The sequence below is a fragment of the Barbus barbus genome (genome assembly GCF_936440315.1).
Source record: "Barbus barbus genome assembly, chromosome: 19".
NCBI lineage: Eukaryota > Metazoa > Chordata > Actinopteri > Cypriniformes > Cyprinidae > Barbus > Barbus barbus.
The window spans coordinates 19,651,043-19,779,459 of NC_136747.1; the positions used below are offsets into that span (position 1 = coordinate 19,651,043).

A 128,417-nucleotide genomic window follows, 5' to 3' on the forward strand; every position below is an offset into this window, starting at 1 on the left:
AGGTGTGAAATTAAAGACCAATGCATTACTATTGTATAGAATTATTTTATTTATTTTTTTTACAAAAGGACTTGGTTTATATAGAGTCACAAAACCAGTAGTAGCCTTTCTGTGGTAATAATGATCATTTTAGTGTATTAGGCAAAAAGTTAACCGTTTTTGCATTCCCAGGCAGTGGGACTAATAAACCTCACACTTATAAATCCAAGCTGGCAGGCTAGCAAAAGGTGCAGTGAAATAATCAATAATACAGTTGCTTATGTGGCCCTTCTCAGTCAAGCATTCCGCGTCTTTCTCCGCTCAGGTGAACAGCAGCATGTTTGTTTCCCCGGACCCTCCTCCTCCTCCTGCTCCTCCGTCATGCTGCTTTGCCCCCCATCCCCCTCCCATTGGCTGGCAGCCGTCTAAACAGCTCCAGCTGCAATCACCGCCGCCGCTGCTGCAACGAGCTGCCGGCTATTTGATCACCCCCCATCCCGCACAGCCTCTGCCTTCGCCGGTCTGCAAGCTCACGGACCTCTGCCAACACATCCATTATGACGGGCGTCGCGGCTGCCTCCTTCTTCTCCAACGTTTGCCGGTTTGGCGGTTGCGGGCTGCATTTCGAGTCCCTGGGCGAGCTCATCGTTCACATCGAAGATAACCACATCGGTGAGTGGCGCTCCGGTTTCGGCCTGCTGTCCCGCTAAGCAGCTGCTCTGAAGCGGCGAGAAGGCGCGTCTCTGCGCCGTGCATTTGGCTGGGTTCGATGCAGTGACGCGCTAATTCACATGTACGAACTCGCTGCAAATTTAACAGCATTTAGCATTGACTCGGTTTAATTAAGAGGCGATAGATACTCATAAGAAGGTTTAAGTGACGGGTGCGTGCACGGTTACCAGACTCTGCTCTGTTTAGATCTAGGCCTGTATGTAGGTACTTGTGGCAAGCTGTTTTAACTTGTATTGTTTGAAGAAATTAATACCTAATTTTGTTGTTAGTAGTGTTAGTACTTTTAGGTTAATGAATAAAAGTCCAATAGTGACTAATATGAATAATCATAATAATGTTTTTTTTTTTCAGTTTCTCTATATTACAATATATTTTCTAGTTCACGACATTACAATGTAATGCACTACTAGTGCTTATTCCAATAGAGAATGTTTAATCATTACATCATAGCACATAGGCTAGCTACTAATAGCCTATCTGTTTCAGTGTTCTAGTACTGAATAGACCCTATCACATATTTTGTTAAACACTGTATTCCTGTAGAATAGTTGCTAGTATTAGTGGAATACATATGAATATTGAATATTTGAATAAATGGAATATGAATATTTAACCACAGATTCTTATTGAATTTAATAAAAAATGTTTTGGCATTTGTTACCAGTAACAGTCACCATATGGATTATTAGAAACAAGAAGTCATTATTGGAATAATAAAACTGTGTAAATATCTATCATTTTAAAAAATAAAGAAATACTAGTAACAATCAAGGCTGCCAACTCTCACGCATTCAGCGTGAGACTCACGCAATTGACCCAATTCTCACGCTCTCACGCCACACCCCCCTTTTCTCACGCAGACTCGTGCAGCAGTGAGAAGAAAAAAAAAAATCGCGCCGCATGATCTCGCAAAGCAACGCGCAGAGAGACCAGACAGACAGTGTAGTGAGTTTTTTGATGTCAAGCTTGGCCACTGCCCGAGTCACCACCTCTAGTAACTCCTCATATTGGGGCGAGAGAGGCGGCGAAACCTCGTCAACGCTCGTCACGTCAACCTCCTCGGAGGAAGAGAGACGAAGCGCTGAGTCCTCATCTCGGGGGGAAGGAACCGCTTCCCCGAGAGATGGGACACCAGATCTGGTGGATACGGGAGGAGATAGGGACATGCCCGTCTCACTCTCGCCAGCCAGATCAGCCTGTAAGCCCCACGAGTGCAGCCGCCGCTCTGCCTCGGCAGCAGCAGGACCAGCACTGCGTGGGACGCTCACGAAGGCTCCCTCCTCAAAGAGAGCCCTCCGGGTGCGGAGTGTGCGCAGCGAGAGCCGCTCACAGTGCGGCAATCGGCTCCCTCGAGAGCCGATGCCGCATGCTCCGCACCCAGGCAGACCACGCACAGGTTGTGTGTGTCCCCACTCGTGATGTAGCGAGAGCAGGGACTAACACACAACCTGAAACGTGATCTGGGATCGCCCACTGTCTTGGCCTTTGCTTTAGGCATCTTTTTAGGACAGACAACACTAAATAAGACTCACAAGACAAAGGGGGGGGGGGTTAATTGGGCTTAAGCCCCGAATGTTTTGTCAAAAGCCCCGAATCATTTAGGTTTTTTAAAATAACTTCAACTTTGTTTCATTTCCTCTCAGTCTTTCTGACAGGAGCGGCAAAAAATGAAACAAAAGCTCTATTACCGTGCGTGGTGTCGGACGGTACTCGACGCGTCCGCACGAGCGCGAAGGTGAGCGTGGCAAAAATGACGTCATCGCTCAGCTTGTATGAATTTGAATTTATATTGAATTTTTTTTTTTTTTTTTACTGAGTAACTATCATCATTTTCCCAGATAGTGTATAGATTTTTAGGCATTCTATTATCTCAAACAGCCTGAAAAATAGTGCATTTAGCTGACGTAATTGGGAAAAAATCTCCCCGGGGGAGAATGCCCCCGGACCCCCCTAGGTTTGGGCTAAGCCCCGAATGTTTACATCGTCTGGCTCCGCCCCTGGTCAGCCGTTCTCCCTCCCATCTGCGCCGTGTGAATTGTGAACACAGGCAGGTCAGTGAGTTACAGGGCGCCCCGTGTCTCCGTCCAGTTTAGGCTAGTATACTAATATGCTGTTATAGTTTATATAGAATTAAGTTAGCATTAGCAGAGTTGTTTGTTTTGCAGCACTGAGCAGTTATTTTACATAACTTTATCATAAAAAAACATGACAAATATCTGGATATGCCTAGTCTTACAATAGAGCACATGTTAATCTGTGAACATGTTAATCACATGTTAATCCTATTTCTGTAAAATGTTTGTGAAAATTAAATGTAATGTAAATCTCCCAAGAAATTCTGTACAGATACCAAATACTTTGACAATCAATATATACCTAATACACTTCTGCTACTGCAATGATTTTGTGTTTGTATTTTTTCCACACCAAGCCACGCCCCTCCATAAGCCCCTCCCCCAAAATCTCACTCTAAGATGAACTCAAAAGTTGGCAGCCCTGGTAACAATACTGCATTCTAAGGGCTTTAATCATATTAAATTTAATGAAAATGAGAGGGATAAACTTAGTGTTTACAATGGGACGCACTGTATAAAGGTTTATATCATGTAATTGTCACAAGTCACAGCTTGTTTTATATAAAACTGCTTTATAGAGGTTTTGTAGTTTTTTTTTTTGTTTGTTTTTTGTCAGCTGAACAATTTGTATACAGTTCAATCCATTTAACGGGTTGTACTTCTGTCCCTCACAGCCTCGTTTTCATTCATGTCAAAAATGAAATAAGGCGCTACCCTGACTAAGGTTAAATGTAAAAATGGCTTGCCATGTCTACTGTAATTAGCGCTCGCTGTGGAGAGCCATTGTTTACGCTAGTGTTGTGTATTCAAGCTGTCTGTCAAGTCCACAGGAATGAATCCCTGTTTAGGTGTTTAACAGTTACTTTAAGATTAGCATACAAACTTATCTTTTCAAATGAATCCCATATTAGAGAATCACTAACTATATGAAGCCACATTAACATTATTTAGAGAGATCTGTTGTTGTTTTTTGCAATAATTTATTAAATGGTGCATTTTGGTTTAAGAGGTGTGCACTGTAAAACTTTGTACACTGTAAAAATGTAAGCCCACTAAAATGGAAAACTTTAATTAAAGTGATGCACAGCTTTTCTAAAGTGGTACAGCACTTTTTCTACCACCTTGAATTTAATTACTGCTAAAGAAAAAATGAAGCTAATATTGAATTTAATTACTGATGAAGAAATCAACTGAAAACTCAAGAAATATAGATAGAAAATTATGGTGAAAACATTATTACAGCGTATAGTATTGTCTTGTACAGTATTGACCTTACTCTGACTGTTTAGAATATATGCACTGCTGATCTGTAATGGAAATGAATGAATGTTTATAACTGATAGTGCTTTGCTGTGCTGCTCATATCTATTCTGATGGCAGTGCTTCACTCAGATTCTCTAAATAGTGACTGCAGCTGTCACAATGGAAGGCATGAAACACACCTGCACCCCAGTGTGTCTGTCACTGTAGCCTCATAAAAGATCAGCTAGCCTGATTTCCCTCAGGAGTCACAGATCTGACTATTGGGGTTAGGGATTTGACCTCAGAGCTCTTGTTTTAATGAGCACAACAATGAAAGTCCCCCTAATGCAGATCGTTGATACTACTAATCAATAATAATCCTATTGAGTGTAGACCCCATGCAGTAGCTTGGTCTGGCAGTTTGCCAGCCATTAAGATGATTGTTAAAATTCATAGTTCAAATAGAAGATGCTTGAGTTAAAACTATTTTTTCTGCACTATTAGTGTTTTCAATGGGTGATTAATGTTAAAACCTGACAGGGACAACCTATATTTTAGACAACTGGCATATAGAGCAGGATACAGACTCTGTCTACATCTCCTGAATTACATCCCATGATTGTCTGCAACTCTTCCTCTCTTTCATCGCTTTAGGAAATCATACACATGTAACAAATTAAGTATTGGCAATGGCAGGTCATTGTTTAGGCAATAGTTGAATGTTTTACTGACATAAAGTGATAAAAATGGGTCAAATGCTTACAAACAAATTTAAAACAAGCTTCTTTGAAAATAGCTGCACAATTTATGGCCTTGAATGTATTTTAAACTTAAGTCTAATCTCAGAAGCCCTGATGCTGTATTTAGTGCAGTTTTAGCAGTAAAAGCTATTTAGACCCATTTAGCATAATATATCAGAACTATATCAGTGTTAGCCATTCATTTTCAGTGTGTTTTATTTGTAGTTTTAGATGAAACATTATTATTGTGCATTCATCAGTTATTAATCATTTTGTTTATACCTTTCACTAATATGCTTTAGGTAAGCTGTTTGAGTGTTAGATGAGTGAACACTTTTGTCCTCAAGGTCATTTACTTAATTACTTCCAGAATATAGTGTGTTACACTGTAACAATGTAATTTCAGATGTTAAGACGTAATGTTGGTGTTTGGTCAGTCGGTTTCTTTGTCACACCATGTGTTTTCTTGAAACTTGATTTTGCAATGTTGTCACTTGCTCGTCTTATTTGATTTCTATATGATGTTGTTTGTGTATTGCATGCTGATTCTTAAATTTCATGTTTTTTTATAATCAAAACTATTTCATCTGAATACAAATGGCGTATATGCATTTTAATTTCTTCAGTTATTCAATATACTTAGAAAATAATAACTTAGTAAAATAATTAGATAAACTGCCTCATCCTGCTTGTCTTAATTGTTTTGTTGTTGTTGGTTAGATTAATCAGGTTATATCTTTGGGCTACAGTTTGCATGCAGTCAGTTCTGACTCTCAAGTAAATATAAAGTTTCATGAACTTATGTAACATTGCCTCCTTGTGGTAAAATTGTGGTGTTTTTACCACTTTGCATGCTGGACAGAGGTTTGCAGACTGTCATAAGATCTGTCCACATTTACATTATGTAATCAAATAGTACCAAGAAAGAGCTGTCATGTTGCCCTGTATAGAAGACTAGATTATATATTTTGACATAGCTGAATAAAGTAAGATATTCTTTTGACAGAAAGGTAAGTTATCGCAGTTATTAGTCAAAACACAGCTGTGCATCATATTCGTCAGGATGAGTGTGAGAAAGAGATATAAACGAACACTAAAAGGAAAGTTCATTGGATATATCTGTTTATAGTTGCCTAGGCCGAAAGGAATTTTGCATGAAGTCATACCCTCCCGGGATAGTAAGTCCTCCGGGTATCGGACCTGTATTTAGGTAAGTTGTTGTTTAGTGTTGTGGCAGTGGACATTTGTTCAGACATGCCCGTTTCATTTCCTATCTATTGTATTTGCATGTCGTAGGTAACAAATGACATATTTTTAAACAACTGAAATCCGAGTTAACTCTTTACGGCCTGGGTTTGTTATAGTCTCTTATCGTCTGCGAAATTGCAACACTGTAAATAAAACTACATTAAACTTTGGTGAAATATCTAAAAAGATTTTAATAAAACACTGAAAGGGGTAAGTAACTTGACCTTAAATACAGTGGTGGAAAGAGTACTGAAAATTAGTAAATGGCGGTGGTGATGGCGCAGTGGATAAGACACATGCCTTTGGTGTGAGAGACCCGGGTTCGAATCCACTGTGAGACACCAATGTGTCCCTGAGCAAGACTCTTAACCCCTAGTTGCTCCAGAGGCGTGCGACCTCTGACATATATAGCAATTGTAAGTCGCTTTGGATAAAAGCGTCAGCTAAATGAATAAATGTAAATTAGTAGGCCTGCTTAAGTACAAGTACTGTTACGTTGCTGAAATAATACTCAATTACTAGTACTGGCGTCAAAACGGTACTTAAGTAAAAGTACAAATTACTCATCTCAAAAACTACTCAGATTACTAGTTACTTTTTAGCGGCAATATTTAACGAATTACCAAAAAATATTAATTCATATCTTCGCTTCTAATGCTCTGCCAGATGCCCCAAGAAAACAACAAACTGTGCTAATATACACCCATGATGTCATGTAATAGTGAAAAATTATAACCCTAACCTTTATCTCCATACTGAAAACCCAGATGGCCAGACAGTGATTCAGATCAAATATTAGTGTCTGAGAGACTGTGAGTACAGACTGTAGTGTGCACAGCAAATTTTTAAATGCTTAGCTTAAATATGTAATATTAATTAAATCGTGCTCATAAATGGCTGTTGATAGTATTCTCAAATGAAATGAGTAGAGACATGGACAAGCAAATTTTCAGTTTTTGATTAAATATTACGATGGCAGACTATTTTTTTCCCCAGTGTATTGACTTGCACGGTTTAATTATTCACCACAAGACTAGTCATGTGCACTAAAAAAGTAAGTAGGGTCATTTTTGATTTCATGACGACTTCATGAATTCAGTCATTTTCCAATGGGGTTAATACCATTGGCAAAACTACCACATACTGTATACTGCCATATAGATATTTTAATATTTCAAATTGTTTTGTTCATCCATTTTTTGCAAGGCAAACATTATTTCAAGCTTTGAGTGGTTTAATCCAAGTCTTCTAAAAAAGACACGTTCACTTTATATGATGAACAGATTTTAATATAGGCTTTTAATTACATAGCCTACATATAAACATTGATCAGTTACCATTACAAAAATCTCAATCTTAAACATTTGCTCATTCTGTGTATCCGGGTCTTTAAAATAGGGTAACTTTGTTGCAAAAGCTTACCAAGAGGCTTGATTTCAAATCTGATTTCAAACTGAACTGAATTTACAAAAAAAGACAGGTATACAGTCAGTAATAAAATTCTAAAACAAATTAGCTCAATTCAGTTGAGGTATTCGAAATATAACAACACTAAATTTTTATAAGCAGTGATTTAAGAGCCATATGTTATTTATTTAGATAAATGTAACAGATGGCTTGGACCTGTAATGTCTGTACAATGTAGTGATATTTACAAATCAAACAAATATCCCATTCTGAAATATTTTTAGCATAAACTTACATTGTAAAGAAATTAAAGTTCACTCAAAAAAATGAACAAGGAAGGTTGTGCACTTTACATGATATATTTATATTCAGTTTACTTATAATACTTGTCTTTGTTGACTTGAAATGTTTTTTTCTATTAAGGTCCACTTAATTATGTCTCAACTTAACTGTACAAAATCCTAACGCGTTGTCTAAACACAAACCATTTATGATAAGGAAAAAATTTGTACATACAGAGGGTGACAGTATAGTGCGACGCCAAGTGCCATCAAACCCCAAAGAAGAAGACGAGCAAGACGCGTCAGACTACACAGGCGCAAAGATATTTGAATCTGCACACCTGCGTGACCCTCTGCAAAGTTTTTCTTGATAGAGGGACGTCTTACCTTTTCAACGGCTGGTAAAGGTAGGAGGATATTTGTTTTTCCACCAGTATCGATTTTTTAAAATTTTAATAAGAGATATGCTCTTTATTTTTGACCTGCTCTAGTTTTAAAGAATTCTAGCATCTTGACATGCTGAAGTTAGCATGCTAGTTTAGCCACGTGGCGCAGGTTGGTCCGCTGCATATTTCCATTATTTGGGCGAAAAGAAAAGTAATAAAATTCATGGATTAAAGTTCTCAGTCGCTACGATGGATTTCCGTTAACTGGAGCGAGTCTACGACTGATTTATTACGGCAATTGCAGGGTTCCTGTCTGTCCTTAAAGGAACACAACACTTTTTTTTTTGGAAATCGGCTCATTTTACAACTCCCCAAGAGTTAAACAGTTGAGTTTTACCGTTTTTGAATCCATTCAGCCGATCTCCGGGTCTGGCGGTAACTTAGCACTTTTAGCTTAGCTTTGCATAGATCATTGAATCAGATTAGACCATTAGCATCTCGCTCAAAAATGACTAAAGAGTTTCGATAATTTTCCTATTTAAAGCTGGAGTCTTCTGTAATTACATCGTGCACTAAGACCGACGGAAAATGAAAAGTTGCGATTTTCTAGGCTGATATGGCTAGGAACTACACTCTCTTCCGGTGTAATAAGTGGGATGTGATGAAAGCCTGGAGTGGATTGAAAGCACTTTCTTCTCTCTTAAGTTAAGGGTAATCACTCCGCTCGTTGTCCACTCCGGGTTTTCCATTTTAAAAGTTATACTAGTATGTTTATTTTTTATATCTTGAACGCAACATTTATAATGCTACATGTAATGTTGTGGAAATTATTCTGCACGTTTAATAAATAGAAATACACAATGTCCAAATGTATACCTGAAGTGTGTAACTTCCCTTTCATTTTTCTGACTGTAACGTTTGTTGTAAATTTTTTACTCCACTAAAGCATATAAATACTAAATGTTTGCAGATATATTTAAGAAATGTACCAAGTTAACACACTTGCTACAGTTAAAACAATGCTACAGTCATTCTCCGTTGAAACAGCAATACTAAATTCAACCACTAGGTGTCCTTAAACTAAAATCTGCTGTCAAAATGAACAGTGGTTAATACTTGGTTTAAAACTTTTTTTTTTTTTTTCAATTTGTTGTGATGCTTTAAATAAAAATTACAAAGTGTGAACTGAAAAGCTACAAACCAATAAAATAATCAGATTAATTCAGTTTCACAAAATCTTTATCAAATGTTTTGTTTTTATCCTTTGCAATTTTTCAGGTCCTTAATCAAAGGTGTGTTTTGTGTTCCTGCCAAGGTGTTTTACTCACAATAGGTAAGATCTGCAACATCTGCTAATGTAAATACCGTTTCATGCGTGACCATTTCATTTGTTAGTTCTGAGTAGCTTGTTTCTATTTGTATCCTGTTTACTTTTAATTATCAGTAGCAATTGATCACTTCAGTTTTTTTAAGAGATTATATAAATGTTTTATTATTTAAAATTATTTTAAGTCATGTGTGTTATTTGTAAAACTTCTAAAATTTTATTTAAAGGTGGAAGCAGAATTTCTGAGGATTACCACTGTTCCCCTCGTCACAGCGTTTTTTTGCACAACTTGACCACCACGCTGATCAGCTCATCAGAGTGCTGAAGACAGGTGGATCTAAAGGAAAGAAAATGAACCTCACCTTTGCCCCGACTGCACAGGTATAGTTTACTACTTTGTAGAACACATTTAGGAATAAGTACATTTTGTCTAGTGTTACCATTTGTCAGAAACCAATAAAATCTGCAAATGCACCCCATATGAATATAAAATTTCTTTGATTTGTATTTCACAAAGCTTCTGAGATTAAAAGCAATTTTTTTCCCTTTAAACAAATTGCTATTTCATATTTACACTACACACTATGGATAAATAACCAGAATTTTGAGGACACTGATGGACATAATGTAAAGGACCAATCAAAGTTACAAGCAACAGGACGTTTCCCAAAAAGCTTCCCTCCCTTTTCACTCCTTTTCTCTACTTGAGAGTAGGCCTATCGCGATGGTCAATATATCGAATTATCGCACAATATATGTAAATGAGCACGATTACTTTTGGTGCTGCAATATTGCCACTGATAATTTTCTATAATCATAAATATATTATTCTAATTTTTACATAATGAATGCCATTGTGCTACCTCTGTCATCTCCTCTGCTCTCTGTGGCGGAGGAGGGGACAGGGCTCAGGCACGGCTCCACACACTCACACACACACAGAGCGGAAAGTGTCAGGTAATGCAAGCCGCAAGCTTTAGCTCCAATGTGGGAACATTTTGAATCGCGAACTTTGATCTCATGTGTGATCCTGCATTATTTCCTTATCACTTCTCACGTGTGTTTGGTTATGAAACATAGTTTGCGGACCAGACAGAGTTGTCTGCAATACGTTCTACTGTGAAGTCATGCAGTGTCTGAGCTCCTGTCACCAATCATTGTGCAGTATGAACACAGCAGACATACAAAATGTAAAATGTTCTTTGAAAGAGTGTACTTGCATTATGCTATTTTATCATTATACTGTCATTATAAAATCAGTGGCTTAAAATGGCAATAATTTAATTTATCGCAAGTAATTTTGGTGCAATATATCACACAACAAAAAGTAGTTATCGTGACAGCCCTACTTGAGTGTACTCTGTTATTGACTAATTGCATAATCATTGATAATGTTTGTATAAGTAAATGGTCATTGTACATGTGCCTACTTTTATAGTTAAAGTTTCACCCATTTCACATGAATATAGAAGTGTAATAGGTTTGAAGTATGTATGTTGATGTTTTTTCTATTTAGAATGAAACTGTTGAAAAGAAGAGGGAGTGCCTCTCAGGGCACTTTGTATCTATCTAAATGAAGATCTGAGCAGTCTCTTCAGAGAGTATCTGGTAAGTAATACTAACAATTACTGCAGCAGTAACTATCCTAGTGCTTTCAAGAATATCACAATATCAATTTAACATTGTGGGATATGGCTTGTAGGAATGGAAATTTTGGTCTAGACCAAAATCACGTTTCTGATAATTTAATCTTAAAAATTGATAAATTATAATCTTATAAAAGTAGAATTTATGGCAGAGCTGCTATATTAGATTACATCAGATCATGCAGGTGTACTTAATAAAGTGGCCAGTGAGTGTACAAGTTGTGAGGAATCGGTTTGGACCAAAAGTTAGTAATCAAGCACCATTTTAAAACCTTTACGGAGAAAACTGCAATGCAAATGAGCTCTTTGGAATTGTAATTGGCTGGTGATTTCATTGTTGTCCTTTTTTGTGTGTGGAAATGATTCAGATGGCTATGCTGCCCAGAGGGACCTTGAACAAGTTGTCTTTGGCATCTACAGCATTAATGTTGAGGGAGGTGATGCCACCACCACTCCAGTTGATGTTGTAATAGTGACTGAAGTGCTTCACGACTTGGGAGACATCGCTTCTGCATGTGCACTCTTAATGGGTGTCATGTATGCAATGAACCTCATTTATCCTCAGGAACTGAAAACGTTCTGAGGTGCTTCAGAAAATCTTCCTCCAACTGGATGCTACCAGACTCTCAACCAAGGTACGGATGCTTAAAAACAAACTGTATGAGTGAACCAACATTGAGCGTGTGGCGTTTAACATAAAGGCCTGCTTTGTACTTGAAACCATATAATAGAAAAACACTTGAAAGATTATATACCTTTTTTTTTTTTTTTTTTTTTGTGAGACACACACCACTGTTCTGGGCGACATGCATGTAAAGCGTTTTTTAAAGGTAAAGATAACCAACATTAAATGCTGCCACTTATGGGTATGTTTAACTGTTTTTTTTCTCTTTTGTAAAAGAGAATTTGATAAACAGTTGTGTTATGTTGTTGATAAACTCTTGTGTTGGTGAATAAAGGAACTAACAAATGTTGAGTTGAGTTTACTGAAGTAATTTGTGTGGAACCAGTTGACAAACTAGAGTTTATTCAACCTAACTAGTAAAAATTAAAGTTAGTGAAAGCATTTTATTTTGATTAAGCTTGAATTGAATGTTTTGTTGCAAAATCATTAGTTTACTTTGAATAGACAAATATGTAATATGCAACTTCTAAACAAATTTTGTTAGTCCATATAACATAACTGACTTTAGTTAGTTACTCAAACGTCTCTTGTTGAGCAGAAATTTGTGATAATAGTTGGCTTGAGTCAAAAATATTATTTCTCCCTAAAACAACCCCATTAAGTTAGATAACCTTGAAATATTTGTTTTCAACTTTCATAATTAAATTTTGTGGAACCTGTTGACAAGAGAAAATTAAAGTCAAGGTTTAATTTTTTTGAGTGTTCCATCTTTCATATTGAAAGACAAAAAGGTGCATTTCACTTTATTAGTCAATAAAATTTCCAGTAGCATTTTCATCGGTCAGGCGTGGTTCTATTCTGAATGATCACTTTTGACAAACTTTAATCTAGGAGCAAAGAGAAATAATTTCTACTATAAAAGCACGAACAGATCACGATTGCACACTGAGTGCACACAAGCAATATCGGAGTGAGAGGACAGGCAGTTCATTTGTATAAGTTAGGCCTATTTGAGATCTCGCATCCAGTTTTCTGATATTACATGACTCTGTTCTCATGTTACAATAAAGCGCTTGCCACATTTGCGCGGGAATGATCAAAATTATGCGGAATACCTGCAATTCTGTGCAGACATTCAGACTGTAATTGACAGGAGGCGGATGTCAAACTCCCTGTCGGAGAGGAGAGAGCGAGATGCAGTTTGTATTGGTGTAGGGCAGGCTATATACGGTAGATACTGTGGAAAATAAGTAATGAAACCATGCCAGATATTTCAGTATCTGTATCAAAATATAGATACTTATGATAACACTACCATGTAGTTTGTTTCTCCAAAATTTGACTCCAGTTACGCTGAGCTCCCTCACTGTCCGATCAGCTCTTCAACCCTGCTGCTGCAGCGGCGGCTTTGCCCCGGTTCAGATATCGGGGCTTTTATCGGTCCGTTTACGATCGGATATCTTTATTGGCTAATGAAATGCCGTCAAACTTTGAATATCAATTCAAATTGGGCGTACTCAGTAACTATGATTTAAAAGTAATGAAGTAGATTATTTTGCTTCATTTACACTTAAGTAAAAGTACAGCTTTAAAAATATACTCAAAGTACAAGTACCCGAATAAATTACTTAATTACAGTAACGTGAGTAGATGTAATTCGTTACCGCCATCACTGCTTAAATATAAAACTATCATTCGGAGTACTAGATAGGCTACTTAAACGAGTTTCTTTCAGTGACCAGAAGATGTCAGGCTTGTTGCACAATATCCGTTTGCTCTAGTACACTGTGAGGGAAGTGCTAGATGATTTTAGATGTAAACCAAAAAGTATTGAAAGGCTTTGTAAATGCTCAAGTTTTATTCTTTTGAGGCCAAAATTGTCTAGTATAGCTAATGACACAGTTCTCAATTATAGCTTTGAGGTTTTGTTGATATTGTTAATGAATAATCATGGCATATTCATGATTAAGGAAGTGTTGCATTTTATATTCCTCAGTATTGAGTTATATTATGTTGAACATTGAAACCATATGTAGGCTAGTTCTTCATAATTTTCTGAACTTATACAATTATTATTATTTTTGGACATCTAACTGAAATAAGTTGCAATAATAGTTGACAAACTAATTTCAAGAAATAATTATAATTATAGAAGTTAACTCTGTTTAGCTCTGTTGAGATCATTATGATTTAATTGTGTGTGTGTTTATAAGAGAGAGTTGCATTAAATGACTCGTCAGGCCTTTTTATGAGGCAATTAGTGAGATCCAGTGGAAAATCCATTATACCAGCTTTCCTAGTCCCACCCAAAACCCAGTGTGTGTTTGTCTGTGTGTGCTGTTGTGCATAATTTGTGCATTTGTGTGTGTGAATGTTTCCCTTTTCATGTGTGTGCTCGTCCTTGAGCTTGTGTGTCTTTGTGTGTACATACGGAAGTGTTTGGAGTGTTGTATCCTGCTGAGCTCTGAGAAGTGTAATTACAGCCTCGTTTAGAGTTCTTCCCCTCCCCCCTTTCCCTCCATCCGGAGACCTGCTGCTCTCCAGCACATTAAAACACTCCCCTGCTTTTTAATTAGCCGTCTGGAAAACAAACCCGGCATTCCTGCATTGCTGCTCCATGCCAGGCTCTGACTTGTGCACAGACTCACACTAACAGGGACACACACATATTGCTTTCTGATGGTTTTTGTGCTGAATTCCACCACAGGGTGGCACATTTGCTCTTCTGGTGGTTTCAGAGCCCTTTAAAAAGTTTCCAACTATTTCAAAATTGTCTTACAGGGATGCATTTCTGTCTGATTTAGATCCACCTGATCCCAAATCAGTGTGTAGATCAGCATTAAATAGCCCAGTGAGGATTGATAGGCAAAGGATTTAATGATATGGCTGTGAATAAAAGGCATGTTTATGGGAGAAAGTTCTTTAATGTCCTCACAGAGGGCCCAGTATTATTAGCCCTACATAAAGATTTCATAGGGATTTAATACTGGTCGTGGCCCATTAAAATGCAATATTACTGCTACTGCTTGGGACAAGTGGTGCTTTCAACTCTACTTCCTGCTGCTATAAGGATGGCTGTTGTTTGTACTGAATTATGACGGCTGTTATTGGAAGTTTATGATTTTGCTAAATGTGAAAATTAACTCTGGGGCGTTCAGTTTAAGAGGTACTGAATGTTAAGTGTTCGTGTGTGTGTGTTTGTGTTTCTTTCTGCTTGTGTATTTCCTTGCAACTTTTCCTGTGGAAAGACCTTGTGGTCCTCCATTTTCTAGGTGAAGGGAAATCATAAAATTGGAAAACATTAACTCTGCCCTCCCTTCACTGTTCTGCACCTGGCACACATAATTATATTTCACCCCTACACACATAATACTAGAGTTAAATTGCTGAGATTTACAGGAATGATTCACTCTACAGAAATGAAAATTCTGTCAGCATTTTCTCACCCTCATGTTCTTCAAGACCTGCATGACTTGCTTTCTTTGGTGGAACACAAAAGAAGATATTAACAGTAAAGAATAGTTTTTTTCATATAATGCATTGAAAGTGAACTAAGGCTGCAAGTAAGATTTTAAAGTATGTTTCCTAAACAAATCTGTCACATGAGTTTATAAAGGCTTGATATATTGTGCAAGTCATACGGACCACGTTTTTTGCTTTATATTATTCAGATTTTGATAATCCAGGGATCATCATCCTCTTTTGTTGTGATGAACAGAGTAGTATAAACATTCTTCAGAATGTCTTTTTTTAATGTTGCATGAAAGAAAGTCATAGTTAGAAACTATATGAGGGTGAGTAAATTATGACAACTATTTAATGTCTCTATTGTTTCCACCACAGAATAAAAAATAAAAAGGTAATTGTGACTTTTTATCAGACAATTTGGAAAGTCAGAATTATATATAAAGAGATGTAATCTCAAAATTGAGATTTGTTTTCTCGCATTTCAGTTTATCTCTTGCAATTTGCAGTTTTAAGAAGTCATGAAGTCAGAATTGTGAGATTAGAAGTCACAATTACTTTATTTTTTTATTCTGTGTCAGAAACAGGTATCCATACTAAAGTCTTAATTTTCAACAAACTGAATATAAAATTGTGATGTTTTGCAAGGATCGCATTGATTGTAGATAACTCCAGAAAGGTTAATTTGTGACTCTAATTTGTGTAAACCTATGGCAAAAATAAGTAAATGCATAAATGTGCAGGTACAATCCAAAAACTCAATCTTGAAATGATGTCAAATCTAAGCTTAAATCTTTGTATAGGCTACAGATAAGTATTTCCTGTGTTTTGTATTTTTTTTAAACCATTTAGTTAAATTAATTTTCATTTGTTTTTAATTTCGCAGTTGCTTTAAAACAAAGTATTTTTAAGCTTGAAAGTGCACACCTGCAGGTAAAATGATTTGGAAACACTAATAAACCACTGAAGACCACCTCAGTGGACCACCTGAGATACACAAATGTGTGTGTGTGTGTGTGAGGATGTGTGTCCTCTTTATGAGGTGAGGAAGGCCTAATCCATGCAGTGCAGTCACCAGAAAGCACTCTGAGATTAAGGCAGAAGCAGACACAGGTAGCACTCTAGACTGGTTTCCTTAAAAGTCGTCAAGGACACGTAGCTACTCTGTGCTGTTTTTACAATTCATTTGTGTTTGGGGATTCAAGTCATGCTATTACAGATTGTGTGAAATGTGACAGAGTGCCAAAGATTTGCATTCGCATGTGAGATCTGGAAAGTTCTACAAAGCAATAAGTGAGCATGTAAACATTTCTCCATGTTCAAGGAGAATAATGGTTAAGCGAACATGGTGGAATGCTCTTAATGGCTTGGAGTAATACCTCATTTAGACATATGGGACCTATTACATACACTGCCTGTTATACACAAATATAACTGCACACACGCATGCAATGCGACCCATTTGAATGCAAAAAAATTGCTTTTCTTTTTCTACTTTCTCCACATGGTCATTGAAAATAATCGTGCAGAACACACACAGCAGTTTCTTTTTTTCTCTTTGTGAGGTCTTCTGTGCACCATTTATGTTTTAATGAGCTCTAAGCAGCAATTAACATCCTGCAATTCTCACACACTCTCTCAAACACACAGTGTGGTGAACAATGTCTTCCTTAACTAACATTTTGAATGTATACAAATAAGATGAATCCTGATCAGTGTCATCAGATGGAACTCTTTGCCACATGAGGGCAGTCTCAGGCCATGATTTAGACTATAACCAGAAACACACACACACACACACACACAGACAGTTGGCAGAGGAACCTTTGAAGCATTGCTTGGTGGCCTCAGGCAATGGAAGCTGCTTGCTGTCACAAGTAGAATGGAAAAAGTGTGGTGGTGGTGTGGTTGGATTGGGCCTGCAGGGCATTAGGGGTGCTTGTTTGATGAACGTACAGTAAGCACAACATTCTGTTTCAAGCTGTTGCTTTGTCTGTGAGCATCTATGCAATATAGCATACACGGCCTTTGCCTTGACCTATATGTGCCCATCTTTATCTTCAGCTTTATCCTGTGTTTTGCAGTCTAATGTGATTGTGTTTTCTCTATTCCTCTCTCAGACACAGATCCCAGAGTTCTGGAGAGGCAGGAGCTTCAGCAGCCCACATATGTTGCTCTGAGCTACATTAATAGGTATGTTGAAATATGTATATACTTGTGTAGTATAATTTGTGTAGTAAAAATATGAATAAATGCACTACCATTCAAAGTTTGGGGTCAGTACGATTTTGTTTTAAATGAGTTAATTTAATTTAGCAAAGATGCATAAAGATGTGACTGAAGATGTTTTTAATGTTAAAAAATATTCAAATAAACGCTTTTCTTTTGTACCTTCTATTTATCAAGTAATCCTGAAAAAAATCATAGTTTCCAGAAGGTTTTGCAGCATAACTGTTTTAACACTGATAATATTAAGAAATGTTTCTTGAGAATCATTCAGGATCATGTGACACAAAAGGGGGGGTATAGAAATTAATACTTTTTAAGCAAGGATGCTTTAAATTGATCAAAAGTGATGATAGATTTATTTTAGATAAATTTAGATTTATTTTAACCTTTATATTAATCAAAGAAACCTAAAAAAAATCACTCAGAAAATCAGAAGATTAGAATGATTTCTGAAGGATGTGACTGGAGTAATGATGCTAAAAATTCAGCTTTGAAATCACTGGAATAAATGAAATGTTAAAATATATTCAAATAGAAAACTGTAATTTTAAATATAAAAATATTTCAAAGTATGACTGTTTTTGCTGTACTTTGGATCAAATAAATGCAGGCTTGGTGAGCAGAAAAGACTTCTTTTATAACCATTAAAAACTTTACTGTTCAAAAACTTTTGACTGGTCGTGTATATGCAAGACATTTTAAACTAAAGTGCAATGGGAAATTTCTGTAACAATGGTATACACTTGGGAGGTCAGTACAGAAGGTTGACAATTGTATTTGACACATATTTCAGTTATCCATTTCCAATTGTAGTTTTTTCCGTTTTGTATAACCACTGTCATTCCAAGAACAATAGTCCTCAGGTGCATCATTACCTGCACATCAATCTATTAACATGGCCTTCTGTTTGTTTTTTCTTCAGGTTCATGACTGAAGCTGCACGCAGAGAGCAAGAAACTCAGAAGAAGAAGGTCCAGCCCAAAATTGCTATATCAGTCACCGGAGGTGTATCGCGTAACAGTACGGCCACGCCTCCTCGGCATAGCAACGGCAGCCTAACTCCACCCGTCACCCCTCCCATCACGCCCTCATCCTCCTTCCGCAGCAGCACACCCACAGGTGAATGGAGCTTGTGTACACGATAATGACACACTTTAGATTTACATATATAAAAACAATTATTTGAAATATTTCTAACTCATTAGGAGTGTTTGTAATACTCGTGGAGAATTGACCGGCTGCTGAATTCTCATGTCTTTTAATTTGTTATAATTAAGTCTGAAATTTTCTGATTCATTAACCTCTAAATTGTGGCTTGTTGCATTTGCTGTCAAGAGAGATAGTTCCCACTAAACCTAAAGCCACAATAATTGTATGTCTGTGTTGAAAAGTTTCCATGGGTTTAAATCCAAGCTTGGGTGATGTCCATTTCCTGTTTGTTTCATACTGTGCTTGTCTTTTAATGAACATTAAAATAAGCCTGTCATTATGTCAGTGTATGTTCTGTGTTAAGAAATATGCTAAGAGTCAGAAACATAATTAACTGACTGCCGGTTAGTTACAGTTGAATTAAACTGAATCTGTGCTGCATAAACAGCAGTTGTTTCAGAAATATTAAATCTAACCTGAACTGTGTTAAGACACATTATGCTCCTAATGAAGAAACGCTGGATAATTGGAGTAAAGGGCACAATTGCTTTCTCAGTTCTCATTCGTTCTCTCATCAGCTAATATATGAAGCAAATAAATGACTAATTAAAGAGTTTAACTTTATTGGTGTGCCTCAGGCAGCGAGTGTGATGAGGAGGAAGTGGAGTATGAAGACTCTGACAGCGACGAGTCCTGGACTACAGAAAGTGCCATCAGCTCAGAGTCCATCCTCAGTTCCATGTGCATGAATGGGGGTGATGAGAAACCCTTCGCATGCCCTGTTCCAGGATGCAAGAAAAGATACAAGGTACTGCACTCACAACTCAAAATATTTTTTTAGATATGAAATATTAAGTATTATTGTGGTATAAGATATTTAATGTTTTTATATTTTGTTTTTTTAAGATAAAATTTAATAATAGCATATAACTGCAGTATCATCTGCAAATAAAATGCAGAAAAACAAAAGCTGTGGTTGGTCACATTATTAGTAATATAGATGATTTCTTCCTGTCAAAGTGGGGAAGACCTGCAGAAATGTTTTTTCTTTCTGGAAGTGCTTTTGACTTTCCCTCATTCCCGCTTTTACTTCTATCTTCTCTTTCAGAATGTGAATGGTATTAAGTACCATGCTAAAAACGGGCACAGGACGCAGATCCGTGTGAGAAAGCCCTTCAAGTGTCGCTGTGGGAAAAGCTATAAAACCTCTCAAGGCCTTAGACATCACACCATCAACTTCCACCCACCTCTGTGATACACACCATCATTTTCAAGTTTATCTAGTCATCCTTTCATTTACATTTCTGGATCATATGTAAACTGGGATCAAATGCTAATTTCATTATTACTTTTTTCTCTTTATGTATGTGATTTTATATATACATGTAGATATACTTGTACATTTGCACATTCCACGTATATCATTTCTTTACTGCTTTTCAAGATATTCTTTATTTTTCTTTTCTTTTTTTGTATTTCGGTGACACAGTCACTGATAACTGAAAATTACTGTGCTGAAGATTAGGACACGACATAAACATTTGTTTCTGATTTTAAAGACTATTCAGAGAAAATGGTTTAAAATCAGAAGAGTTAAGAAATTCTAGATAATTTCTTTTTGTTCATCAAACCTACTAAGTGAAAACTACAGTAAGTATGTTGAAACATGTATATATGAAATTATATAAAGACATTTATATATATATTAGTAGCCAAGTTGTATTATCCAAACATTTTATTTTCCATTATATATTTTGCATAACATTTATATTATGTTTTATACAAGAACTTTATCTCTTCTTTTTGGACTTTTTTGAATTACATTTCATATTTTTATTTGCTTTGTAGAGAAGCGGTCTTTTATTGTCTGAATTGGAAGGACATTGATCTCAGGTCACAATACAGCTGCCAACTTTCAGACAAACAAACCAGGAAACAGGAAAAACTCACTTCCACTCACGTTGTTCCAGAACATTCCACAGAATATCAAAACGGCTGACATTACGCAGTGTAAAGTTACCTTTCCAGATTTTTTTTGCATGCGGCTGGCATGCAGGCAGCACCTTCGGTGTGAAATTGAATGCTCTGCATGTGGCCTTCTCCACATGTCTGCAAGCGGTTACATGGTTTCTGTCTAGTTGCATTTGAGTTCTGAGCAATATTTGATATAATGATCCCTGAATGAAAACACACAATTGTTGAAGCCAACAATAATCACATTTAAAATGTGCAACGCAACAGCAGCTTAAAGAAAGACAAAGAAGGGCAGATTTATTCAGCCCCGTACCCCTGCTGTTATACCAGCAGTGCAGAAGTGCCAAGTTATTCTTCCCTGACGGAAAAAGAAACATGGATGATCTGCCAAACACACAACGGGTCACATCTGGCTATCCGTTTGGTGCCTGTTAGCGGAGGAGCCTTAAAGAGGACCTAAACTTCTCTGTGTACTCAGCCTTGCAGTATTTTGTCAGTTTTAGCTCGTACGATCTTGATTTCGGTCGTTGCTGTTGTTTATTTTTGACACATTTGGGACTGTCCTCGTGGTTGTGTTTGTGTAAACGTATTTGTTAGCCCTCTGCTTGCCTTGTATTGTAGGCTACGGCTTGCTAGCATGACACGACCGCTTAGCTGCTCTGCTGTCTCTTGGATTGTAGTCTTACTGTTACAATCTTTGTTGTCAAAAGTATTATATCATTACTTTATATTGTTACTGCTAGTATTACAGTTTGATAGTGCCAGATGCATAGCTACGCCTGAATATATTTTCTCAACTTTAATTCTTGAACGATTTTTGCATTGGTCCTGTTGTCGGCCAAATAAAGCATACTATGGTTTACAAAAGTAAAAATGTCTTAAGCAACTGCTAAGATCTTAAACCTTTGGTGCAAAGAAGGACCAAGTAAGCTTTCCTATCCACTAGTCTGTTTTTCTTGGTTATGGTCGGTCAAATGAAACAACGTGGACCAAAAATGGCACTGCCAAATCTCCAGATACAAAGCTTGGAAAAATAAGGTGCTGTTTATGGTACAATGATGGTATCAGATTGTGTTTCCATGGTTCTTTGAAATGTACACCATGGTATGTATATGGCATTTTATGGTACATGTCCAAAAACATGGTAACATACACTAAGTTGTGCCAAGATGGGACACAGAAATTCAATATGGACAAATGTTCCATATTTTCCATATATTTGGACCAACTTCTGTATTTAAACACTAATATCTTGGACTGTCGCCATGATTTCTTGGAAAAAAGAAGCTTGAGGTTGAATGAATGGGTAGTTACTATAATTTCGATGCCAAAAACTGGAGCTAGGGAATGAAGGAAATATTGGATGCCTATTTGTGAGTGACTCATTGTAGATGACTCAGTGTCCTGTTATTTTCCAGTTCATCCGGTGTCATGTTTGTTTGTTTGTATGTGTGTATTTCTGGACTGTGTACCAGTAACCACATTTGTACCTCTCTTTGGCTACGGAGTCATTTGGTCTCAGCTTTGACATCCAAACTAGAACCTGTTTAACATGATTTTACTGGATGGGATCCGTGTGATTCGTCACACCTACAATGTAGTAATGTGACTGAGATGCATTTATTTTGGAGGGAGTTTGATATACTATATAGTGAATGTATCGTATTGCAAGTCTTTTGTAAAGTGCTTTTGAAATTATATTTTCGTACTGTATGTTTTTGTGGAACCAAGGCAATTTGTATGTGAGACGACGTATCATGTGTGCGTGTTTGTGTGAGTGAATGAGAGACTCTTTAGAGACGTCTTTATCCTCAAGCTGCAATGTAAACTTTAGGACAATGGTACAAAAATAAAGAAAAGCAAACAAGTGTGTTTCTGTTTTATTGTCTATAGAGCGTTGATGTAATGACTTGCTGATACAAGGACAAATGTTCAGTTGAATGAACTTGAGCTGTAGCATTCTTTATTAATAAACATACACTTGATACACAAACACAGAGCAACCCTAAGTTAAACTTCCTGGCACACTTATAGTGTGAAGCATCGGCTTTGTTGGGTAAATGGATTTCAAGCAGGAATGTGTGATGGATATAATGCTGAAACTGAATGTATTAAGTTATGTTTGAACCAATGATGCACTGAAAAGTCGCTGCCGAATCCACAGCCATAGTTTTAGCACACTGGCTCTCTGGATTAAGTCCCTGGGTTATTTTAGCTGAGCTTCAAGAAATAGTTCACTTAAGCAAATGTTTTGTCATCATTACTATCACACAGAATAAGAAATTTAAATGGTAATTGGATTATTGAAAAGAGCTACTAGTAGAATAAATGGAGACTGGGGTTTTCAAGCTTCATAAATTAATCGGTTGAGCCACTAAACAGTTCATTCACAAATTGGACTGATTCAGTATGGAAGCTTGTTTCCGCCATGGGATTAAAAAAAAACTTATTTTCTCACAAATATTTTTCTTCTCAGAATTGAGGGTTCAAAACTGGCAGAATCAGGCTTCCATAATTTAGTTCATTGGCTCAACTTTAACAGATTTAAACCACTTTTATGATATTTTTTATAGTGCTTTTATAGTACTTTTCTGAAGCTTAAAAGCTTCAGTCCATATTTATTGTAATAAGATTTAAAGCACAACCAGCATTTAGTTTCACAGAAGAATGTTTTATGGTTTTAGAACAAAATGAGGGTGATTAAATGATGACAGAATATCTCATTTTAGATTAACTATCCCTTTAAATTAGTGTTTTAGTGACTGTTTCACACAGAAAGCATTCAATGTCTCTGAGGTAACAATTTAATAGTAATTTTAGTGATTTGGGTTAATTATGGTCATTTCCTTTTGGCAAAATAAACATATACATCATTGCATCATTGGTCCTTTAAAATGAATCTACATTTTCATAAACAACAACCTAAAGCTCTCATTTTAAAGAGTAATCAGTAGAACACAAAATTTTAAACTAAAAAAAGTGCTTTTCATTTGTTTTTACATATCTATTACACCTGAAGACCATTATTACAGTATTCTCTCCCTTAGAAGTTTAAATATCTGAATTAATGTTTGTCTATGTGCAAATCAAATATAGTCCTCCTGGCATGAGTGCAGCGGTTACGACAAAGTGACAACATCAGCGTGTTTTGAACAAAACACTGAAGCCCCTGAATCTCCTGAGGCGTTTTATATTGAACTAAAAGCAAATAAATATTTTTTCTTCTCTAATCAAAGTTGTCAAAGTTCAGAACATTGTCATCAAAGTGTGTGTGCACATGCTTTTCATAGAGATGCTGCTGGCAGTCCAGAGGAAACTGCTCGCTGCAGACGGGACATACCCTCCAGTGAGACTCCACATGCCGTTCGAAACTGCTTTGCTCAAAGTGTGGAGGGAAGATCACCTCACACAGGGGACACCGCTTATGAACATCAGGTCTGCGTGGGGAAGAAAGAGAGAGAGGGTTTTGATCTACAACTATGGTGGTAAGTGGGATGTGTTTGAAAGAAAGATTGCTTTTTACTTACTGCGTAATACATAATATGCAAAACTGTTTACTATACTACTAGTTTACAATGGAAACTGACAAAGTAAACATTTTAAACAGCAGTATGCTGTTGTCACTCTCACTACTGTTTAGTCAGAAAGCAGTGTTGGGGAAAGTTACTTTTAAAAGTAATGCATTACAATATTGCGTTACTCCCTAAAAAAGTAACTAATTGCGTTACTTAGCTACTTTTTATGGAAAGTAATGCGTTACGTTACTTTTGCGTTACTTTTGCGTTACTTTTTAAATATGAGCAGGGCTTGATTGTTTTTAATACAAGAAATTAGGTTAATACAAACGTAAAAGCCCTGTATCTTGTGAAGGAAAAGTAAATTCACGTCTGTAAAGTAAAACTCAGGATAAAAAGGTTTAACACTCTTCGGCAATAAAAAAACAATGAAGTACAATTGTTAGTTTATCTAAAGTCATTTTTGCTTATTAGTATGGTTGAACTGGATCATCAAAGGTCAGCAGAAAAGACATTGGTTAATAAAATGGGATTAGATACATTTGTGTTGTTTAACATTTAATTATTGCAGTTTGCGTCATATTCTGAGTTTGCATTTCACTGTTTTAATTCATTTTGATGAATACTAAATCTGTTTTTTGCGAGTGGGATGAATTCATGCACATTCACATTTAGATCTATAGTAACAGCATGCTCACAGCGCACTGTCAGTCAATAAATGGGGAAAAAGTAACGGAGTGTCTATTTACACTAAGTGCAAATAGCCCATCTTGTTGGCAAAGGCTATTTACACTAACTCCGCCCACTAATGTGTGATTGGGTTAGTCAACAATAAAAAAAGAAGTTAGCTCAACATTAGTTTCAGTGGCGTAGATTGTAAGGCGTATGCTTTTTGACGCGATCGACCCGAGTTCGAGCCCACCTTTTGCCAAACATTTTTTTCTCCCTTTTCAAATCTCATATCGCATCAGAAAGGCATTTATTTTCAATAAAAATGAAGGAAATAATCAAAAAGTTGAAAATAAAGTATCGGGTAGGGTTAGGGTAGGTATAGGGAGGGCTTTATTGTCCCAATAAGGTGGCATCCATTTAATAAATTTGAATTAAAATTATAATTTACACTCAGTACGTTATTATTGCATACTGTTTTATAATGTACTACAATACTGAGGTGCAGATAATTGCCACTATTTGCAATAAGTAGTATAAATAGCAGAAAATCTTGCTATTTTAACATAGTGTAAATAGAATCTATAGCTATTTGCACTTAGTGTAAATAGCATATCGTTAAAAAATATTGCTATTTTCACTTGGTGTAAATAGAATCCATCACTATTTGCATTTAGTGTAAATAGCATCTGTCACTAAAAAAATATGCTATTTGCACTTGGTGTAAATAGCATCTAATTGCTATTTACACTGAGTGTAAATAGCATCTATTGCTATTTGCACTTAGTGTAAATAGCGTCTATCACTATTTACACTTAGTGCAAATAGCCGCTGCCAAAAAGTAACTGGCGTTACTTTTTTGAAAAAGTAACTCAGATATTTTCTTGTAAATTAAAAAGTAATGCGTTACTTTACTAGTTACTTGAAAAAAGTAATATTATTACGTAACTCGCGTTACTTGTAATGCGTTACCCCCAACACTGTCAGAAAGTGACTCTTAAGTCGTCTCCGCGAACAAAAATTCTAACTTTTGGCAGTCAGATACAACACGTCAGTAAAATAAAACAAAATAAAATCTTCCTGTCAGTTGTCACTTTGGAAATGGAAAATCAATTCCATTGCTATGTTTCAAATGAAAAACTAACTTAATGGTTATCAGGGTTATTATTAGTAGCTAAAACTAAAACCATCATAAAAGCATTTCCAATACTTGAAATAAAATAAACAATAAAATACAAACAAAACAAATCCAGCTAGATTCCAAGGCAACATATTCATTTGGTTTAATTTCAAGTACTAAAATAACAAAAACTAAATTAAACAACAAAGCAAAACTACTAAAAACTGTAAAGACATATTTAAATAATAATAATAATAATGATCAAAAAAGAAACACTGAACTTAAATTACTAAAACTTTAGCTAACGTTAAAATAAAAACAGAAAATGTAAAAAAATATATTTCAAAATATTAACAAAAACTGAACATAGTAAATAGATTATACTAAAACAACACTGCTGCACACTATGCAGTCTTTATGGTCTAATATTTAGAATAGTTTATGGCACACACTTTGCAACCATATATCAAATGTAAACCTTTATATGTAGTATGCTTCATTGTCACATGTCCTCACCAAACAACAAATGACATCCAGTATTTATGATAATATTTTATTTAAAAAATATATATTTTTGGTACGTCTTCCTAAACTTTTGGCATTCAGATCCAATAATGAGTCAAAAACCCTAGAAAGATGTATGAAATAAAATGTACACAGACATTTACATTATTGGTCTTCATTTTCATAAACTTTTTTTTAATAAACAAAAATAAAATTTGATGTCACTTTGGAAATTGAAAGACAGGTCTAGAGCATTGCATTGTGGGATACAGTGGTTCACACGGTATGCTTTGTTGTATACCACCAATTTTTGCAAACATACTATTTCTAGGCATTCGATGCAAACGGTGTACAGTGTACATACTGCAAACATAGTACAAATAGTACAGTAGCATGCATTTCTGAACATTTACCTGGTATCAAAGCAGAAGCTGGTGTGGCTCTCGTTAGATTCCAGGCTCTGATGATCGCAGACTGCAGGGGCCTCACCATCACCTCCCTAAGAAAGACATAAAAACCAAATTGAGACGCAAACATCATTTCTTCTTGACTGAGACATAACAATACAATGTTCTTCAGAGGACACATTTAGCTGTCACCTCTCTATTGAGACATAACAGCTAAGATCTCACACAGACACACACACCCACACTTCCAACGAAAAGTCACGCCTGTCTGCACACAGCCGGCTTCCTGCAAAGGTTAATGGGCTTTTAACGCAGCAAACGAGAAAGGAGGAGAAAGGGGTCAGCGCCGATCTGCACCCTCAAATATCACAGGCCGGCACCCCCAGCCAATTAGCATAGCCCTCGTCAACATCTCTCTCTAACGAGCCTCTAGCCTCGTCACTCTAATCCGCTAACAAGCTCAAAAGAGAAAAGCCTTAATTGCCGTTTCATGCAAATTAACCACCTCTGTATTCACCTATGAACTGAGGTCTGAGGGTGCGGGGAATGCAGAGGGCAGTGAGGAAGAGAAGATGAAAAAAGAGTGAATCAAAGAGCTGCATTCAAAGGGCAACAAGGTGGAAGTCAAGAGAAAAGGCTGAAAACGGAAAGAAGGAAAAAGTGAAGGCTGCTAAAGAGTGACAAAAATACATGGTAATGCCACATATCAGTTTAAAGACTGGCACAATAACACCCAGTTATTAGCTCTGAAACATACAAAAATAAAGCTGACGAGTCATATAAACTAGTTTTATGGGTACTTTATATTAGGTGTCTTTAACTATAATGTACTTACATCAAAAATAATGAATTGTTTGGTACAATGCACTTATTGTGTTTATGCTGTATTGCAAATCACGTTAGCACTTTATTTTACAGTCCTGCTCCGCATATACATACTGTATGTACTTATTATAGTAATCACAAAACTGGGTAATAACTAGGTACTAACCCTGAACCTACCCCTAAACATAACATGGTAACACTTTATTTTAAGGTGTCTTTGTTACATACATGTACTTACCAGTATAACAATTAATTATGCATAATTACATGCAAGTAACCCTAAGCAAAAACCTAACCATATAGTAAGTACATGTAGTTAATTAATATTACTCCGTACTTAAATGTATAACTACACTGTAACAAGGACACCTTAAAATAAACTGTAACCCATAGTTACCTTCCTTACATTACCCAGTACTGTCAAGTTATAAAATAAAGCCCAACCCAAATCACTTTTGCTGCTGTTGAGGTGGGATTTGGTTAAATTTAGGGAAAGGTTTGGTGGTCTGGATAGGTTTAAGGTAGGTGTAGTGTTGTCAGTGTAATTATAGATGTAACTATAGATATTCAGTACAAATGTAATTACAGGAAGGTATTTTTAACAGTAAGTACAATGTAAAAACATGATCTACAAAATAAGCATCTGCCTTTTTTTTTATAATAATTTGTTACCCTCATGTCTAACCTGTATTACTTTCTTTCCTCTAAGAAACAAAAAAGAAGATATTTTGAATAATGTGCCACTTGCTCTTTTCTATGCATTTCAAGCTTCAAAAAAGATGCAAATGCCCCATAAATGTATCACAAAATATGTCTGAAGCCATTGTACTGTATTTTTTAATGCTTATATCACCCTCATTTCACAAATGACACAAAGCTAGATACAACTGTCAAATCTTGCAAAACAAAAAAAGTAGTCATCTCTTTAAAGAGAAAGTTTGATTTTCTTCACTATAAATCATTTTTGGAATCATTGTAATAATAGCTATTTTAATCATTTTTAAGATAATGCTAAATGATACCTTTACAAATTATTAAAACAAAATTCCAATAAAGAGATTCAATATTTTGTTTGCCTAAATGTTATGTGACCATTAACCAACATCAGAGAACCCTAAACATGCAGATGCGTTAAGTTATTGAAATGCAGTATAATATGATTTAAAACATATTTCTGCTTTGGGGTTGATGAAGAGGAACTTATCAGTTTTATCAATGGTGCTGTGACCAAAATGGTTGGAAATCAGTTTTAAAGCTTTAACGTCAGAAAAAAAAAACACCTGCTAAATCTCACTGTAGCATCAGACAGGATGTGTTTTAACAATGTACTACAGATAAGCAACAGCTTTAAAAATGATACTGTCCAGATTAAAACACACTCTTCTAATACGATCCATCAAGCACTACTTATAGCAGTGTGAAGTTACATTAAAACAGACCATGTCTCTTATACATCTATGTAGCTGCCAAAGAAATATACACAGTAGAAGTTGTTGTGGTGTTTTCAATATATTTCCACTGCTCTGTCTATGTGTACAGCATATTTCCTTACGTTAGGCCGCTCTTCTGTGGGATTCTCCAGGCCATCAGGGGGGCTGAGACTGCGTGATGGCTGACTGCAGACCACAGGACCACCCCACGGCGGTGGAGCCAAAGGAGGGGGCCGGCAGGTTTGTTCTGGGGATAATGCCCCATCTGCTCCATCTAAGCAACAACAATTCAGGAAGCTCTAAATAGGGCTGTCATATCACAAAAACTTTTAGTAAAAGTTAAATAAAAGTAGACAGAAGCGGGCACCCACCCCGGGTCTCTTGCTCTGAATAGGGGTTTCCGTACTGCAGTTCAGCTGGTTGTTGGGGCACCAGTGGAGGTGGAGGCTGGTCTTGTGTATACGGCAGTGGGTATCGCAGAACCATTGGCTCTCTGACGTCTGACCTCCGACTCCCTGCTGCCTCCACTCTGTTCATACACACCTGCAATGCCTGCAAGAAAAACAAAATATATGATCACAAAGTGAGTTCTCAACATACCTGACAGGAAACACTTATGTATTGCTTACATGAGTAAAAGTAGCTAATACAAATATTGTCACTTAAATTGCAAATGATAAAGGACAAACCTGGCTTGATGCTTAAATTACAGCACTGCAATACTCTCATAATGATACACTATTTATCTATTTAGACACTACAAGAACCTGAATTAAACTTCTTAGGCCAACAACCAAAGAAACTGAAATCTTGAGTTCTATTTTGCAATACAGATTAAATATTACCAGTCTTTAAATAGCACTGACACAGTGTATAACTCTCCTGGCTTTTTTTACTCTTTTTCTTGTTCTTTCTTTCATTATCCTTTGACCTCATATCCGTGAGCCATGATTAGAGGAATTATTCGCACATTTAACATTTAACACAAGTGCTGATGGGTAATCAGGGAGCCGAATGTGGCATTTAGCCGTGACTCTTGGGGCTCAAACATTCACACTCTGCCTGATTTCAGCGACTTACCTGCTAAGAATCAAATTAAGGTATTTAATATTTAAGATTCTCGTTAACATTTAGAAGATCAAGCTAATAATACCAGCTTTAGAAGATATTGCAGCTTTTTGGATAGCAAACACAGAACACAATACTTGAGTATATTACAACAAACTGTTTATAGGAACAAAAATGATAAGAACAGGTTTATACAATAAATGCTCTTACCTTTTCCAGTCTCTCTTTCTCCCTGGTCACCACCACAAGACTCTCCCTCAGAGCAGACACCTCTCTGTCCTTCACTGCCACTTGAGTCTATCAAGGAATTCATACAATTTATTTTGAGTGGCATCTGGACATATGTTTTGTAACTGCTCTAAAAACACCACTTGAAAGTGAAGTGTGTGATTCTAAACCACTAAAGGCACAAAACAGAGTTTTGAGTTGCAAGTCCTATAATATTTAAAAATGATGAGGAGTGGCTATAGATTATTAAGCAAGCATATATAGGTTATCAAGCTATTTTAATTCTGGACTTGAAAATTTGGAGTGTTTCTCAGGATGTGACATTTTCTGACCAAAAAATGTGAATAAATTTTCCATTACTTTTGAAAAGACTGCTTCAAGCTAGAAACACTAAAAAGTTAATGGTTCAAAAGTTCAATTTCAAGTTTTGAAAGAAGTCTTGTATGGTAATAAAGGCAAGATGTATTTGATTTAAAAAAAATACAGTAAAAACAGACATCTTGACAATCATTATTACATTATTTAAATAATAATTTAACATAATATTTAAATTTTTCCGCATCATTACTCCAGTTTTCAGTGTCACATGATCCCCCAGAAATCATTCCAATATGCTGATTTGCTGCTCAAGAAAGGCTGCTTAATATTTTTGTGGCCTGCTGATCTCCTTCTCTTTCTCTCTTTCTGAGTTATCATTGTGTAAATGCTTGTTTGGGTTTGAAGTTCAGTTGTAATGGTTTTACTAAAATCTTACTCTGCTCTCCAGCAAACAGTCATAAAGCATTTGGTGAGAGTATGTGCATGCGTTTAAACACGCTATAAATAAAAGGCTTTCCTTTTGATGGTGTCTCCAGCTTTGTCTAAATATTCAGACAAGAGTACTTTACGACCTCCTTTCCACTTGGCCAGCTCTGTCCTTAATGACTGCTGTGTTCACACACACTCACAAGACTGACGGAAATGTGATACCTCAGTGAACCGGACCTAAAAATCAACCCGTGGAAGTTCAACTGTGTTTGCACGCTTGTGTGCACTGACATCTTATGCAAATGAATGTGTGAGTATCCGTGACTGGCTCTTCCCTGTGAGGTTGAAGGAATCTTGTGTGTGTGTGTGTGTTTACGTACTTTAAACCGCTGCTCCTCACTGGCTAGCAGGAGCTTCAGGTTTTCATTTATGGTGCACTGCTCTCTCCATTTCTCCTCCATGCAGGCAAGCTCAGCTTCGACTGACACACTGCACTCCTCTTCCTCCTCGTCCTCCTCCTCTTCATCTTCGTCGTCTTCCTCCTCTCCCTCTTTTTTCTCTTCTTTCCCCTCCTGTCCAGGTCTGCCTTCAACTTCCAGTCTCTCTGCATCTCTTTGTGTCACACGTTTGATCTCAGCAGGATATTGGTCTTTCAAATGTGAGAAATTAACACATAAGGATTTGGTTACAATTTTGCGACGTGACACAATAACCGACAATAATAATAATAATCATATTCAAGATTTTTTTTATTTGTCACATACACAATTATACAGAGTATAACCAGCAGTAAAATGTAGGTCAGGTTCGCTCCAAGGACAGTGCAATTATAAAGTATACAAATATTAAGAAAAAGAAAAGTAGAAAAAAAAATAAAATAAAATAAAGATAAAAAAATATAAATATAAATATAAATGTGCAGGTCAGTATGTTGTTGACTTAGATAATAATAAGAGGAATGTGCAAAAAGTTGTACAGGGTATGTAAATAGCAGCAGTATGAGGTAGAAAAAATTCTGAAGCTTATTGAATACAAGCTTCACTGGCCACTTTATTAGGTACACCGGTTCAATTGCTTGGTGTAACAAATTGCTAATCAGCCAATCACATGGCAGCAACTCAATGCATTTAGGCATCTAGATGTGGTGAAGACGACTTGCTGAAGTTCAAACCGAACATCAGAAAGGGGATTTTATACGGAGATACTGCAGATACTGAGCAAAGGGTCTGAATACTTAGGACCATGTGATATTTCAGTTTTTCTTTTTTAATAAATCTGCTAAAATGTCAACAATTCTGTGTTTTTCTGTCAATATGGGGTGCTGTGTGTACATTAATGAGGAAAAAAATGAACTTAAATGATTTTAGCAAATGGCTGCAATATAACAGATTGAAAAATTTAAGGGGGTCTGAATACTTTCCGTACCCACTGTAAGTGACTTTGAACATTGAATGGTTGTTGCTGCCAGACGGGCTGGTCTGAGTATTTCAAAAACTGCTGATCTACTGTGATTTTCACGCACAACCATGTCTAGGGTTTACAGAGAATGGTCCGAATAAAAAGAAAATATCCAGTGAGCGGCAGTTGTGTGGACAAAAATGCCTTGTTGATGTCAGAGGTCAGAAGAAAATGGGCAGACTGGTTAGAGATGATCGAAAGGCAACAGTAACTCAAATAACCACTCGTTACAACCAAGGTATGCAGAATACCATCTCTGAACGCACTCACCAAAATTGGACAATAGAAGATTGGAAAAACGTTGCCTGGTCTGATGAGTCTTGATATCTGCTGTGACATTCAAATGGTAGGGTCAGAATTTGGCCTAAAGAACATGAAAGCATGGATTCATCCTGCCTTGTCTCAACGGTTCAGGCTGGTGGTGGTGGTGTAATGGTGTGGGGGATATTTTCTTGGCACACTTTGGGCCCCTTAGTACCAATTGAGCATCATTATAAACGCCTCAGCCTACTTGAGTATTGTTGCTGACCATTGTCCATCCCTTTATGACTACAATGTACCCATCTTCTGATGGCTACTTCCAGAAGGATAATGCACCATGTCACAAAGCTCAAACATCTCAGACTGGTTTCTTGAACATGACAATGAGTTGACTTTACTCAAATGACCTCCACAGTCACCAGATCTCAATCCAATAGAGCACCTTTGGGATGTGGTGGAATGGGAGATTCGCATCATGGATGTGCAGCCGACAAATCTGCAGCAACTGCGTGATGCTATCATGTCAATATGGACCAAAATCTCTGAGGAATGTTTCCAACACCTTGTTGAATCTATGCCACGAAGAATTAAGGCAGTTCTGAAGGCAAAAGGGGGTCCAACCCGGTACTAGCAAGGTGTACCTAATAAAGTGGGCGGTGAGTGTATATATGCATATGCATATAGATATATGCATATATATATATATATAAATAAATGCACCAATGCTGCATTTATTTGATCAAATATACAGTAAAAAGTGTAATATTGTGAAATACTATTCGAATTTAAATGAACTGTTTAGTATTTAATGTATTTAGTTATGTTTAATATATTATTCCATTAGTACAGTCTTTAGTGTCACATGATCATTCAGAATTTATAACAATATGCTGATTTGATGCTCAAGAAATGTCTTATTATTACCACTGAAAAAGGTTGTGCTGCATAATAGTTTTGAGTAAATTGATAATTTATTTTAATTTTTTTTTACTTTTTTGATATATGGCATTTATTTGAAGCATTAATTTCCTTCAAAAAAAGCTTTTATTACTCATTTTTATTTATTTATTTAATTATTTTTAATTCATTTTAATTAATTTTTACTTTTTGTAATAATTTTAAAAGGAACTAGTTTTAGGACGTGTGTTGGAGTTTAAATGTGTTTTGATTCATTTGTTTCCTTCCCAATACCTGTGGGGGGTGTTTCTGCATCTGGTGTGTGTAACTCCTGTGTGGTCTCTGTAGAGGCATCATTCCTGTTACAGTCCTAAAACATATGTAATATTTTAAGATTTCACACAAAAATATAGGAGGATGTTTTCACAACAGACTTCACTTATAAACCTCAACTAACATACATAAAAACAAAACGTAAGATTGCTTAACATCTTATGTGCATAATTAAGTATATCACTGTAAGAGTTGCATCTTTCTGTAAAATTTACAACTGTGTAAAGCCATAATTTCAGTTACTCACCCCCTGCTGCGTCTCCTGTTGCTGGGTCAGTTTGGTGACTTGTCTTCGCAAACGTTGGCACTCTCTGTATTTCTCTTTATAGTGCTCTGCAGCCATATTTAGACGCAGCTTTAGTTCCTCAACATCCTTTTGTAGCTCCGCCTCCAGCTCTGAAACCACACCCACTCCAGCCCTGCCCTGAATTTTATTTTATTTTTTAAATAAAATAACGCAAGAGAGAGAGAGTTATCACACAGTTCACACTGTCTCGAAACATTGCATCTAAACCATGTGTTCTTCATATTGTTATTTACTTTATCTTCACAATCAAATAAATATAAGAAACAGTTAGTTGTGGTTACCACTTCCTGTGATGCCTGGCTTCTCATCCGGTCAAGCTGATTCTGAGCATGTCTGCATTCTTCCTGGGCTTCAGCTAAACGGGCTCGTAGGTCTTCTGTCTCCTGATGGGCACGGTACAGCTCAGCCATGGTGCGATCTCGCCCGCCGGAGGCATCACGTAACTCAGAACCCAACATGGCGGCCTGCTGCCGCGTGGCCTGGAGCTGCTCCTCAGCTTGACGCAACTGCTCTTTCAGACCCTGGAGATGCACACAATGCATTAGGAAGACGAAGTATGATTTATGTGAACAAGCACTATATCGTATATATACCCACCAAGGCTGAATTTATTGTATCAAAAATACTGTAATTTTAAGTGCTCAATTTTTTAATAATGGTTCATATTATTATCAATGTTGAAAACAGTTTTGCTGCTTAATTATTTTTTGGAAATCTGATTCTTTGATGAATAGAAAGAACAACATATATTTGAAATATTATATATTCAAAAGAACAAGATATATTTGAAATATAAAACCTTTGTAAAACAAATGTTGTCACTTTTGATCAATTGAGACAAAATCTTTGAGCATCCATGCAGCATAGAAGTTCATTTTTTTTATATATCTTTCTTATCCCAAACATTTAAATAGTAATTTTTTGTGGTTTTCACAAAAATATTAAGCAGCAAAAACTGCTTTCAACATTATAATAATAAGACATATTTCTATATTAGAATCATTTCTGAAAGATCGTGACACTGAAGACTTGAGTAATGGCTGCTGAAAATTCAGCTGTGCTATCACAGAAATAAATTACATTTTAAAATATATTAAAATAGGTATTTTAAACTGCAATAATATTCCTCAATATGGCTGTAATAAATAAATGCAGCCTTTAGTGAGCATAAAAACCTTTTTAAAGGTTATAATATAAACCTTTTATGATTTAAAAAAAAATCATACTTATTCCAGAATTTTGCCCAGTAGTAAATATATTTAATGTATTTGTATTTATTTTTTAAATAAACATCTATTACGGCATTAGCGGGGTGTGTGTCTTTCTCTGTGCGTAGCCTGTGTAGTTCCTCCTGGTACTGTGCGATGGTGACCTCTCTGTTTAGCTCCACTGCCTTCAGCATCTGCAGCTCTGCACTGAGTTTAGTGTTTTCCAGCTCGGCACTGCGCACATGAGACTGTAAGCGTAAACACACAAGGATCATTGCACGTCACACGACTGATCGATGCACATGATTACAGTTTATAACCTGCAGATACTACACACTCTTACTTTGTAAAGCTCCCTGTCGTCTCTCTCATTCTTCAGTTGAGTTTGTAAACTGTCCCTCTCGGAAGTCACCTTCTGCAGCCTGTCTCTTAACCTGGACGACACAAAAAAACAAAGTACACCATATAAATCCTCAACTATAAATCTGCATTCTTATCCTGAGAGTCCAAGTCAAAATCTAATTCAGACTTGAAAATAAAAATGGAAAATGCAAACATTATGGAATAAACTATATATATTTTTTTAAATTCTTTGTAGGTTACTAATCATATAATCACATTTGATTAGATGTGTTTGCCTCCATTGAAACACAAGATGGTCAATGGATTCTCAAAAATATGATCATCAGGTTTTACACAAACCTGCAGAGTTTGAGTGCTGCATTCATCAAAGCAAAAATAAAATGCTAATTGAAAAAAAAATAAAAAAATTATTACCTCAAATTGCTATGCTGATAAAACAATTAAAAGTAAATCTAATTAAAATAAAAAAAAATATTAAATTAAACTAAATACACAATAAAGGCATTTAAAACTAGTTGTCTCAAACTTTTGGACCCTAATTTAAATATGTAAATAATATAATTATATTCATGTCAGGTAATGTATGCTCGGGCCTTACCAGTCCAGTTCAGTCTCTTTAAGAACAGCTTTTTGTGTGATTTCTAGCAGGTCCTGTTCAAGTTGTCTGACTCTGGTTTGAGCCTCCTCCTTCTCCTCACGCAAGCCTTTCTGCAGCTCCTGCAATTGGACAGCAAATGCTATCAATCACACCTTCCAGCCAATCAAAACACTCCAAGCATTTTATCCAATAGCAAAAAAATCTATCAAAAGTGTTTAACCAATTATTAAAAAAATAACTATAATTTAAATAGTTAGATCTTCAAACAAACAGCATATAGATTAAATGAAAAAAAATGTGGATTGTTGCTAGACACAGTGAAGCAACAGAGTAATCCATTGGGAATAATAGAGACTTCACAGACTCTTTTGATAATGAGGAAGTTTACAGGAGACTTAACTGAAAGAGAAAACATTTATCAGAAATGCAGATATTATTCTGATCCAGTCTTTCCCTCTCTCAAAAAAAAAAAAAAGTCCATGGCTGAAGGTAATTTCCCAATAGTATGATGTCAGCAGGAAAAGAGGGGGCTTCGATTTCACTTTTGTTGCGGCGGCTCATATTTAACAGTCGTCATCAGTAAATCACAGTAACATCTGGTTCTGAAAACATGCATACACGCCTTGTCCTCCAGCTAATCTGGTGACTCGTGGTGTTTTACGGCCGATGATGTTTCGGAATTGCAGCACAGCCAAATAAAATGTGAGGTCGTAAAATTAGCAGCCACAAAATATATACTTATGTTCTCACGATAAAGAGGAAGTCTATTTTCATATGCAAGTTCTGACAGTTTAACAGACACACGCACACTTATGGCATATGAAAGGGTTTGTGTGACTGGGGTGTGAGAGAGAATTATAAAAGTGTTAATGTTTTATTTGTGGTGTTCTTTGTCCTTTGTGACACTCATAATTCACACTTACACACACTTCAATAGGGTTTCCAGAAGAAACACCAGGGGGCGCTGAAAGACCAGCAAACCAACTGAATCGCATCCTGCTGTTTTCTGGGCCCTTTAAGAGTTTAATGTGCTTGTTGTGCAGTCAAACATCAACACCACATCAGAGCCAAACGAATCTGCAAAGATTTTCTTTTTTTTATGCTGAGGGGAAAATCACATTTTGCGAAATGGATTTTAGATGGGAAAATGTGGTATATGGATGAAATTAGCTGGCCATATTAAATAAACAATGCAAGGGGTAGGAATCACCACAATATTCTTTGGTATTGATGGTGTTTACATTGTTTTGTTTATTTACTTATTTTTATGCCATCTAGCATTTTTAAAAGTCAGTTATAGGTGATAATTAGATAAATACATTTAAAATAATATCTAAAAAGGGATACAAGATATAGGCCAACTAAATAAACTGCCTTTACACTGGTACACTACTGTTCAAATGTTTGGGGTAAGATTTTTTAAAGAAATTAACCATTTGGATGCTTTAAATTCTTAAAAATAAATAAATAATTTCGATAATAATTGCTTTTGATAATATATTTGATAAGAAACATTTTCAAGCAGCAAATCAGCATATTAGAATGATTTCTGAGGGATCATGTGACACTAAGGACGGAAGTAATGGCTGATGAAAATTCAGCTTTGCCATCACAGGAAAGTTACATTTTAAAATATATTAAAATACAAAATTGGGTAACACTTTATTTTAAGGTGTCATTGTTACATATGTTACATACTTACTATTGTAACAATAACAATAAAATTATGCACAATTACATGCAAGTAACCCTAAGCCAAAACGTAATCATAACCCTAACCATATAGTAAGTACATGTACTTAATTAATATTACTCAGTACTTAAATGTATAATTACACTGTAACAAGGACACCTTAAAATAAAGTGTAACCGAAAATTATAATAATATTTCACAATATTGTATAGTGTATATAGCCTTCATCAGAGTACGATGGTATTACCATCTGATACCTGAATAATGATAAGGTCACATTACTATATTTTGTAAAGTCAAATTAATAGGAATGACAAAAGGTTCAGAAAATACAGATGAAAAATTTTAAATAAAGGAGTTATTAATATGAATTAATAAAAAATGAGGGATATCAACACTAACCAACAAAAATGAAAAATATCAATGCATTTATTTAACTTGACATTATAACGATCCAACACCCCTCTTTCAACCCCATCCTCTAATGAGACATCAGCCAATCAAATGTTTGCAAACTGCTTAGATATGAAATGATTGACAAGACTGTTTCTGATAAACAATAACAAAAAAAGCTGCCCGTTTCAGACAATTCAGAACATGAGGCTGTTACAAAGACAGACAGGACACATTTCAGTTATATATATCAAGTAGTAGTGACGTATTATGTGTGGTATTTCAAAAAAGAATTCACATACAGCACCTTTTAATATCATCAAAGCAAGCAGACGAGAAAGAGAGAGAAAGAGATCGGGAGAGAGAAAATCGCGTGACTGGCTGCTGTTGTCTCAGTGACTCAGGTCTCCTCCTTTCTGTTGAGTGGTTTTGGTGGACATTAACTCCTGGCTGCCGGCACAAGTTTGACGTCACGTCTACCCTCTGTGGTCAACATGGCACTGCCTTGATAACAGATGCCCAAGTAAACTTTTCTATGTCTCGCTCTCTTTCTTTCTCTGTTTCTCAAACTCCCAATTCTTTCCCTCCAAGTAAATCATCCTCAGCACAGTCAGAATTAAGCATGGATAAATCACATGACTTTATGGGGAAGGTCAGTAATGCACACAGAGACACACACATGGCCATTATCTGATAAGATAAAGTGCTTTGTGGGAGTAAGTTCACCGTCAGTCAAACAGAAAAGCGTTTTACACTTGGAGACAGAAAGTCTTAAAGCACCAATGTGCACATGCACACACAGGAGAGCGCTTTGATGTGCAGATAACTTGAACTTGTGATCTCTGGTGTGTGTTACATGCTGTTTAAACACTGTGTGTGTAAGACATCTTTGCTGCTTCGTTGGTTGGTTGCTTTTATGTGCGAGTGTGTATTTAGTACCTGGTTCTGTTGTCTCTGTCTCTCCTGTAGCTGATCTCTCTCCTGTGTGAGGAGGCGTAGTGCTTTCTGCAGTTCTTTGCACTCCTGTTGAACTTCCTCTACACGCTGCTGCTCATACACACATATACAGATAATAAGCCAAAAAAAATAAGACACAAGCTTTGTTCCAAAACCTAGTGAGATTCCTTGCTTCCTACATAGACAGCTGCCATCTAAGACAGCACCTTCCCATAAAAGCGCTTTGGGTGTACAGCAATACACAATAAAGCGCTATATAAATGCATCATTCATTCATCATTCATTCATAATGGAAGCTCATAAGTGACTGATTTGGAATGCTATCTCTCTATCTCAATAAGCATATTAAAACACAGCACACAAACATATTGGGGAAAATAATGCATTTTAATTACACTGCACTATAATGAATGTTTTTCAGTGCTGAACTAAACAGATGTTTATATATTTTTTAATGTATTCATTTTTATTTACAATTTGCATTCAGATTGTAAATGGTGCGTTCATAATTGACAATTTTCTTTTTCTTTATTTTTCCCCCTGGGAATGTCACAATGCATCATTGCAAACAATACATGCAATTTTGCTTTATAATTTGGATAAAACAAGTTAGCTCAGAGACAGCATGATTAGGTTTCCTAAGGTTTGCATCAAGAATGCACCTGTGATGCCCTAGGTTTTGGAACAAAGCAGGGGTTTGTATTCTTGTTTGTGTGATTTGCATACCTCAAGTAGTTCAGTCTTTGTGGTCACAACCAGTATGTCTGAGTTCCCATCATCTTCTACTGTCAGTAGCTCCTCCCCTGTGGGTGTGGCCGGGCGGAATTGGAATGGAGTGCTCGCACCTCTGATTTCACCCGTGTGTGTGACATAGCAGAACTGATAAAACTCACCATCACTACGGGGAACATAATATCCTAGGAAACAGCATGTAGAATATTTGATTACAGGTTTAATCTTTATCAGATGCAGCATCTTATACTATAACTTACAATAGAAAGGTCATCTGCAAACAAAGTAAACCAAAAACAAAATGTCCTACAAAACAAAACATCAAAGATTTAGCCCGCATGAACTTTCAAAAGTTGCTGAAAATCAAAAATGAAAGAAGCTGAAATCAAAAATGATGACTTTATTTTCTACTTAACAACAATAAAAAAATACCCATTTTTAATAATCCAATCAAACAAAACAAAACAAAAAAGGATGACATTAAATAAAAAATTATTTGGTCTTACTGCGCAAAAAGCTAAAAACAATTAACAACATAACATTAAGAACACCCAATTCACAGTCCAATTAAATTATGATGGATAAAAGCAAGTTTAACCATCCTATCAATTCCTGAAAAATAAAATAATGTCCCACCCTTCACTTTTCTCCTTTTCCACTACATCAAATTACAGAAGTAAAATAGGGTTGCATAGAGCAATACATGTTGACTTTGTGTGTGTGTGTGTGTGTGTGTGTGTGTGTGTGTGTACCCTGAAAGATGATAGTTCGGTGAACTGTGGATCCCTCAGTGTAGTTTTCAGGCATGGGAGACCAGAGAAACGTGTAGTAGTCTCTTGCACTGCTCCAGCCCACCTAACACACACACACACACACACACACATAAAAACAGCAAACAAGAACTGAGTCAGAACTAAAACTTTGTGACCAGACCAATGAAAGACTTTGAAAACTGTTACAAGTAAAACGTATAAAACACAGACTAGTTCATTTTGACCAAAACGATACAAGCAAAACTATATAAACACAAAGACTATATAAAATGTTTAAGGATCACCCAGTCAAAACAGATGGAAAGAAAGTGAGAAAAAAGAAACATTACTTACTAATAATACATTAAACCTGTGGGAGATCTAAAGTCTTATTACTTTGTCTCATATCGATTTCACAGGTTATAAATATCACAATAAGCTCAAGGAGGAATGGAAACACTTAGCCTCCTTTCTGAATTTCTTAGCCAGCTGAGAAAAGGGGGCACAGTGTGTGTGTGTGTGTGTGTGTGTTTGCGTGTAGGGTTGGAAAAGGAGGCATAATGGAAAAAAAAGGACCCGGAAAAAGGTGAAAATTTTACACATGCTTCAAAGGCGGCTAAAAATGATGTGGTTACTCTGAAAAGTGTGAGTGTGCATGTGAATTTAATCATTTCTGCCTTTGAAGCACGTGTAAAATTTTCACCTCCATAACCACCCATATTTGTGTGTGTGCAAATGAGTGATTGCATGGTTTTATGCAGTTTTAAATGAAATATGATGGAAATGAAGAAAAGAATGTAGTCCACCATCATAAACATGTCACATACGGTAACTTCTTACAATTACAAACAAGACACACACACACAATCAGCAATTTGTCATCGTGATTTTTCACGGCACTACCTGACATTTACTTTGATTACAATATATCACATCTGCAATCCCTTTTTTTTTACGGAAAGTATTCTGCTTTCATCTGGAACGCAGTCATCTGTGAAGAAATCACCTATTAATTACAGAGAAGAGAAGTAAAGAGGAGAGCAAGAGGATAAAAAGAGAGAAGGCATCCGAGTGTGTTTCAAACAAGCCATGCTTGTACACGCATGACCGATAAACGATAAATTAAATAATAAGAGGGCTGACGTAACTATAAATCAGGGGCATAAGAACATGTTCGACATGTGCGCGACAACTTAATTATATAGTACTTGAGTACACCGAGTGTGTGTGTGTGTCTGTGCACAAACCTACTGTATGTGTATATGCATGATTACACAGCATTTTTGTATTGCTTAAAGGTAGCCTATTTTCAACATGCCTCAACATGCTCCTTCATAAAGAGTACTATGTTCGTTCACCCTGCAAATTTGAAAAAAAAAAAAAAAAAGTTTTTTTTTTCCCTTTTCTTTACACACAGGGATACTGCATGCATATACAAATAAAAAATTTAGAACTTTACACATAAAGAGATAAAATACTGTACAAGAATTGATATATAATTCATGTCATTTAATATGAAAATATCAATTTAATTTAAAACTGAAATTTTGCGTATTAAATAAAAAAGGACATTGCAAGTACAAATTAAAAAGCTGCAACTAATTATTTGTAGAACTTTACAAATAAAAAGATAAAATACAGTTATTTATATATAATTAATAACATTTCATTGAAATATTAAAATAATAATTTAAAACAGAAATTTGGCATTTTAAGTAAAAATAAAAAACAATAAGGTGCAATTATTGAAATATAATTAACATTTAAAATTTGAAATTAAGTTTAGCATGTAATGTAATTCTATTTTAGCTGAGTAAAAATAGAAATAACAATAATCTCTGCACACAGAAAATTTAAGTCATTGTTAAACTATTATGCAACTTGCTGCTTTCTAGAGGGAGCAGTGCTTTCTCAAAACCACCAGAGGGAGCCTGTGGTTCTCCAAGTAATATAAAGCACAAGTTAAAGGTGTGTACTGAGTGTGTGTGAATGTGGAGGAATAATTCCCACATTACCTCATTAATAAATTGAATACGAGTCCATAGATATTGTCAGAATTCATCCAACTATAATGCTCTACCATACAAGTCTGACTACTTTTATCCAGTTATGCATTACACATAGCAGCTAATATCTGTTATTACACTACATATTATTGCAGATAAAAGGATGAACGGAGAAAATACCAAAGCAAAAGCATAAGGAAGGATTAATTTGTTGTGGGAAACGCCCACAGCATCCAGCACAACAGCCCATGTGATCAAACACACACACACACACACACACACACACACACACACACTTCAACTCTATTCCCCCGTAAACTAACCATCAAAACAACAGCGAAATTGAGCGGATTAACCATCTTTTTTCCAATCCACATTTTCCCCTGCAACCCACCACTCTAAATGTTGTCTGGAAAGATCTGGTTGATTTGAAGTGCCTTTTAAACCAGTCATAAACTGTCACTGTATCTGAACAAGATGTAAAGTTTCCGTGTGCTCATTTCTTCTTGATTAAATACAAGATTAAATTTCGAGATGAAAGAAGAGTGAGAGAAAAAAAGGGAGATTAAATCAGGTGGACAGAATTTTCTTGCAAAAAACATTTCTGAAAACCTAAATATTGACCAGATCTATGTGTGAAAATATGTAAAGTGTACCAACCTTAAAGATGCCAACCCAGTCTTTGGGATGTGGGGTGATGAAGGGGGTGAGTGTGTAATGACATTCAAGCGCTGCCTGCGGGAGGAAGCTTTTCCCAACATTCTGGAAGATGACATGGGCGAAGTTGGACGTCTCCATGACAACACTTCCTCCTTCACCAGCAGATGCTCCCATATCACAGGCTGACAACATCATAAGTGCTCAAGGAAAGCCTGTGAGTGGTCTACCTGAAACAAGAAGGAATTAAATTTACAAAGAAATAATCAGGTTTAACTGACACAGTTTCTCTTTCATAATATAGGGATATTGTTCAGTCAGAGAGTCAAAAATTGCTAAATAAACCCCAAAATGGACTTGTAAACTCACCCTGAATGAGTTTTACATTACCCTGCATTATTACTTAGCTACTTACCAAATAAATAATAGGAACATTTGAAATGTTTTTATCTTACTTTTAGAGACCTCAGAGAGACACAACCATAGCTATGCAGAAAACATTGGTTTTACAGTATGAAAGGTCAATTTTATAATATGGCCCAGGAATTATTATTGAAGTACGCTTACATAACATATTACTTTATAATTTTCTACTGATTTATTTTAATTCCAGAGATGTTCACCAAAGTTTATATTCTTTATATTTATTTAATGATGTTAAAATAAGAGTCCACATTGAAAATTGCATGATGGCGTGTTTAAGCAACACATAATTTGCAATAAACTAGAGGTCAATCTACTGCATTAAAATGTTATTTAGATGCTTAAATATTTCTGAGCTGACATACATTTGGTTTAAGGCCATGTGCAGCCGCATGAAGAAGACCTGCCCAGTTCCAGGCCGGTGTAGTGCCGAATTCTGACCCCCGCCAGATTATTACCCCCCTAGTATTGTTAGGTTTAGGGTTAGGTGTGGGGGAGGGGTTAGGATTAGGATTAAGCAATCAGGTAGCGATTTCAACGTGGGGGGTAATAATTTGGCAGGGAGTCGAAAATAGGCACAACACCGGATGGGGCGATGCCGAGCAGGCCTGTGTGCATGGCACTGCTGATGCTGCTGTCATCCCTGTTCAGGCCTTTACTGTCAATGACAGCTCGATTCAATACAGCATATAACATATTCGCACGGAAATCATTATATGGTGGTTTAAAACATAACATTCCTTCTTAATTATACCAAAACATGTTTGCTTAAACCGAAAGCGACTTTCTAGAGATATTTCACTTGCATCATGTCGCTAAGTAACAAGTCATTGCGGATTTTAATGGTAGTTACAAGTACACTAGATGATGTAGCATTTTTCTGTAGATGTATTTATTATACGACGGAAATTACTGGCGGTGGCCTTAGAGGATGAGCTGATGAGTTTTATTAATCCTACTGCAATCCCACCCCTAAATACATCGAGATGGACCGCATGCAATTCCAACATATATTTCCAAGATTATCACTATATATCTTATAGTCGTCACCCAATAAATCCGTTATACCTGTAATCCATGTAACTCTTGTTGTATAGATTGCTTGATAACGCAGGTGGAGAGTGCCTCTGTCATGTAGCTGAACCGGGTGTCAACATGTTTTGAGAATCTAGAAACGTCATCCTACTTCCGGTCGGTTGCGCACTGTGATTGGTTTATTTTCTCTCGTCACTGAGATCCGTGTTTTATCATTGGTTAGTGAAATAACCCCAACAAAACAGAGATGGGAGGAATGATTCTTTTCAGAGAATCGGTTCTCTCGAACAGAACAACTCAACTCTTATGACTATCAACTTCGAATCAAAACGAATCATTTCAGTCCGACATACGTGGAAATTATGCAAAAATGCCAAGCGTTACTTAAAAGAATATAATATGGTTATTGTATGCAGATATTATAGTTTTAGGAAACGTGTGATCATTTAATATGTTAAGAGATAGCTAAAACTTCCTAGACACTGTATTGTATTAAAAAGTAGTTATAGATATAAAGTATATCTGAATATGTCTATGAAAGATGCTTATAAAGCGAAGAAGTACGCTACATTTTAAAGGAAACGCTTAATCGTCCTATTTGTGAAATTATTACTAAAATAAGAATTGTATTTTTTTTTTCAGCGTTTGTAATTGAAAATAAATATTCATGTAACGTTAACTTATGTGTAATATTATGTAGAACAACGAAGAGATTTTAGCACAAACTGCCATTCTTTGATTTGGACAACACGGTCATAAGTTCACGTAGAAGCCTAAAGCGTCTAGCCATTCTTAGGGTGCTTCTCAATTCTTATTTGTGCATCCTCGTTTCCTTTCCTCGCATCTTAGCTCCACCCCTTCAGGATACGAGGGAAGGATGCACATAAAAGACGCGAGGATGGAGGAATTGAATGAAGTGAAATGATATATCCTCACTCCCTTTAGCATCACTTTAGAGCGTCATCAGCTGCGCAAAATGGATCTGCCCTTATGTTGTTAAAGTTTGTTTTTTAAGACTTTCAAAATAAACATTAATAAAGCAAGATGCCCTGTTGAAATATATGACATGTATGGTTTATTTAAATTGCAAAGGTAAAATATAAATTAAAAATTATTACAACAGATGAGAAGGGGGAGGAGAATTTACACGTGCGTCAGGTTTTTCGATGAAAAAGACTTCCGCATAGGATACACCTGTGTATCCTCGCTCATATCTCCTTTGGAAGGCTCCTCACTCCTCGTTCCTCGCCTCCTCACGGTGCAATTAGAGAATTGAGATGTCCTTCAAGATGGCTAAGCTTGATCGGTTTCCGGGTCATAGGATGGAGGACGGAGGAGCGAGGAAGCGAGGAGGGATATTGAGAAGCACCCTTAATCTTTTAAGAAGTATCATCGAAATCACAGCTGCAACTCTGGGAGAAACTGCATGATATCTCAATGACGATCTCGATCTAATTGGTTGGGACGCAAATCCTTATCAGTGATTGGAGGAATGTTGCTGTCAATCATAGGACCCGCCCCCTGAGTTTCCTGACTCGTGCTGTTAATGAGGAGCTCAAGAGAAATAAGCATGGACGCTTTGTTTAGAGGGTATCGGAATTTTTATAAAAGAAGCAATAAACATGTGGAGCTCACTTTGGGTATGTTGTTTCCTCGTTAATTATCCATTGACAGACCAAGGTTGTTAAAGCGCCGCTAATGTTATTGCAAAGAGCAGTATGGAAATGTCTGTTTTGTTTTGTTGTATTTTTGCAAAATATGTCAACATGTATGAAATATGCTTTGACTTGGATGTCAAAGCATATGAACAAACATTGTGCACAATAAGCAAGTCACTGTTTACTTTTTGAGGTTCAGAAATGTGCAATGCATCTGGTGTTTAGGAGCTCATGGGTTACAGTTATTTTTTTTCAGCTGCAAACTATAAGCTAAATAATCAAATAAACGGTGTAATCAAAATAAATACGCGTCTCAGCCTTTTCACCAAGTTCAGCTTTTGTCACCTCATTTAGTAATTTTATACAAAATAAATGTTTGTATTGTCTATATCAGAGTTTTCCTCTACACATCTAGATCTGTAAGGATATGAAGGTCTTTATGAGCAATTGATATTGAGGGTTAAGAAATCTTGCATAGACTTCTCAGTAGTGCTCAATGTGTTGTTCCATGGATTTTATGATATACTGACATTGATTTTTACAAAATTGCTCCAGTAAGTCTCTGTTTTATAGACACGATAGGCTAAAAAATGTTCTATTGCCAGTTTCGGTGCACTATTTGACTCTCATAGCGTTCTGTGTCTATAGGGAGGATTTTATTTTACTGTAATTGATGATTTCTCTCTGTGTGTGGTTTTTCAGTATCCTGTCGATCAATGGCTTCCCAGTGGGGTTTATTGGACTGGGTAACATGGGTACACCTATGGCTAGAAACTTACTGAAGCATGGATATCCTGTCATTGCTACTGATGTCTTCCCATTGTCTTTCAAGGAGCTTCAGGACTCAGGAGCGCAGGTCTAAGTATCTGTTTCTCAAACAATGCACAAAATCTATCACGTCTTTCCAACATCTAGACTGTACAGTTCTGTGAATGAGGCTGTGCAAATAATTGCCCTTGCTTGTCCTCCCAGACCCTGGATTGCCCTGCTGAAGTGGCCACCGTCCAGCCCCAAAGTCATTGAGGTTTACACAGGACCCAATGGCATACTGAAGTAAATCCTTTCACATTAAACTCTCAACAGTGTTAAATTCGCTACTGACTGAATTTTAATATATTGGAGAAACTGTTGTCCTACATTACCAAACTTAGTCTAAATTGGGTATAAATCTGCACAGCACATGTCTATTATTTATAATGATTAAGAATAGTTCAAGATTAAGGAGTTTCCACTGACTGTATGATTACAAGTCTAGGCTTAATATAGTAATTCTTTTAAATCTACCTTAATTCCAAGAATATCTGCATGTAAAATGCAGTACTAACGTAACATTATATAGAATATTATTTACAGCAGTTCAGGCTAGTAGTTGACCAATATTGGCTTTTTAATCACTGACGCTGATTGACTGGTGCCTTATATGTAAAGTTTGGGGTCAGAAAAGTTTTTACTTTTGAATGATTGTGTTCTTTTAGTCAGCAATGACACACAAAATTGATCATTATTCATCAAATACTCCTAATAATGTATGTTATTTATGTATGACTCTATAAAATTGTTTAGCAGCACGACTTTTCAATAGTGATAATAAGAAGTAATCTTTATTCAGCACCAAATAAGCATATTCAAATGTTTTCTGAAGGATCATGTGACACTGAAGACTGGAGTAATGATGCTGAAAATTCAGCTTTGCCAGCACATGAATGAATTACATTTTAAGATATATTAAAATGGAAAACAGTTTATTAAATTATAACAATAGTTCACATTATTACTGTTTCTACTGTATTTTTGATCAAATAAATGCAAACCTGATCATAAGTGGCTTCTTTCAAAAATGTAATTAAATAACATTTACGGACCTCAAACTTTTGATTGGTAGTATATAGTGCATTCATAATTTTTTCCATATGATATTAAATGAACTAATTTTGCATAATATTTATTCAGTATACAGTATATTATACAGCTATTTTAAACATTTTATTGTTTACCTGCATGGCTTGTTACCATTAACAAACATCAAAGAAGCATGAGCATGCAAATGTGTATAAAACATAGGCCATAGTAACATGTCTAATTTGGATATCGCAACAGGTTAGGCTCATTTAAATAGTCCTGGGCTTCTTGTTATGATGATATTTAACATTGTTCTGTTTTATTGTGCACTCTTCTTTAAGGAAGGTAAAAAAAAGTCACTGTTCTGATTGACTCCAGCACCATCGACCCTGCAGTGTCCAAAGAGATGGCTGTTGCTGCTGAGAAGATGGGAGCAGTGTTCATGGATGCTCCGGTGTCAGGAGGTATGACCGACCTGAAAACAACCTCTTATTACCATCTATGTAATAGTCGCTCAGTTTGATTGACACAATCTCATTGTTTAAATTTCTTGGACGTGCTCACTGTGGAGAAGCAATTACTGTGTTATGTGTTGTTTAATAATTGAACTGTGTTCTCACTAAGGCTTTTATTGTGGTCAGTAGGTTCACAGATGTGCTGAACATGTGTCAGATTGTCAGTTTTTATTTTGTACTCCTTTTAATTTCCTGTACCTATAGAAGCTTGTTCATATGGCTAATGCTCTACTCACAGATAAGTTAGATATAGCAATACAAACTCAAGAAGTTTAATTTTTTTAAAATTTATTTAAATTGATACGGTAATTTTAGTTCCTTCTTAATGCACATTAATAATTGAATGTAGGTTTGTATTCGTTTACCTTAGTGTCAGAATAGCAGAATCATTTCCTGTACAAATAATTGAGACAAAGAAACCTACAATTTTCCAGAAACACAAACACACTTCCATTATATTATGCAGATTCTCTGGGAAGGCTCTGTGACAGGGCCTTTAATGGCCTGAGCCGTTATGGAGGGCAGCGCTGTCAGTAGCTTTCACTTTGATGGAGCCATAATGTTGGCTCTCCCAGTCCAGGGCCTTTCATGTAGATAAAAGGCCATAAAGAGCTGAGAAACTGCCCTGGACAAGCACAAGTTTAAGATGCACAACTTGTGTGTGTGTGAGTGGGGAAACTCCTCAGGCATTAAAGGTTTGCTGGATGTATGTTTACTGATTGGCGTCTGTAGTGCAGACAAGATTTTAAAGAGCCTGTGTGTGGACTAGGCTATAAAAAAGTGAATGGGTGTATGCTCTCAGGCCCTTGGACTAGACTGTGATCTAATCCTTCCTTAACATTTTAGCAGTGAGGATTTACCATTTTCCTCAGATTATATACTTTCCTTTTGGAGTCAGAGACTTGTAACAACTTAAAAAAAAATCATGCAAGATTTAAAGAAATACTTCACCCAAAAAGAAAAATGTTATTATTCTCTCATAGCCTTTGCCATTCCAAACCCTTATGATTTTTTCCCCTGTGGATTATTTATTAATAAATTTATTTTTTTAAGACTAATCTGGTCACTCTTTTCAGTATAATGAGCGTGAATGAGGACTAAAAAGCACAAAGGTGATTAAAAATAGGTATAAAACTTGGGCACTTTATTTCAAGTCCTTGGAAACCATAAAATAGCATGTTGTGGAGAAATGGCCAAAATGTATGTCGTTATTAATTTATTTATTCAGTATTTCTTCTTTTTTTTCCCAGTGCCTGTTTATCGCAATTGTACAGACAAGAGTAAATTCCATTTTAGAATGAACTATCCCTTTTAAAATGTTTTGGGAGGGCAAATTTGGGGATTATTTTATTTTATTTTTGCAAAAAGTTATTGTTACAAGTCCAAGAGCAATTCATTTGGCAAAAAAGCCAAAGTCAGGTCAGATGTATTTTATAGACTCCATTAAAAGTAAAAAATGACACACTAAAACTAGGATGAAGCGTTACATTCAGTAAATTCAAACACGGCATGAAAACTCTGCATTAAGAGAGGGTTTATATTTATCAGTATTGCGGGGAAACAGATTCGTAGCCGATCAGCCTCCACGTTTTTATCAGGTCTATGGGGAGCATTTATCAGACCACATTACAAAACACAGCAGCACTAGTACTTAAATAAACAGTGTGTCCAGAAGGTGGCACTCCAGCCATCATGACGCCATTGTGTCTGTTCCCAGCGATCTCCCATCTCCTGCCCTCTCACATAAGGTCTCTGTTGTGGAAAGGAGAATTTGCATGTGTGTGTGAGATCATGTTGTATTTTTTTACACTGATTTTCTTTTGATATTATTTTATGCTCTGGGTTTTGTGTTTGTCTCTCTGTGCGTCACTAAGGTTTGGCACATCAGCCTGTGTTTCTCAAATAATACACTCATAAAATGACGAACAAACTCGGTCTCACTCTCTTTTTCGCTCTCTTTGTCTTTTTTTTCGCAGATTTGTAATAAACTCAAAGGCACAAACCTCACTGTCTGCTGTTGCAGAATTGGACCCACAACAAACCCCTGGCTAACGTCACACGCTCTGAAACGTGGGGTGTGTGGCCATTGCTGCGTCTAACAAGTGCTTGGCTAGTTAACAGTAATTACCCACATTCCTCGGTTTTTGCTGAGATTGCGGCCACACTGTCGCTCACTCTCACTATGCAGCTCACGGTGGGAAAACTTCGACTTTCTGTGCGAGAGAGCGTTTGTGTCACAGTTTTGTGTGTGGTGGGACTGGGATAGATCTGGTTTTGCTGGGCTGTGTTGGTGCATTGCTCTCACGGTGTCTTAACCTCAAGTCAGTGCAGTATTTACTAACGTACGTAACTCATAATGTATATTTTTCTAGCGTGGTCACTTGCTATATTTGCGTTCAACAGTTAAACTCCCCTATGTTTTCCTTGACTTAATTTTAGGCCCTTTCTGAATGTGCGAAATGATCTTCTTTTCTTCTCTCCTCTCATTTATTATCACTGATCTAACAGCCTGCATGCATGAGCCGTCTCGATGGAACAGCCTTCACCCTGCCTTCACCCATCAGGCCCATATGTAGATCAGCGCTAATAAAGAAGAAAGTGACAATCTCTGGCTTTCAGATGGTCCTTTCAAAATGCATTAGAAGTTTATAGTGAAATATTTCTGTGTCACGTCCCTCACGTGACCAAACAGGCTTAAAAAGATATTTAGATTTTATTATTGAATGATTGCTTTCGTCAGATCAGTTTTGACTATTAAATATGATTGGGTTTATCACATCCATTTTCTTACATTTTCATACTTAGCAATGATGTCTCATGCCTAAAAGTTTATTGTAGGTGCATGTTTGTCAGTTTTATTAATATACTAAAAATTTACGTACATTATTATGTTACATAATAATTACATAATTTCAGAAATTAGTTGCCTATACATTATCATTATTATGGGGGCTCCCAAAATGTATTTGTTTTTAATATATTGCTTAATAATGAATTAGTAAAACATTTTTAAAACTAATAATAATTTTCTGTGCTTTTTTTGGAAGTGTGTGTGTTTGTATGTGTGTATATATATATGTATATATGTGTGTGTGTGTATTATATGCATATAATGTGTTTATAATTGAATGATCTTTTGAACAATTTTTTTAGGTGTTTTATCTGTTTCAGCATAAATAGCACACCATGTCCCCCCTTTTCTTTTTAAATATGTGTGAATCTGATAATAGTTTTCATGTTTCATAGCTACAGTGTTAATGAAGTCAGTTACATTGTTAGCTGATAGCATTGACATTTCTCACTCATAACTGTAGCTTGGCTATCCTGATGGGACAGCAGATGCCCTTCACAATAGAAAATCTGGGTTTTAGATTGACCAGAAACAAGATCACTCATGGAGAGGTGGGACCCCAGATATGTCCTAATGTAGATCAGCTTTCCCTGTGCTGTTTTTGGACGCTGTGAGCGTGCTCATTAATATCTCTGCCCTCTGTTGGCCGGAGCAGGAGGGGGAGGAAGAGACTGCCTGATAGATAGGTGAGTGACAGAGGAATTAGCATAACAAGCTCCTCGCTGGGAAGGCCAGGGACTGGGAGACTGGGTGTGTGAAGGGGGTGGACGGTGTCTGTCCTGAGCTCCAGATGGAAACAGACTCATAGCAGCTGTCTAGCCCTGGACTTTTATAGCACTGTGTGCATGCGTGCGTGTGTTTGTGTGTTTATGATGTTGAGTCTGACCAGGAAAGAATTATCAGATATAAAATGATTTAAAGACTTCAGATTAAGATTTTAAAGCCTGCATTTTAATGTCTATATAGTCTGAAGTGTATATGATTGCTGCACTAAGAAGTGAATGAAAAGCTGTCCATCATTTTCCGGTGTCATCTGGTATGCACTTATGCCCCCTGTCGAGGAACTGTCATTCAAAACCCCCCTCTCCCACTTTAAACAGTCACTGTGGCTCCCAAAAGTGTGTGTTTGTGTGTAAATGTGTGTACCCGTCATCCACAAGATGAGTGTTGTTAAGCAGCTATTAAGTCCTCAATTATGGATAATTTTAAAATGCTGATGATGGTGCTATTCAAGGAACATGTGTGCATGTGTGAAGAGCCGCTAATCAGCATCTTTAGGAGCCGATATACTGATGGCTCCTGGCCTGGGGATCATTGATTCCAGATCATTCTTCACTTGTTGTCCGCACTCAAAGGGACCATGCGGTAGCGTGGCAAGGATGGGGGTGACGATGGTGGTGATTAAAGTCCTACTTATCTGAATGATGAAGATAATATGTGCAAGACTCTCTTGTGACCGTGTGAAAGTTTGCGTTTGTTTGTGTGTGGTGGCACACTCTTTTGCCCCTGTGAACCTGTCAGTACACCACATTAGGGCTGCTGGCGTAGAAACTATTTATCTTTGTCTAGTTCTCATGTGTGTGTGTTTTTATAAATGCAGAAAGGAGTGTATTAAGTTTGCTTGGTGTTTTAATTTGTCTGAGAAAATATCTCCTTTTGGTCGTAATTATAGGTTTAGCCACATGAAGCTAGTAAATATGTTTGTTCCTGTTACACTAGTAAGAACGTTCCCACTGCATCAAAAGCCAAAAAAAGTTTCATAAAGGCACAGTTCACCCAAAAATGAAACCTCTGCCGTCATTTACTCACTCATAGCGTGTGTGGCTTATTTTTCTTCTGGGAAACACAAAAGAAGATCATTTTGAAAAATGTATAAGTAGGGCAGTATGAATTAACTGAATTAAAATCGAAATTGTGATTTATGGCTTAGTGCGATTACCTAATTGCAAAGGTTGTGATTTAATTAAATATAATATGAAACGTGGCACTTTGTTCATTTACACGCAAGCAGCTCATGATGCAGTAAATGCTGCTCCATGCAATGTTCATCTCTTCTCTGAGTTTAGTTTAGGTCGCTTATGATGTGCATTTAGAACACAATTGCACCAAATATCTTCTCAAACTTGTAATCAGAATCACTTATAAACCGACTGTTGCCAACAAAACAGAAGCTTTATGGCCTCTCTGCGGTTTAAATACAATACTGATATTTAAAGCCATAATTATTCATATTATTATTGTAATTTTACAATTGTACTGTCAAATAAATTATTATTAACATTATTACAATGACTATTACAATAGTAATTTATCTTATTTTGTAGTAGTAATAAAAAATAAATATTTTTGTATTTACCTTGAGGGTTTTTTATATCTAATTTGAAATCGCAATCTTAAAATCACAATTAATGGTAGAATATTTTTTATCAAAATTATGACAGATTTCCCCCTAGATTGTGAAGCTTTGTGTCTGTCTTTTTTTTTTTTTGTCTGTTCAGTGTTGTTTTGGACCCCATTGACTTTGGACCTCATTGGACAAACAGATCTTTAAAATATCTTCCTTTGTGTTTCACAGAAGAAAGAAAGTCAAACAGTTTTGGAACAACACGAGGGCAATTATGAATTATGAAAGAATGTTCATTTTTAGGTGAATTCTGTAAATTTTCTGTGTAGCATGAGAAAAACTAAATTGGCTCATCAAAACTTTTAGGTGGAATGAAGACTGTATGTCCAATATGGACAAATATAGCTTTGATCGTAAACCAAATGAATCATTGACATCCTCTGATATAGTGTCTATTTTATCGAGGTTTATCTAATGTTTTTACAGCAGTGTTTCTGGTATTGGAAACACAATAAGAACGGTTCCTAGAATGTTCTCTTGAGATCTCTTTAATGCCCTGCCAGCACAGTCGTTTAGAGAGACAATCGCTTTCAAATCCCTATTGTCTGTTTGCGATCAATGTTGGTCTTTTTACAGTCAAAAAGAAAGTTATTGATCAGCTCAGGAGGATAGCTGATAGATCGCAAAAAAGGACAAGTGAATTTGTGTATGCGTCTGGTGGGGAGGGCTGAAAAAGAACTGATTTCGTCATTTAGAGTCTTTATTACTGTCAGCAGTTCTAGAGGCTTGTAGAAAGACGACAAGAGGTTTGCATGGGGTTTTTATTTACACACAATAAAGGCTCTGAGATCTACACCCTCGATGAGGTGGTTTAAACTCTACCGTATCACTTTGCCTGGGAAAAGAGGCTCATATCCACAAATGTAGTATAATGTAACTTTGCCACTAATGAAACGTTTCGGTGTTTTAAAAAGCGCTTCCAGACTTAAGTGGCTTTTTGTGTGTGTTTAAGATGCTGGAAAGAGAGTTTGTTGTACCTGACACCACAAACAACTGCGTACGTCTCCGTCAGAGTTCACGTCCATGTGGGTTTCTTCATTATATATTTGCTGTTATAGATTTAGTCTTTTAATCTAATGTAGATTTGATTATGTGCAAAAATTGTGGAAATGGAGTGGATCTAGATTAGATTAGATAAGATTAGGCCTAATGTTAGGTGTGGGATCATCAGATTTTTTTGCAATGATAACCAACTTTTATATCTCTTATTAAATGATTGAATAAATACACAAATACATTAAAATGTAACCAAAATATAGATTTCAGTTGACTTTATTTTTTTTATCAATATGAAAACTAACATTGCCTGAGACAAATACATAGTTTCAATTACATTTTTCAGAGGACACAAAAAAGTTGTTGCAGAATGCTGCAGTTGAACAATTAGAATCATCTTTTGATTTTTGTATGGTTTTTATGCTTTGATCTGTCTTCATTTTCATATTGCTCTTGCATTAACTTTCCATGCATTATTATTAGCATTGTAAATGTGTTAAAGGGTTACTCCACCCCAAAATGAAAATTTTGTCATTAATCACTTACCCCCATGTTGTTCCAAACCTGTAAAAGCTTTGTTCGTCTTCAAAACACAATGTCCCATGAACTGCCAAGTAAATAACACAGTCAAGGCCCAGAAAAGTATGAAAGACATCGTCAGGATAGTCCATCTGCCATCAGTGTTTCAATCTTAATTTTATGAAGTGACGAGAATACTTTTTGTATGCAAAGCAAACAAAAATAATGACTTTATTCTACAATTCGTCTCCTCTGCGTCACCATAGCGACATTTTGGAGAGTATCCGCTGGACGCAAACTGCGTACGCTGTTCTGTGTCAGCCGCACCACACCAGAACGTTATTTTTGTTTTCTTTGCTTTAAAAAATTTTTTCTCGTCGCTTCATAAAATTCAGATTGAACCACTGATGGCAGATGGACTATTCTGACGATGTCTTTCATACTTTTCTGGGCCTTGACGGTGTTAATTGTTTGGCAGCCAATAAGACAGTCACAAGCCTCCCAAAATATCTTAAATTGTGTTCTGAAGATGAACAAAGCTTTTACAGGTTTGGAACGACATGGGGGTAAGTGATCAATGACAAAATTTTCATTTTGGGGTGGAATAACCCTTTAATGTGATGTCTTCATTAAATGTGATAAACCAGTTTAATTGAAAAAGTGTGCCTTTTTAAGTAAAACTGCATATTAATGCTTGTTTATAGATAAACAAAACACAAGCACACACGTTTATTCTTTGAGAAGCTATGTAGCATAAGGGAAATGACAGACGCGCTTAGCTAATGAGAGAATTATTGATGACGGATAAGTACAGCTAAAATCAATACAGGGGAAGTCATAAAGTCTCTCTTTTCCTTTCCTTTCTCTCTCTCTCTCTCTCTCTCTCTCTCACTCTCTTTCTTTATCTCCATTTCACTCGATCTATCGTGCATCAGCTCTTTTCTCTTGGTCTTTAATAATTAACTTCAACATTATTAGCTTCTCAGTATTAACAGCCTATTCATTAGTGTTGACACACACAAACAGACCACTCACCTCAAAGCACATGCCTTTTTTCGAGCTTATATTGTATCCAGCGTGTAATATAAATTTGGATAAATTGGATCGTGTTTGTGTGTTTATTTATGTGGATATTAGGGATTTCAGTGCAGCAGATGAGGCTTTAGTCTTTTTTAAAAAATCTGGCCAATTTTATTGCTTTAATTGCATTCTAATCTGGCAAATCCCTGGACACACATATCTATGTCAGCAGCATTAAAAGCACCCCTCCCATGTAGAACATGGCACGCTTTAACGTGATTGGCCACGCTTGGTCCTCTTAAGGCGTGGCGCTTAATTGAACATGATAAAGTGTAAAGTTAATTACCCCTTAGAGCTGTCACTCATACCCCAGGGGGTGTGTTCACTTAGGGGGAGGAGTGTCGCTTTAGGCACAGCTGTCGTACGCAAGTCTATGTGTTTGTGGGGAGGAGGACAATAGGTTCTTGTCCTCAGAGAGTTGTGAAGGATGATTTGGACAATCGGCTTTTAAAGGCAAACACTCAAATGATGTCCCGCTGGTGCCAGACAGCATATTAACACCCTCCTCTGCCCCAAAACACACACACACACAATGTTGACTAAATCCTGACCTGCTTAAGTTAAATTAGAAGGTTACATTTGATTTTCTATAATCATCCTCAGCTGTATAGTAATTGTAGAGAGGAAATAACATCATAAAAACTTTGCATCTTTGAACATGTAATATGCTCGTAATATTGTTTTGTTTTTGTTGTGCCATGTTGACATTTCCCATTATATACTTTCAACTACTTTGAGTAAGATGTAAATACCATAAATTAATATGGTTATAGATGTTATTTAATTTTTTAGTACTTTGACATAATCTTGATGCCATCATTATAATGGTACCACCACAGCACTTACAAATATACACACTGAAAACTGACATTTAGTGATTTTGAGCACATTTGCAATGATTTTTAGTCATGATCGTGTTCTGTTCAGGTGTTGGTGCAGCCAGTCTGGCTAAACTCACCTTCATGATGGGTGGAGTCGAGGAGGAATTTAATGCTGCCCAGGAGCTGCTCACCTGTATGGGAGCAAATGTAGTGTACTGTGGCCAAGTGAGAAGTGGACGGGTAAGTACAATCAAACATGAATGTCCTTTAGCCTGTAATGGGACCTCAAAAATCCCCTTTCACACAGAGATTCTAGAAAAAAAAAATTATAATTTGTCCCAGGATTGTCTGAGTATGGTTCATTCACACTGCCAGTAATTTTCCTGAATCTGTGCATGCATACACACACATCAAGTGAATACATCCTCTAAAGATCAGTTAGGGCTAGAAGGGATACAGCTTTGGGCATGCACACATCAATATTGTGTCATTTTTGACACTCTGAACAACAATAATTACTGTATTTGCATTATTGTAAGGCAGGGGTCACCAAACTTGATCCTGGAGGGAAGATGTCCTGCAAAGTTTAGCTCCAACTTGCCTCAACACACCTGCCTGCAAGTGTCAAGTATACCTAGTAAGACCTTAATTAGCTGGTTCAAGTGCGTTTAATTAGGGTTGGAGCAGGGTCCAACTCAGCGGGACACCAGCCCTCCAGGACCGAGTCTGGTGACCCCTGTTGTAAGGGATAGGTTTAGGGCTGGGGTAGGTGTAGACATTAATATAACAGAATGTGATAGGTAGCAAAGTTACTTAATACATTTATTTTCTGGCCATAGCTGTATCCCTTCGAGCCACAACCATAAAGATCGCATAAACACACATTAGTCAGTCAAGTCAAGTCACCGTTATTTTTTTACAATGCAGATTGTGTCAAAGCAGCTTTACAGTATTAAAAAAGGGAAATAGTGTGTTGAAAGAGTGTGCCGTTCTCCTCTGGCCAGACGAGACCAGCAGTTTAATTCTAGGTTGCAACAAAGTCAGATTGTGCAGAGGACATCACATCCTATTACATCGGGATGTGACGTGTAATGTGACTTGTACCATTCCACTAAGCTGGAGAACTATCTCAGTTTCAGCGCAGATAGTAAGGAGCTCTCTTGTCTCTGCTTCTTTACAGTTTGCAGAGGTGTTTTTTGTCGTGAATGTTGAACCCGGTCAAAGAATCGTACATCATTGTGATGCACACAGGGCTCAATCCAGGACTGATCCCAGCAATGTTACTAGGTGCGCATCCCGGGTCGTGTTTGCGTTCACACAGAAGGCACATTTTTCTGGGATCACCACTGTGTGAAAGGGGTTAAAGACTTTTTTTGCAATCATACCATATTCTAAAATGCCCAAGATGATGTTTTTTTTCAGTATGTTCTGTTATAACACATTAATAGATATTGTTGTCTGTTAATGGGCTCATATTTTTACCCTATGATTTTCTCATTTTCAGGTCATATTTCCATTATCAGGTCAATTTTATCACCCTTTGACCCTTTGAAAAAATCCATGCTGAAATGGGCCACACAATCTGTTAAGATCTGTCTAAAATGATCAGAGAGCTCTTTAAAAAGTTAACTTTTACAGTGCATTTTAAACTATTTTCAAACTTTTCCTCATTTTGCTTTTATATTATTAGTTTTAATACCTTTTCAAAATAAAAGCATCTGTCCTGTGTCAAGTGTCTGAAGTGCCTTTGACACTAGTAGGTGACAGCAAGTGTTTTTGACATGTAAATGGAATGTGTAGAAGTGCTCATCTGTTATGTCCAAGTTGCTGTAGCTTTATTACCATAAATGCTCATTTACAGTATGTATTTATAGTATCCTAAAAAGATTTGGTTATTCATCATATGACCTATTTAAGGAACACACTAAGCACTATGTGGTGCATAACAAATTCCTTATGTACTATCGATAAAAGGTTACTAAATTAAATTATTCTGTGGCTGAACTGATGTTTTGCAATTTTCTCTTTCAGGCAGCGAAAATCTGCAACAACATGCTGTTAGCAATTGGCATGATTGGTACAGCGGAGACCATGAACCTTGGAATTAGGTGAAGATGTGTGTATGTGTGTGAATGAGGCTGCTCTCTAGCTCAAAAAATGAGAAAAAAGCATTAAAAAGTCGTTCATATGTAGCCTGCTCTAGTTTCAAACTGCCACACAATTGCTTTGTATAAGAAACAGACTGAAAAGTAAAGGGGTCATGCCATTACTTGTTTATTATTTAAATAAGAAAAAAATAATTAAAATAAGGTTCACTCCTCTTATTGCACAAAAATACATATATTCGCAAAAATTACTTTCTTTTTATTTTGACCTTCGGTCTGAAATGTCTGTCTTTGTTTTATTCTTGCAAATACAGTTTAATAGGTTGGATTAAACGGATCAAAATATTCTTCATACATATGAGATATGCATTCATATTCGCTTGAATGCACTCTCAGAATCTAGTATGCATGAAGCGATGTCATCCCTCTTCTCTGGGTTAGGAGCTTGTAGGCATCTGCACACTCATATGCACTTGTACAGACTCATTTAGATGCCTTGGGTTCCTGGCTGTCATAAATCTCCCATGCTGCACTGCAGCCTGTCCTCATGCAGCAAACTGCACATAGAAAATTTGTTTGACTTATTTGAAGATATTATGATTTTCTCTTTCAAGTGGAAAGCAAATAGGTGCTTAAGACAAAAAAATAATCTTTCACTATGGAGAATTATCAGTTGGTTTTCCACCTTTCCTGTAGTATCTTTTGTTCAATAGGTTTTTACTTTAATTTTTACAACTTTCATTGTATTTGGTACAAAATTGGGCCTAAAACTTAAAGGGGAAAAAAAGTATATATGACATGTATTTATAAGGATATACATAGATGTGTGTAAAATTTTATTCTTCATTAATTAAGCTCCTATTAATTGGAGCTTACAAGTTTTCCTGGCCTGTTGCCAAAATTGAAAACATCTACATTTTAAACCTATTCAATTGAATTCAATTTCACAAATATTAAAAAGAAAATATATTAGTTTGACAATTTATTTCGATTTGCCATTAACACTACAAATCGTGTGTGCATATCATATATAAAAATGATTTTTTTTGGTAAAGTAAATACTACATAAAAACAAATGTAATTTCTACATTAATTTAGTTCAGGAAACAATTAAAATATTAAAGTAAATTCTATATTAGTACTCAATTTAAGCTTGTAGAAATCAAAGTTTGAACTTATAAGTATATTTTACTTGGAATTGTTTATGTTTACAAGGATAATTTAAGTAAATATCAAAGTCATGATCCCATTGTTCCCATCATGCACTTGGGCATGAATAATTAATAAGGATAAGTTTTTTGCTGTTTTTGAGATGTATTTACACTGTTTTATGATTGCTTTTGTTGTTAGGTTTAGTAACTTACTATTTTGTGACATCTGGAGTTGATTTTCTTCTCAAAATGACCCATTCATAGTCAAACACTATCCACTGATTGTCACCGTCATTGTGTATGGTGTACCAAGTATTGAGGTCTCTGCGTTCATATGGGTAATAATTCTATTGATTGGACATATTATCTTAAAAGGATAACAAGCTGTGTGCTTGTTTACTTACATGTTTGTAAGTGAATCAAATGCTTTAATAGCATGGTTGTTTCTCAGTACTACATTGAATGAGTACATTTTAGAAGCCATGACTGAGTGAAATGTACCTAAGTATTGCAGATTTAACTTAAAATAATTAAGTAAAAATTACTCATCAATCTCTAACTGGCCATGTTAAATTTACTTATTTCCTTTGCTAATTTTACCTAACTTAGTTAAGTAGATTTTACTTAATTCAATACTTACATTTTACTTCATTTTTATTTTGCAAGTTTTTGCACACGCAAATTTTAAGTAAATCTTACTTATTGTTTTTTTCAGTGTGTGTGTATATATATATATATATATATATATATATATATATATATATATATATATATATATATATATATATATATATATATATATATATATATATATAGGTCCTTTTCAAAAAATTAGCATATTGTGATAAAGTTCATTATTTTCTGTAATGTACTGATAAACATTAGACTTTCATATATTTTAGATTCATTACAACACAACTGAAGTAGTTCAAGCCTTTTATTGTTTTAATATTGATGATTTTGGCATACAGCTCATGAAAACCCAAAATTCCTATCTCAAAAAATTAGCATATCATGAAAAGGTTCTCTAAACGAGCTATTAACCTAATCATCTGAATCAACTAATTAACTCTAAACACCTGCAAAAGATTCCTGAGGCTTTTAAAAACTCCCAGCCTGGTTCATTACTCAAAACCGCAATCATGGGTAAGACTGCCGACCTGACTGCTGTCCAGAAGGCCATCATTGACACCCTCAAGCAAGAGGGTAAGACACAGAAAGAAATTTCTGAACGAATAGGCTGTTCCCAGAGTGCTGTATCAAGGCACCTCAGTGGGAAGTCTGTGGGAAGGAAAAAGTGTGGCAGAAAACACAGCACAACGAGAAGAGGTGACCGGACCCTGAGGAAGATTGTGGAGAAGGACCGATTCCAGACCTTGGGGGACCTGCGGAAGCAGTGGACTGAGTCTGGAGTAGAAACATCTAGAGCCACCGTGTACAGGCGTGTGCAGGAAATGGGCTACAGGTGCCGCATTCCCCAGGTCAAGCCACTTTTGAACAGAGAAGCAGCACTGGACTGTTGCTCAGTGGTCCAAAGTACTTTTTTCGGATGAAAGCAAATTTTGCATGTCATTCGGAAATCAAGGTGCCAGAGTCTGGAGGAAGACTGGGGAGAGGGAAATGCCAAAATGCCTGAAGTCCAGTATCAAGTACCCACAGTCAGTGATGGTCTGGGGTGCCATGTCAGCTGCTGGTGTTGGTCCACTGTGTTTTATCAAGGGCAGGGTCAATGCAGCTAGCTATCAGGAGATTTTGGAGCACTTCATGCTTCCATCTGCTGAAAAGCTTTATGGAGATGAAGATTTCATTTTTCAGCACGACCTGGCACCTGCTCACAGTGCCAAAACCACTGGTAAATGGTTTACTGACCATGGTATTACTGTGCTCAATTGGCCTGCCAACTCTCCTGACCTGAACCCCATAGAGAATCTGTGGGATATTGTGAAGAGAAAGTTGAGAGACGCAAGACCCAACACTCTGGATGAGCTTAAGGCCGCTATCGAAGCATCCTGGGCCTCCATAACACCTCAGCAGTGCCACAGGCTGATTGCCTCCATGCCACGCCGCATTGAAGCAGTCATTTCTGCAAAAGGATTCCCGACCAAGTATTGAGTGCATAACTGAACATAATTATTTGAAGGTTGACTTTTTTTGTATTAAAAACACTTTTCTTTTATTGGTCGGATGAAATATGCTAATTTTTTGAGATAGGAATTTTGGGTTTTCATGAGCTGTATGCCAAAATCATCAATATTAAAACAATAAAAGGCTTGAACTACTTCAGTTGTGTTGTAATGAATCTAAAATATATGAAAGTCTAATGTTTATCAGTACATTACAGAAAATAATGAACTTTATCACAATATGCTAATTTTTTGAAAAGGACCTGTACATATATAAATTAAATGAGATTATTTACTTTTCTTCCCTAGTAAAATTAGTTAACTGAATAATATTTACGGCAATAAATTCAATATTGAGTTGCGATTATGTGGAGAAATTCTTGAGAAATCTGTTTTAAAAGAGTAATGGGACACCAAATTGTACCCTCTTTGTAGAAAAAGGCCCTTTTCTTAACTTTCTTCCCAACGAGTGCTGGATATCTCTGGTCATGCATGATGTTTTGCTTGGAGAAAAAGTGTCTCTCTCTCTCTCTCTCTCTCTCTCTCTCTCTCTCCATCTATCTTCACTTATGCATGCATATGCTGCTGTTGCCTTTAAGACCAGCAGCTACAACCGAGAATGAGCCCGTCTTTTTATTTTTTATTTTAATGATGCAACATACACACAATTGAGAGGCTTTGAAAGTTCATCCACCACACAAGCACCCTCACACACACAGCCTGTGTACAGATGTTTAAAAAGATAATTGACATTTGGTAATAAACTCGTTTGTTGCCTCTTAAAGACATTAATAAAATTGTGGCTCGTGTGTGTTTGCTTATAAGACTATGTGTTTATAATCTTGTGAGGACCAGGGTTTGATGAAGATGAAATGAGAACAAGAAGCATAGTGTATAAACATAAGTCTTTACAGGCGTTTGATGTTTGATCATTTTGGTAGTTTATTTCCTCCTTTCCTTTTTCTTTAACTGTAATTCACTCAACCTGTTTAACTAGACGCTCACATCTGTTTTCCTTTCCCTTGCTGCTGTGGTATTAACCTGCACACACTTCACACTCGATTTCATCAGCTACATTTTCACAAGTATCCTTTGAAAGTCTCTTTCATGTAAATTCGATGTGTAAATGGTTTAGATAATATCCATAGGAGCAGAATGAGCGCTATACAAAATTACGTTTACCATTTTAACAGTGAAGGCGCCTCCCCTTCACACACAGACACTCGTTTCTTGTGCCGAGAGAGTGATTTGTGGTGTAGCAGAGAAGCCAGGTTGCAGTTGAGGCAGTAACCTTTTCAGTCACTGACCCAGAACGTGTGTGTGTGTGTGTGTGTGTGTGTGTATGAGTGTGAGCTGGGGGGAAGGAGGGGACGATGTTGAACATATGTCACCGGTTGTCCCCAAGAGACACAGACATAAAGGGGGAAAGTGAGAGAGCGAGAGGGAACGGGAGATTGATACAGGGTCAGTCAGTGGGCTGTTTACAGACGTTAAACCCCCCAAAAAATAACTGTCAAATGACAGCACCGCTCACAAACACACACACATTGAGATTTAATTTTCCAAAACAGTCTGTAAAAACAGACAGTGTGGGACGGATGGATGGAATAATAGAAAGGGGAAAGAAATCTGTGTCCTTGTCTCTTAATTATTGCATAGACTTATAAAAGTCTTGGTGTGTGTGAGTGTGTATATGAAGGCGCAGCCCCCTGAATGAGAGACAGGTGGAGTTACTGTATAACTGCCCTTAAACACTCATCATAGTGTAGTAGACATAAGAAAGCTAAAAGGCGAACTTTACTGTCTCACCACCGCTGCCGCTCTGGCGTGAGTGTGCGCGCACACGCGTGTGTCGAGGCGCTCTTCATGTGGGCATATTTATGTTCTTGTTAAAGCAAGAGACGGCAGCTCTTTGCCCAGTTACACATCATCCTCAGATTTCCCACTTTTTTTTCTCCTCAACTGCCACCTAATTTTTTATTTATTTATTTATTTTATCTCCGCAAATAGAGCCGGTTGACAGTTTTTAATTTTCTTTATTAGTGGTGTTTGTGTCAGTAATGTGACTCTATTTTGTTCTAGCTATTCATTTATTGTAATATACAAGAAAAATACAATTCATAAATAACAATGCCATTTAAATGTTTTTTCTACTTTAAGCATAGTTTAATTTCGTAGTAAATTTAACATAGTTTGATAAGTTTTAGGGGGCATGAAATCAGAAATGTCAGGGTGAGACAACTGTCCTGAAATCATGATGAAAAAAGAAAGTAATTCTTGACTAATCTCCTGATAAAACAGTTTGACACAATTTCTGATTATTTAGTAGAAAAAATAAATAAAAACTATTATTATTTGTAAAGTTCTTGTGTTTTCAGATATTTTGACCTTTTTGTCAAAAGCCAAGTCTAGCTCAGATTTAAAAACGTCATGTAGTGACTGCCCAAAAACATATGCAATATAATTATATAATAAAATAAATATTACCAATTAAGTAAAATGAATATAATTCTGTCCCACTTTAGTTGGCCTTAACTAGTACTTACATTTAAATTAATCATTTGATACAATGCACTTATTGTGTACATATGTTTTTACATTATACTTGTATTTAAAAAAAATACCTGCATCTAATTATATCTGTAATTAATTTCTGTAATTACATTTATAATTACACTGTCCCATCCCTTACACCTTAACCCACCCTTAAACCTACCCATACCACCAAACCCGTCCCTAACCTTACCCGTATCCCACCTCAATAGCAGCAAAAGTGTTTTGGAATCTAATATGAACACAATAAGTAGATTGTTTGTATTTTTTGAAGTACATAGTAGCCGCTTAATATAAAGTGGGACTCGAAAGTGTTTTATAATGTATTCAAATTGTATCCTTTATATGTAATATATTGAAATATTCATTATTTTCAAAGTGTAATTTTTTACTTCATGGCCTTAATACATTACATTTGTAGTTGTAGTGATTACAATGAGTGATTAGATCAGACCTTTTCCAAAAACTTATATTAAAGTTTTTAAAAAAACATATGAAAATTAAATGAATAGGGTTTTTTCTACAATACAAAATGAATACTATTTTTTCACAATTTTATTAATGTCTTTACGAGGCAAAAAATATCATAGTTTATTACTACATTTGAAGGTGAGCTCTTTTGACTAAAGTACTAAACAAGTACCTTAACTAGGCCCTAGAAACCATGCACTTATCATCACGGCAGCAGCTTTCTTCAAACAATGTCACAATCTTATGTTGTGTTTGCTGTCTTGTCAGTTTTGTTATTATACTGTCTTATTTGGGTGCACAATGGTTTGTAAAGCAGCAAGGCCCATTTCACTCAGATCTACTTTAAATGCAGGACTGAAATCACCCTGGTTTCTTTTAGAGGGGGACAGATTGGTGGGGGCGAGTTAATAAGACAGCTGCTTGTGTCAGAGTTTTATTACCCTGCATTTGTGTGGGGGGACAACAAGCGGGAGAGTGGAAAATGATGAACTGCAGCTCCTGTTAAATATCAATACTGTATTATCCAGGCCTGCTTTCCACTTAGGGATGATCTGGTCCTGAGCCTAAAGGTCAGTGCTCTTTTTGACCTCTGTCCTTTGACCTGTCTGTCTCTTTTGATCAGACTGGGTTTGGATCCAAAGCTGCTGGCGACGATTCTGAACATGAGTTCAGGGCGATGTTGGTCTAGTGACAAGTATAACCCCGTCCCAGGTGTCATGGAAGGAGTGCCCTCAGCAAATAACTATCAGGGAGGCTTTGGCACAAAACTAATGGCTAAAGTAATTGGAAGCATTTTTCTTTTGATCATATTTATTTATTTATTGACACCAAGTCTAAATGATTTTAAGGCGAAACTGTAAAAAAACAAAAAAATTGTGTTCTCAGGATCTTGGTTTTGCTCAGGATACGGCGACCAGTACCCGGACCCCAATTCCTCTTGGTTCTTTGGCACACCAGATCTACTCATGGCTACTCTAACAAAGACTTTTCCTCTGTCTTCCAGTTTTTACGAGACGAGGGGGTGTAGTAGGTCCATTGGACGTGACCCAGACTCTGTGTGAGAAACGGACATTATGACTGGCTGGTTTAGTATTGATATGCATGTGTGTATATTTCCAAAGGGATGTTACAGGCATGTTGAAGCTAATGAGTGTAGCATCGAGAGTCCGATGCCCCTCTCAGGTTGTTGCCAGATTTTGATATTTAAAACTTTGCAGAGTCGTTTTTAACTATGACCGGTTCAAACTGTTACTCAAGTTTGCTTCCTTCACACATTTACCTGCAAATGTTTACAGTCATTCTTTTCCACTCTGAGCCAGTAATTTAATCCAGTTCTGAGCCAATATTGATTTTAGGACCTGATCAGACGCTGCTAGAAATGTTTATGGATCCATATGTCATACCTCATCTTTTTCAGTTGTGCTTCAACTGAATCGAAACTGTGAAAAATTTTACAAAGAAGTAGTAGGTCCTTTTGTTTTTCTGGAATAGTTACATTAAAAGAATAGTTCTCCTAGAAATAAAAAAATGATGAAAATGTACTATTCCTCAGGCCATCCAAGATGCAGATGAGTTTTTCATGAGAATAGATTTAAAGAAATTTAACTTTACATCACTTGCTCACCAGTGGATCCTCTGCAGTGAATGGGTGCCGTCAGAATGAGAGTTCTGATAACAGCTGATGAAAGCATCACTGTAATCCACAAGTAATTCACACAACTTCCGTCCATCAATTAATATCTTGTGAAGTAAAAAGCTGTGTGTTTCAAACAAATCCATCCAGTTTGAAACAAACAAATCCATCAATCCATTAGGAGCTTTTAACTTCAAAACGCTGCTCCCAGCTAAAAATAGAGTCCTCTGTCCATAATTTTGCTTTCTCCATTGAAAAGGTCATTTTATCTGAATCAAGAGAGAAATATGCACAGATCAAGGACTTTTTCCACTGGAGGAAGCATTGTTGTGGATTATGGCCAGAAGCATCCACTGAAAGTTAAAACTCCTTAATGATGGATTTGTTTATTTAAACAATGTACAGCTTGTCAATAACTGATCGACTGGAGTCGTGTGGATTATTTGTGGATTATTAGCTGTTTGGACTAACGACACCCGTTCACTGCAGTAGATCCATTGGTGAGCAAGTGATGTAATGCTACATTTTTCCAGATCTGTTCCAATATAAAAAAAAACTAATCTCCATCTTGGATAGCCTGAGTGTAAATTTCCAGCAAATTTTATTTTTGGGTGAACTATTCCATTAAAACTGACCTCTGTGTTACACTAAATAGTTTATACACTGATGTCTCTGTCTTTTTTGTTTTTTTTTTAAATTATGACCACAATTTCTCTCATTCTGTTTTTTTTTTCCTCTAAACAAAAGGCTTTAAGTCATGTTGGTGTGTATTTACATATGTATATTTGTAATGGTGCTGTATTGATAATGAGCAGTGTTAATTGTCTCTACTTTATAGAGGTCCTGTTGAGACTCACACTAAGAAGAGACCGACTCCATCTGTGTGCTAGACACATACACTCACCCATGGCTCAAGAATCATGGTGTGTCTTCTATACAAAAATTTTCTTGTTCGTATTATGTCCTCAATAAAGAAGTTAAATGTGTTATTAACTGTCATCTCTTTAAGGCAAAGTGTATAATATCTGTATCCCCAATCAAATTTTAAACATCTGCTTTTGGTCTGAAAAAGATAGTCCCGTCCATTTGTAGGGTTGGTCGGGATGCTCAAACAAAAAGATCAAAGTTTTGATAGCTGCAGTATTTATAGGCTGTTTTTCAGGGAAATCAGCCTACAAATGGCTTATGTTTGTCTGTCAATTAATCTGTTACTATTTTAGCATTCAAACATTACCTTTCTGATGTAATGCTATATATAACTTTCTCCAACGTTCATATGAAAGTTTAATAAGGCTGCGTTTGCGTTTGATGTCGGTTTAACTGAAGGGCTGGTGTGTTTGAGCTGGGTTAGATATGGACAAGGGACTTGATATCACCTTCAGGTTAACATACATTAGCTATAACAAGAAAATCAAAGATTTACAGGCATACATGTAAGAAATACAACAACTCATAGCATATGAGTTTTAATGCTGAAACAAATTAGTCCCTTCACTGCCCTCTCACTTCCTGTCCTGATGTTGGTCCTCCGGTGTCTGCGGTCTGGCTGATTTTTTTTTACCATTGTTCTGTCCACATGCTCACACACAGTCATGCTCTACAAATGATGCCCTTATTTCCATCATCACAATCAAAAAGCCAACAAAACAAGGCATCATCCGTGGGTTCTTTTCTTTAATGGTGTTTTTGGTCTTTCGTTCGTGTGTTTTTAATATTCCGGCTGTTTGTGTCTGTAGACAGCCTCAGACAGGCCAACCCAGTCTGAACTAGCGCAGAGGTCATTAAAACCGCTCTTATCCCCAACATTTAATTGTAGGACTTAATTTTATGACCAATGCTCGTGATGTGCAGTTATGTGGCTGTAGCCTCAGACAGTCCTACACACTAGAAGTGCACTAATTGTTTAACTGAGACTGTCGGTTGTTAAGAGCTTAAAGACTGTAGCTGGGTAAGCGCGTTTTAAACTGAAAATGCAGGCATTATAGCTGTTCTAGATGGTGAGTTTTAGTGAATAATAATGCTCTACTATATGTTTTTAAAAAATAATGTATTGATTTAGTTTACATAGTTATAAGAGCAATAGATGTCTGGTTTGCATGATCTAATTATAGAGCACAGAGTTCATAGTCCACACCGTAATTCTTTGAACTTATCAGTAATGTGCAAACATCTAGTCCATGCTGTTGGGACCTTCTGTACAAATTAAAATGTAATTAAACTACCAATTAAAAGTTTGGGGTTGGTAAGTCTCACCCACCTAAAATACAATAAAAACTGTAATATTGTGAAATATTATTCCAATTTAAAATAACTTGTGTGTGTGTGTGTGTGTGTATTTAAATAGAATTTATTCCTGTGATGGCCAAGCTGAATTCTCAGCAATTTTTATTCCAGTCTGCAGTGTCACATGATCCTTCAGAAATCATGTTAATATGCTGATTTGCTGCACAAGAAACATTTCTTATTATTATCAATGTTGAAAACTGTTGTGCTGCTTAATATTTTCATGAAAACTGATACATTTTTCTTCAGGATTCTTTAATAAGTAGTAAGCTCTTTCAAATTGAAAGAATTCAGAAATACTTTCAGACAAAAATTGTTGACCCCAAACTTTCGAAAGGTAGTGGGTCATCTACTTTAAAAACCTTTACTACACTCATCAGAAATCCTCTGATAGTTTCAAACAGAGCCATCTAGGTTTTATAGGTTTTACTTATATAAACCAAACTGGGAATGAGGCCTTTGGGAAGTAGCAGCAGTCATAGGGACATGCCATGAATGGATGTAATTAGCCGCCCAGACGATGTGCTGTCCAGTCTGACCTCGGTGAAAATCTACAACTTTTGAGCATCAGCCATGCTGAGTGTGATTCATATTTGGGTTTTAATTTGTCCTCTTTTACAAGGGGAATGCTGGGTGCTGCGGTTTTCTTATTAACAGGACATGAAAGGAGCTGTAAAGAGAGCAGCGGTGAAACCGGCCCACACTGACGTCTGTGCGTTCACACACATGGACAAGCAGACTCTTTAGACGGGCCTGGTCTCACATGTACTGCAGAGGTCATAACTATCTTAAGCATCTCAACCCACCCAGCCAATCAAGATGTCATCCAGTCATTTTAGACATGCAAACATAAAAGATCTGTTGATGTCAACTACTGTTTGGCGTCAGTAAGATTTATTTTTATTTTACTTAAGTCCTTTTTTTCTCAGCAAGAATGCATTAAAAATGACAGTAAAGTATGTGTAATACTACAAAAGATTTTTATTTCGAATAAATACAGTTTTTGAATGTTCTATTCAGCTAAGAACCCTGAAAAGAAATCACAGGATGACAGTGACAACAAAAAAAACAGATAATAAAAGAATAAAAATAGAACAAGTAAATAGGGAATAACAATATACAAATTGACAATTGTATGTACAAGTGTTCATGAGATGGATTGCCTGAGGGAAGAAACTGTTCCTGTGCCAGGCCATTCTGGTGCTCAGAGCTCTGTAGCGTCAACCAGACGGCGACAGTTCAAAGAGGGAGTGTGCTGGATGTGAGGGGTCCAGAGTGATTTTGCTAGCCCTTTTGCTCACTCTGGATAAGTACAGTTCTTGGAGAGTGGGGAGGAGTGTGACAATGATTCGCTCAGCAGTCTGGACTACCCTCTGTAGTTTTCTGAGGTCAGATTTGGTAGCTGAGCTGAACCAGACAGTTACTGAAGTGCAGAGGACGGATTCAATGATGGCAGAGTAGAACTGTTTCAGCAGCTCCTATGGCAGGTTGAACTTCCTCAGCTGGCAAAGGAAGTACAACCTCTGCTGGGCCTTTTTCACTATGGAGTCTATGTGAATGTCCCACTTCAGGTCCTGGGAGATGGTGGTGCCCAGGAGTCTGAATGACTCCACTGTCGTTACAGTGCTGTCATGATGGTGAGTGGGGGGAGTGCAGGGGGGTTTCTCCTGAAGTCCATGATCATCTCCACTGTTTTGAGCGTGTTCAGCTCCAGGTTGTTGAGACTGCACCACACAGCCAGCTCCTTAACCTCCTGTCTGTAAGCAGACTCGTCACCGTCCTGAATGAGGCCGATGACTGTGGTGTCATCTGCAAACTTTGGGAGCTTGACAGAGGGGTCTTTAGATGTGCAGTCGTTGGTGTAGAGGGAGAAGAGCAGTGGGGAGAGAACGCAGCCCTGAGGAGCTCCAGTGCTGATGGTGCAGGTGCTGGATGAGAATTTTCCCAGCTTCACTAGCTGCTGCCTGTCTGTCAGGAAGCTGTCAGACAGGCAGCAGCTAGTGAGGCTGGGAAAAGGCTGTTTTTCTAGTGAGGCTGTTTTACTGCACTGTTTTAAATTACTGTTTTACTGTAGTTTTCATAAAATAAATATAGCTTTGGTGAGCATGAGACTTTTTTTTCAAAAACATAAAAAAAACTTACCAACCCAAACTTCTGAACTGTTCATACATGTATTTTACAGTTGCAAGTATTATGAAAGTGAATTTCATGCCAGATGAGAGAAACTGTCACTTGTGCTTTTGTGTTATTATGGCAATCGTCACTAAATGTTACTTCTTTTTCATCTTGCACACGTTGTAGTGTAGTTTTCTGTGATGTATTTATCATTGAACGTTGTTGTTGCAAATTAGGCTAAATGTGTCACAATTAACATTATCTAGCTGGCCAACATAAATTGCAGGAATGTATTAGTCTTTGATGCATCATTGCTTTAAAATGATAAATGGGGGCAGTCGTGGCCTAATGGTTAGAGAGTCGGTCTTATAACCCGAAGGTTGCGGTTTCGAGTCTCATGTCCGGCAGGGATTGTAGGTGGGGGGAGTGAATGCCCAGCGCTCTCTCCACCCTCAATACAATGACTGAGGTGAGACCCTTGAGCAAGGCACCGAACACCCAGGGCACTACAGCATTGGCTGCCCACTGCTCCGGGTATGTGTTTGTGTATCCACAATGCATCCTTTCCTTTCTAAACAATCAGTAATATTCTGATGTAATGTTTTGCTCAGTGTGTACATCGTGGACAAAATACTTAATATATAGTTTTTAATTTATTTATAACTTACATTTATTTGTGACTTACATAAAACAATTACTAGGTTTTTTATATAATTTAAAAAAATACAAAGTGGTGCCAGATGAAAGTTTTGTGTTCTGTGTTTTGATTGTGGAAAGTGTATTCCTGTATCTCACCTGCTCAGTCAAGATAAAAACGACAACAGAGCTTGGATAGCCTTGAAAGAATGTACAAGGAGAGTACTTAAACAGTATTCCACAGCAAGTCTGTCAGTAATGTATAGATGGGTAACAATTGCAGATTAACCGATGCATTTAGGAATCGCTGATTAATGGTTAAAAAAAAAAAAAAACAGATGAAAAATAGAGAGAGAGCAGAACGAAAGAGGATGAGACATTGTGCACCACTGGGAGTCTGCGGTTTTCTCTCATTACGTTCCTGTTGCTCAGCCCTTTAAAAGTGCTTAAGATGATTAAGTGTGTGAGAGGCACTAGATTAGCCAATTAGTCACATCCCACGACATATCTGCATATGTACTCATGTTGTGCAGTGGGAGGTCCCTCTCTGTCTTCTTGTGTATGTGTGTGCGTTATGGGGGTCAGGTAGAAAGGCCTACACTAATTGCCCTTTCCCCAGTGAGTGTATATGTATGTAGACTCATTTAGATTCCTCTGTGGTGAGCCCTCAGTTCATTCCACTGTGTTCATTATCATACTCTAATAACTAGAACTGCGCCTTTTACAGAGAGAGAGATGCATGCCTAAGTGCCCTAGGGGTAGGAGGTGGGGAGGGGTGTTCAGGCTAGTGAATCAAGGGCCCTTGATTCATTTCCAGTGTCTTGAAAGGGCAATCTGTAAATTCAGACACTGCATCACTTGGTGCTACCCGGTGTGTCTTGTGTTTGGAAACACAGTGGTGGTAATTCTAAAGAAGTGTACGTGCAGTATAATATAATATAATATAATATAATAAAAATAAATTAAATAATACAATATAGTATATTTTTAAGCTAATGCTGCAAGCTAAAGGCTACAGCAATTTACAAATTGCCAAAATGGATCTTCAACAGTTCAAAATCGCTAATTGTTTCATGCCCTTCCATACACTGCTGCTCAAATCTACAGAAAGATGCTTTTTTTTTTTTTTATTTGCTGTATTATAAATGTGTTTTGCCTTTCCTGAGCATTTTTTGTTCTTTGCCTGTGCTTGTTTGGTGCATTATGTTTAATGTTTTCCCCTCTCTCTGTCTTGCTTTCTCTCTGTATGATGTCATATGTGAGTAACGAGCGACGGGCACTGATATTCATCACCCACTCCTGCACTTGCTCGGTGGGTCTTCATTATATTAATTACTCTTATTGGAAGAGTGATCATCGACCCAATCAGAATCCATCATATGCTGGTTCCCGGGGTGATCAGAATCCATCGCCAGCCGGATCCCAAGACGATTGGCCTGGTAAATGATGACAGTAGTGTACGGTCTGATGGCACACTGTACCCCACGGGGCGTTTCTTGTACATTTATTTATGTTAGCACAGGCTAGGCTAACAGTAGTGTGCTGCTCGCCTGTAGTCCTCTGCCAAATTCAAGTGCAACTCATCTTAGCACAGGTTTATTCAAATTTCCCAGTGCTTTTGTGTGGAAGTATCCAATTTTTTGAGTTTTGTGCAGCTGCATGTGGTAGGCTACTTGGATCTTCAGAGGCAAAAATATCTGATACTAAAATGCTCTCAGCTGATGATGTTGCATTTTTCAGATCATATTTGAAATTGTTGTGTCAGTTGTACTACCCTAGTGGCCTCAATTTTTCTTCCTGACAACATTTACTTCCTTTTTTCCTCTTTATGTTTGAAAATTTTATTTGACAGCCTCTAAACACTGCTTCAAGGCTTGTTTGGCAACCCTAATTGGGTTGGATGAACCAGGGCAATCAAGTTGTATAAATTAGGCAATATAACAATTTAATCTATACACCTAAGCATGTCACTTTAACAGCGGAATTCACATTATGGAGATAAAGCTCTTAAAGCCATTATATCATAATGAAAGAACAACTGTTTCCAATACCTCTGCTGCTGCACTTGATGTTTGCTTCATGGTCAATTGACTTGGCAGTTCATCCATGCCTCTGTTAATTGAACGAGGTAAGAAGGCAAGAGTTAGAGAGACTGAGAAAGGGAGTTGGTGTAGAAAAATGTGTGAAAGAGAGAGAATGAGATTTAGCACTAAAGCACCATTGATTAGCTGTTCAGCTTTGCAGTGGTTCTCGGCCAACTCAGCCTCATCACAGCAACACAAACACATAAACACCCATAATTGGCTCATTTCGAGATGGGAGGAGCCTGTGGATAATGGACCTGGGGATTAGCCACTGTTCTTTAGCATAGATAACCAATGAAAAGCTGGTAACTCTGTATGCATGTGCCTGTTTGCATCTGTACAAACGCAGTAGCAAGTGTGCGTGTTTCGAATAACAGCGAGAAAAGATATGGAGGACAAAGGTGGCCACAGTGTATTATTTCCCTCGTTTTCTCTCCCTTCTCCCACAGCTCCAATCATTCATCACCCAATCATCCCCTCTCGATGGGGTGGAACTGGCCGGGGGCTTCTGGGATGTGGTGCTGGACAGGGAATGATGGGATAGTGTAGTCGCGATGTCATCCCTAATTCGGCGCTCTCATCCACTGAGCTAAATCTTCATCTATCAGCGAGACCCTGTGCCATTAAAGCTGCTGCTTACACACACACACATACAGCTCAGTGGAGCATTGGGCTGGGCAGATGGAGTAAATATAGATAGAATTGGTTTGATTGGAATAGAAAAGGCCAGTGAGTTCCTGTGTGGCTGTCAGAGGGTAAAGAGAATAGATGGACATGGGGGTGCCCTCTCAGGGGGTGCCTTTTCTAAACACACACACGCGCACACACACATACACACACAGCATACACAAATGCCCCCCCAAAAATTCCTTGCACATAAACATTTTAACCCAAAAATCATAACTCTTGTTATTATTAGCTCATTATCATTCTGAACAAACTGTTCACATTAACACACAATAGATATTCTTGTGCATCTACTTATTTTGTAACCTGGTGCAAAAGTTCTATATCTGCAAATTATGACACATGAAGTGTAGATACAATATCAGTTAAACACTTGGACACACCTGACTGAAAGTATTTTTCTCATGGTCTTAAAACCCTTATCATCTCAAGCCTTTTTTTTTTTTTTTTGGTCGAGATGGACCAGATGGTGAAAGAAAATTAGTCATCAATTGTCTAGGAACTGAACACACAACATGCCCAAATAGCCAAGAAATTTGTTGCAATAAAATCATAAAAGTTTTCTTCATAAAATATATTTTCTTCTGTATTGTGGCATACATCTGAGGGAAAGAAATTATTGAAACTGGATGAAGGCATATCGCCATATGAGCTTGCAGTCATAAGAAGCGGGGGTTAAGGCAAGGCATGGCAAGGCAAGTTTATTTATATAGTACATTTCATACACAGTGGTAATTCAAAGTACTTTACACGAAAGGAAGTGAAATAGTCATCAAAAATAATAATCACGGCAATAAAAACAAGGAATTTAAAACAAGGAATTAAAATAAACAAAAACAAAAAACAAGGAATTTAAAACTTAAAAACAAATATTCTCAAGCTTTGTTCAAACTCTTCCGCACTAAGTGAGCGGGGGAAAAAGACCTTCCAAAACACCTAACTATTCCACTACTTCACCCCCTACTTACTTTGACCATCATATCTGACCTATTCGCTAAAACTCGGGGCATGCCCCTGTCTGTAATGATAGGAATGTAGAGTTGGTAGAGCGATTCACGACTAGAACCTCCGTTGTAGCGTCTCACATTTTCTCTGTATTTATACCTTCAAATGCACTAATTGCCTCTAGGGCTCTTAGTGCCTTTAGAGAATGCATTTTGTCCCTCCCGGACTGTGCATATCTCTCAATCTATACACTGTAAAAAATGATCGTGATTTAACGGTAAAAAACTGTGAAAATGCTACGGTAAAAACCTGTTACATGGTTAACGGAAACTTCCTGTAAAATTTACAGGGAAAAACCGTAAACTGATGTTCCCAGAATTCCCTGCGTTCCATTTCACATTCTGTTTGAATTTGACGTTTTTTCTTTGAAATAACTATGTTGCTTCTTAGTTTTTTCTTATCAGTTATGTTTATTAGGGTTGTATGTTACATCTAATGTTGTTAAATTAATGTTTATAGCATATTTCGTTTTAAGGAGTCTCACCATGATGGTGTTTAGTGCTTGTATGAATGACACTGCATCTGCACCTTCTGTAAATGCTATTGTTTAAAAGTTGCTTGTGATGGGATTTGGCTCATCATGTGACTTTCTCATCATCACCTGCATTTGGTGGTTATCATTGTATTTCAAAAGAACAAAACAGATTTCAGTACTTTAATAGGTTGATATATTAAGATTATATCAGTTAAAGAAATTACGGTATTTAATTGTAAATTTAAGTTAAAACCGTAAAACCTAAAACGTTGCTACTGTATTTTATACGGTAGAATTCTGGCAACCACAGCTGCCAGTATTTTACCGTGAATTTGACAGATTTTTTTTTTACAGTGTAGATGTGCACTCGTACACCTTTACACTTACAGGTGTACCTAAATTATGACACCAGTTTTCTTCTGCTGGTGTCCCTCAGTCATATCTGAGTGAGTCCATCACTCTCCCCCTCCCGCACTCCCTCCGCTTACAGACAGTCCCTAACCAGAAACCAAACAAATAGAACTCAGAGGTCCTACTTTAAACTGATTAACCCATACACTTGTCTTTCTTTGCCCACATTCTCTTTACCATCACAGCACTTACTTTACCCTTCAGTTTAAACTTAAAATTATATAAAATTGATTTAAAATTAATTTAAAACAGTTAAGAATAGAAAATGATTATCACAGAAATAAAAACAAAGAATAATAATCACAACAATAAAAACAAGGAAAATTACAGTCAGGTCCATAAATATTGGGACATCGACACAATTCTAACATTTGGCTCTATACACCACCACAATGGATTTCAAATGAAACGAACAAGATGTGCTTTAACTGCAGACTGTCAGCTTTAATTTGAGGGTATTTACATCCAAATCAGGTGAACGGTGTAGGAATTACAACAGTTTTCTGACACTGCCATGACACTACCACCACCATGCTTCACTGATGATTTGGTATGCTTAGGATCATGAGCAGTTCCTTTCCTTCTCCATACTCTTCTCTTCTTCTCTTCCCATCACTCTGGTTCAAGTTGATCTTGGTCACATCTGTCCATAGGATGTTGTTCCAGAACTGTGAAGGCTTTTTTAGATGTCGTTTGGCAAACTCTAATCTGGCCTTCCTGTTTTTGAGGCTCACCAATGGTTTACATCTTGTGGTGAACCCTCTGTATTCACTCTGGTGAAGTCTTCTCTTGATTGTTGACTTTGACACACATACACCTACCTCCTGGAGAGTGTTCTTGATCTGGCCAACTGTTGTGAAGGGTGTTTTCTTCACCAGGGAAAGAATTCTTCGGTCATCCACCACAGTTGTTTTCCGTGGTCTTCCGGGTCTTTTGGTGTTGCTGAGCTCACCGGTGCGTTCCTTCTTTTTAAGAATGTTCCAAACAGTTGTTTTGACCACGCCTAATGTTTTTGCTATCTCTCTGATGGGTTTGTTTTGTTTTTTCACCCTAATGATGGCTTGCTTCACTGATAGTGACAGCTCTTTGGATCTCATCTTGACAGTTGACAGCAACAGATTCCAAATGCAAATAGCACACTTGAAATGAACTCTGGACCTTTTATCTGCTCATTGTAATTGGGATAATGAGGGAATAACACACACCTGGCCATGGAACAGCTGAGAAGCCAATTGTCCCATTACTTTTGGTCCCTTAACAAGTGGGAGGCACATATGCAAACTGTTGTAATTCCTACACTGTTCACCTGATTTGGATGTAAATACCCTCAAATTAAAGCTGACAGTCTGCAGTTAAAGCACATCTTGTTCGTTTCATTTGAAATCCATTGTGGTGGTGTATAGAGCCAAAAATGTTAGAATTGTGTCGATGTCCCAATATTTATGGACCTGACTGTATATAAAATGAAAGTACAGTGCAATCAGTTCGGACGTAGCACAGTGCTCATTCAACAAATGCACGGCTAAACAGATGAGTTTTGAGTCTGGATTTAAATATGGCTAATGTTTTAGCACATCTGATCTCTTCTGGAAGCTGGTTCCAACCACGGGCGGCATAATAGCTAAAAGCAGACTCCCCTTGTTTTGTGTGAACCCTTGGTGTTTCTAACTGACTCAATCCTAATGATCTGATTGGTCTGTTAGGTTTATATTCAGTGAGCATATCTGCAATGTATTTTGGGCCTAGGCCATTTAGTGATTTATAAACGAGTAAAAGAACTTTAAAATCAATCCTTAATGTAACTGGAAGCCAGTGTAAGGACCTGAGGACTTTCTGGTTCTAGTCAGAATCCTGGCAGCAGCGTTCTGGATGAGCTGCAGCTGTCTAATGGTCTTCTTTGGAAGGCCTGTGAGGAGACCATTATAATAATCCACCCTGCTGGTGATAAAGGCATGAACAAATTTCACCAAATCTTGACTGGAAACAAAACATCTGATTCTTGCCATGTTTTTGAGATGATAGTATGCTGATTTAGTTACTGCTTTGACATGACTACTAAAACTAAGGTCTGTCTCCAAAATCAGCCCAAGATTTTTGACTTGATAGAGTCAAGGTATTCATTCACCTTGAGAACTTCATCTTTGTTTCCAAATGCAATGACTTCAGTTCTCTCCTTGTTTAACTGAAGAAAGTTTTGGCACATCCAACTGTTAATTTCATCAATGCATTTGCAGAGGGAGTCAATGGGGCTTTAGTCATTTGGAGATAAGGCTAGGTAAATCTGGGTATCATCAGCATAGCTGTGATAGGCAATTTAGTTCTTCCTCATTATCTGACTTAGTGGGAGCATATACAAGCTAAACAAGAGCGGTGCAAGAATTAAGCCTTGTGGGTCTCTGCAAGTCATGGACGTCCACTTAGACTTATGCTCTCCTATACTCACATAATAACCTCTCCCTTCTAAGTATGACCTGAACCATTTGAGTACCATCCCAGAAAGCCCGACCGAGTTTTCCAGTCTTTCTAGAAGTATGTTATGATCGACAGTGTCAAATGCAGCACTAAGATCTAGTAGTACCAGCACTGATATCTTGCCAGAATCAGAATGAAGGCGTATATCATTTCTTGTCTTAATTAAGTGGACTAAATGACGAAGTAGGCCTATGTCTTTTCACCAGAAGATCGAGTTTCGAGAACAAAAATTACAAGGTCTATATAAATAAATAAGCATGGATGAATCGGTAACATGTATTTAAAAGAGATTTCCATTTTATGCAGACTTTAAACAGTATTTTTAGATCAATTTAAATAATTAAACAATTATGACAAAACTTCATAAAACAGCAAAATAAGTTATAAGTAACATACAAAAACATAAATATTTAATTAATCATGTAAATTAAGATTTTAAACGTGTTACAACTTGACATTTTCTGATTGCTGGTGTCATATCATGTCATATCTGTTTTTAATATAATTATTTTAAATAAAAAGTTTGTTACATAAACAGTATGTTTCAGAAGTGAAAACGTCCTCTCCTTTCCAAAAGTTATTCATTGAAAATAAACGCTCCTTCCGAAATCGATTGTGATTGTAGTCTATTTTCTATCGTCAGAGCATAAGAAAAAAAAAATGGCTGCCCAAATTTACCTCAAGGATGCTTGTTCGGTGTTCACAAACTTTTCCCGCTCAGTCGCGCCAAGAGAGCTGATTGATTCTCTTTACCACGCAAGTAAGTAACATAATATCGTCCAGTTGAAGTTTAAGTAGCCTCGTGTAGCCAGACCTTCAGACTGACAGTTGAAAGTCTGGAATCCATGGCAGCTTTCATTGGCCAAGGCCTGCCCATGAGGCCGTTTGACCAACATGTCACAACAATCACAGTTCGTTTCGTTCAGCATCACGTTTCGGGGCATGGAAATGTCGCCACAATAACAGTGGTAACACAATAACACAATAACAATTACTTACTTGCGTGTGTAAAACTCTCGGACATATTGTAAAGATTCTATGTTGCAAATGTTAAATATTTTACATTCTTTAGAAAATCCAGCGTTTAGTTGATCCCGATAAGCGCTCGTCGTCACATTTGTAAACAGGACTGCTTTCTTCTTTCATGAGGAGGTTTGGCGCCACACAGCATATTTGTTTCCAGGAGGAACATTAAAGAACACACGTCTCCCGGAAATCTAACCAATCCAATGACTATTTCAAAAAACATATACAAGAGTAAAGGAAAAATGTAATGAGATTCAACTGATTTGGACCCCAGCTCATGTAGGCATTTTGAGCAATGAGAGAGTGGATAAATTAGCTAAACAAACAATTAAAAACGAGAATATTGAAGTAAATATAAAAATGTCAAAATCTGAAGGGAAGAATATTGTTTGGAAAAAAGCAGTTAGAGAATGGCAACGCAAGTGGGACAGGGAAGCTAAACATTCAAAATAAAGTTGGTACATTGAGGAACTGGGGAGGGACTAGGAGAGAAGAAATAGTGATGACAAGATTAAGAATAGGACACAGTAATTTAAATAGTACATACACATTATAGGGAAGCATCCTACTGGTTTATGTACCATAGAACATGTACCTTTAAGTTGCAGAAGGTATGAAGAGCAGAGGAGAATTATGATGGAAGAATTAAGAGATGGGTTGGCAGGGGCAGATATAAAATATATACTGCAAAATGGTGTAATTAGGCAAGGCAGGAAAAATATTTGTAATTTTTTAACTAGAACAGGTTTGATGAAGAGAATATGATCACGTAAAACAAGATGGAGGAAATAAACTGAGTAACATCGCAGAAGAATAATCCAGAAGATGGCGGTAATGCAATGCTCTTGGATTCAAGCAGCCGTTAAACCTCAATGAAGAAGAAGAAGAAGACTATTTATAAACTCCTGAAGCATTTCCACTTTTGTGTGCCATATGCTGACGTTTAGCCAGCGGTCCGTGGGCGTGACATCTGAGGCTAAGACTAGAGTTTAAGGCTACATTCACACTGTCAGTTTTTGGGATTGACAACCACATTTACTTACAGGTGTGAGTCTTGAAATGTTCCGTTCACACAGCAACTTGCAGTAGCGTCTTTAATACTGACAGTATGAACGTGTAACAGGAGTCAAGCCCAGATTCCTACCAGTAACCATAGCACGGATATGCTATTTTCGTTCAAATCGATGCGTAAACAAACGTATCCATAGAAGACTTATCCGTGTGGTGCAGCTGACACAGAACAGCATACACATACAAAAAGATGTTTTTTTTTTCCCTTTGCGTACAAAAAGTATTCTCGTAGCTTCATAACATTATGGCTGAACCACTGATGGCAGATGGACTATTCTGATGATGTTTATACTTTTCTTGGTCTTGACAGTGTTCATTGTTTGGCAGTCAATGGGACAGTCACAAGCCTCCCAGTTTTCATCCAAAATATCTTAAATTGTGTTCTGAAGACGAACAAAGCTTTTACGGGTTTGGAACGACATGGGGGTAAGTAATTAATAACAACATTTTCAGTTTGGGGTGGAGTAACACTTTAAATGTCATTTTAAGTATATTTCTGATAAGCACATAAAGCACATTTCTGAGAAGTACATACAATGTAGACTGAAAGTATACTTTCCTATTTTTAGTTTAAAAGAAGTATTGTGTTACTGCTCATTTATATAAAGTACAAAAATCTTATCTGTGATCACTGACATAGTTGGAAATATCTGTTAGTGTAAAAGCCTTGTAGCATATTATACTCCAATGTTGCCAGGCCTTGCATAATAAAACAAATTGCAAAAGAAAAAGAAAGCAGTTTTTTGTTGGTGAAAATAAGCTTTTTTAAATTGAATTTCATGATTTCACACACACACACACACACACACGCGTTTACTTGGCTATCTAAATGGGGACATTTCATAGGCGTAATGGTTTTTCCACTGTACAAACCATATTTATTTTCTATCGCCCTACACCTAAACCTACCCCTTACAGGAAACTTTCTGCATTTTTACTATTTAAAAAAAACTTTGTTTAGTTGATTTTTAAACCCATTTTACAAAGGAGGACGTCCCCAGAGGGAGTTTTTTTCTGCTTTGATCCTACAGCATAGGTTTCATATGCTATAGTATTTATGATTATAAGCCCAATGTTGCATATTCTAAGCAGACATGGCAACACTGATACACACACACAGTTTCCAGTTTAGTGGAGCACCTTGAGGCTCTATCCTCTAAAGCTCATTGATTCTGTCAAGCTTCAGATGGAGAGGAGTCCATTCACCCATCTCTCTCTTTTTCTTCCCCCTCCTGCTTTTACCACCCCAACATGCACTTTTCCCCTCTACATCCCCATGCATCTATTCCTTCTCCGTCTCTCTCCTCTATTAATCCCCTTTTCACTCCCTCTCACTCACTTAAAATCAATATTGATTATTATCTTTTAAGAGTCATGTCTAGTCTGCAGCATAGACTAGAGAGAAGGGAGGCAGCATAGCTGTATTTTATTTCACATCATCATCATCATCATTTCTACTGGGCAGGGGTTACTATCAGTGAGCATAAATTGTAAGAGGAGAGGAGAAAAGAAGGATGCGAGGGAAATGAGGAGGAGGAGGAGAGGAAGACACACAACCTATAGGACAGCCCATATTGATTGCTTTTATGAAGTGAGAAGAGGAAAGGTGTGTATGTGTTCAAATTATGTTTTCATTTTAGGCTTATTGAGTTCAAATCTCATTTTCAAATGCTTGACCAGCATTTTAATGCATGTTATTCTTTGATTGTGGTTTAACTTGTGTGTGTGTGTGTGTGTCCTTTCATGGTTGGTGCTCCATCACACTGTTTCTGATTGGTCCATGATTACTATTGACACTCTGATGATGGACATGAATAAAAGTGACTGTGATGAGATAAGAGTTGTACAGGGCTATCTCTCACCCACCTTTGTCACCCAGACTGTGTGTGTGTGTGTGTGTGTGTCTCAGCTGTCACTGATAAATCTGATGCAGTTGACACTTTCAAAATCTGCAAAATCCATCAAAGTAGAAGTCAGCCATTAATACCCAAATACCTTATTGTTCAAAGTGTTTGTTGCTGCCATTTCTGAATTTTGTGCATGTAAGGGAACTGTAAATCTGCATGTGCTATGTATTTTGGTGTACTTGTCTGTAAAGCTGACCCTGGATGTATTATTTGAAAAGGGGTCTTGCAGTTCGTGAAACAACATTTCCAGTAGGCAAAAGAGAGACAGAATAGAGTGAGAGAGTAAAATAGACAGAGAGAAACTCAAGAGGTCAACTGATTGTAAGAGAAACCCATAAAAGTTCCATTAACCTGTTTAGAGTTAAGAGCTTGTTCAGCTTAGCTACAGACAACTAGCACAAACAGAACATCACCATAAAAACCCAACACACATACAGGTTATACTCAGAGCCCTTCTATCCTTAACATACTTTATCTGGTCGAGCCGTGCATTTCCTCTGAATGAGTCACAACACAGAGACGCCAGTGCGTGCGTGTGTGTGTGTGTGTGTGTGTGTGTGTGCATGATTTAATGTGCTTGACTCCCACACTCAAAGTGAGTGGCTCAAACACAAACAGTGAGTTATCTTTAAAGTTCTCCATTAAAGATGGAAATATCAGATCCACCCTCCACTTCCATCCCTTCATTCCTATTCTTCCCCTTTTCAAAAATCTATTCTTATTCCATTGGAGCCAAAGTTGCGTAACATGTACTTGAGTCAGAGGCCTTTTTTGTGTTTTTATAAGAGTCATTTTCTGTGTTTAACTCTTTCAGTCAGTGATGGAAGATCATTTAGAATTAATATTCTTCCAAAGTGTCACTGAAATAACATGTGTGTAACATAAATATGACATGTAAGTCTTGTTATTGCCATAACTAAAATAGCAAGTATTTATATGTCACAGAAATAATGCTGCTAAATTCCTGAATTTCTTGGATTTTGCAAACAGTATTCCAATTTAATATATAGAATTTAAATAAATTAAATGTGAATAAAATTATTGTAATTTTTAAACAGAAAAAGCAAAGATTGTCAAGATAGCCTTGAAGTTTGAAGATATCTGTCTAGATAAATAGAAATTTGTATATTGTATAAAAGCTCAATGTGGGTGCTCCACCACACAAGAATTTCAGACTTCATCTTCTGATGAAGAGCATCTAAGCTCGAAATGTCACCTGTGATGAGAACATAAATATTTTTCTGTTTCTGGAGCTATGGTGTGCCCGCTTTGATTTTCTGGTTCATATATTGTAGTTTATATAATTAATTTTTTGGGCCAGGGTGCACTACAATGCATTACCTGTGTTGAATTTTGTTGAATAACAATTCAGTCAAATTCCTTTTCCTGTCATTTCAATTGAATTTTGAATTCAAACTTCAGTATTTCAGTTCTGAATTTTTCATAACCCTGGAATTGTTACAGTAACACTTCATTTCTCTTAGGTTTTCTATGTGACTTAATGCTGTCCATGTGAAAATGTCATGACACTCACAGATTTCAGTCCCATCTGAACAGAAAAGAAGATAATTTGAAGAATCAAACTGTTGTTGATCCCCATTGACTTCCATCATAGGGAAAGACAAGAAATACTATGAAAGGCAGTGGAGACCATCAACTGTTTGATTACCGGTATTCTTCAACATAATGTTCAACAACTAAAGGAGAAAAGACTCCAGATACAAAAGAATATCTTCTTTTATGTTCAACATAAGAAAGAAACTCATACAGGTTTGGAATTACATGAGGGTGAGTAAATGATGACAAAATTTTCATTTTGGGGTGAATTATTCCTTTAATACTGTCTAATGAAAGCTTGAGCACGCAGCCTAGCCACTGCACATAGCTCATGTCTTGAATCTTTAACAGCAGCTAGCGTGTAGAGGGGGAAAACCAGGACACCCCTGTCATGCGCCAATGATTCTCCTGTCAGTGTGCGCCTTGTCCTGTTGCCTTCTGGGGGTTGGGGGTTGGAGCATATCGGACACAAGTAAAAGGGCCAGAGAGCTGTAATGAAAACACATCACTTGTTCCCAGGGCTACACCATCACACGCATACAGTTCTTGCGTTCACACTTCTCTACATAACATTCTCTTGTATAACATTCACCAGCAACATTCACCTCTCTGTTCTAAAGGTTTAGGTGGAATATTTCTCTTCATTAGCAATTGCCAATTGAGTATAAATGCTGTCAGTACTTGTGTTTGAGAACATTTCTTGAACTGTACATTTTTGTAACATATATGTTGATATGCTTAAGTTGTTTTGATATTTCACAATGTTATAGATTTCTTCTCTGATAAAAGACTGAGAAAAGATGGGAAAACTCAGGATTTGGCGTGGTTACCGTGCAGCTCGACGGCCTGGTTGCCGAGTAATAAAGCATAGTGCTGTAAAATAAAACGAGGTGTGGAGAGAGCTGGAGAGCATTGCAAAGCCATTGGCTCCCCGAGTCATCATAAAACGATAACTCATTCCCATAAAACAAAGTGCTTATTAAATTATTTTAAACAATATCGCATGATTTGGACACACTGAGCTGAGCTTCACTCTTACAGCTGCATGAGAAAATAGAAAATAAATGTATTTATTGTCTCTTACCATTGTACATTATGTAAATGCAGTAAATTAAGATGCATATTTTGTGATTACAATACAATTGTTGTTGGTATAATCTTTCCAAAGTCGTAATGGAGAATTTAGCAGACGAAGTCATTTTATGAAAAAATTTAATAATATAGTAAACTGAATTGTCAAGTTTGCAATATAAAAATTGCTAGATTAGAAACAATACCTAATAAATCTGATTATAATTTATACATTTGGTAAATTACATATTGAAGAGAACACAAGATCGGTTTGTCTCAAGTCAGATGGATATTGGAACTGTACTATTGTTGCAATAGACATTCGGGGTCACACATTTTAATTTATTTGCATTAGCAGACTAGTGCAGAGAAATAATAAAGGGGTGGAGTTACTATCTGAAAAAACAGACAACCATGACCTTGACTATTGATTTTATATTGTTGATGGCAACAAATGATTTTCGTGGTTGTTTGAAATATGTCCTCAAATAAAATGGCTTTATTTTAATGGAAACATTTGACTATTTCTGCCTTCATAATTATTAATGACTTAACCAGTGTGCTCTTACAAGTCCAATTTATCCAAATAACAGTTTTAAAGCATCTTAATCATATTCCCTGTGTGAAGTGTATTTAGACAAAAAGCAGATTTCCTCGACACAGTAGTCACCAAGGTTGTTCTGTTCATTTGTGTGCATTTTCTTATAAAAATCAAGGTTGAAACATTGTTATTGCTTATGTAGCCATTTTACACAAATCTCAGTTTGTTTCAGTCTGTTACTTGGGTGTAGAGCCAAATGATAAACTAATAGTCAACACAAAAAGGTTATCCCTTCATTCTTAAGTGAGTGGAACATGTCAAAAATCCAAGGCTCATCATTAGTTAATATACAGTGTGAGATTTAGAGGCTAACCTGTATTACTGGCATAGTGGTATTGTAACCTTCTGGTAGATTAAACCTACAGTATAGTACTAAAGTAATGGGTATGATTCTCTAGGAATGCAAGTAGTAATAAATGTATACCTTAAATGCATTGTTAAGCATCTTACGTAGTAGAGTCTACATAATGCATAAATGTAAAATATTTGCATAATTATTTCAATTTGGATTCCATCCATTATCTAATGAGTTTGTTTTGGCATTTGATAATCATAAAATGTTTTCTGATCACTCAGGTATACCTCTAGATTCAGAAGTACATTCAGAAGAGCGTGTAAGCTGCTTGGATGGTAAAATGAACAGAGAACCAAAATTGTTAAGGTATGCTCATAATTTGTTTTTGTGGATTTTAATAACAACCTCCTAAGCAATGGAGGTCCATGTTGCACCCTAAGTGCAGTATGAGACTCTGGCTGCATCTCAGCTCTGAGCATTGACCAGGTTAAACACATTGCTTGGCCTCTGTCTCTCTCTCTCTCTCGCTGGTAAATGAAGAATGTGGGGGCATTGACTGGCCGCTCTTCTGATATGTGAATCCATCAGTATAGGCAATGAAGAGCTGGGCAGAGCTACTATTACCGCTGCAGCTACTGAAGAGGGCCACAGTAGATCTATATAGATCAAAACAGAAAGAGAGAGAGAAATAGAGAGAGAGAGAGACAGAGAGGAGAATAATTCTACCGGGGGTTTATAGCTAGAAATTATTTATGGCTCTCTGTGGTGAAATTGACCACAGATCCTTAAGTGTACGTTGATGGCCGTGAACAAAACAGTGCTCCAATACAGCACTGAATATATAATTTGACTGTGTACATGACACCAATATGATTTTACTCTAAACTAAAGATTCCCAAAACACATACAGCAGTGTAACAGTGTAGTCATTGGAATTTATAGTATCTTTCTGCAAATGAATACAAATTTCCATTTAGTGTTTAGCCTTAAAAATATTGCTCATTATTGACAGTTATTCTGAAAGTCTTGACAGATTTTGGTGGATATTATGTTTTATCTGGAGTCTTTTCTCCTTTGGTTCACTTTCATGGAGAATCTACAACATCATTTTTGTGTACATGCATGATTCTGGTTTTCATTTAAGGATGCTGTAAGATAAAGGTTTTCAAGTCTGATTCTGTAGTACCCAGGCAATGCACATTTTGGATATCTATGCCTGTCTGGCACATAGTTTAGGTCTTGGAGCCTCTAATAATATATAAAGCCACTGTTTTAAATGATTATTTTGGTGCTCAGTAGGGACTGGATCTGCATTTTGCAGGAAGGTAGATCTCCAGAGCAGGATTGAGCATGTGTTTAGGTGATTGTTAATTCTTGTGGTTAAAAAACCCCACCTCAGCAGCATGGTTTTCTCAGTAGATCAATGTATGCTTTAGAGAAAATCCAATTACAGTCCCTTGTTGAGCAAAAGCAAAATATTTTTCACTCATTTATTTTGATGTACAACAGCATGATTGATTTTGGAATATGATATGCACCTCTACTTTTATTAAGGCTTGCTGAGGAAATGCTTGGGATATTAAAGATAACCTAGTCCAAATTTTAATTAAATCTAATTTATTAGATGAAATTTTACAAATGTTTCTAACCGTGAACATACCATGACACTATTGTTTGAAATCGTGTTTCGATTAATATTCAGATGTTAATTTTTAACTTCTTGTGTTTCTATAGCAATGTTTTGCTTGAGTTCTCTGAAATGACTAATGATGTGACCTTATGTAGGTAATTGATTGCTTTGGTACCAATAGAACAGATTCAAATATAAAGACAAGTAGTTTCTTTAAAGGACTGAATAGACAGCTTTGTACTGAAAGCTTAAATTCAGTGATATTTCTAAAATAGGCTATATTTGGAAGTTGGATATATTTCACTTTCAATAGTAGTAAAGCAGAAGGTTTGGAAAACTATCAACCCATTTCTTACAGTGTGGTGTAGATTTGTTTGATATTCTTAGACACATTCAAATTATATTATTTTGAAAAGCATTAGCTCATATTAAAAATCTCATATTAGTGAAAAATAAGGTTAATTTTGGAAGATATTCTCAGCTATAAGATGTTGCTAAATTTGACTTAATGTGACTTAAAATATCAGAAAGAGAGATAGAATCTTAATATAATTTAAAATGAGTTTATTGATTTACCCCTGATCAAGACTGCTTTGGAGACAGAATGTTCCCTATTCACCTGCAATACATCAGAGGAGGAAGCCTAATTTGCTAAACAACGCTAGAAGTCTAAACTAGAAGCCTGTCCACAGGCCCAAGTTGACTGCTTTGGCAAACAGTGTAATAGACAATAGACTGTTCTGAAAGAAATGCTATAAATGAAGACATCCTCTACAATAACATACGCTAATAAGACAGCGGATCAGTTCTATACCAAATAAAACGGTACCCATCATGCTTGTTCTTTCTTGGATAAATTACAAAGGGCATTTTTTTGTTGGCCTGCTTGACGATACTCTGTTTCTTCAACTTGGATTCACTGACTCCGGTGCGCTGTAAATAACGCTGATAGACGCCAGAGGAATATGACTTTCACACACCCGATTGATTTAATGTGACCTCTACTTTCTTAATGCTATTGGATGCCCATTTAACCAGATGAAGGCTCAGATTGTCCCGTACACTTGCGCATTAATTCCCCATTCATCATCATTAGGCAGTGAGCGGTCCATTCACGCCTCGCTCTGCCTGCTGTAAATTAGAACGTAAACAGGCTTTTAAACAGTCGCCGCTTTGAGATGAGCTCAAACTGACAGATGCGCAGTACCGCCCCAGCCTGTGGAGTATTGTCGCTCCAGAATAAAGGAAACGAGATGTCAAATCTCATTCTCTCAATACAGTCATAGAGATCTTTACTACTGTTTTTGTTTCACTGTTGTGTGTAATGAGATCATGGTTACAAACATGTTTTTGGATTTCTAGATGATGGACATGCAACCTAAATGTGCATAGGATACATCAAAGAACAGATCAGTCAGATGGCTGTAATGTTATTATGCTCCTAGGCACTGAAATTAACTACATGAACTGACATGGATTTATTTTTAACACACGTGTTCATTGGTGCAGGTAAGCTGGCTTTGGGTAAGCGCATAAAATGTCACATTTTAGGTATCGAACAATCGTAAATATATTAGACGGTGGTGAACAGCCCCATATGGTTTTTAGATTTTTCTTTCTTTTATTTTTAATAGTCAATTTAGTAGTTGGCCATTTCTTATATGGCTACCTTCGCCGTAGGTAATTTAATGTAACAACCAGACATAAATCCGACTTTGAGTTAACTGCTCCGGTTTAAATGGCATATTATTCCAAACATATGCATTTTAATCAACTTGGTCACACTTACAAGAACTGCTTCTAATAAGGCCATCAATCACATGCGCAACCAGGACCTTCTGGCGTGGGCTCGTGTGTGTGGGAGGAGGTGAATTATTTGGTCAGCGATCACTAGCAATTGTTGACATTTTGTTTGTAAAATAGAAGATGAAAAGAGCAATTAAAAAATCAAAACACCGCGTTTCAATAAAAAAAAATCTCTTAATAAATATAGGCCTTTAAAACGGACTGAACATGATATAGCACGTGCACGATTAATGGGGGGAAACAAACAGTATGATTATTTTTTTATTATTTCTTTTTTTATTTTCCAGCAAAAAGGCTAGCTTTAATTGCCATAAATTGTAATAATTTTTAGGTTGTCTACTTGTTTTTTGTTGTGTAATTCTGCTCGTTGGAAAGTGGGAGTCAGTTTTGATCTCATTTTAATATTCTAGTTTGTGCTTTGGCGGTTCGAAATGTGATGGCTATAGACGCAATATCCAGCCTTCTCTATTATGTCCAGAAAGCTTCAATTTGCCGCTCCAGGTGCCACAATTAAGTGGACAACCCAGCTAATTAACGTGAGTTGACTGGTGAAGTGGAGGCATCATCGATCTTTTTGCATTCCAATATCTCCACGAGACATTTCATTCCAATCTTTCTATTAAGCGCGCCGGAATATGGCTTCTGCTGGGTGCCCGGGGAATACTTAACAGCTCGTTCAGATAAAGAGGTCCAGTTATGTCCAAGTTATTAGATCATTTCAGTGTTTCAGAAGAAAATAATAGAGGCCATATAAGAGATAAAGGTGACAACGCACTGTAAATTTAAAGCAATACATGGTGTCACGTTGAAGATTGCTGCTGCTGTACTTTTATCGTCGAAGCCTACGTGTCGGCTTTTATTAATTTTCGTTCTCAGATTCTTCACATCAGACTGATTTGTCGCTTGTTTGTCTTCCAGAATTCCTAGAAAGATACATGTATAGAATGGATAGTGAATAGATTAAATTAATCTACACATCGTTGAGAAAATTGCTTACAATGTTTCATGACTACGTAAAATCTTTTTAGTTAGGCTATATACCCTTTTTGTTTCAAGAATAAACAAAAGTCACTCTCTTTTCGTTTGAAATAGTTTATTATTAAATTGAATTTAATCAGAACACTACTGACCCATTTTCGCGCATTTTCCAAAACCTGAAATCAACCTATATAACTGAGCAGAGTAATACGTAAACTGTACATTAAAAAAAAAAAACTTGATGCAGGAGTTGAACTCAAAATACATAAATGTAAAAACATTGCGGTCGATAAATCAATAAATAGTCCCACGTCTGATGATGTCCATAAATATTAGCGTCATTTTTGCTTCATTTATCATTTTACTTGTGTGTGTGTTTATTTGTATTGTGTCTCAGTGTGAAAGTGAAGCCAACAGCAAGGCCGGGAAGAGACGGTACGGGATGGGGGTATTCAGCTGATGGTATGCGGGTAAGACAGACATCTCTGGCTTGCCCCAATTTGCCGCATGTGATTGTCCAATGGATCTCTAGCGCATGTTCTCCCGTCAAGCCAGCAAGCCTCGCATGGAGCTTCTTAATCCGCTCCCCTGGCGCCTTGTTACCGGTTTGGCAGACAAGTCTCTGAGCTTGCAGCATTATCATTAATTCAACATTCAAAATTTCTCCCTTCCGAATACATCACTCCTTAATTTCCCTCGCATCTGCACATTTCGGTGTGCTACCGGGACCGGGTGTTCGTGGAGGAGGAATAATGAGCCAACCGTGCTTGGTTAACAAATCCCCTTGTTAAAAAGCTAGATGAAAAACATCGTTTTAATGTGAAAGAAACTGCATGTGGGTCAATTTGCATGGGTATGAAAGAGTATAAATTATGATAGATTTTTGCGCTATCCTCCTGTCATTTTTTACAAATAGATTTCCCTGTCTCTTGGCACATTTTGTTTATAGAGTGTAGTCTATTAAAATGTATTTGAGTTAATATGATATCTCTGTTATCAATATGTAATTTTTGCAAATATTATTTAAAAGTCCGTGGCCTGACAGTGTATAAGTAGACTCCGTCTGCACAACATATAGCTTCTTAACTGGAAAACATCCACAGTTTCGAAACTTAACTAAAGCAGATTGCTGTTGTGTGCAAGCTGCTTTGAGTAGTTCATGCGATGACTTGTTAAATACTGCCAAAGTGCCCAAAGCTGATCCGGATAGTACCCGAAGAAACTGTAGCCTCCTGCTGTCGTCTTATCTGGTTAGTGGCACTTCCTCCCTCTGGTCCAAAGACACTGAAGATGATTTGCTGATGACTGCTGGCGAGAACGTGAGGAAGGCCTCAGTCCTGGTCGTGGGCGAACACGAGAAGTCTACGTTGTTGGACCTATGTGGGAGCCCGTTTGACTGAGTGGCAGCGTGACAGGCAAGGCAAGAGCATGGGCTTCCACCAGGACCAAGCCCATGACCCGGACTGGGGTACAGTGATGGGTGTCTGAAGGCGCACAGCAGCTCAGGACGCGGGTATGGATGCGATAGCACCCGAAAACTGTCCAGCGAGCGCAGAGGATTGGAGAATGGACCCCCGGTGGCAGAGGCTGAACCTGCAGTCACACCGCTGAGTGGAGAGTAGTATGGTAGAGGAAGGTGAGATTGAAACGGATAGGGCAGGCTGCCGGTAGCTGCAGCATGGCTCATCATATAGGTGTAAAAGGCGGGGTCGGCAGGATGCGGCCAAGTCATAGCCAACCGCTGTCTCTTGTCCTTCATGCGACGGTTCTGAAACCAAACCTGTAACCAAAAGTAGCAAAGTAGGCATAAGGTAATATAGTAATGGCTGAGGCCTAGTGCATGTAGGCATTAGCCAATTTCGATGGGCAATAAACCAAGAGAAATGGTCCCATAATTAAACAATAAGAGGTCAGACATCTTTTATAGAATTGTGTTTTATTGTAACCTTTTAAAATTCTCATCGTTTGATGAGTCTGCTCGTATTGATTGATGGAGCAATCTTTGCGGGGTTATTTTTATACGCATAGCTCGATGGTAATCTATCAGGACATATTTATAAAAAAAAAAAAAAAGAAAAGAAAAGAAAATCTTACAATAAACGTAAAATCGGAAGCGTAGTGCATTACCTTTATTGTTGTTTCCGGTAAATTTAAGGCAGCTGCCAACTCGCACCTACGTGGCCTGGACACATAATTTTCCCGGTAAAACTCTTTCTCCAGTCGTGCAATCTGCTCCCTCGTGAATGCTGTTCGGTACCTTCGCATCTGGTCAGAACCATAGTTGAGAGCACCGGGGCCTGAGCCAATGTTATTGTCCACACCGACTTCTTTACCGTGGTTCGGCGAGCCCATTGCCAGTCCTTACAGGATAAAAACAAAAAAACATTAGTGACATAACATTTTAGGACATACATTGCAAGGCCACTAGTTACCGATTTATTATTATAGCGTTCATACTGTATTGCTCGCGAATTAATTTCGATATATATTTTTTTAATATTACTGAGATTTCGAACAAATAGCCCAAAAAATAGCTAGCGTAAAAAAAATTAATAACAAGCTCAGAGATAGAGACTGCATGTTTTATTAGCTCTTATCCATCAGTGTCCAGTGGAGAAAACAATACATGAATAATTCTTTAATAATACATTTAATTGAACTAATGCGCACGTCCGATGAAAATTATTTGAATAATTCCTTTGTTGATTTATGCATTCTTAAGAATAGCTGTATACTTCATTTATTTGTCTTTACTCAAAATAGTACGTTTAGCTCTAAATAGGAAAACAAAAAGGCATGAACAGACTCCCTAAGCATTTAAAAGTAGCTACTACATTATGTTAGAGCTAAATTCAAACGTATTTACAATGGACATTCTTAAACATTGTTTTTGTAAAAAGCCAACAATATCACACACACATACACAGACACACAAAGTTATTGAGATTTTGAAGACTTGACTACTTGTTAAAGCCTGGACGACACCCCAGATACACGGTGGCCTTGTAATTGACTCGTTAATTCAAAAAGCTTGCAATAACGTAACAGGAGCTGGCAATCGAGCGTTCTCACAAGCAGTGGGCTACACGGCAGATCGATTAAACGTGGTCGCTTGTTTTCTCAATAATTTCACTCAATTTAAAAACAGGAGAAAATAAGAGTAAATAAATACAAATAAACAATAATATATGAGCCGCAGTTTTTACCTTGTCCACTCGGGTAATCCATGCTCTCTGGGGTACAACTGACATCTATTTCCTCATAGAAGTCTGATTCCGCATCTGAGCTGCTGGCATCTTTGTTAGGGATGTCTGACAGGTCTCTGTCCGGCGCGGAGGGCTTGCTAGCAAGTGGCACATCTCCGTATTTTGCGTTACGTTGTCCCATTGTCACGTCATCCATTAGGTTTTGCGAATAAGGCACGGGGCTTAGTCTGTTCTGGTTAAGCTGTTTGTCCGGTAGCTTGCGCATGGGATCTCCAGTAGCCTCTGTCGAATTAGAGACAGTTTTGGCAGACAGTGTGCCAACCTGACCACCCTCGGCGCGTACCAGCATGTCCTTAGCGCTGTCCATAACCGTTAGACGAGAGCAGAGTGCCAGATCTCCCGGAGCTTGGTTAGACAGTTTGGAGCAGCAAACGCAGACAAGAAGCTGTGCGATGCGAGCGCTCGAGAGTGCTGCACGAACTCTGGGAGGGATCACCATTGCCCTCTCTCTCCTCACGCGCTGTCATTCTTAATAGGGCAGTCGTCATAATAGAAGGCTCAGTGACGCCACACGTCGATTTAGAGTGAATAAACAGAGCGGGAGAGTCTAGCAGAGACCAGAGGTGAATTCAACACAAAACATCACCAACGGCACATCACCAGCTGCATGTAAGATGCACCAGCTTTGACGTTTTACACATTTAAGTTACAAGATAAATACACTTTTTGGTTGAGTCATACAAAGTGTTTGACTATTCACGTATTTTCCTCTTAGAATCTTTTTTTTTTTTCTCTGCTTGTTTACTTATTTTAACTGATGTTGATTTACTTATTTTAACTGATGTACTCACAGTAGACCCAATAATAACCAGAATGTCAGTATCATTTTTGCTTCACTGAACTCAGAGAAGTTGGTAATATTCTCACATAAGAGAAGAAAAATGGTTAAGGGCTTTTTTGATGGCTGAAAAAAAAACTAATATCCATTAACGAGGAAGTCAAGGTTTGAATAATGTGATAGAACGCAGATCAAACCCTATCTATTATCTCCCTGTCTTGAGCGCACTTGGATAAGGAGGAGTCATAATGGCAGGCTTTCAGAATATATTAGCACATGTTCTTCGCCGATCAACACAGTCAGTGCGCGTTAGAAAACGTCAGACTGAATAGGAATATTCCAAAGATGAGGAGGGCTGTCTCTCCGCCAGCGGCGTAATTTGAAGTGTACAAGTTCCATCCTTTCTTCTTTCAGCACACCATCTCAGTCACGCTCTCTTCCCTCCACTCTTTCTCCCGCCCTAACTCGATCTTCCAAAGTGGTGTCAAGTAAGTGCAAAAAGGTCAGGTCCCCGTGACCAAGAGTAAGAATAAGAGGCTATTTGACATTTAATTAGATTTGTTTGAGCCGCGCTAACAATGCATATACCCTCACCGCCTACTGGCGGGAGACGGCTGTCCAGTTTCATTTTCTGGAATATGTTTCAATTTGAACTTTCCAGGATTCAAATGATTATTCTAGTCACAATTATTAGAGTACGTTAATTTCACAATAGTAGCATTTGTTTAATTCATGCCGAAATCGAATGAACCACAATAAAAGTAATAAAATAATGATGGAACAGATAAAATGTTGATCTTCAAATCCTGCCCATCATTACAAAATGCAAAAATATTGTTTTTGTCTTATAGAATCCAATTTTACGTTGCTTTTAGCCTATGCATTTACGATATTCTTCATAAATGCATAAGTGTTTTAAGGGTTTTCTTTATAAAATGTATATTTGACATTATTTATTAAATCTCATTGTCTCGTTTTATTTATTTTTTTAGACATGTTTACATTTAGTTTTATGTTCATGTCTTATGGGCAGACTGAAATGGACAAAGTTCAAAATTCTGTTCTGTGTCTTGGTCATTGACAAAACCAACACTTTAATGGTGGTAAGGCTTATGAGTTTCGGGCTCCAGGAGACGAGTCTGTTGGGTATATTATAACATATGCAAAGATAACCTAGCGCACTGCTTGCTTTTAGGGAGGAGGCCACTCCCTCCTCCGCTTTGATGTCGGAGTTCAGGCAGTAAAAATTCACAACAAGCTGTGATGAAGTTCAATAGCTTTAAAGAATATAGCCAGGGGAGGTTTTAACTTGATATTACTTCTCAACCCAAATAGCTTTCATCGTTTTTGGTGGCGTAATATAGCCCGCTACAACTGCGTGGCTTTTACTTATAACCGCACTTAACAACACCGATGATGCACCACAGAGGCAGCAATAGGATCATAACCTACTGGGATGTAATTAGTTCGACTTCTTTATCTTAATTGCACGCTAACCACCCTCTCTCTTAAAAAACAAGAGACGTTTTCCGAAAATAAGGCCAAATGTTTTCATTAAAATACAATATTTAATGTTAATTAGGCTACATTCTTTAAAATAGTTATGGTAATTAAAATGCTCATGTATTTCTTTCTACAGAGAGCAAGTAGCCAGGTTAAGAGTTAATTAGTAGAGTTTTTATTTTTATTATTTATTTATTTTTTAATGTAATTTTATTTCTTTTTCTCGTTTAAAAGGCTTTGTTGAAAACGGTGATTATTATCTTATAGGCCTATTCCTACATCACTACTATCTTCTCGTTTCTCATTAGTCTTCGTCCATGTTCTCCCCTTCTCGTTTAGCGTATGGGAAATCCGGGGACGTTTTACAAGCGCTTCTACACATAACCGCCTCGAGTGGATGGGACAAGCATGTTGGAGAGTGACGTCAGACGCTCTATTTGCGTGGCCGCTGTGACACAATCATCAAAGCTGTCCTCGTGCGCCCTCGTCTGTTGGAAAAAATAAGAGCCCCCTCTCTCTCTCTCTCTCTCTCTCTCTCTCTCTCTCGCTCTCTCTGTCTCTCGCTCTCTCTCTCTCTCTCTCGCTTTCTCTCAATAGTCAATTTTGGTGTTCCTTATGACAAGGTGAAACCGTACATTTGTCTTCGAAAAACATTTGAGGCATAGCTACCTATAACGAAAACATGTAAGATAGCATACAATAATACATTTGAAGTAAACTGATGGTGCAAATAAAAAGTAATGTTAACAAATAAAATATGAGTAGTGCACAAAATGTAAAATAAAATGAGAAAGAGTGCCGAATAAACTGAAGCAGTTTTCCTGTAGCGCAATTTAGTTATAGCACTAGCAACCCTTGTCCTGGTTACAAAAATGCGTAAAATTTAAAGAATAAAGTTGAATTAAGGAGACAGATTAGTTTTATATTATGGCAGGCAGACATACAATATTTCACAGCAGTGCTTGTGTCAAGGTTGTCAGAGGTGCAGTGTATCTTTTTAAACATTCACAGGATGCCCCTGTGTTTTGTAGATTTTGTCAGAAAATGAAGTTGTCTTCTGTATTGATCACAGTGTGGGCACAACCTTTCCGCTTGTGGCAGCCATGTTTCCATGTCCTTTTCTAGCGAGGCTGTTTTTGAGGCTTTACTTTGTAAAGGTGACTTTCTTTTTTTTCAATGACCAGATAGTATTTTACTTTGTTGTTAATACTTCGGTATACTTTGTATTTCGACAAGAAGTGCAGTCCAATCTTTAAGGTAATACAGTGAGGAATAAAAGGTATAGATTTCAAAACAAACCTAACTGCGTATAATTGTTCATAAAGCAATTTTATTTTATTCTACTAAATAAACATATGTTTGTGAACCCTCATTCACATTCCTTGTGTCTTATTTTGTGTACATTCCTACACCGCCAATAAACCTTTTTGTGGGCGATCCTTTCAGGCGTCCTTGAACTTTAAACAATCATATAGGCTATTTGCCATTCTCTCCTGGAAAACGCAGGCACATTTACTGCATCCTGTACATTTTTGTACAGTCAAGTCTTTAAATTAAACGGACAAATTCGCTATACCGTTGAGTTTGTGGGCTAGACCTCCTTGAATATAATCATTTAATCTCCCACGCTGTATGTTGCTCATTCCACAAAAATCTGATAATATTCTGGCATTTTACTAGGGTTATTCTCCTCAGTTATCTATTAATTAATCTTTAATTACGACTGGCTTCCTTGTCTGACACTTTTTTTTCTCGAACGACAGAAATTTCAACACAAAGTTTGCTCTATGAGAAACAGTAGGCCTTGTCTTAGCAAGTTTGTGTATGTTTACCATTTTCTTTTGTAGTGTATTCCCAATTCTACATAATGTTTCCCCCACGAACTTAGCAGTATCCATGTTGTCATTTGCATTCGCTTTCAGTGTGAAACAGATGTACTATCACCTGTAGGTATTTAATCAGTAAGTCATTTAGTGGAGCAGACAAGCATCACATTTAAACTGTTATCAGAAAAATATTGAAGAGATCAATTATTTCACTTCCAGCGTCATGACTTGAACATGCTTTTGTAAGTGTTTCCTCTTTGGTTAACAGGGTTGATTAAGGTGATATTTCCTTTGTAGGATCACGTAACTAAACCTGACTTCTAGTTTATTGTGGTTTCTTATTGACAAATGTTTTTCCTTGTCAGGTTTAGTGGGAATACTCATAAGATGTTGCGGTTTCCGTAATTCGGGAGTGAGGCAGATCAGAGGGGAATTTTAGGCCTAGTCGCGCGTCGACTGCACCAGATCCGCCCATAGTGCTTACCAAACTTCCGCTAGAGGTTTAACAGCTGTGCCCAACTTGAACTTGACCATGGCGAGCACAGAATGTCGTCGCCACCTCCACATTTTGAAAGTTGCAGAGGGCGATTTTTCTTTGAATATGTGGCCAGTTTTAGCAGAATGTGTAGTAATTTAAGCAGAACTATTGCACAAAAGGTACATTGTGTCAAAAGAACACCTTCTACCACACGTCTGCAGTGATCCAGTGCCAACTAAAGGATGCTTATCTTAGTAGAAGAGTCGAATGTCAAAACGCGAACTTTTAGTTTCCATTTATATCCAGTCTTAATTTTTTTTTTTTGTAGCGCCTAATGTTATGAGCTTTGTATTTAATAAATGCTTTGTATTTGTCTTTAACTCAAGTGCTAGCTAATTTTTGTGTTTTATGAATGTATTTTTCATAAATAGACGAATCAATTGAGTTTCACAGAAGTGTCTGTTTAAAATGATGATCAAGGCCTTCTTTGAATTCGGGCTTCTTTACAGACAACGGTTAACGACGAATCGTTAACCGCTTTCAAACTGTGAAATTTCGTTTTTTTCATATAATTTCACTAGGATTTAGTCATTAAGGATTAATCTTTAAACATCGCCATGATTTTCTGCATGCAAATGCACAGACTCTCAATTTACAGTGTCACTGAAGGCGATTTAAATTACACAGTGTAAATTATATATATATATATATGCGCGAATTTTAAATTTGTAGTGTTCTTTTTACTCATAAATTAGATAAAATATTGAATTTGCTCTGAGTGACTTGTGTGTGTATCATTAGGCTAGTTGATTAATTCGTTTTAGGCATTCGTTAAATCTACGATTATTTGCATGGGCAGCAAAGCAACTGAGATACAAAACTAAAGGCAGCATCGTTATATATTCTAATCGAGAAAATATTTTTATATCTCATGTCAATGAACCATTATTTAACATTATTTTTTGTTGTTTTAACTAAATACTTATTAATTAATATACTGAAAAAGAAATGTTAAACTACGGATCATGTTTGGTGCCCATTTCGCCTTATATGAAATGCACTTTCCAACTTGCCCTATTCTTCACTATCGCTAAATTGTTTGCGGTTATGCATTATTTTATATTATTTATTATTTAAAAATACTATTTTGGAAATTCATGTTAAAAAATTATATTAAAATATTTTGGTTTTGCAGTGCACATGTTCTATTCGGTGTTGTTGTTGAAAACACGTTGTTGGTTAAACAAGAAATATCACAAAACATGGGAGTAGGCTAATTATTGATAATACATAAGAGATGTGTTATTACTCCTACTCTTCTTTCAGTGTCTATACTTAGAATCACACATGTATCCCACATTATTGTTATCCAACATACACAGCCTTGCTACCCATAGATCACAACACTATTGCGCTATGCTCTCCCCACAGTATTAAGCTAATTTTCTAAAAATTCTTGTTAAACCCTAATTTCAGTTCACTACAGCGTGAAATCTTAGTACGATGTTATTTAAAAAAAATGTAACCCGTGCTGTGTGTTTCTCTAGACAAAATGCTCAATTTTAATTAGCCAATTTATTTTCTAATTCTATATTTGATAGTGAATGTGTATTTTGCAGGCTCTTGTGGTGTTGTTGTGGTTCAAACATCGTCCGATAAAGAAAATAGATGTGCTCACTTTTAATTTTGTCATCATTGCATTGTCATTACATTTAGGCTATTCATGCTAATTCATTACTTTTAGTAATTTAGATGTGTGGAATAATCAGAAAGTAAAATTACATAAAATATTTATTTAAATGATGGGATTTAATAAATAATTTGATTGCCCACCTTAGTAGTCTCTTGTGTATATTTCTTATTGTGTATCGTCTTCGAAAAACTCGTTATTGTGTGTCCGAGCTATCCAGACAAGAAAGACTTTTCTTTCTTTCTTTCTTTCTTTCTTTCTTTCTTTCTTTCTTTCTTTCTTTCTTTCTTTCTTTCTTTTTTTCTTTCTTTCTTTCTTTCTTTCTTTCGTAAACAAAACTACTCATGGAAGCGTTCTACTTTGAATTCAGTGTGTTGAAATATGAATCCGCATTATTTAAATAGGCCTATGTATAATTACATTTATCATAAGCACACTTTGGACTGCAACTTCACAGTGTTATTGTTCGAAATTTCTGCATTAAAAAAAAATCACAATTTTCCTGCAACATCAGAAGCAAATAGAGAGTGTGTTGATTTTTATTCCTGCATTGGAGCAGTCAGAAAACACGGCGCCCATACAATACAATAATGTTTAGTTTGACACTTTTCAACGTTCACCTAAATACAAATAAATAAATAAATACAAATAAAATAAAACAGCTGCATTCTAACCCACATCTAACTGGTTAAAATACAAGATCGAATGTAAAGGGTGTTACATTGTATAATATTCTTAACAGATTCGCTAACAGTTGTAATATAAAGTGGCTGACCAGTAAAAGCAAAAGGCTTCTGTGACGTAGGCTATCTCATCCACCAAAGATTTCTCACCATTCGACTCTTCTCCTTTGTAAGCTTTTAGGCTGGCCATCAAAGCCTGAATAGGCCAACAGGCATAGTGTTGCGACCAGACGGCAACTTTCAACTTGACCTTGGCCTGCAGACGCGTCAGCCCCGCACGTAAAATGCATAGACGAATTCAGGGGGTGTTCTCTGTCTCCGCATCTTGTAAACAAAACGGAAGCCGCCGCAGCAGGACTTCATGCCACGTTCAAAAATTGGACCTTTTTCTTTAACTGCCATCACTTGCAGCCAATTTTCTAAGTATCGTGAAAATAACCTGTAGATTTCGTTGTTAACCATTAAAGGGCACACCTGGCTTGCTTTAGCACACTTGTATTACATCATGAGACATGCAGCGCTTTCAATTTTGTTGAATGAAATCCAGCATAATGTTTGAGGATGTATAGAAATTAGTCAAACATTTAAGTAACTTTTTCTTTTTAATTTTTATTTTGTCGGTTATGTAATTGCTAATCCATTTTTAAGCAGTTAACACGAGGCACAATAATCATAAAAAAAAAAAAAAACATTTTCAATGTGTGAAGCCTTAATCTTTAAGTTGATTGAAGGGCCACCAAGGACTGCACAATGGCAGCAACTCACAAATGGGTCTCAAACGTACTTGGATGTTTGCAAAAATGATCTGGAATGATCTTATTCGCTTATAACTACGCCATATTCTTTCAGTGTTTACTCCAGCGCCCAGGGCTATTTTAAATAACAAAACACTAATGCAATATTTGTTTTAGGCATTTAGTAAGGTGGATACAGAGATTAAATCTCACGAAGGACCACGGCATTCTTATTTTTTTTGTTTTTATTTACTTACGCATCCCTTCACCTTTTAGAGCATCTTGAAATGGATGGAATCCTTTGACAGATTGTCATCTCACATCACTGGATTTGTTCTCGGTTTAATTGTTAGCACTTGAGCTGATTATCGTCCTCGTTTACATATCACATGACCAGTCTTGAGCCAATCAAGGCGTGATTCTGGTTATGCTCAGGGTGCGTCAGAGTCGCTTGACTCTTGCAGAATCGACTATCTCGTCTTTCTCAAAAAAGAGCCATACGTCTCAATGTCCGACAGGCTATGACAACGTCACTGCTTCTCCGCCCGCGCTGGATTGACCCGGTCATGTTTCTCTATGATAACGGTGGCGGCTTGGACGACACCGGCAAGAATATGGAAGGGTTTACGGGAGGTAACTTCTCGCCGAGCCCGTGCAGGAATTTGATGGCTCACCCTGCCTCTCTTGCTCCCAGCGCTGCTTATCCGTCAAGCGAAGTGGCTATCGCTGGAGCGGGTGAGCCTGGGAAGCAATGCAGCCCCTGCGCAGCCGTCCAGGGTTCAGCCAGCGCTTCAATTTCCTACGGATATTTCGGTGGCGGTGGATACTACCCTTGCCGAATGTCCCACCATCACGGTGCCGGTGGAGGTGTGAAGACATGCGCCCAGTCCCCCGCCTCTGCCTCACCTTACGGTGAAAAATACATGGACACGTCCGCTTCTACAGGCGAAGATTACACCACCTCGCGCGCCAAAGAGTTTGCCTTCTACTCGAGCTACGCCTCGAGCCCGTATCAGCCAGTTCCCAGCTATCTGGATGTTCCCGTAGTCCAGGCAATGAGCGGGCCTGCAGAGACCCGGCATGAGTCCTTATTACCAATGGAGAGTTACCAACCGTGGGCAATCACAGCTAGTGGCTGGAACGGGCAGGTCTACTGCACTAAAGAGCAGCCACAGACGGGAAACGTGTGGAAGTCGTCTATACCAGGTGAGGCTAATGGCAGAATAAGGAACAAACAAATATTCCACAAAATTAATACATTTCATATAGCTGTCAAAGCACTATGTTCATGTTGCGTATATAACAAAACACCCTTAAACTATTATCCTTAAACATATTATTTGAATACTTTTATTGTCATTTTTATCTTCAGAGGCAGTGTCTCACGGAGGGGCAGACGGTAGCTCTTTTCGCCGCGGGAGGAAGAAACGTGTTCCATACACCAAGGTGCAGCTGAAGGAGCTTGAAAGGGAGTATGCCGCAAACAAGTTTATCACCAAGGACAAACGCAGGCGGATATCCGCTCAGACAAACCTGTCTGAACGACAGGTTACTATCTGGTTCCAGAACCGACGGGTAAAGGAGAAAAAAGTCGTCAACAAATTAAAAAGCAACAGTTAGCTTTGCACTCTGTAAATGCAAGTGAACAGTTTTAAACAGCAATGGCCCATACACATTCAAAGCAATGAAATTATAGACGTTTTAAAGAATGTTTGTTTTCCTTGGACTACCGCTTTGAAGTGACCACTTTGGATCGGACAGGGTTGTTGGTCATTTCTTGGCTGCAAACGCTGTATGGCCATATTACCAACTCAGGACAAAGAGGGTCAAAAGATAAGTTTGTTTGTTGAGATTATTTTCTGCTCACCAAAATATCTTGTGCAGAGAAATACATTGGACATTGAAATTGTGTTACGGTAACTCTTTAAAGTGTGGTACGACTTTTCTTTCACCACCTCCAGTGTCGATTATAATTGAAATTATACTTTGCTTGAAATCTCAAGTTCATGCAATTTCGTCTCATGCTGGAGAATATGAGGTATGGAGCCTGTAGTTTATTAAAGCCATGTACAATCTGTGGTTATATTTGTGCCAAACTAATATACACTTCACTATAGACTTAGTGCGTGTTTGTGTGTTAAACAGGACCTGTGTTTTGTCGTTGTATAGTGTTGCGCGAATCCGTCCTAATAAACCATTCATAAGAAAAATATGTCGACTAAATAATTTACACTTTTGTATTGCAACATCAAACCACAAGATAATATTAACCATTAATATGGAAAGAATACTAAATTTGAATGTAAATTGAATTTAACATGTTGACTAGCTCTTTGTAAATGTAGTAGCTAGTTTGTATAAGCAAGTAATTAACCTTTTTGGATGGTTTCCAAAGCTTCATGGACTGTAAAATATGTGTCTTCGTGAATATACTTTTTTTTTTCTTGTTCATAGATTGAAACAAGAAATGATGCATTTGGATTTGTTCTCGAGAGAGGTGACTGCATACCTCGGCCGTATGATAGAGCAATTGCGCCATCTTCTGATGTACATTTGTAAGTGAAGCGACTGGTCTTGGTCATGTTAATTATTAAATTGAATAAAGCTTAAAAATAAATAATTGTACAAAATGAATCACACACAATAATCTGTTATGTATCAATGTATAACTCATTAACTTTACGCTTTTCTGTCTTAGAAGTTATTTTCCACAGCGTATGTGTATAGGTTAATAATATAAAATAAGTAGGCTATAAGAAAGCAAAAATGAACTCAAACAATAAAATATATATATTAAAAAAAAACGAACACAGAAACGTTTTTTAAACAACTGTTTTTTGTTTGTTTGTTTGTTTTTAACTGTATTATTAACAATAAAGTTTTGCCTGTATTGTTGAAGAGAGATTGGATCCGTTTACATTGCTTATTGGTTATGACAATCATAAACAAGCAATAAATTATTATGAGTGCTAAGTTCATGTACGATTACATAATTATTTTACATACATTAAAAATGTAAATTGCCGAGTAATGGATTGATTGAGACAGAAATGAGGAATTGTAGATAAATGTTAATTTATTTAACATGACGATACGTCTACAAGTAAGAGTCCTTTATGAACATCGTGTGTTTATCAAGCCTCTGGCTTTTAAATCGATTAATATCAATCTTTAAAAAATGCGCCATGTTTTGCTCGAGTCTTATGACATATCAGATATTTGATTTAACGTGATGTTATTTTATTTATTTTTTTATTTCTTAAAAAATATATAAATTTTAAAGAGTTTTTTAAATGGAGTTCCTGGAGAACACATAATCGTTGAGAACTTTTTACGGCATTTTACTGCTGCTGCTGAATACTCTCGAATTTTGGTGTTACGAGCTGAGCTTCCATTTGATTTTTGGAGTAAAGTAGGCCTAGCTTTTGGAATAGGCTAGTACTTTGTTTTTAGTCATGTCATGAGTAATTTCAGATCAGGTTTGATGGGGTGTTACAATATTATAGCAAATAGGCTATAATTTTGGCAAATAGGAGAAGCCACACGTTCACGATCAGACATGCATGTAAAAAGCTTTTTTTTTATTTCTTTATTTTAGCTTTCCTCAGCAAGAAGCTGTGAGTTGCTACATTATACAGTAAATATAAATCTTATTATCAACTAAATTTAGCAATAAATACTTTTTTATCAAGATGGGAATACAACAGTAAACTTTAAATTCTGCTGACTGCTCAAAGCTACGCATTATCGCAGACAAAATCGGCTAGTCTCTAGGCCAAAAATATAGACTATAAAAAATATTTGAACCGTAATTTGTTTAACTCTTGGTTGGCACAGTTATGAAAGTAAATGTCAAAGTTTTAGGGGGAAATTATACCACCCTGGTGTCAAGGCAACCACATTTTTGTCCCATTTGTGGCTAAATGTGCAGTTTAAGTTTTTCCGCGTGAATTAGCCTATAGGCATATCTTCCATGATCTGTTTATATAATTCCTTTAACGACTGTCTCATATCTACTTTGTATTTCCATTACAATAGTTTATTATTATTATTATTATTATTATTATTAGGCTATTATTATTATTATTATGTAGAAGGCTTTCAGGTTCTTTTTGTATCTCCATACACACCCACATTCATATTGGATCATAACTTCTCCGACTATTTGAGAGTCACCATATGAGTCACAATATTCAAATCAAAATAATCCAAAGAATTGCCAATGGTTATGTGCTTAGGCGCTCCAAACTCACGTTTCAATTTTCTGTGTCGGTTTATGTGTGTGTGTGTGTAAGGTCAGTTGTGTTGACGTAATGTCTCAAGTGCGCGCACGTAGTCTAGAGAGAGTGAACGGATCTTGACCATACACAAATCCTGTGCTCATTAGTAAATCTGGTTTCTGGCGCCATCTAAAGAACAAAAATAGAATCGCATCTGCAATTCTTTGCATTTCGTTTTATATATGCTATTGTTGGTATCGGTTATAACAACCAGTCCGAATTCGACTATTGTAGGTTACATCTTAATAAGGACCTGTGATAACTAGAAACACTGATTTGTTTAAATTATTTTAATGTGAATTGTTCTAGCCGACATAGTTTTAAGATTTGGCATGTTGTCTGAATTGTTAGAAAAACATAAAACTGCAATTAAAATCATATAAAAAATAAATTAATTAATTCTAAATAAAACACAAATATAAACCTATGGAGATAACATAAATAGCCTATAGACAATTGACAAAAAACGTTTGAAAAAAAAAAGCATTGTATTTATACTTGCATACTCAGTTTGGCTCAAACAATTGAATGTTTCATTAAAGAATGTCGGAATGTGTTGTGAGACAGATTCGGGTTTTGTGAATGACTTAAATGGCGCTGCGTTTCTCTCAGGTTTGATTCTGTGCGCCGTTAAAAGGGGTTAAACCTCGGGGTGGTCGTCTAGACAATGAAAGCCAAGGCCACAGACAATATCTCAAGCGTATATCTGTTTTAGCTTGTATAGGCTATCTGATTGTTGTTTCTAGAGGAAAAATTAATTTGATAACCGTTTCTTGCCATTTTCTAAATAATGCATTTGATGTAGAAATTTAGCTTTTTATCTCCGATGAAGGCCTGTTCGCCGAAACGTGTTAATACAATAAATAACTTTTTTAAATTCCATTTTTATTCCTTAATTTCTGCATTCCACAAGTGTTGCTGGTTGCGTTTAATTAGTATTTTTGCTTTTTCCTCTTGTTGGTGTTATGAAGTTAATAACCTCACAAGATAGAAATCAATGACGCAAAGTCTTTGTCAGATACAGAAATACATTTGTGTGCTCATTTATCGCTTTGTTTTGTTTTTTATTTAAATGTTAAGTTTTTAAATTTTGTTGTATGCATTTGTCATTTTTATTTAATTTCTTTGTTTAAAATGTACATATATGTAGTAATTATAATGTTTTAGCTTTTAGTTTTTTTTTTTTTATATATATTTTTTTTTAATTAGTTTTGGATCTCTTTTTAGTTGTTTTAATACTACAATTGATTGCTTCTGTTGTCCTCATTTGTAAGTCGCTTTGGATAAAAGTGTCTGCTAAATGACTAAATGTAATGTAAATGTAAATGCTATTTTTCAAAACACGACTTGGTCCAATAATTTTATTGCTATAAAGTAACCAACACACTTCTAACGGTGAAGGATGTGGTAGAGATAAATACAAAGAAGTCTGAAACAACGCTGGTTATGTTTAATCAGTATGCTGAAATTCAAACAGAAAAATTACCTAAATGTGCTTCATGTGATACATTATTTAGGCTAAGGGATTTTGTTGTAGTCAAAAATAACATTGTTAACCTAAAAGCGTTTGGTTATGGTTATGTGTCTTAAACCTGCAAAAAACCAGTCAACAATGCGCGATGCTCTTGAAATCTCATGAGTTAGCTTAATGGTTAAACTTAAAGGTGTTTTTGCTTTAACATTTGTAAACAAATAGTTCATGGTGCATGTAAATATTTTAGTCATGATTTTATTTCATTCTCAGTCAATCCCTGAATTGTCGTGCACTATTAAAACAATGCTGCTCAGAATCTTTTGCCATTTTTACCATCTTGTTATTATTATTGTTTTATTCGTTTTATCCTCATTAGACTTAACAAAGAAAACCAACGCTAAATGATATTAGGCCTATGTACATTATTTATTTTATTATCATTAGCCTATTGTTGTTATTTACTGTGTACATTACACTGTTGTATTTAATCATCGCTTTAAAAAATTGCAGTGCAATTGTAATAGAAATGATCGTTATAGCTGCACGCATTTTAACAAATACATTTTATTTCGTATCATCTAATTTGTGACTGTAATAGCAGTCCATTAATTCCCAAACCTACCAAACATGTTGAATAAAGCACAGGGTTCAAAACAAATAGCTTTAATTGTTATGTTGTAGTCGTACCTAAAGTTATATTCACACTATACGGACATTGCATGGTTCCACGTGGTTTGGCTGCAAAAACGTGATTTTTGAACAAATTAAATGTTAATTAGCTTTTGCTGTGTGTGATATATTTACTCTGTGTGTGAGAGAGACGCAGGCCTATATTATATTGAAGTGGAGGTTTCGTTCGTTTTTTTTTTTTATTCTTGTGCCTATTTTTCCTACTTGTCACATTATATTGCTCTCTGTCGTTCCTTTGTATGGTTCCCTGATGTGAAAGCGAAGTTTGTGAAACTCCATCCGGGGCATAGAGTGGCTTGCGTGGCGTTTGTTGTTCATTCTCTTTTTCAGACTTGCGCGGTGGGCGGTAGCCCGTCCCCCTCCCCGAACTTGAAGTCGACCGCACAGCCAAGTCTGTGCGGTAAATGAGAGAGGGGGCTGTGGGCCGCAATGCCAGACTAGATACACTGTGGAACGAAACAAAAAAGCAACAGAATGAGATTATATCATAACGTTATATAACATCAGGTTATATGATTCAATCTATTTCGCATAACATAGGCCTATATTTAAAGATGGTTGTATATATTAATGTACTTATGGCATTATGTTCGTATATTCTTATTTCAATTCATTTTCCTATAGCCTACTAACTAATCTTTTGTCTAAACTATCTTTCCTTATTTTTGAAACTGTTGTTACAGAGAAATTGTTGTCTTTATAGCTACATGTTGCATGTTGTCTTGCTCTGTTGTGTTAAAAGGAGAGTAAAAAGGGGGTCGCATTATGTAGAACCTACAAATTGCAATACAATCTCTGCTTTCCAGTTACTCATCGCAGGTTTCCGTTGTACTCGGGCCCCAAATTACTGCTGAAAGCTTTCCAACACACGGCGCGGAATTTGTCTTGAGTTGACGAAGAGGCGGAGCGTCTCGTCTTGGTGCCACAGATTTTGTATTTGTAGCCTATCATTCTGCTAATTATTGTGGAGAATTTATTAGCATAAAATGATCATATCATCAGAACATATTAAAACGTCCGACAATCACACGTTACAAACTTTATGAAAGTTGCACTAAACGAGGCTCATGTTACTTACCTCCCTGTGCGTTCCTTGGAGGCACGTAGGGTGCAAGGGGATTAAGGGTTATGTGTTGTAGAAAACTGAGGCCTATACTGGCCTAATCCAGATTTAAGAACCACGGTTAAACTCATTTATTCTCAGGCCGTTGAAACCTCAGTTAAACTGTTTTCTATAGTAGCCTACTTAATGAGCTGCCAGGACAAAATGCACGTAACAGTTCAAAAACACAATAACAATGTTCTGAAATTTTTGAAAGCTGCTGAAATTGTGTTAAATAAAATTAGGCACTATTAGGTAAATCCATATAATGTGTAATTTATTCAGTAGACCGAGGTCAATACTTTCTGAATAGTTCGTTCGTCGTGTGAATTCAATTTAGAATGATTTTGCATTGAAAAATTTGAACGGAGAAGTAATGATCTAATTATTATTTTGAGTAATCATGTCTTCAGATTTACAAGCATAATCATTAATCATCATACACATTTTGTGTCAAATAACTTAACAATGACAACAAAAATGTAAGACGTGAGACTGAAAGGTATAGTGCAAATATTTTTTAAATGTCGATAGTGTTTTATAGGAAGTCTGGATTAGCCTACAGAAGACACATGTACACGTACCAGCCTTTGTATCAAAACAGTCTTTTTTTTTTTTTTAATGCCGATGGTTTTATGATAGTATTGGTCGCTTGCAAGCCTTAAGTAGCTAACACTGTGTTCTTGACTTACAAACTTCTAAGAATAGACTACAGTAGCCTAATTTGGCAAGACTTTGTAGGCTATTTATTTTGTAGAATGTCATTTCATAACGTATATTTGTACATTTAAAATAGGAGATTTAAAAATCACAGTCAGTCGAACACAGTCCAAATTATTTATGTTAAACAGAGAGTGATTTAATTTTCACAAATTAGTAGGCCTATTCGCAAACCAATTAGAAATTCATTCGTAATTCTGTCTGAACTTCCTTAAACAGTTTGGATCTGCAATTAATTATCTTTCACTGTCAATATACAAACAAAACAAGTGAGCGAGGATCTGTCCATTTCTTTTCCAGACCACGTGATCCCGGCATCAGTTGGACTGGATAGAGATGGATTTCCACGTCATCTTACGTCTCAAAAATTCTGCCTCGCGGATACCCCTACATCTCGGGTAAGAGGCACGCGCACATGAGAGCTATGTTGTGGGCGTTGCGTTTAGGTCTCGCTAGCCCAAGCTAGAAGCTGCGCGGGTACAATGATGGATTTTGACGAGAGGGTTTCCGTTGGCTCCAACATGTATCTGCCCAGCTGCACGTATTACGTTCCGGGGGCTGATTTCTCCACGTTGCCCTCTTTCCTTTCCCAAAGTCCGTCTTCTCGTCCAGTTACCTATTCTTACTCATCTAACCTGCCTCAGGTGCAGCATGTCAGGGAGGTTACATTCAGAGACTATGCTATTGACGCGTCCAGTAAATGGCCTCACCGGGGTCCTCTGGCTCAGTGTTATCCGTCGGAGGACATAGTACACAGGGAGTGTTTACCAGCGGCAACGACAGTTGGTGAAATGTTCCCCAAGAATAATGCATCTGCGTATTATCACTCATCGAACTCGACCTCTGCGTCCAATTTCTACGGCAATGTTGGAAGAAACGGGGTGCTTCCTCAAGCATTTGACCAGTTTTTTGACACCTCCTACGGGGGCTCGGACAGTGTAGCGAACAGCGACTATGCAGCGAGGGATAAAATACACTCCAGCAAACAGCCAACGCCAGCGCCCGCACCGGAGCAGGAGTCCGAAGGAAAGGAGCGACAGGAGACTAGTAGCCCCGAATCGTCTTCCGGAAACAACGAGGAAAAGACTAGCGGTGCGAGCAGTAAGTATGAGCTCAGCGAGACTGTCATGCGAGAAAGTTAGCAATCTTGGGCGCTCCTGTTAAAATTTTTACATGCTGTTTTATAAGCATATAAGGTTTATGGAGGGCCTGAGATTTTCCCAACAAAACCTAGGCTACATATAAACTGTGAGAATCACGTGCTTGGAATTGAAATTGGCCATGACAAGACTCAAAGCTAGCGCATTTTTAACTTGAACTTTAAAATGTATTTAAGTGGCCGCAGTGATTTCACAGGATTGTTTACAACAGTCAAGAGTAACAAGCGCCTAGTTATTCTCTGGTAATTAATGCATGTTTTTAAAAACTAAAAATACGTTATTATATGCTAGCATAAAATATATGTATATTTTAAATTTTACAACCCTTTAGATGGAAAATCTGTTGTTTGTAGCCTAAATAAACTTTAGATCTAGATTTGTCTTTGTATTTATTAACCTTAACAATGACAATCACAGATAGATAGATAGATAGATAGATAGATAGATAGATAGATAGAAAGATAGACATATATATATATATATATATATATATATATATAGGCTATAGATAGATAGATAGATAGATAGATAGATAGATAGATAGATAGATAGATATTGCGTGTACAGTAGTGTACTAACTTCTTTAACTTATTTTCATATAGGCTATATAATAATCTTATTTTTCATAATCTAATCCTTTGGAGTAATGATCGTTTGTTTATTGGTCATTTTCTGTTAGGTGGACACAGGGTTCGCAAGAAGAGATGTCCCTATACAAAATTTCAAATCCGGGAGCTCGAGAGGGAATTTTTCTTCAGCGTGTACATCAACAAAGAGAAACGGCTTCAGCTCTCACGGATGCTTAACCTCACCGATCGCCAAGTGAAAATTTGGTTCCAGAACCGGCGGATGAAGGAAAAGAAACTAAATCGGGACCGGTTACAGTATTACAGTACCAACTCACTGCTCTAGGGCAAGGAAATAACAACAGATACAATACAGCAGCTGCAGTAATGAGATCACATACAAGACGTTACAGACTCTCAGCGGTTAACTTCAAGTTCGTGACAAGGCACCTTTCACTTGTATACAATTATAGAGAGCATATGACATTGAAATTAACATTTTAAATACGGGTTGTTTGTGCTCGTAATAGATAAATGTATACAATTTTTGGCGAACAGAAATAATTTAATTAAGAACTCGTGATACACACAGAACATGGACTATTCCGCTTGCAGTTGTGATGATACACGCGAAGATTGAGTGAAACTGGCTGAAATATTTGGGTCTAAACAAGGAAAGGCTTTTGACAAGTTATTCGCTTGGCGTGTTAATTTTTTTTGTGGAGGAATGTTGTACAGGTTGGCCTAATGATTTGGTGTGACCAAATTATATAAAAAACTGCTAAAATGTTAGCGTTACTGCTCCCGGACCCGGTTTCCAAATTATTTATTTGATTTGCCACCAATAGCCTAACTTTCATCCATCCTTGTTAGTGAACGTATTTAAGCAATAACACTTTCTTCTACGGCCGTCTCTCGGGAATGTAAACGACTCATTACAAGTAACTGTGTAGGCTACTGACTAAAATGTGATCATCGATCATCCAAAGATTTCACTTGCTGCAAACTCTGTGAACACAGAAATTAAACAGACAGTGTGCCTGACCGAACGGAGAACATGCAATCTCGCTAAATCTCATCCCCAATCATAAACATTTTCGGACTCGAAATTGTTCATCTTTATGAAGAGAACTCTTTCAAGCTTAAGAAATAACGTTTTCACAATGACCTTATTCGCCCATGTTCTACTTTGCACCGTTATGAACATTATCCTGGGGTTAAAATAGGGTTTGGCTGATTGTAATCCAGCAATTCATCTTTGCTACATATGCTTCCAAAATTAAATAATTAAAGGGGTACAACGTATACTTGTAGTACACCGTTTTCTTTTGAAATATATCTATAATTGTGTACATATTATGCCTCAGTATACACTTGCGCATTATGTGCATTTATATAAAAAAAAAACAATGTTTTGTTTTGTTTTTATTCTTTTTCTTAAGAACTCTCTCGGACCATAAGAAGAAACAATTGTTCTAACAGTTACACCGTCACAGTGTTACAGTACTATTTGCAGTGATCATCTGAATGTTTTTGGCCGTACTCGTATAGTGTTCATATATGACAGCCTAAGAGCAATAAACTAAGACAGTGGGAGAGAGAAAGAAAGTAGAAAGTAGAAGAAAAGGGGAGAGAATGACTGAGTTTATGGTTGCTTGCTGCAGAGCGACAGGGCCTGGTTGGCGCATCCTTTGAGGCTCTGAGGAATATCCGCCTAATTACGGGGACATCCTCCATGTTGCTTCAGCAACACGACCATAAAAGCTGTCTGTGTCTGGAGCATTTGGGCAATTGCAGTGTGGTGTCATAAACCGTCTGAGAACCAAGGTTATTAGCCACGATTCCAAGGGTACAGAGGCAAAGAGTTTGACTTGCGGCTTTCAGGAGTGCTCGTGTGCTTTGCCTGTTGTATTCATTTCACACTAAAAGTTTTTCCTGACGTGCGTTGTGCTGTTTTCTCTGTTTTATTTATTGCTTATTATTATTTTTTTTTATTTTAAGTTTTTCTCTATTTACATATGACTTAAAGTAGGTTCAAATGGCCTCCATTGGGAGGCACTCGTGAGATCAATGTCATGGGCGTGGATCATTGATTGAACAGGAGGATATCTGCTAACTCAAATGTTTGAATGTAAAATCGTTGAATCGTTGTTTTGACGTTGCCTCAAAACAACGATCCAATACATATGTATATATATATATATATATATATATATAAAATATGGTCGATAAAGAGACCAACTAGTTCGGGTTCCCTGCAGGTGCTCCGACCGTACTGCCTTAAATTCAGACAGTCACTAAAACATTCCACAACTGTAACCGTCTGGAACAGAACACGCATTAAATGTCCACTGTTCTTATTATATTAAATATGATGGTATAAAATATTACGGTATTAAAAATTAACTTTTACCACTGAATCAAACAAGTTTATGGCAAATGAACTATGCTCCGTCGATTAAGAAATCCATTAAGGATATACTAAAGACGTTTTCGCTTATATCTTTGAGCAAATGTAATAGATTTTTTTTTTTTTTTTTTACAAAAATGGCAAGCTAATTTATGGCCAGCAGTAATCAAGAGTTAATTGGTCTCAAAAATTACGCATTTAGTTCATTCGAGCTTTCAGCGTTGATTGAACATTAACGGGAGGACAGTGACTGTGCTGTCTGAACAGCTCTTTTTTTTCTGTCCCGTTGACAAATTGAATTATGTAATTTAAAATGGTGTTTGTAATTGTGAAAATCGTGCTTTTCCGCATTAGGACTTAAGTAACAGGATGAAGAGGTGAGAGCAGACGGATGGGTAGTGTTACAGTGCTTGTGGACTATTTGTCTCTAGTGCAAAATAAATGCTTCCGCTGATAGCAATAAAACGTGACATTTCTGTTCTTGAGTTTCTCTTACAGCGAACTCGATCTTGGGAACAAAGAAACGTGGAAATGAAAGGGTTGAGTTTATTTTGCATTTATATAGCATTTCAGCTTTGACAGGTATAGACATAATAACTAAAATACATAAGCCTATGAAATATTACGTTTAGATCGACAAATATTAAATAAGTAAAGAGTTGTTATGTGTTATGAAGACGGAAATAGTAATGTCAAGTGCATGTTAGTGTAGTCCCCAAATTAGGCCTAACTTCATTAGGCCTATTAGTCTAAACCTAGTCTATTTCTCATATAGGCTACTCCAGTCACTAATTAACTAACCACTAATAAGATAAATGTATTGTTTTAAGCGGGTGGATTACTTAGCCTATGGTCTGTACTAAAGACAAACAAAATAATAATGATGAGTTTATCTGTAGCCCTATCACATTTTTGAATTAAAGGTTTATGATTCAGAAAATTCTATAAAATAAGTGGATAAGGAATAATAAACACGAGAGCGGGGAAAGGTATTGTTAGCAACATTATTTTAATGTCCACAGTTCCTTAAATTACTTACATTGTTACATTAACTTCATAAAATGTAAATAAGGGTTAGATCAATCTTATTTATATTAGACTATTAAAGAAACAAAGAGAGATAAAGGTTAGCCTAAGAAATGTGGACATATTTTGGAATATATGACTGTTGGGCCTATAAACGATAAATCCCCTTTTCACGTTTATATTTAAACTTGAATTTGAACAAGCTAGTGTCAGTGTCAATGCAGCTTGAAACGTTGTGCTGTCTGTGTTTTGTTTGTTTTGTTTTAGCATGTGGATATTTAAAGTCTTCGATACGTTAAATTTGAAAACGGTACTTTCTAATGTATGCACCAGAAATGGCAGCAGTGTTATTTTGTCTTAGACATAATTCTACAAATACTTAATATTAATCCAAGAATTGTCATTTAGCCTATGTTTTGATGTTAACACGTAGGCTGATAAACTGACTCTCCTAATTTCGATCTAGGCCTATGTTTTAAATTCGAAAAATTATGTGCTTGTTAATATAGGCCTTGTTTATTCGAATTTTAATGCATGTTTTAAAACGTTGTGTATTTTTCAATCACTGAGGGTGAAAAAAAAAAATTGTGGTAACCCGCAATTTCACACATGCACGCGTTTTAACTCGTATGCGCGAGGTTGAGCGCAGAATGGCGCATAGCGCGAGAATCTAGTCGTTCCACATCTGTTCTTCTCTGCAGTCCAAACGTTGCTGCTATACAGACAGGTGACGCAGGCCTGGAGGGGTGTGGCTCTTTGTGTTTCCAGGCTCCAAGTGGTTGAAACGTGCTCACTGAATTGATCGAGGACACCTCAGCACACCCAGCTTGTCAAACGAATTAAATGACCACCAATGAGCTTTCTTATGCACTATCCCCAAAACATTTCCCGGTAATGGCGTGGGATGTGTTAGCGCAAAATGGAGTGAGTGCTTTTTGGATTCCCTAAATAATAAGCGGACTGAACCTGGCAGCTAGATAAGCATCAGTAACTGGAGTTTGGCATCTTACTTTGAAAAGCGACATTACTCACAACCCAGCAAAACTTCAGACAAATGTGGCTGCTCAAACCATAACTGTGACCAGCATGGCGATGTGGTTTGGAGCAGCTCGTGTCGCATCGTTAATACATTTTGCCTCTGTCCTCAGGACATCAAAGAATTTCGAGCCGCGGATATGCACTAAAGTAGCATCCAGCCACACCTGAAAGAGGATTATGGTTCACGGAATGCGTCGGGCTTGTGCTAGGATCCGATTGTAGCCTATCTTGCAGGGATATAGGCCATCTGACGTCGAGCCTAGTCACTACTGCAGTAGCTGCCTATTTAGACCTCCTCATATCTATTATGAAGCAAACAAAATGGAGATGATATTAGTGTTGTCTATACGCCGGATGGCAACGATGAGGAAAAAGCACAGGAAACGTAGCACAATCGGGAAATATGTCAGACTTGCTTGGTGCAATGTGGCAAAGGTAATTTCTGTTATAGGTAAGGTCTTTAATATATATTTGATACAATTTATTAATTACTAACATGCCTTTGAAGCCATATGTATTCATCTGGTGCAGAGACTATATAATATACAATAAGCCTAGCTAAATAGCATGTTAAATAAATTGGAAGTGAATACAAATCCAAATGAATCAACTGAATGTAAGTACTATATCCAGACATTTACTGACAGAAAAATACTCTTAAACAACATAAACATAAAATGCTATATGACAGAATATGCATGGCTCAAAAAAAGACATATATAACAAAATATGCTAAAAAAAAAAAAGTCTGTATGTCATTTTTGGTATATAAAAAAGACACAACATTTAGATATTCCTTTTCGAAATATTCGACATTCCTTTCCTTTTTTAGAAGTGATCTCAAATATTGTTACTTTGTGTTTTATTTTAAAACTAAATGCCTGAAACAACACAAATTTACTTATGCAGACCATAAAACTATTTTATTATGCAGCCACATTTTGCTGTCACTAGCTTTACTAATAGCCTACATGTGCTATCTTGGAGTGTTCAGCAAACTGGCTAACGGAAGATTTTCCGGAAGAAGCGCTGTCCTTACACCAAACAACAAACCTTAGAGCTGAAGAAGAAGTTCCTCTACTGTCTACAAGATGTAGGCCTACTTGACTCAGGAGCGCCGCCTAGAAATCAGCCGCAGTGTGCATCTGACAAGTCAAAATATAGCCTAGTTCCAGAATCGCCGTAGGAAAATTGAGAAAATGACCAGCGCAAAGAGAAAGAATCCTCGAAGTCTGTCACCGTTAAGAATTTTCTTAAATTTACATGAATGCATATAAATGAACCACATGATTATTGTTCTATATATATATATATATATATATATATATATATATACAACCTATATATATATATATATATATATATATACAACCCGAATTCCAGAAATGTTGGGATGTTTTTTTTTTTATTTTAATCAAATGAAAACTAAATCACAGCCAATATTTTATATTTCATAGAGAACATAACAAATGTTGAAACTGAGAAATGTTACACTTTTATCCACTAAATGAGCTCATTTCAAATTTGATGCCTGCTACAGGTCTCAAAAAAGTTGGCACGGGGGCAACAAAGGGCTGAAAAAGCAAGGAATTTTGAAAAGATTCAGCTGGGAGAACATCTAGCAGCTACTTAATTTAATTGACATCAGGTCTGTAACATGATTAGCTATAAAAAGGATGTCTTAGAGAGGCAGAGTCTCTCAGTAGTAAAGATGAGCAGAGGCTCTCCAATCTGTGAAAGAGTGCGTAAAAAGATTGTGGAATACTTTAAAAACAATGTCAAATTGCAAAGGCTTTGCAAATCTCATCATCTACAGTGCATAACATCATCAAAAGATTCAGAGAAACTGGAGAAATATCTGCGTAAGGGACAAGGCCGAAGACCTTTGTTGGATGCCCGTGGTCTTCAGGCCATTAGACATCACTCATCGACACGATTCTGTAATTGACATTAACAAATGGGCCCAGGAATACTTACAGAAACCACTGTCGGTAAGCTCAATTTGCTGTGCTATCAGCAGATGCCAACTAAAGCTCTATCATGCAAAAAGGAAGCCATATGTGAACAATGTCCAGAAGCGCCGACGTGTCCTGTTGGCCAAGGCTCATTTAAAATGGACTGTTTCAAAGTGGAGAAGTATTCTATGGTCAGAGGAGTCCAAATTTGACATTGTTGTTGGAAATGACAGACTCCATGTCCTCCGGGCTAAAGAGGAGGAGGGAGACCTTCTAGCGTGTGATCAGCGTTCAGTTCAATAGCCAGCATCTGGTATGGGGGTGCATAAATGCATTTTTGAGCTCAATTTGTGCATACAATTGTAAATTTTCTCAGTTTAAACATTTCTATTATCTATATTGTGATTAAAGATATTGGCTAATGCGATTTGAAATTCTTTTAGTTTTAATTTTACTGAAATCTACAAAACGTCCTAACATTTCCGGAATTCGGGTTGTGCGTATACACGCACACATATATATATATATATATATAGCCTATATATATGAGCCTGGACTCATGAAAATGCGTATAAATTGTATGCCAAATAAAAACAAAAACTCGTGGTATTGATATGCAAAAATGACTTTGGAGTGCATATGCACGTGTTTGGCATGCATATAATATGCAATTTTCGCGTGCATTTGATTCGAAATTTGTTGACGTGCATATGATACGCATCTACCCCACAATCCTAATCCTACCCATTGCATACGGTTTTTGCGTATCAATACCACGAGTTTTTGTTTTTATTTGGCGTGCTATTTATAAGCACTTTCATGAGATCTGTTTGTATGTATATATATATGTATGTGTGTGTGTGTGTTTGTTTGTAAATATATACGTTTGTTTACCCTTTTAATTGTATACATAGCCTACTTGTTTCCTTATTTTTGGGAGAACAATAATCATGTGGCTCAATTACCAACATATCAATTTATATGATTTCGCTTTGTTCTTGCCATGCAGTAGGCTATGTTTAGTAGGTAGGCTATGTTTAGTATGTTAACATTGTGCAAAATAAATATACTGATTATATTGCAATTATTAATTTATTAATTATTAACTATTTATTAATTAATCTATAAATTACATCTACCTAGGACCTTGAACTACGAAGTATGAAACCTCTGTGCGACGAAGCAGAAAAACAAATGATTTAGTGTTCTGGCATCGGATAAAGAATGTGCTTGTATGTGTCCAAACTTAAGCATAGGCTATAATCATGGTTTTCGGTGTATATTTTGCATTTGTGCTTACATGACTTTTGTTGAGCTGTGAAAGGGTAATGTAATATGCAGCCTATTACGTTATAGATTTATTAAATTCCCCGTTAACCCCGGCGGAAATGTACAGTATTTAAGCATACTTCAGCGAAGGGCCACAATATGTACAGACACCGTGGTATTATGGCGAGTTTAGTCTGCTTTTGTGGCATTTTATTACTGGCTACTTTATGAGGCTCACTTTTCTGAGTGACTACCCTCAGTACAGACTGGATGGAGGCAAGAATGAAGACGTTCGGATTTCAGGCGATGGAAAACAGTCATTTTTTGGTACGCCGTTTCATTTAAATCAAGTTAACACAGGTAAGATGCGATTCTGATATGAATAGTCTTGGCTGTTACGAAAAATGCATGTTGTTTGATAGAAAGTGCATATTAAATATTAGATGAAAGGTAATGCGGGCGATTTGTTTTGATATCGTAAGTTGCTTTGTCTGAAGAGTTGAAAGCAGACTGTTGAGTGGTTTAGGTAGTTTCATGTTGTTGGGATTATATATTTAAACTCTGCAACACGAAACTGTCTTAATTGCCCCAGTTTCAGTCGTCCGTAACCTAAGACATCGAAAGAGTCCCAAATAATTTAAATTCCCATGAAATGTAAAGCATTATTATTATTTCAGAAAATGCCTTTTGAACACAATCGCCGTTGTTTGATGTTTGCATTTTCGGACTGAATGTAGACACTGATTTGTTGAACTCTGTGTAGACAGTACTTGACAAGGCCTCGGTTACGTCCAATACACGGAAATCGAGTCTTGTCTGCTGTAAGTAACAGCGACCTCGGTGGCGTGCCACTGAGCTCGAGAAATTGCGTTCCCGCGGCTTCCGCCTAGCATCGTAAGAAGTGGCTGAACACAAAAGGAAAGATTGGCTTTATGGTGGCTCTCCAGTACAGCTAAAGGGAATTTATTTGTGCCTAAAAAGCATGAATAACGCCTATGGTAAAACTTGGTTGTGTCCACCCTCAATACCACGACTGAGGTGCCCTTGAGCAAGGCACCGAACCCCCAATTGCTCCCCGGGCGCTGCAGCATGGCTGCCCACTGCTCCGGGTGTGTGTTCACGGTGTGTGTGTGTGTGTGTGTGTGTGGATTTGTTCACTACTCACTGCTGTGTGTGTGCACTTGGATGGGTTAAACGCAGAGCACCAATTTCGAGTATGGGTCACCATACTTGACAATACGTCACGACTTTACTTTACTTTACTTTTACTTTTAACAAACACCCCGGTGCAGTTTACGGCCTATAAGGGCCGTGCTGTTTCCGTCTCTCTCTATTCTTTCTTGAGAAGTGTCGTTTCCTGCTGTAAAATAGTAAATTTCTTCTGAATGCCCTTCTGGTAATCACTGATGGACTATTAAACAGTGTGAACAATTATTTAATTATTTAAAAAAAAGTTATATTCCGTTTTCATTGTTGAGACTCACAATTACTGAGCCGATGTGCATTAAAGACTTTCTTCTTTTATATGCCAGTTGAAAATAAACATGATTAAAAAATGTAATGGTATTTTACTCGTTTTTACTTGAGATTCATTTATTGTATTATGCTTATATTGCCTTTCTTTACTTTTATCTTTTTTTTTTGTTGTTGTTAATTTTGTGCGCTTGTGCCGGTAGGCTATAATGACGTCTTTTAAATGCTTTTTGTTTGGCAAACATAATTTATATCAAAACGATACATAAATGGAATCCATTTATTGCCAATGATTGCCGAATAAAACGTACAACAACAACATTTATAATAATAATAACAAGTAGGCCTATCAATAATAATAATAATTAGGCCATATTAGTAATTTGCTATATTCTGTTGTTACTATTTCTAGTAGTATTCGTGTTAATAAAAGCGCTTTAATTTTTAAGTGGCACTTTTTATTCTGTACCAAGTCATTGAATGTCATTTGAATTGACATTTGAATGTCATAGCTTTTTTGATGTTGTCTTTTCGATTAAGCAGATTAATATAATTTGATAAATGTAATGTTGTAATTGACACATTGTATGTTTCCATATTCATCGTATTCTTTGTGGATTTAATACTTTGAGACATTTAAGGCTTCTGTTTAGCTGCGATGTACATTTTATATATTTTTCTAGACCAATTTTTCTGAAATAAATTTACTAATACAAACATTCTTGCTTTTCTACTGGGATGCTACCGATACTGGTAATATACAAGCAGTAGCCGCTTGCTGCTAACCATGAAGTGAAAATTTAGCTGACCATGGTAGCTTCCCATGTGAATCCAGGTCGTCATGTACAATGTACTGTAACTATTTGATCTCAGTGGTTAAAATATCAAAACCAAAACTGCACTGCTAACAAGTAGGGAACACGTATTATGTGCAGTATATGAAACAGGCCGTTCATTCCATAGTAGGCCTATATCTAATTCTTCTCAATTTGTCGTATATACAGTTTGAATGCATTTCTGGCAATGACTCCTGTCCATGATGTTTATCTGCAGAAAGGCTCGAATGCAGTCAGTTCACGTGAGACATGAAATTTTGTAAACAACAATCCTTGCATGGGATTGTGCTTTAAATAATTAATTTATCCAAATTCAGAGAATAATTCCTTTTTTTTTTTTTTAAGTTTTGCAAATATGCCCATCTTTATTTCTGACCGTAGCTCGATTGTTATTTAACAGGAGAAGATTAAAAACAAAGCAATCTTTTTTTTTTAAGCCTACAGAAATTCCATTGATTTTTTTTTTTATGTTCCAATGGTCACGTGTGCACCTTACCCAATCAAATGGCAGTTTGCGCTCAACTTATTAGCTGACTGGTGCTTTGTGAGGGGGAAGTTGCCTCTCCATTTTCACAGATTGTTATTTTGTGAGCGTGTTACTATATGTGTGTGTTAGTGTTTTTATGTGTGTGTATGAATGAGAGTGTGTCCCGGCCATGTCGACATCCGGAGCTTTGACAGGATATTATGTTGACTCTCTTGTTGTGCCGGACAACGAGGAGACTCGTTTTTCTTCAGGTTCAGGACTAATTCAGCACAGGCCCTCCGTTCTAGCCACAGACCATACAGAGGTCGGTTCCTGCACATTCCCGGCAAAGCAACCCGTTTATTGTGGCTCGGGTTGGGGCCACATCCCAACGCATTACTCTAGTGGTGTACCGTCAGTGTATCAGCCGCATACGCAACCTCCAGTAGCTGGGGATTACGTGCAGTCTTGGCTTTTGGACTCTGCATGTGGGCTGCCACTCACTGAGGTACCGACGATCCATCATCACTATCATGCCAAACCTGATGCAAATAGAACGAATGATAACGGCACAGAGGCCAGTTCACATGCCGTACTCCCCTCCGGAGACTTCACTAACGGAGGATCTTCTACCGACATTGAGACAGCATCTGGCCGGACTGCTGACAAGGGAGGCGAAATAGAGGAGAAACCGGGCGCTGATCCAGGTAAGGCTGGACAAATGGTATGATATAGGAGTACAATTATATTACATTTATATTAAGCACTATTGATAAATTCCTGCATTTTAACATTATTCTCCTTCTAGTTAAATGCTGTAAAATCGTGCGAAATAGGCTATTCACTTCCGTTTAGGCGTGATTGTTACGAGGCCCTGAGATATGTTTGGGTAACTGTGATTTATTCCTGGATTTTAGATATATAGGGTCTTGTGTTAAAATCATTCTCTAGCTTTTGCTTTCGAAACCCTCATTCCCTTCCCTCTACCTTTCCCCAGAAAACCCTGTGTCCAACTGGCTACACGCGAGCTCGACGCGTAAAAAACGATGCCCTTATACTAAGCACCAGATCCTCGAGCTGGAGAAAGAGTTTTTATTTAACACTTACCTCACGCGCGACCGGCGGTACGAGGTCGCCCGTCTACTGAACCTCACGGAGAGACAGATCAAAATTTGGTTCCAAAACCGCAGGATGAAGATGAAAAAATTAAACAAAGATGGAACGAAGGACGACTAAGAATGAAGCACGTCGTGTAGGTGAGGATGTGAGATAAACCATCCTTTTACTGAAATGATAATGTCGTGGAATTTTACATTGGGACTTGTTATTCAAGCAGTTTCTTAAAGCATGCTGGGATCCAATAGCCTACTTTGATATATTGGATTAGGCTATTTGTTTGTCATAAGTGGTTCCTTTTTAATAAATACGGCACAAATCTATTTTTCAGACGTAGCCTATGTTTAAATACTCGCTGACGCAGTATTCTTTAAAATTATGTATATCATTTGGACCAAATTTATTAGTAAAGAATGAACATGTCTGATATATATATATATATATATCATATATATATATGCATATGCTGTTCCTCTTCCATTGTAGTTAGTATATCAGTGTGTATTTCGGGCCGCAAATTAACAGTTTTCTTATGTTCTGTAGCGTTTCCTAAATTTTCACTAGAAAAAAAATGGGCCCAGGTTTAAGCTAATACACTTGAGTACATGAGTTCTTGTACCCTTAGAAATTATTTCCTTTTGTATGTGTCCTTAGAAATTGTTTTGTATGGACAATTGTGACATTACAACTACCTAGACACCACTACCTAACTATTTGTTTTGATTCGACCAAAATTTTCACGCCATAGGCTATCAGCCGATGTGATATTGGGTGAACTTCAGGGAATAAGTAAAAGAAAAAAAAAATACTTAGCTGTAGAAAAGCACTGTAGGCAACTTTTCAAATACCTCATGGTCTGTTGGCCGTCATATATTGTCAGTTTACTTAGTTTTTGTTTTGTTTACTTACATTTCTCAGATGTAATTTGTGATTTTATTTATTGAATAATAAAAGCATTTCATATCTCCAAACAAGTCTCCCTTAGATTCAGTAGTCCTCGTGACCTTTTAAATAACAATTATGTTAAGAGCGATGTATTAAATTACGTGCATGTAAACATTTAATTCTGTATATAGCCTATATATATTTTTTTAATTTTCTTGTAGTTTCCAGGCTTTTCACAGAGTTGTATTTTGCATACATGTAAACATGATAGTCGCATTTTATAGTGCAGCCGCTATTTTACAAAAAACCGACAGCGTTAAACATCCTTAGATGTAAATCAAAATGTGTTTAAGTCTTATAAAAAAAACGCGAATTTATTTTATCCATACCAGGAGATGGGTATTTCACAGACCTGCCATCAACTCTTGAGGAATGTGTTCTGAGGCCAGGTTATGCTGGGCGAGTTTGTACTCGGGGAGAACAAGCCCCGGTCTGGCCAGCCCGATCTCACGGCAATTCGTGCATATTTTACGAGGTGGCTAATTCGTACGAATTCGTACGACCTCACTCGTACAAATTCATACGATTTTTGCTAAGTCGTACGTATTTTACGAGTTGCCAATTCGTATGAAACCCCGCCCCTAAACCTACCCATCACCGGGGTTTAGACAAATCGTACTAAATCGTACGAGTGAGGTCGTACGAATTCGTACGAATTAGCCACCTCGTAAAATACGTACGAATTGCCGTGAGATAGCGTTGGTCTGGCAGATGAGGTTGTTAGCTGCATGCTGCCATAAAAGACAATTACTGCTATAACCGTTTATGGTTTGCAAACCGCTGCGAGGCGAGGGAACGCAAAGCAACCCAACAGAGATAGGACTGGACAGCTGGGGCCAGTGAGCAACGCACAAAGTGAATCTGTGGAATTAAAAAATGCAGATATAGTGATATTGTGTTGGCCTCCTTGGTGAGGTGCTTTTGCTCAACGTGATGTCTGTTCAAACATACAAACATTAAAATATAAATATGAATGTTTTAAATGATGGACGGCCTATACTGTAGCTACCTACTTTGAGGCAAGTGGCACAGGTAGCGGGGGACTTTGACTTCAAAGTCCTCACCACGGAGACAAGGCAATGAATCACAGACACGGCAACAGACATTGGCATTCCATTTTCAATGGTTTTATGGCCGTCCAGACACAATTAGACCGTTTCCAGAGGCCCGACACCCATTTGGAGAGGTGTTTTTTCTTCATTCACCCTTCGCTTTCAGAAAGACTTACGTGCACAAAAAGCCAACGGAAATAATCTAGTTTTATTGGCCTCTGATTGCAGTTTGCCCTACGGCACCCTTTGTGTAGGTCTACACGATGAAATGGAGGCGTTAGTGCAAATTCTACAGAAGCTTTAAAGCAATACTGATTAAATGAAAATAATGAAAATCTTTCATATTCTTGCTTTCATTTGCAGAAATTAATTTGCCCATAACACATTGTCTAATCGTGGACGTCCAAGCATAAACGAAACCACTCCGTCAAAGTAGTTGTCTGCATTGTTATACAGTCTGACCACTTGATGTCAGTAAAACCTCAAAATCGCGACTATGTTTGAGTGTCTCTACAACGTATTTTCAATAGCTTCCATGTTCCCGCTTTCTTTTTAAGTCTTCATTAAATTTTTGTCTGATGAAATTACAAACAAAACAATCTTGTTGATGCTTCCTGTTCCTTCTTTTTCAAAATAATTTAAGTCATGTCTGGTTTATAACGGTCTGGAATTTAAATTAGTGAGTATTAAAGTAGCCTACTAAAAAGACTTATTTCTTTTTTGCATCAATGCATTATGTACTAATAATATTTATTTAATGCATTTTAACAATTAAATTATATAGGCTATATTTATATATAGCCTATATATATATATATATATATATATATATATATATATATATATATATATATATTGTGATAGATGTCAATGTATTATTTTATGATGTTTTATTACTTTTATGAAGTCATTTATATATTTTATGATGTAAATCGCTGTTTTAAAAAATAACCCGCAAAAAAATAGTAACCCGCAACTGGGTAAATTCTATTCAGAGCACATGTTGGATTAAACTAACCCAGCAATGAATTATAGAAAATGTGTAAATAAACTAACAGTGGATTTAATTATGACTACCCAAAATTACACTTACTAACTGGTAATGGAAATCTTCATTTGATAATAAGTCAATTAGACAAATTTGTTTAAAGTCCATAAAATAATTATAACATTTAATGAAAAAAAAAATAATAATAATGATAATACTCCCAAAGTTTTAGGAGGGGGAAAAATCACAAAAGCAGACTGCACTGGCATCTGTGAAAATACAACTTGTATCATTATAGCGCGGACTGGGGAAAAAATAGGTTAATAGGCCTATATGGAAACCTATGTCTATTCACGTTGCTAAAATGACGTCGAAAAAAATATACAGCGTTACTTTGTGTGCTGTCCTCCGAAAATAACCTAACATACTCGACCCAGCGTTTTTAGAGCGTAGACAATCTAATTTATCTATTTAAACATCTTGAAGCTTAAAACACGAATATAGCCTATTTTTGTGTATTTTTTTTAAATATCTTAAAAATTAATCAAAATAAATGTAGGCCTACTTTCAATAATTTGGACTACTGTGTTTTATTCGGAAACGGGTTTCTTGTGGCATAGTTAACATTAGGCTACTAATGTTCCTTACATAAGATTTTGTTTTACGTCCAGTACTCTTTGTTTTTCTTCCTATTTTTCTTTTTATTTGTTTTAGTCAATATTGCTTTTCAAATAATATTAAAAAAAGAATGAACAAATTTGAATTGTAATTGAAAAAAAAAATCTATCTTTTGAAAAAAAAATCTAGCTAATATAATCTAATATACCCTACCTCTTGATCTTGTAAAATAATTTCATTTTAAATAATTATCTCTTTTTTTTTTATCTTTTTTTTCCCAAATCAATGCATTCAATTGGGGGGGGGGGTATATTTTATATACTATATTTATACTTATTTATAGCATTTTAGTAGA

The 128,417-nt window shown here is 36.8% G+C and overlaps 6 protein-coding genes and 1 pseudogene across 8 annotated transcripts; 5 read left to right on the plus strand and 2 right to left on the minus strand.

Moving 5' to 3' along the window:
• The first annotated feature begins 391 nt into the window (after window positions 1-391).
• jazf1a (JAZF zinc finger 1a) lies at window positions 392-22,350 on the plus strand. Its single transcript, XM_079441718.1, has 5 exons — window positions 392-651; window positions 17,274-17,346; window positions 18,305-18,501; window positions 19,170-19,339; window positions 19,640-22,350. The coding sequence occupies exons 1-5, from the start codon at window positions 537-539 to the stop codon at window positions 19,784-19,786; spliced, it is 702 nt and encodes a 233-aa protein (XP_079297844.1). The 5' UTR covers window positions 392-536; the 3' UTR covers window positions 19,787-22,350.
• A 7-nt stretch (window positions 22,351-22,357) lies between these two features.
• On the minus strand, window positions 22,358-45,240 carry LOC306885292 (tax1-binding protein 1 homolog A-like). 2 transcript variants are annotated; one of them, XM_079441719.1, is made up of 18 exons: window positions 45,125-45,240; window positions 43,637-43,863; window positions 40,971-41,073; window positions 40,213-40,403; window positions 39,469-39,576; window positions 36,444-36,562; window positions 35,826-35,916; window positions 35,575-35,730; window positions 34,556-34,795; window positions 34,215-34,391; window positions 33,929-34,004; window positions 32,747-32,806; window positions 31,399-31,667; window positions 30,254-30,340; window positions 29,347-29,527; window positions 29,098-29,249; window positions 26,727-26,812; window positions 22,370-23,942 (listed from the first exon to the last, which is right to left on the minus strand). In XM_079441719.1, exons 2-18 carry the CDS (start codon window positions 43,829-43,831, stop codon window positions 23,732-23,734), a joined length of 2,502 nt encoding a protein of 833 aa, XP_079297845.1. In that variant the 5' UTR covers window positions 43,832-43,863; window positions 45,125-45,240; the 3' UTR covers window positions 22,370-23,731. The 2 variants fall into 2 exon arrangements, with proteins under 2 accessions (XP_079297846.1, XP_079297845.1); XM_079441720.1 differs by lacking the exon at window positions 32,747-32,806 and having other exon boundaries at window positions 22,358-23,942; window positions 45,125-45,235.
• A 1,421-nt stretch (window positions 45,241-46,661) lies between these two features.
• Window positions 46,662-67,204, plus strand: LOC306885126 (3-hydroxyisobutyrate dehydrogenase, mitochondrial-like; annotated as a pseudogene). Its single transcript has 8 exons — window positions 46,662-46,731; window positions 47,452-47,605; window positions 47,722-47,802; window positions 48,930-49,052; window positions 57,881-58,014; window positions 59,806-59,882; window positions 66,800-66,956; window positions 67,063-67,204. The product of its transcript is annotated as a 3-hydroxyisobutyrate dehydrogenase, mitochondrial-like (transcript).
• Window positions 67,205-93,163: 25,959 nt separating this feature from the next.
• LOC306885050 (homeobox protein XHOX-3-like) lies at window positions 93,164-95,493 on the minus strand (the record flags this gene model as incomplete). Its single annotated transcript, XM_079441363.1, has 3 exons — window positions 93,164-93,700; window positions 94,048-94,280; window positions 95,127-95,493. 3 exons carry the CDS (start codon window positions 95,491-95,493, stop codon window positions 93,164-93,166), a joined length of 1,137 nt encoding a protein of 378 aa, XP_079297489.1.
• A 7,906-nt stretch (window positions 95,494-103,399) lies between these two features.
• LOC306885197 (homeobox protein Hox-A13a) lies at window positions 103,400-104,498 on the plus strand (the record flags this gene model as incomplete). The annotated part of the gene is made up of 2 exons (XM_079441587.1): window positions 103,400-104,084; window positions 104,257-104,498. 2 exons carry the CDS (start codon window positions 103,400-103,402, stop codon window positions 104,496-104,498), a joined length of 927 nt encoding a protein of 308 aa, XP_079297713.1.
• A 6,952-nt stretch (window positions 104,499-111,450) lies between these two features.
• LOC306885128 (homeobox protein Hox-A11a) lies at window positions 111,451-113,216 on the plus strand (the record flags this gene model as incomplete). The annotated part of the gene is made up of 2 exons (XM_079441473.1): window positions 111,451-112,245; window positions 112,984-113,216. The coding sequence occupies exons 1-2, from the start codon at window positions 111,627-111,629 to the stop codon at window positions 113,214-113,216; spliced, it is 852 nt and encodes a 283-aa protein (XP_079297599.1). The 5' UTR covers window positions 111,451-111,626.
• A 10,317-nt stretch (window positions 113,217-123,533) lies between these two features.
• On the plus strand, window positions 123,534-124,579 carry LOC306884905 (homeobox protein Hox-A9a-like; the record flags this gene model as incomplete). Its single annotated transcript, XM_079441142.1, has 2 exons — window positions 123,534-124,050; window positions 124,341-124,579. 2 exons carry the CDS (start codon window positions 123,534-123,536, stop codon window positions 124,577-124,579), a joined length of 756 nt encoding a protein of 251 aa, XP_079297268.1.
• Window positions 124,580-128,417: the final 3,838 nt, after the last annotated feature.

Bases quoted from the DNA above. Each gene is read 5' to 3' on its own strand.
- jazf1a (XM_079441718.1), top strand. From the start codon at position 537: ATGACGGGCGTCGCGGCTGCCTCCTTCTTCTCCAACGTTTGCCGGTTT. The intron at 652-17,273 runs GTGAGTGGCGCT...TTCCTCTCTCAG, and splicing joins CATCGAAGATAACCACATCG to ACACAGATCCCAGAGTTCTG. The intron at 19,340-19,639 runs GTACTGCACTCA...CTTCTCTTTCAG, and splicing joins GATGCAAGAAAAGATACAAG to AATGTGAATGGTATTAAGTA.
- LOC306885292 (XM_079441719.1), bottom strand. From the start codon at position 43,831: ATGATGTTGTCAGCCTGTGATATGGGAGCATCTGCTGGTGAAGGAGGA. The intron at 40,404-40,970 runs GTACACACACAC...GCTGTTTCCTAG, and splicing joins CCGAACTATCATCTTTCAGG to GATATTATGTTCCCCGTAGT. The intron at 34,392-34,555 runs GTAACCACAACT...AATAAAATTCAG, and splicing joins GCCAGGCATCACAGGAAGTG to GGCAGGGCTGGAGTGGGTGT.